General features: G+C 48.2%; 5 protein-coding genes and 1 long non-coding RNA gene across 16 annotated transcripts; 5 read left to right on the forward strand and 1 right to left on the reverse strand.

Annotated features, from left to right (window-relative positions):
• The first annotated feature begins 26,729 nt into the window (after positions 1-26,729).
• On the forward strand, positions 26,730-37,725 carry SEPTIN3 (septin 3). Its single transcript, XM_077835086.1, has 9 exons — positions 26,730-26,892; positions 27,231-27,359; positions 27,782-27,863; positions 29,284-29,421; positions 29,948-30,065; positions 32,185-32,280; positions 35,425-35,524; positions 35,965-36,016; positions 37,590-37,725. Exons 1-9 carry the CDS (start codon positions 26,730-26,732, stop codon positions 37,723-37,725), a joined length of 1,014 nt encoding a protein of 337 aa, XP_077691212.1.
• Positions 37,726-49,841: 12,116 nt separating this feature from the next.
• WBP2NL (WBP2 N-terminal like) lies at positions 49,842-64,076 on the forward strand. The gene is made up of 8 exons (XM_077830963.1): positions 49,842-49,915; positions 54,432-54,540; positions 56,260-56,395; positions 58,059-58,151; positions 59,062-59,253; positions 59,833-59,961; positions 60,799-60,875; positions 61,943-64,076. Exons 1-8 carry the CDS (start codon positions 49,857-49,859, stop codon positions 61,988-61,990), a joined length of 843 nt encoding a protein of 280 aa, XP_077687089.1. The 5' UTR covers positions 49,842-49,856; the 3' UTR covers positions 61,991-64,076.
• A 1,581-nt stretch (positions 64,077-65,657) lies between these two features.
• Positions 65,658-90,802, reverse strand: NAGA (alpha-N-acetylgalactosaminidase). Of its 3 annotated transcripts, XR_013347622.1 has the most exons (10): positions 90,669-90,802; positions 80,641-80,818; positions 75,228-75,402; positions 74,780-74,957; positions 73,763-73,857; positions 72,639-72,800; positions 72,010-72,207; positions 71,254-71,397; positions 69,771-70,405; positions 65,658-69,691 (listed from the first exon to the last, which is right to left on the reverse strand). XR_013347622.1 is itself a non-coding variant. In XM_077830942.1 (9 exons), the coding sequence occupies exons 2-9, from the start codon at positions 80,793-80,795 to the stop codon at positions 70,223-70,225; spliced, it is 1,290 nt and encodes a 429-aa protein (XP_077687068.1). In that variant the 5' UTR covers positions 80,796-80,818; positions 90,669-90,802; the 3' UTR covers positions 65,658-70,222. The 3 variants fall into 3 exon arrangements, 2 of the variants coding, with proteins under 2 accessions (XP_077687068.1, XP_077687078.1); XM_077830942.1 differs by having other exon boundaries at positions 65,658-70,405; XM_077830952.1 differs by having other exon boundaries at positions 65,658-70,405; positions 80,641-80,799; positions 90,669-90,745.
• A 1,506-nt stretch (positions 90,803-92,308) lies between these two features.
• Positions 92,309-97,040, forward strand: LOC144272695 (uncharacterized). The gene is made up of 2 exons (XR_013347637.1): positions 92,309-92,384; positions 94,446-97,040. It is a non-coding gene; the product is annotated as an uncharacterized LOC144272695 (long non-coding RNA).
• A 3,739-nt stretch (positions 97,041-100,779) lies between these two features.
• Positions 100,780-139,288, forward strand: PHETA2 (PH domain containing endocytic trafficking adaptor 2). 9 transcript variants are annotated; one of them, XR_013347641.1, is made up of 8 exons: positions 100,780-101,352; positions 108,819-108,873; positions 110,116-110,260; positions 117,428-117,584; positions 132,280-132,685; positions 133,268-133,878; positions 136,510-136,633; positions 139,117-139,288. XR_013347641.1 is itself a non-coding variant. In XM_077831016.1 (6 exons), exons 5-6 carry the CDS (start codon positions 132,283-132,285, stop codon positions 133,786-133,788), a joined length of 924 nt encoding a protein of 307 aa, XP_077687142.1. In that variant the 5' UTR covers positions 100,780-101,348; positions 108,819-108,873; positions 110,116-110,260; positions 117,428-117,584; positions 132,280-132,282; the 3' UTR covers positions 133,789-133,980. The 9 variants fall into 9 exon arrangements, 3 of the variants coding, with proteins under 3 accessions (XP_077687142.1, XP_077687149.1, XP_077687158.1); XR_013347642.1 differs by having other exon boundaries at positions 100,780-101,348; positions 108,756-108,873; XR_013347639.1 differs by having other exon boundaries at positions 100,780-101,348.
• SMDT1 (single-pass membrane protein with aspartate rich tail 1) lies at positions 136,915-141,023 on the forward strand. Its single transcript, XM_077831045.1, has 3 exons — positions 136,915-137,285; positions 139,283-139,422; positions 140,730-141,023. Exons 1-2 carry the CDS (start codon positions 137,130-137,132, stop codon positions 139,418-139,420), a joined length of 294 nt encoding a protein of 97 aa, XP_077687171.1. The 5' UTR covers positions 136,915-137,129; the 3' UTR covers positions 139,421-139,422; positions 140,730-141,023.
• Positions 141,024-141,322: the final 299 nt, after the last annotated feature.

The raw sequence follows: 141,322 nt of genomic DNA on the forward strand, positions 1-141,322 counted from the left end.
GGGTTGCTTGGGGAATAACGTTTATGTTAGCAGTGATGGCTGTAGTACAAATGGAAACTGTCCTCAGCGCCTGGCAAATGTCGTTGGCCTTTATTGGCCATTTCATCTGCCCTGGTCAGATGAGGCATCATCACCAACACCAAGGTCCCAACTGTTGGGATCTTCTTGGGTCTGTCAATGTGAGACAGTTGAGTCCCTACATTCAGACTGGAACATGGTGATCTTGATGCAGATATCATAACATGGGCCCTGATTCAGTAAGGTACTGAAGCATGTGCCTAAATGTACGCACACGAGTTGTCCTACATCAGTGGTTCTCAAACTTTTGTACTGGTGACCCCTTTCACATAGCAAACCTCTGAGTGCGACCCCCCCCTAATAAATTAATACTTTTTAAATATATTTAACACCATTATAAATATTGGAGGCAAAGCGGGATTTGGGGTAGAGGCTGACAGCTCGCGACCCCCCATGTAATAACCTCACCACCCCCTGAGGGGTCACGACCTCCAGTTTGAGAACCCCTGTCCTACATGCTTCAGTACCTTGCTGAATCAAGGCTGTGAAGGTGCAAATGTCACAGTGCAACATCACCGTATCATCCGGTAATGATTTTGTTCCTCAGTATGAATACAGATAAATGGCAGCCCTCAATTACATTGACAATATCTATTGCCCAAAGGTCACTCAAAATAATAAAGCCATAGTCTCTGAGTTCAACTTAGAGACCTGCTTCTTGGGCCTTGACTGTTGTAACGTGGTGGCTAGGCCACCAGTGCAAATGGACCCCAGGTTGAGCAATGGGGTAGCAATAAAAACCTTTGTACTAGAGGTCAGGAGCTCAGAGATGTCAGGAACAGATTAAAATATCCCCATAAGACCGAGGTTCCATGTTTTGAAAAGACTCAAGATAAGGAAATCTCTCTCTCTCTCTCTCTCTCTCTGGTGTTCCCAGTTTCTCTCTCTATGAAAGAATCCATATTACTGTGTGTATGGCAGTCATCCCACAGGTGGAGTCTGCCCTCCAGAGATGGCTGGGAGCCAGTTCAACCACCCACTTACAGTCATGGGTCTAACTGTTCCTACGGAAAGGATCAGGAAGGACCGAACCATAGAGACTGACCTCTCCTCTCCACCACGGGCGATCCCTCCAGCCCTGGATGGATGTACGTTGTCAGGAAGTGATGGGGAGTTTGTACTGTGCTCCAACTTTGTGTCTGTGTGTAGGTGGGAGGGACTCCGGTCTCCAGGAATGTTACCAGCATGAACTCCACAATCGCTCTTGTATTTCACCAGCAGAACACTCACCTTCATAAACTAAGTCAAAAGAAAAAAAAATAAAAGGGAAATGAGTGATTGAGTCTCGTGCCAATGCTCCGTGGGATGTGGCAGGCAGAATGACTGTCTGGAACAGCCCCCACCTTCAGTGTGCGGGGGAAGCCCTATCTTTGTGTGCCTATTCTGGCTCGCAAAGGAATCCCCGTAGACCCCACTTTCTAGGAAACAGTCCTGCTGAAGTAGGGGCTGGACCAATTGGCCCGTCATTTCTCTCTCTGTATCCTCTGGGCCTCTTTCCTGTTCTGTGCCATTTTCTGTGTGTAGTCTCAAGTGTTTTAATCCCACCTCTCCCAGGCCCTGGATTAACTGGATGAAATTGACCAGAAAGAAAATTAATTGTCTGAAATTGAAGAGAAAACATTTCCCAACAGTGGGATCCATTAGGTCTTGGAATAGTCTCCCAAGGGAATTGGTAGAAGCCCTGTCACTTGGGTCTTGTTAAAGCTAGACTGGACAAGGCCTTGGAGACTCTAGGGAACAATCCTTCATGGGCAGGGGGATGGCCTACGTGTGATCTAGCAAGTATCTGCATCTTTAACTTGTATGATACCTCTCTCTGTTCATCTGTCTGATACACCAGTACTGTGAACACCCCACCTTTAGCCTAAGAGCTAAAATAAACAGAAGCGCCAAAGCTCTGTTTGATGTTGTTTTGCAGTGTGTGTTTTGCACTGTCTGGTCCTGATGAAATTAGCATTAACAGTCAGGTGTTTTCCACTGTTACTTTGTACTTTATTCTCATTCGAGTCAAAAGTCTATATAATAAGTGTATGTAATAAAATATGTATAGAGACATGAGTTTTCTGGTGCTTTATTGTCCTTGAGGTTTATTTTTATCATCATATTTTGGGGTGCTTTTTATTCTCTCTGGGATTAAACAGGTTACCAAATATGAAGGAATTGGAGTGCAGGGGGAATGTTTCCCTACCCTCTGCCTTAGAGGTCTGTTAGCAGGGATCTTCGAGATATTTTTTGACCTTCAGTACAAGGCCTGTGCACCACTTAAGCCCCTATGGGCCTTAAGAGGGACTTAAGTGGTGCATAGGCTTTGTACTGGCCCCTTGCACAAGGGAGACTCATCCATCGAGCTCAGAGCAGGGGTCACTCAGAGTAGGTGTTTTGAATCCCTCATTATCATTCTCCCATGACTTCAGATGTGGGAAGTGGTAGAATTCAGACCTTCATCTTTGCCGCTGTCACCATTTGCACATCTCCCAATGATGCTAATGGTGAAGATATTTGCTTGAGGCAGGAGCAGAGAACCCATATAACTGAGCATCCCACTTAACTAAGCAGGTATGAGAGGCATAGATATAAGAGGCTAAAGTATGGGACAGGGAATTGGGAGATTCCTACCTCTGACTTCCTGTGTGGCCTTGGACAAGTCACTTAACATCTCATTTTCATCCTCTAGGCTGGTAGGATTAGTTGATGGCTGTGCCATATGTCATTGGAAAGGTAATTTTCTCGACTGTGCAATTGCATCTCAGAGTTGACCTGTGGTCTTGATGTCACAATATTGTGGCCATTCTTAACGTGCTAGCTCCTAGAACAGGTGTCTCCAGTGGTAATTGACAGGCGGCAACAATATTTGAACAATATTCCTGAGGGAGAAAGAAAAGGAAGCTGTAATCTCTCCTCTAACATCAGGCAGTCACAGCCCGCTCAAGACGTCAGGTAAGGATGTTTGTAGTTAATGCAGGCCAATTCTTTATCTCAATCGTTTCAGTATTGGATGGTCTGAGTATATCTTGGAGTAATTAAGCAGAAGGAAAATTGCTGGCTGTCAGGAAATATTTCCTCCCAGTGAGAGAGAGCCAACTGTGGATGTTCCTCTCAAGGGAAGGGGGATAGCCTCAGTGCTTGGAACATTGATAACTAAACTGGAAAAAGCACTAGAGAAAGAAATGATAGGACTGGAAATAATGCTGCGCTGGCCACAAGAGAGGAGTGGACTAGATCAGTGATTTTCAAACTTTTTTTCTGGCGATCCAGTTGAATAAAATTGTTGATGCCCGCAACCCAATGGAGCTGGGGCAGAGGGGTTTGGGTTGTGGGAGGGGCTCAGGGCTGGGGCACAGGATTGGGGTGCGGGGGTGAGGTCTGTGGAATGGGGCCAGGAATGAGGATTTTAGGGTGTGGAAGGGGGCTCTAGGCTGGGGCAGGAGGTTGGGGTGCGAGAGGGGGTCAGGGCTGGGGGTGCAGGCTCTGGGGTGGGGTTGGGAATGAGGGGTTTCGGGTGCAGGAGGGGGCTCCAGGTTTGGGGGGGCTCAGGGCTGGGGTTGGGGTGCAGGAGGAGGGCAGGGTTCTGGGCTGGGAGTGCAAGCTATGGAGTTGGGCCAGGGATGAGGGGTTTGGGGTACAGGAAGGGGCTCCAGGTTGGGGGGGGGCTCAGGGCTGGGGCAGGGGAATGAGGCTCGGGATTGGGGCATGACCTTACCTTGACTAGCTCCCGGTCAGCGGTGCAGGGTGGGTGCTAAGGCAGTCTTCCTGCCTGTCCTGGCACCGCGGACTGCGCCGCGCCCTGGAAGCGGCCTGCAGCAGGTCCGGCTCCTAGGTGGAGGGAACGGGCCAATGGGAGTGTGGAGCCAGTGCTTGGGGCGGGGGCAGCCTAGGAGCCAGACTTGCTGCTTGCCACTTCCGGGGTGCAGCGCAGTGTCAGAATAGGTAGGACCTAGCCTGCCTTAGCATGGCAGCACTACCAACGGGACTTTTAACCGCCTAGTCGGCGGTACTGACCAGAGCTGCTGGGACCCCGTATTGGGTTATGACCCACGGTTTGAAAACCACTGGACTAGATTATCTAATAGTTCTATTTCCATCTCAAATTTTTTCTCATAGGACCATAGAAATTAATCAACATAACATTCACTTAGAAAACCAGTGCTTGGTAATATTTTCTCTCTGCCCCTACCTCTGCAGGTGCTGGTTTAATGTAAATCCAGGCATTCAATAACTAGCAATCCAGTTATCACCATTATAGTTGGTAACTGGTTACACTACAAGGAGTACATTTCTCTCCTTATTTTCCATGTGCTGAATCCTGGTCCAGGAATCTAAAACTTCTCTTGTGTTGGAGTATTTGTCATGAAAACAGCCTGCAGGAACTCCGAATCACCATAGCTTTAGATTGTTGGTCTATCTATTCAGAAGGGTCAGTCTGACTATACGACTGGGTTGCCATGGCAAACTTTTGCCTCCTTATTTTCTTTCCTTTTTGTTTCTGTTTTTCTATGTATCTTGCTTTGTGGATTGACTTTATGGAACACAAAAGATGAAATAAAAAGACTGCATTTAAAAAAGGGCCTGCAGTTGTACTAATGCAACAAGCTGCAATTGCACCAGTGAAGTAAGGCTGGGAGTGGCCAATACTAGGATGAGACAGACAAAGGTGCTGATGATTCAGCAGGTAGCACTGAACCAATGCTGCAGCAGGCTCCCAGGGGTGCTGTGCTGCTGGAAGTTGTGTATTTCCATGGAGACATGGAATCAAGCTTCAAAATACTTGGCACTTTTCATAAGGAAAGTGTTACTAGCTCAGATACTCTAGCCAAATTCCAATGTGGGTAATTACATTCTGCTCACCTACAATAACCCCCAGGCAGAAAGCTTATGCTCAGATAAATCTGTTAGTCTTCAAGGTGCCACCGGACTCTTTGTTGATTTTCAGACAGAAAAGTTATTCTTCACATCCCCTTCTAAAATACCTATTATGTTGTTGTTAAATAGCTGTTAGGTTGCACCCCAGCCATGGCTGCACTGGTAGGGGGAATGCATGATTTCTGTATATATCATTGATAAAACACTTTGGGACCCTTCTGGATTAGAGGTGCCACAATAATAACAATTAATAAAATATGGTTGAAAATTGTATTTATTCATGAAAAGATACCCTTTTTAAAACCCAGAAAAGGAAAAAAACAAAAATTTAAAATTTTGAACATTTTAAACTTTTCAAAAATATTTTTACTAAATAAATACATAAAATACATTTTGTTCTGTTTTGACTTGTGTGCAACAGAAACAACTGAAAATGTTCACAAAATTGTTCCTTTAATAAAAATGATCATAGTGTGCCGTCTCAGTAATACATGGAGTATAGAGGTTATTGTATCGATACATAGAAGTGCAGCATGTTTTGATAATTTCACCTGTCTCTGCGGAATCCAAACCTCTGATTATGCCATGTGGATGGACTCAGCCTTGGCCAGAAATGCAGTGTTAGGGATGCAAGAATGTGCTAGGGTCACAGGGCAGGAATGGCTGTAATGCTAAGATTTCAAGCCTTTCAGGCCCTCCACAAACAGTTCATTGTTCCACCCCCTGCTGCTCTTGTGTCCTGTCAATGCTGGATGTGGGTAGGGGAGGGGATGATGATGGTGATGGGGGTTACTCCCAGTTACTGTAAGTAGGTCAGAGGCTGGAGGTGGTCCAGGATGCTCAGCCGAGGCTTTGAAGCTAGACTCAGGCAAGGCACACTGCTTGAAGAGAGAAGCCAAGCCAAAGGGACCCAGAAAACCAAACAAGGGCAAAGTATAACAGGAAGAGGCTTATACACATTGATAGGGAATATATTTAAAAGCACCCTCTGAACAGGGCTGCTAGGGCGCTTGTAACCCAACCAGCTGCACTCACTGCTATTCCAGTCTCAGGATCCCCCAACAATACATGCAAATCCGACAGCTCCCCTTCTTATCAATCCAGTGCCCGGCACTCACAGCCCTGGCGATGCATCTCTTTGTAAACACCCAGTTCTGGCCCTTCTCATGGTCTTGCTTCATCTCATGTTACTCCAGTCCTGGGGACCCCCAGTTCACGCAGTTCTGCCAGTGCACCTCTGTCCTGACCTACCCTACCTCATGCTTTGCCAGTCCCTCGCACAGGCCCTGACTTTGGAGGAAATTGGTGGGAGTTTTCAGAAATGCTGACAAACCAGATGGAAGCAAAGGTCTCACCATTCAGTACAAAAGCAGGATGGTAGAGAATGGAGGGGAATCCAGACACTTGCATGTTCTCTTCCAAACATCTTTCTCAGATTCACACACCTTTATGTTAATCTCCACAACCAGAGTGAAGATTGAGAAACCCACAGCCAAAAAGGGCATTGGGAGATCCAGAACCAAGATTAAGAGTCTCAGTGTCCTTGCTAGAGCTTGGCTTGAATCAGGGAAGAGAACCATGGCACCTTGGCTTAAGATTGTGTAATAGTTCATAGATTAAGCAGGGCTGGGGCTGGGCGGTGCTAAATTGGTGAGAAAATCCCCAAGGAAAACCCAGGGACCGCAGGAAATGCCAGGACCTCAGCAGGTGACATAGTTCAATCTTAGGTAGTATATTTGCAATGTCCCAGTGTGTTGCTAGGGGATGCTGTGCTGAAGGAGGTGCTATTTTTCAGATGAGATATAAAACCGAGGCACTGAAGCACTCATTCTCTTTAAAGATCCTATGGCAAAATTTGCAAGATTGAGGTGTTAACCCTAACCTCCCAGGTATATTCTAACTTTGATCAGTGCATTCTGCTGGTCTAAAAAAATCTTTCTTTAGTGTCAGGTGAACATGGTTATCCTCAAATTGTCATGCAGAGTTGCTGGCACAGAATGTCTGCAACATTCCTCCCCAGCAGAGGTTAAGGTAAGAGAGAATGTTGGGTGGGAGAGATATAGGGCAAAACACAGCTCCCCCTTCTCTCCTTGTCTTGGTGGAGCAGCAGCCCCTGACTACTCCCTCTCCTTCTTGACTGGAGCTCCCCTTCCTGTTTCAATCTACTCTAACTGCTGCTCCCCAGAAGTGGCTGCACCGTAGAAGTGAGTAGGTGAACAAAACCTGTGTATCTAGGCTGGACAGTGCTTTGCAATCCTAGAGATGAAAGATTCTATGTCGAAATGTCAGCCATGAATATTCCCATGTGCCTCAAGGCTCTTTTGATTCCCTTGTCCTTGTTTTTCAGTTTCTAGCATGGCTTTTTATGAGTGCTCTCATTCACTCTCTGCCCACTCCCTCTTGCTGTTGGGACCAGCTGTGTTCCACCCCGAGCTCTCCAAGTCTCTTTCTCTCCCACTTACTTTTAACAAAACCGGGAAAAACTTCCTACAATGGAGAGAAAGAGAGATCAGGAAGGATGGATGGCAGGAGGAAGGGCTCTGATGCATTTTCTGTGGCTTCATCAGCCAGGACAGAAGCCAGGAGATCTGAACATCTTTTGATCAACGCTCCTGCTAAGCACTGATGTGGTTAAAACTTCCCAGCCGGATCCAACACAGTCTGTGGGAGATTTGGTCACAGCTGCCCCCTCTCAGAAATGTGGAATATTCCTTTCACCAGCTGAGGGATCTGGGACATCAGCTGCTTGGTCCCAGCTGACAGTCTACCCTCAGTTGCTGCGCTCCAAGATCCAGGTAAGCTCTTAAATTTCCCTCTCATTATCTGACTCTTCTCTGAGAATCAGATGAGGAGGACAAAGGGCTGGGTAAATCTGAGCCTTCCTTGAACTGCTGCACCTGATCAGTATCCAGGATGCAGGACACTGCAGAGAAAGGCAAGGTAACACTTCCTCCCGATGGTACAGTTATGGAGGGTGTGGGGGAAATTCTTCCTGGGCCCAGCTGGGGATTAGTGTATGCCCAGAAACATGTGGCTTGAGGCTGCTTGACAGCTCTTATATTTGCTATCTGCCAGGGCTGAGGACCACTGGCAGAGGACAGCACATGGGGAAACCTGTAATGTCACTGCCCAGCCAGTCCAAGCCCTTCTGCCAGCACTAAGCCTTGTAGATGAAGACTGATGCTCCCTTTGAATTTGTTTCTTTAGGAAGCATAAAGGTGCCAAGAGTTTAGGATGGACAAGGACTTCACTCCTTCCCCTCGCAGGGTCCGCAGATGTATTCCAACCCTGGGAGCCTGCTCCAGCCCCAGTCGCATCCCAGGTTTATTGGCCCGGCCGGTGGGAGGTGGGGGGCCGGCGCCTCTCAGCCCCAAGCTGAGAATGGAAACCCACCCTGACTCCTTCAGCCAGGACTCCGCAAGGCAGATTCCACTTGCAAAGGGGAGAGTGAGTGCCAGGCCTAACTCTAAGCTTGAAGGCCCAAGGGAGCTGAGTAGGCCCGGGCTGCCCATCCTGTGCCCTCTTCCCCATTCATCCAGGTCCCTTCCGTGGACTACTGCCAATGGTTTGGCACCACGGAAGCTGAGCTCCATCTCATTTACCCTCCGCCGGAGCGGCTGTGCACCTCCACCTGATCGGCAACTGCTCCCACCAGCCTCTGCAAGGAGAGAGCTCCACTGTCCACTGGGGAAGGAAGCACCAGGAGGGGAACTGCCCTTGTCGAATCTGCAGCCGTTACCTGGAGTACAAGCCTTGCCCACAAGAGTGCCTCTTGGCTGCATGGAAGAGCAAACAAATACCTGGCATGATGAGCAAATCAGTGCTGCGTATCCAGGGTCAGAGATGCCCACCGCATTGCTTCCCTCAGGTCCAGATTTCCACAGCATCTTGGCCCGTGCTACCCATGCTTCTCCTCTGCCACATCCCCAAGTCAAGGGGAAACATCCCATGAACTTATCCATGATAGCAACTGGTCAAGAGGACCACATGGCTACCAAGAGATACAGTGACGCACTTGGTGTGGGAATTCTCCAAGGGCCACTTGGGTGTGGGAATATGCCAAGTCCCATTCCTGAGCTGTGTGCTGAGGGGCTAGCTCTGGGGGGCCAACTCTCCGCAGCAGATACCATGATGTCTCCTGTGATGGACACAGCTGGGCCAGCATGTAAGTCCAAAGAGGGCAGTTGGACTGGGTTGAGTTTGGGGTCTTGTCCTGAAACACGCTGATGCATGGAGGTAGAAACAGGCATCAGGGTTTAGCCCTGAGGTTTCATCTTGCATGGGGTCCCATTCTCCTATCATTCTGTTTCATGTGGTGAAGTCCCAGCTACCAGATAGACCTGGTGGAGCATTCCATCAACCGGGGGTGGGGGTGGCAATTTTCCTCCTTCGCATTTTCAGTCACACTTCATAATCTTAAGAGTTCATCATTTATAAAAGTATATAAAGGGTTACTAGATGGTTAATAGATGTTGTGAGCATGGTGCAGACACATCTGTACTGTGTGTACTAGATGGTTAATAACACATCAGAAGAAGTTATTCTAGATGGTTATCTAACCTTGCAAGCAATTGTTTTTAAGCAACGTCTGAATGTTCCCTTAATAGAAAGTGGCATCTAATTTTCTTTTTTCTTTTTACATTTTTTAAAAAGGAGGTTTTCAAAAACCTCACAAAAGAACTAACCCTGCCAGCCCTGACTGGCATCCCCATGGGCCAGCCCTGCCCTCCCCCCAGATCGCACAGACTGGGAAGTTGCAACAGCACAGGATCTCAGCCATTGTGACTGTGTGGGGGGTGGGACGTGGAGTGAAGATACAGTTGATTCTTTTTAGGTGGCAAAGTGCTGAATGCCCCCTTTAGCCAAACAGGAGAATGCACTGTAGTCCTCACGGGGTTTTAGGCCCTTACTATCTCAGATTCCTGTCTCACCACGTTGAGACAGCTGCGACTGATGGAGACATTGTACCTAATGGAGCCCCAGGTGAGGTCTGGGGCATTCTCAGTGGAACGCCCTCCGCTGTGGAATTCTGTGCCACTGGAGATCAGGATGAGCCTTCATGGCCAGATTTCAAACACCTTTCTTTGAGCAGACTATCCTCCCCAGGCATGGTGATGGCAGAGCAGCTTGGCAGTGTTTCCCTGGCAGATAAACAGCAGGATAATCCCACGTAAGAAAGTGGCACAGATCATGGGAGGAACGGAGAGTACGGCCCTGCCAGATGGACATTGGTTTTCTTAATCTTGTCTGTGGTGCCTAGATACTGTGTTGCCAGGTGCATCAAAAATAGACAGACAGGCATCATATCCCGAAAGTGGAATTTAGAGATTGGATTTGCAGTTGGCCTCTAAATTCCCTCTCTTGGGCCACTATTTGGCAGACACTAGAGGCCTGATTCTTGTGCAGCTGTTTGCTGCTGGGCACAGTCAGTGTACAGTGCTGCCCTTCTGATCTGATAGTGTTTTAAATCCACTTTGCACTCCCTGGCCTGGGGCTATGCTCCTCCATCCCTGTGCTGGTCACAGGGCCACAGTACACAGCAAAGCCACCTTTGAATTTCCTGATACTCTTTGTGACAGGTGGGCTGCTCCTTTAAGGGACAAGAAGCCTGGGCCAGCCAGGCCTGTTCAAAGAGCCCCACCTGTGCATTAACTATCTGCCTACCAGCCTAAGGGGGCTGGACTAATTGGGGTTGGGTGACTGCTTTAAACACCTAGGCTTAAAAAAATTGCAGAGAAAATTCCCTCTGGAGGAACCATAGGGAGTAAGTTGGGTTCCTGTGGCAGGGTCTATAAGGTCTGTAGTAGCCTGGCCTTGGAGTCAGTGCCCAGGTACAGAGCAGGGAAGAGTGAAAAATTGCTCAAAGGGGCTGAGATTGAGAAGAAGACTCTAGGGAAGGAGGCTGGGAGTCAGGGCTGTATCCCAGAGCCAGCGAGACTTAAAGGTAACTCAGAAGGGACGGGGAGCTGAGCCAGACGGTGGGGTGAAGAGGAGCCAAAGAGGATGGAAGACCCTTTTGTTTATTTGGGACTTTTGTTTGGATTTTTGTTTCCCCAGAAAGGGACTGAACTCTGAGAATGGCACAGCCCAAGGGCAGAACCATGTGAATCCCGGGGAGAAACAGAAAAACTGGATGAGGGGAAACTGAGGCATGGGTGTGCCTACAGCACTATGCTTGGCCACGAGGGGGTGCTAGTGTGCAGGCACACCCTATGACTCTGTCCAAGCACCTGTGTAGCCCCCGGTGTAAACTAGAGAGGACTTGGGGCTATTCTAACTCATATTTGGACTGCCAATGGCCCTGCAGCTGTGAGTAAGTGGCAAGCAGTATTCTCAGGCTCCCTCCCACTTCATCTCTGCCCCTGGCATTTCCTTGAATCAGAAGCTGCAAGAAAGGGTGGCATAGAATTGTTCTGCCAGCTGTATGCCAAACAGCTGACACCCCATCCAACGGGGGGCAGTGGGTATCAGTTTTTGGCCACTGTATGGCCTTGTGTATCACTGGAGCAGCATACAGACCACAGCAGAGTAGAGAATCAGGCCAGTTTTTCACAGGATTACACCAGGAGGAAGACAGCAGAGAGCCAGACCCAGCATCCCTCACAGAGATACACGCTAGTCACATCCACGCAAATACCCATCTTCAACCACATGCATATATTCACAGTGACATGTGCACAAAGACCCAGACAGACACAGATGCCTATAGGCACCTGGAGAGAGACAGTGTATGCACAGTGACACAAAGACATGCATCTCCTTGCCCTCACTGACACACAGGCATTGGCCTACAGATACTGGTTCTCTCTCCCCTCCCGCCCCACAGAGGATGGCCCACTCTCTGCCTCTGGCCAACAACCAGACATCCACTTTCCAGGCAAAAGGCTTTGAAAGCCCCCCAGCTGGAGGCCTGATTGGCTTCAACAGAGTGACTTCTGATCATCCCTGGTGTAGGTGAGATAGGAGTCAGGCCTTGGGACTGACACTCCCCAAATGCTTAAAATCTCCCAACCTGTTCTCAGTCCTCTCTTTGTGAAACCCCTTCAGCAGCCCGCCGCAGGGTTAAATCTCTCTGCATAAACAAGTGGCTGTGGCTAGAGATGCTCCACAGACAGAAGCATGTGAAAACCACCTGGGAATAGGGAAGGAGAGGAGGAAAGGAACGGGTTTGTGTATGGCGGGGGGGAACATATTCAGAGCACAGCTAATCCATTCATCACAGCACCTCCCATCCCCAGCAGCAAACACACCCTCTCGTGCCCACCAATCCAGCCGGGGTCTTGCAGCAGCTGGGATGAAGCTTTGGATCCTAGGAGGGGAGGGAGGGAGAGAGTGGGGGAGATTTTGCAGGGATGTTTAATATTCAGGTCACATGATATGACCATGGCAGCAGCAGCAGCAGCATCCCTGCTTATCTGAAACATCTAGTGGAGGAGAGAAAAAAGGGAGAGCAGGAGAAAGAGAGAGAGAAAAGCAGAAGCTCCGAGGCAGCCACACTGCACCGGTGTCAGGAGAGAAAAGCGTGTGTGCAGGGGAAGCCACCACTCAGGAGCATATTCAGAGACAAAGAAAGATTCATGTTCAAAGGTAGGTGGTCCATGCTGATGCTTGCACGGTCGCGTGGTTTTGTCAGGGCTCAGGGATGTCGGAGGGATCCCCTGATGTTGCCGGCATATTGCTCCCTACACATGCACACGCACAGAATGGGGACTTGCCAGTGCTGCAGAGATGAGAGAGAACGTTTTCTTCATGCCTTTTTCTCTCAATGGCAAAATTCTGGTGCCAAGGAGAGAGCGGAGCAGTTGTGCTGGTGACGGTGAATAGCAGTCACCAAGGCTGATCTGAAGGAGGGAAATAACCCCAGCAGCTGGTCCAGGGGTGGGAGAAACCACAAGCTGCTTTGTAGCTGGCTTGGCCCTTGTCGATTGCAGATGGTTGTGCTCTGGGCAATAGGAATGTCCTGTTCTAATCCCCAAGCATCCAAGTGGGACTCAGTGGGCAGGCAAGGAAACCCAGACACGGATGAGGGGCCCTTAGGCTGATATGGGATTGGAAACCCATACTCCTGGGCCCCAGGTCAGAGCACTCTTCCAGGCTGCCTCGTGGCACAGCTGTGCAACAAACCCTTTGGGACATGAGGGTGGGAGACAGAGTGCAGCCAAGAGCTTGAGGGCTCTGGGGAGATTGGCAGCATAGCGAAGAGAGGTGTGTGCTGATGTGGGGCTGAGGGGCAAGCATGGGAGAGCGTAGCTTCCTCCTGAGGACTGGCTCAGGGGTAGGACATGCTCCGGGGGAATGCCCCAATGGTAAGATCTTGGAGACACAAGGTGGGTGAGGTAATATCTTGTATTGGACCAACTTCAGTTGGTGAGAGAGACAAACGTTGGCATTTACACAAAGCTCTTCTTCAGGTCAGACTTATCAGAGCCTGGATCAGCTTTCCAAGGGAACCCTGTCGCCTGAGCTGTTTCAACCTAGAGAATCGAGAACCCCCTTACTGCAGCTGAGGTGGAGAGGAGGAGATGGCCTAATAGTTCTTCCTCCTTTCTAGTTTCTGTATTTTTCAGTGAGGCTTCAGTGTGCTAGATTTCACTGCAGATTGGAGAGAGATGGGCTACGGTACACCAGGTGGTTATTAAAGGCATATTAAGGAAGGCTGGCTTTGGGGAGGATGTAGCAGCCCCAAAGAGCTGGAATAAGTCTCTCTGTCCCACTTGAAATACCCTTGTCCTTAGTGGGGGGCGGGGAGAGGGATGAACTGACCTTGTGGCCTCCTAGTCTAATGATTTAGATCGGATTGTCCTGCACTATAAATTGTTTGCATTGTACGGATGTACATGCTGGAATAAATGGCCCCTTGGTAACTCTGGGACCTAGATAAAAATGAAAGGCATCCCTTCTAAAGCTTAGACAAGCGAGAAAAAATGATTAATTGTAACATTTCTCTAGGTCTGAATTAACGAATGTTAATGTCTGCAAACCACATGGAGATTTGGCTTAAACAATAGCCACTTGCTTTCTCAGGGGCATACACTAATGTGTGGAGGGCCAGATTGTGATTTGTACACTAAGACCCCTTTATTCCACCCTGGCAGTGTAAAAGGGGCCTTAAAGTGTGTGTAGGTATAATTACCTGGCCAGGGCAGTGTAAGGGTGCTGTAGTGTAAATGGGAATCTGGACTATTGGGAGCATTGCCCTTGGCTTCAGTGTCAGGATCAGGCCCTTCTTGAGTAGAAGGAGACACAGAATAAGGCTATAGATGTATTGTCTGAGTAGTAAATAGCAGTTTGTTTCTAGAGGCTGGATTCTTTGTGGTTTGAATGTTTCCACCCCTCACTCCTGATGCCATTCAGACAAAGAACAGGAAGGCCGGGGGAGGGGATAAGGAGCCTTTCATATCTAGGTTACTGGTTCTAATCTTCCCCTGGGGCAGTGATGACTGAAAGTCCTTACCATCTGATCTCTGTTCAGCAGCCTATGTGTAATGAGTTTGTGGGGCTCCATCCAGCGTTGAGTGGCTGCTGTAAATAGAACAGTGATGGACATGCTAGATGAATGAATATTAATGATGCTGAATTAGTAGCAGTCACTAGTATTATTATTCATTATTAGCACTTACATAGTGCTTTTCATTCACAGATTTCAATGAGGTTTAAGTGTTATGGTCACAGGGCTAGCTGCACCTCAGTCCCCTTTCCGGTGTCTTTGAGTGCACCCCCCCAGTGTTCAGCCTTGTGCCTTACCTATCCTTGAGTAGGAGGACTTGTGGCACCTTAGAGACTAACCAATTTATTTGAGCATAAGCGTTTGTGAGCTACAGCTCACTTCATCGATGAAGTGAGCTGTAGCTCACGAAAGCTTACACTCAAATAAATTGGTTAGTCTTTTAGGTGCCACAAGTCCTCCTTTTCTTTTTGCAGATACAGACTAACAAGGCTGCTACTCTGAAACCTATCCTTGAGTGGCATCTTGCAATTCTCCCACTCTTGGACAGGGATCTGGGTACAACACCCCGTCACCGTGCAGGTCTGACTGGACACCTGCATCTCTTCCCTTGGGGAATCAGTGCTATAGTGATCAACAACCTTCTTATAACAACTATGTTTATTAGGCCTTTCTCACCAACAGAAGTCTTACCCACCTTGTCTTTCTCTGTTTATTAACACATGGAACAAAGCATTAGAGAAAAGGATGTAAAACAAAGAGTCAGCATAGTCTCATCTACACCTCTACTTCGCTACCATTTGAATGAAAGAAGCTTTCCCCCTTGAGTTCCAGAAAAGAAAAGAGCCAACTTCCATTTTGTTGGGAAGCCAAGGAACTCTTGAAAGCCAGGCTGGTCCCAGCTTGCGTCTCAGGGCTTGTCTATACAGGGACAGTCAGGAAAGCTAAGGTGAACTAACATAAGGTGTGAAGTTAAAGCATATTCGTTCAAGTGCATTTAGCTCCTGTGGGGATTCTCTCATTCAGAAGGAAAGTGGCCTTAGTCCTCTGTAGCTTAATCCACAGTGAACTCAAACCACTTTCCTCCTCAAACTAGGACCATCCCAGTTAGCAGGGATGTCTGGTCCCCTGCTGCAGCTCAGGAACGAGGTGCAGTGGCAGCGCTTTGTGGGCTCAGAGACAGCAACATGATGTTGGGGAGCGTCTGGGTCAGGACTGAAGGGCATTGACAGAGCTTCAGGGATGCCCATGACCGGGATATCCAGGAGAAGGAGTACCAGGTTAAGCAAAGGGGGCCGGGGAGCTGGCCGGTTGAGCTCTGCATGTTTCATCTGATACCTGGACTTTCCTGGCTGGCAACAGCTTTGAGAAAGCTGGAAAAAGACAACAGCAGCCTTGAGGGAGGCTTTGTCAGCATAAAAATCACAAACTGTTTGTGATGTGCATGGGACTGACTTCCAGCTGAGAGCAGCTCAGCTCAGGGGCTATTGCCTCAACTTGGGGGCTACTGCAGCCTCCTTTTCGTTTAAGGAGATGAGACTTGCTAGGCTGCATCAGACCAATGGTCCATCCAGTCTCTTGTCCACCCACACACCGGACTACTGTTGCAGGCTCCAGAGGAAGGAACAAACAACTTCTAATGCACCTCCTCAATTTAGAAAAGCAGGAAAGGGTGATTGCTTCCGGACAGCCCTTTCCCTTGCAGGCAAGGACTGGATGAAGGCTAAATGGATCTCGGATCCACCATATGTTTGGGTTTCTCTCCCCCACCAAAGCTGTGGGAGGCTGTGTGGGCTGGAGCACAGGACTAAGCATCGGGAATCCACGAGTCTTGATCCCGCCTTTGCCACTGACTCCCTGGGTGGCCTTGGCAAGTCATGTGTGAGGGACTTTTCAAAGGGCTCCTGTGTGTGCCCTGGAGAAGACTTGGGCCCTCAGACAAAAGGGGTGTTTTCAAAGCAGAGTGTGGGCAGTGCCAGTTCCTTGAAAATCTGCTCTTGGTACTGGGTGCCCAAACTACATTGGGTGCTCAGGTTCAGCCTCATGCTCAGCCATGCTGGGGTTATCGAACCCCCACTGTGATATGATGCTCAGGTCTCCAGGAACAGCTGTTATTCCTAGCTTGGAATGTCCTTGCCTCCTTCCCCCCACACCCCCAGCTCAAAGGTTCACTCAAGACATTTCTGCAATTCTCTCATGAGGCGCCCATGGCCTGCTGTGACAGCACAATGACATCAGCAATCCTAGCCAATCAGGGCCCTCACTAGGCTCCCAGTTTGGGACTAGGCAAAGAGCTGGTCAAAAGTTGGAATTTCTTGTTTGCAGGAAATGTTGACGTTTTGAAATGTCTTTTCATTCTGATCTGGAATCAAAACCAAATATTTCTGAAATTTCCCAGCAATCAGAAAATCTGAAAAATGTCAGTTCTGGGAAATACGAATTTTGTTTCCAAATTTCCTTTTTATTTTTATTTTATTTTATTTATAGGGTTTTTTCCATTGTTATAGCTTTATTATTTATGCATGCAGTCATGCCACATTGGTAGTAATATGCAGTGCTATAGGCATGTTATAATATGACCTTGTAGCTGAAACTTTCAAAGTGTCGCACTGTTTCATTGCAACACAAAGAGCAGAGGTTCCAAGTAGCAGCTGCCCTTAATGAGTTTAAAAATAAAATAAAAATAGAATATTTCAACTATTCTATGATGTCATACCATGACACGTATCCAGACACCTCTTTCACCATGTCCGCCTCAGTGTTTCTCCCTCTGGCAGAGGGATGGGAGGAGGGAGCTGGAGTAGATCAGTCCTACTCTGGAGGTTTTTAATTCTTAACTTTGGTTTATTCACAGTATTTACAAGGTGGGCCTGAGGGCTGGCCTGAGTAGTTCTCTTAAGCAAAAAACCCCACAACACACAAGAAATACATCTCCTTGCCTCCACCTGAGCACTGCTTATTTATGCTGGCTTCTGGTGGCCAGCACTTCCCAAAACAAAAGTAAACTCAGTGTTTCCCCTACAGGGAGGAGAACAGTTGTCCACCTTTTCTCCCTGCTGCTGTTTGTTTCTTCTCTCTCTCTCTTCCCCATTTCACTGGACAGGGGATGTTTAAAGGTCACCAGTGGCTCCTAATTAGACTCAGGTGTCTCTAACTAACCTGAGATAACCTTTTTTCAGTTCCTAAGAACTTCACCACCCTAGGGCAGATATATTTGCCATCCACCACTCTTACAGCGGTGCTGGAGGACAGGGTGTCTGAGTGGGTGTGGAGGTGGATGGGGCCACTCCGGTGCCTCTGCCTGCGAGGGAGGGCACTGGTGCTCAACCAGATAGTCCTGTCCATGCTCTGGCACCGGCTCAACACCCTGACCCCAGCCCCAGGGTGTCCTGGCTGATATCCAGAAGCTAGTTCTGGAGTTCTTTTGGCCAGGACTGCACTGGGTCTCTGCAGGGGTTCTCCATCTACCCTTGGAGGAGGGAGGGCAGGGCCTGAAGTGTTTACACACCCAAGTCCATGTCTTCCGCCTCCAGGCCCTGCAGAGGCTCCTTTATGGTGCAGATAGTCCGGCGTGGAGCATACTGCGCACAGCTTCCTGCACCACTTCTGAGGGCTCCGATACGACCGGCAGCTCCTTTATCTCCATCCGAGAGGTCTTCTACCAGGACCTCCTCTGGACCGGGAAACCACCAGGTCCATGGCGGCCACCATGGGAGCAGATCTCCTCGCGGAGCCCCTTCTACACAAGCCCCAGATCCGAGTGCAGGTGGCGGAGTCCCCCTAGGTGCGCCAGAGGTTGGTCCTGGCAGAAGTTACCAAAGTTGGAGACCTCCTGGACTATGACCGGGGAGACTGGGTGGATCCCGTGATACTTGCTCAGCACACAGGGATCTCCATCCTTCGTACTCCCCAGCACGTACTTCAGGAGGTGAGGGCAGCCTTACTGCCCGCTGCTCGGGTTTACCTCGAGCAGGTCCTGCAGGAGGGTACACCTCACCCACCCTGCACCCCGGGCCCTCCGGACCTTTCCATCAGGCCCCTGCCCAGTGAGTCCCCCCAGCTATCCCACCCATACACCGTGAGCCAGCTGCACAATTTGCAGCCGGTTCGCTTCCGGACCGTGCCAGGGAAACATCTGTACACGCTCATGCTTCACATCCTTCATTTCCTCACCCTCATGTCCCGCCCGAATATGAAGTGGCAGGACCTATTGCCACTTGTTGAGAGTGAGGAACCCCAGTGGGCCAGCCTATATTCCACCCGAGTCCCAATGCCCGCCAGGGATATTAGTTGGCGGCTCCTCTACGGAGCCGTAAGCACGGGAGCGGTTCACCCCTGTCCCTGAGGCCTGCCCCTTTTGTGGTGTGAGGGATCCCTGGCGCACGTATACCTGTAGTGCGCCAGGTTGCAGTCCCTGTTCTGGCTCCTCCTGAACATCCTTTTACGTTTCTGGCAGCACTTTTCCTCTCACCTTTTCATATACACACACCCTATCCGTGGCCCCACAAAGTCACGGGATGTCCTCATCAACTTCCTCCTGGCGATGGCCGAAGTGACCATTTACAACACCAGGGAGAGGAGGTTGGCTGAGGAGGTTCTTTGCAACTGTGGGGCCTATTTCCAGTCCTCCCTCCATTCAGGCATCCTGGCGGAGTTCCTCTGGGCGGCATCCCCTGGCTCCCTTGACATCTTCAAGGAGCAGTGGGCGCTGTCCAGGGTTCTCTGCTTGGTGTCCCCTCAGGTTCCCTTTGTTTGACCCTTTGATCTTTACACCTGTCCCTGTTACATTTTTGGTTGTCTCTTGTAATTATTTGAGTTCCTGGACCCTGTGGATCCTCCCCTAAATCTGGGGGAGGGTCCCTTAGCAATGGGCGGGCTTGCACCCACCACTTCCTGGAACCCAATAGGACCACTCTTACAGCTGCCAGGTCTGACTTTGTCAGCAGTAGTGCAAATTATTATATTATGCATTGTTCCCACCGGCTTGTCATGAAATAATGTAGACATAAACATAAAATACAAATGGGGAAAAAAAGAAACAAAATGTCAAAATGCAGAAACAGAAATTACAAATTCCAAAACAAAATTTTTCCACAATGAAAATATTTTCACTTCAAAATATTTTTTCTGCAAGAATTTTCATTGGAATCGACACTTTTTTTTATATGTTTTGATTTTTGACACAAATGGCCTTTCCTGTCAGAAAATGGTTTTGTTGGAAATTTTCCAACTAGCTTTGATTGGGAGCTCAGGGGGCTTTCAGAGGGGTGTTTGGTTGCCCCAAGATGCCTAAGGATACAGGACCAGACCTTGAAAGGTATTTAGGAGCTTAACTCCCATTGGAAGTTGGGCTTCTAAATACCTTTGAAGACCTGGGGCACAGAGTGCCTGGCAGGATTTTCAAAGGTGACTGTGAATTTCCTGGGAGTTCAGAAATACCCACTAGATTTATATTGGCATGTGGAAATCACTAGTTTACATATTCTAGTGAAGCTGAGGCACCTAGACGTGAGCAGTGTAAAAGCAGGCTATTTTCAGATGTAGTTGCGGAGAGACAAAACTCACAGCATCTGGGGCAGGTGACGAGGTAAATGACAGAGAGAAAGGGACATGGGGGGTAGGAGGAAGTAGGCAAAAATGCCCCTGAGCCCTCTCTGCCACCCCCTTTCCCCATCTCTGTGGTCTCAGGCTATAAATGGGGTAAGTGCTATAGGGGACAATGGCAGGACACATGGGTTGTGGCAGTGTCCTGGGTATCTAGCTACTATGGCTATGAATGCCTTCTTTGCATCATATACAGCTACCTACTATAAACCACCAAATCAGGAAGAGGAGGTGGATGAGGCATTTCTAGAATGAATAACAGAAATACCCAGAACATAAGCCCTGGTATTAATGAGGGACTTGAACTACCCAGACATCTGCTGGAAAAGTAATACGACAAAACACATTTCTAGTAAGTTCTTGGAATGTACCAGGGACAACTTTTTGTCCTAGAAAGTAGAGAAAATAGAGGGCTAGCATGTTAGACTTGATTCTGACCAACAAGGAGGAATTGGTAGTGAATCTGAACGTGGAAGGCAATTTGGGTGACAGTGATCATGAAATGAGAGATTTCATGATTCTAAGGAAAGGAACGAGTGAGAGCAGCAGAATAAAGACAATGGACTTCAAAAAAGAAGACTTTAACAAACTCAGAGAATTGGTAGGTAAGGTCCCATGGGAAAAAAAATCCAAGGGGAAAAGGAGTTCAAGAGAGCTGGCAATTTCTCAAGGAGACAATATTAAAGGCAAAATTGCAAACTATCCCGATGCAAAGGAAAGACAGGAAGAACAGCAAGAAGCCAATATGGCTCCATCAGGAGCTCTTTCATGACATGAAAATCAAAAAGAAATCCTACACAATGTGGACATATGGACAAATTGCTAAGGAGGAGCTCAAAATAATAGCATAAGCATGCAGGAACAAAATCAGAAAGGCTAAGACACAAAATGAGTTACACCTAGCAAAGGACATAAAAAGCAATAAGAAGAGATTCTTCAAATACATAAAGAGACGGACGAAGGAAAGTGTAGATCCTCTACTTAGTGAGGAAGGAGAGCTAATAACTAATGGCATCAAGAAAGCTGAGCTGTTTAAAAAGGTTATTGGTGACCAGATCCTCAACACAATTAATATAAACAACAAGGGGAAAGGAATCCAAGCCAAATTAGGGAAAGAACAGGTTAAAGATGAGTTAGACGTATTCAACTCAGCAGAGCCTGATGAAATGCATCCTAGGGTCCTTAAGGAGCTAACTGAAGCAATCTTGGTATCAGTAGGAATTATTTTTAACTCCTGGAGGACAGGTGAGATCCCAAAAGACTAGAGAAGGGCAAACATAGTACTGATCTTTAAAAAGGGAAACAAAGAGTACCAGGGAATTATAGACCAGTCATCCTAACTTTGATACCTGGCAAGATACTGGAACAAATTATTAAACAATAAGTTGTAAGCACCTAGAGGATGATAGGGTTATAAGGAATAGTCAGCATGGATTTGTCAAGAACAAATCATGGCAAACCAACCTAATTTCCTTCTTTGACAGGGTTACTGGCTTAGAGGATGGGCGAAAGCAGTAGATGTGATATATCTTGATTTTATTAAGGCTTTTTACACAGTCCTGCATGACATTCTCATAAGCAAACTGGGGAAATGTGATCTAGATGAAATTATTATAAGGTGGGTGCACAACTGGTTGAAAGACCATATTCAAAGAGTAGTTATCATTGGTTCGCTGTCATACTAGGAGGGCGTAGGTAGTGGGGACCCATGGGGGTCAGTCTTAGGTTTGGGTCAATATTTTTATTAAAGATTTTGATCATGGACGGAGAGTATGCTTAAAAAATTTGCAGATGACCTCAAGGTAGGAGCGATTTCAAGCACTTTGGAGGACAGGATTAGATTTCAAAATGAATTTGACCAATTGGAGAATTGATCTTAATTCAAGAGGATGAAATTCAATAAAGATGAGTGCAAAGTACATCACTAAGGAAGGAAAAATCAAATGCACAACTACAAACTGAGGAATAACTGGCTAGGTGGTAGCACTGTTGAAAAGGATCTGAGAGTTATAGTGGATCACAAATTGAATATGAGTCAGTAATGTGATGCAGCTGTGAAAAAGGCTAATATTATGAGGTTTATTAAAATGATTGTTATATGTAAGACCTGGGAGGTAATTGTCCCACTCTTTTTGGCACTGGTGAGGCCTCAACTGGAATACTGTGTCCAGTTCTGGGCACCGTACTTTTGGAAAGATGTGGACAAATTGGAGAGAGTCCAGTGGAGAGCAACAGAACTGATAAAGGATTTAAAAAACCTGACCTACGATGAAAGTTTAAAAAAACTGGGCATGTTTAGTCTTGAGAAAAGAAGACTATGGGGGGTCACGTTAACAGTCTTCAAATATGTTATGGGCTGTTATAAAGAGGACAGTGACCCATGTTTACTGAAGGGAGGACAAGAAGTAACGGGCTTCATCCGCAGCAAAGGAGATTTAGGTTAGATATTAGGAAAACCTTTCTAACTATAAAGGTAGTTAAGATCTGGAACAGGCTTCCAAGGGAGATTGTGATAGCACCATCATTGGAGGTGTTTAAAAACAGGTTGGATAAAGACCTGTCAGGGATGGTCTAGGTTTAGTGAGTCCTACCACAGTGCAGGGGGCTGGAATTGATGGCTTCTTGAGGTCCCTTCCAGCCTTACATTTCTATGATGCTATAAGCATATGCATGGCATAGGTACAATTTCTATCCTTAGAGGGAGCATTGTCTTCCGTGCGTGCTCACCCTCTGGAAACTACGCTCCTTTAAAGAGTCTCAGGTAGGACACCCAAACATTGACACCCCCCCCCCCAAATCACTGCCACTTTTGGCCTTAGGACTTGTCTGCACAGGGAAATTTACCAGAGTGGCTGTGGTGGTATAATTATGTGCCTATAGTTATAACTAAGGCTACATTTATGTCATGAAGGTCACGGAAGTCATGGAATCTGTGACTTCCAGAGACCTCCGTGACATTCTCTGCTTCAGCCCCAGGGGCTGCAGGACTCTGGAGCTGACAGCTAGTGGGGCTCTGGCAGGGTACCGGGGACAGCAGTGACAAGTGACGGGGGCCCCCTGCAAAGTTCCAGCGACAGGTGACAGACTCCTGAAGGGGCCCTCATCAGGGCTCCAGAGACGGGTGATAGCCTCGCGCGGCGGGGGAAGGGGGATGCTTCAGGCAAGCAGCTGGGGTGTCCCATTTTCTCTTTGGGAAATATGGTCACCCTGCAGCTCCCAGCTGCGTAGGTGAAAAGGGAACCCCACAGCTCCCAGCCACCACGGTGGTGGGGGAAACCATGGAGTTGCAGCAGCAAAAGTCACAGACAGGTGACATCTTCCGTGAATTTTTGTTTATTGCCTGTGACCTGTTCATGCCTTTGACTAAAAATAACCATGATAAAATCTTAGCCTGAATTATAAATGTATACTGGTATAGTTATGCAGGTAAATTTCCCTGTGTGGAGAAGCCCTTAATGTTCGTACAGTGCTTTGAACGAGGAAATGTTAAGCAGTTCCTCAGTCACTCAGACCGGCTCTTCCTCCCAGACCATCTCTGTCTTGAAATACTCCTTGAAATTCTTCCTATCCATGACTCTTTCTTACCCTGTACACTTATTTTTGCTGCAGCCCATGATGTTGGTCATTGGTGCCTCTGGCCCAGTGACAGGGTGTGTGGGCCCCAGATGTCTCTTCCTCCAAAGCAGTGGCTGCAACATGCCAAATGGTAGCCATGCCACAAAACTGCTCACCTGCCATTTTGGATTGCCAACTTCCTGAGGTGTGGCTGGGGCAGGGGAGAGCAGAGGAAACAAGAGCTCGGAGGGATTGACTTAAGGGGATAATCTATCATTTATTATTTATTATTGAGATTTGAGTAGTGCCCACAATGTGCTGGGTCCTTTGCAAAGTCCAGACAAAAGAAGACACTACCCTGGCCCTGGAAAGCTGGCAATCTAAAAACATACGAGCAAAGTGAGGGGAGTGGTGACAGGACAACAGCTTACGAGGATCACGACTAAACAAACTAAATTCCCCCGCTTTAGCTTCCCTTCCAAATTCAACCCTTATGCGTCCCCCCCCAGTGCTAGTTCGTGTGCGTACACTCCTCCCGCCCAGCAATCCTTCCCGCCATTCAGCCCCCTTCCCTCCATGTTTGTGAGCAGTTCGTTAATGAGATAAAATCAGTGATTTAGAGAAGCAGATGATTTACTATCCTAAGCAGAGCTTTCTCTAACCCAATAAAGGAAAAGAGCCAGAGACTCCATGAAACCCAGTAAGGACTTCACTATTGTCTCTCTCTTTTACATGGAAGATGCGGGAGAGAGAGATTGAGCCAGCTAGCTTCTGTCTTTGTAGGCCCTCCAGAAGTAGTAGGTCTCCAAGAGTACTATCAATGAGAAGATAGTGGCCTTCTGGACCAGCTCAGAGTGGACATCCGTGGCTTGTGGAGAGGGTGGCATGGAAGAAAGCACAGAGATGTATGTGAGGGGGCAGACGTTCCAAGAGGTGGTGCTGAGGCAGTGGTGCAAGGAGAATTCATTTCTTACCCGTACGCTGCACCAGCTAATGGGGGAAGGCACATGACCTCCCCATGTGACTCTGCCCCGCCCCCAGCCCAGGCCCTGTGCACTCCTCCTCTCCGCCCCCTGATCCATCCCACGTTACCAAAAGTAATGGAGGAGGCACAGAGCCCCTGGCATCTGGTTAGCATCCCTGGAGCAAGGGAGATTTAGGTTAGATATTAGGAAAAACTCTAACTAGAGTAGTTAAACTCTGGAATAAGTTTCCATGGGAGGGTGTGGAATTCCCATCACTGGAGGTTAAGAACAGGTTAGACAAACACCTGATATGGGATGGTCTAGGTTTACTTGGTCCTGCCTCAGTGCAAGGGACTAACTTCTGTGTTAGCTGATGGCAGCCATTAACCCCTTCCAGCACAACAATACCCCTCCTCTCAGCTCTGCCCATCACCCCAATCCTGTGTAAAAATGCTGACACCCTGAAAGAAAAAGAAAGAAAGAAGGAGAATAATGTCTACGCTGCCACTTATATTGGAATAACTTATGTCGTTTAGGGGTGTGGAAAAAACATGCCCCTGAGTGACATAAGCTCAGGTGTGGACAGTGCTATGTCGGCAGGAGAGCTTCTCCCACTGACATAGCTACCGCCGCTTGCTGTGGGTGGAGTCATTATGTCAATGGGAGAGCTCTCTCCCACCGGCACAGAGCGGCTACTCGAGAGATCTCACAGAGGCGCAGCTGCATTGGTACGGCTGCGCCACTGTATGATCTCTAGTGTAGACATGGCTGGTAGGGACCTTAGACCTTAGTCCATCCCGTGCTTTGCTGCACATTAGGCTACCCACATTTGCCATCCTTGCCTGTCAACTGCCCTTCTCTCCAAATCTTCCCATTTCATGTCGAGGTGCTAAATGTCATTCAGAACTGTTCGTTTCCATGTCATTTGCGGTCTTCCTCTCTTTCTTCTTGCATTTTCTGGCGTCCATTCAAGGGCAGCATTTGGTCAGCGTTCTTTTCCCATTCTCAACACGTGTCCCAGCCACGGATGTCTTCTTTTGAGGATTATTTGTGAGAGGGTGCCTTGTCCAGTCATTTTTCTGACTTCTTCATTCATCTTCCTATCTCTATATGTTATTCCCAATATTCTTCTCAGACATTAGTGTTGAAATGCATCCAGCTTTTGCATATCTTTCTTGGTAAGTTGCCATGTCTCACTGCTATATGTTGTGATGGTGATAACAACTGCTTTGTACACGTGCAGTGTAGGGACTCTCCCTACCAGCCACGTTCAAAGAAACTGAACATGGCTGGTAGGGAGAGTCCCTGAAATAGAGGGGGATTGGAGAGTGGCACAGGGAGTCTGTGATGGGAATGGATGGATACAAGGAGCCACTGGGGTGCAATGAGCTCTGCCTACACTAGCTACAAAGTGTGCAACCCCGTATAGATGGAAGAACAGGCACAGAGAGGTTAAGTGACTTGCCCAGAGACATGCGGTGAGTCTATGTATGAGTAAGAAATAGAAGCTGGATCTCTGGCTTCCCACGCTCCTGCTCTAATAATTAGCCCAAACTCAATCTCTCCTTAAAAGAAAGAGAACTGCATTGGCTAAGTGACAGTTAAGGAGGGCTATGATAGCAGAAATAGGGTGCTATATTTAGGTAGGACCACCTTTTCAAAAGTGCTCCCGGATTTTCGGTGCCTTCATTGTCGAGTACCCACAATTAGGGACCACTTGAAAATGTAGACCTACATATTAAAAACCATACGGTTAAACCCACAAGACCATCTAGCAGTGGGAAACATAGTCAGAGTGAATGTGCATTGCTGAAAGCCAGTTTTCAACCTGCTGTTGAAGGGTCTGATTCTGGGGCCATTTCGAGATCAAAGGGGAGGGCATGCCACAGCCCTGGGGCCACATAGGCAACGAGACAGATGTTTTCCTTCCTGTCCCCCCTACACATGCCATGCTCTAGGGGCCCCGTCCCTTGAAGCGCCCAGGATTCAATGATGCATAACATGGAGCCAGAGCCTCAGAAAGTTAACTTTCCAGTAGGGGCCGTAAAGCTCAAATCTGTAACCTAATTCATGCCCAGCAAGCAGCCAGTGAAACACACATCCGAGACCCACTCCCCAGCAGCAGAGAGGGGCAGAGGGAGATTACTAGGGGTGCCACCTGAATGACAGTTCTCCCCTCTTTCTCCCGGGCAGGGTCAGCAGACAACAAGATTGAGACAGCTATGTCTGAGCTGGTGCCGGAGCCCCGGCAAAAACCAGCAGTGCCAATGAAACCTGTTGGCATTAACTCCAACCTGCTGGGCTACATTGGGATCGACACCATCATTGAGCAGATGCGCAAGAAGACCATGAAGACGGGCTTTGACTTCAACATCATGGTTGTAGGTAGGAGGGGTCATCAAGGCCTATGGAGCTTTTGGGGGGCATAGAGAGAAGCTTTGCCGAGCTTTGACTTCACTCTCATAGGCACAGGTACAAGAGGTTATAAGGGTATAGGGGATCATTGGGAGTATGGGTGAAGGACAGATGAAGGACAGATCAGTCCAAGCCTAGTTCCAGTAGATCCCTAGTCCCTGTCCTTGTGATTTTCTGTTAAGGTACTTATGAAGGGCAAGAAGATCCCTCACACCCAACCTGGCAACTTCCATGGGTTTAAGTTCTTCAGCTTATTGTCAGAGCACAGCTGTGGTAAATGCTACACTCTTCCCCTTTACATTTATCAGGTCAAAGTGGGCTGGGGAAATCAACACTGGTGAACACCCTCTTCAAATCCCAAGTTAGCCGCAAGTCTTCAGGCTGGAACCGTGAGGAGAAGATCCCTAAGACAGTGGAGATCAAGGCCATTGGGCATGGTAAGAACCAGGAAAAGTATCCTGAGGACCAGCAGTACTGGCTGAAAGAGTGTACAGGGTGCTGGTGTCTTAGAACAGTCCTGTCAAGAACCTTTTACGAGGGCTGGCTGGAAAACCAGAATTCAAGATTTAGTTCCACATTGAGATGAAACAGACCTTTCCAGATTTTTGAGAGAGGGAGAGAGAGACCCTGACCCATTAGACTAGCCAGCAACCTGGTGGTTAGGGCACTCATCTGGGAAGTGGGAGACCCAGGTTCAAAGTCCCTGCTTTGAAAGAGGCAAACAGTCTCTCCCTTGCTTCTGTGGTCGTGGAAAGGGCAGACCATCATCATTCCCACAACATGTGTCATAGATGCCTACACAAAGAAGCCGATCTTGAGGGGAGGGGGATCATGAGGTCTTTTCTGCTTTCTTCCCCAGTCATTGAAGAAGGTGGTGTCAAGATGAAACTGACGGTAATTGACACCCCGGGATTTGGTGACCAGATCAACAATGAGAATTGGTGAGCGTCTGACCGCCCCATCTATCCTCCCCCTCTCTGTGTGCCTCTTGGGTGGCTGACTTCCCCACAGGGCTGGGCATACAGAAGAGTCAGCACCCAGCGTGGTCCATGCTCTAAGATGGACCCCGCCCTGGAACACAGCGAACAGGTCAGCCTGAGCTCAGCCCCAGGCGGAGTCAGCGCTGCAGGGTGGGATGTTGGTGTTCCTTCCGATTCAGTTCTGAACCAGTCCCCAGCATGGGAGCGGGGGGACTCTGTGGCGCCGGTTGTTGTCTTTCATACAAGATGTGTTCATTACAGATCCCATAGCGCATCTGAGAAGAATAAAGGTGTCAGTAGCAGCATCCTGCCAAAGTCCAATCTGGATAATGGTATTCTGCCTCCCCAAACGTCACCCGGGGGTTCCAAATGGATGGGATATTGTTCTTCTCTTCCTCGCTTAAGGCCTGAGCCAAAGCCCATTGACCTCAATGGAAATAGTCCTGTTGCCTTCAGTGGGCTTTGGATCAGGCCCATGTGCTGCTGTGAACTGTTAAACTGCCAACACGTTCCGCTCTAGAGGTGGCTGTGCTTCAGCGGCCGGGGAAATGAGCACAGCTTATAAAGTGTTTGGGAGCCTACTAGATGACAAAAAGAACAGGAGGACTTGTGGCTCCTTAGAGATTAACCAATTTATTTGAGCATAAGCTTTCGTGAGCTACAGCTCACTTCATCGATGCATCCGAAGAAGTGAGCTGTAGCTCACGAACCCTTACGCTTAAATAAATCGGTTAGTCTCTAAGGTGCCACAAGTCCTCCTGTTCTTTTTGCGAATACAGACTAACACGGCTGCTACTCTGACGCTAGATGACAGAGGCTCAGGATATGTAAAATCCTTATAATGATCATTTCATTTATTTTACTTAGGCGTACACATGCTATAAAAGAGTGACTATTGCTGTGCTCTAGGACCCTTGGCATAACTTAAAACTCTACAAAATTCACCCCCCAAGTGTAAGTTTGGTGAGGCAGTGCAGTCAGTATAACCCACTACCAGCAAACCAGGCAGCGCATCCTTGTCAAGTCCCCCTCCCAGTCCAACAGTTCCCCCCACCCGCTTGCAATCCCCTGCTCCGCTTCCCCCCCCCCCCAAAAAAATTCAGCAGATTCTGCCTATTTTGGATCAGAGTAAGGCAAATGCCAAAGTCACGGGGGGGGCCGCACAGCGAACGCCCTGCCAGCAGCCCCTTTCCACGTATGCCACTGGGGCTTCAGCTTGAGCACCTCTGCTGATCAAGAACCCTGGCAGGATCTGGTCAGGCGAACAGATGATACCCTCCCACCCTGGAAACCCTCTTAGTTCCTGTAAGTGCCAGCAGCACTGTATGTATGAAGGATGAGGAAGGAATGTGCCCCCCGCCCCTCTCTCTGACCTTCACAGCTGGGAGCCCATCGAGAAATACATCAGTGAGCAATATGAAAAATTCCTGAAAGAGGAAGTGAATATTGCAAGGAAGAAACGAATCCCAGACACACGAGTCCACTGCTGTCTCTACTTCATCTCCCCCACGGGTCACTCGTAGGTATCCTGCTGCTGACGGCTTCCTCTCTCCCACTCCTCACTTATATGTCTCCTGTCTCATCCATATCTTACTGTGCCTCCACTTTAGCTCCCCCTATGGACCAGTCACATGTATCTCACCACTCCCTCTCTATGTAATGTCCTCCACGAGTCTCTCTCGGCATCCTATCCCATGCATCACTCCTATATACATCCCACTCTGCGTCTTTCATCTCCCCCATGGGTCATGCGTAGGAATCCCACTGTTGTTTAACTTTTCCCTACTGGGGTGAACACTGGGAGGGCTGTACAGAAAAGCATTAGACTGGGATAGCCAGGCCAGCTCTCCCCATAGTTTTTTCTTCTTCTAGGCATTGAGTGAGGAGGAAGGAGAAGCGATCTAATGGGAGCATCTCTTGGGGGATATGCAGGAGAGCTCTCCCTTCTCCCTCTCGTCTGGACTCTGGGAGGGGGAAGAGCGGAGCCAGCGTTAAGGGTGATGTGGTAAAATGACTCTCACTTATTCCTTTTTCCTGGGCTGCAGCTTGCGACCCCTGGACCTAGAGTTCATGAAACATCTCAGCAAAGTAGTAAACATCATCCCTGTTATCGCCAAGGCAGACACCATGACTCTGGAAGAGAAGACTGAGTTCAAACAAAGGGTGAGTACCACCATGCCTGTGTGGAGTGAGTCTTTCCCAGCCTCACCTGTCCTGGCAGGAAGGTGGGAAAGGTGGTTGTATCCTTCAGACTGGGATTATATTGTCTTGACCACTCAGACATCCTGGTGTTTCCCTCCATGGTTCAGAACAGCATTCAGCTGCTGCCATGGGATACAATATTGGACTCTTCTCCACTGACAGAGTCCAGCTATCGTGTAACCTTAAAACAGGACCTGGTTCTGTGTCAATGTGGGGTGTGTGCGATGATCTGGGTGTGCTCATATGGCAGAAGATTGCCTAAATCATTCAGATTAATATGGGGAAGGCCACTTTTCCAGCTGTTAGGATATCACAGCAATTCAGCTCTTTCCCAAGTCGCTGTACATTCCTGACAATATGGCCTTGTCATGAATATAGGGGGAAGGGTAGCATAAAATCCCTCCTTGATAGCTGGACTGGATTGCCTTATCTGTAAAGGGTTAAGCAGTTCAAATACTCTCGTTGGCACCTGACCAGAAGGACCAATGAGGAAAGAAGATACTTTCAAATCTGGGGGGGAAGGATTTGTTTGTTGTTCTCTGTGTTGTTCCCTCTCCGGACCGAGAAGCCAAGCAGGTACAATAGCTCCTGAAACATATACCTGGAATAATCCATCTAAAGCCACAGAAACTGTGAGTAGGGCAAGGAAATGCATTAGGTTATCTCTTGTTTTGGCTTGTGAATTTCCCTATGTTACAGAGGTAGTTTCATTCCTGTTTTTGTAACTGTGAAGCTGAGCCAGAAGGGAATCCTCTGTGTTTAAAATCTTTTTATTACCCTGTAAAGTTACCTTCCATCCTGATTTTGCAGGTGTGATTCTTTTACTTTTTTCTTCATAATAAAAATTCTTTTTTAAGAACCTGATTGATTTCAGTGTCCTAAAGAAAAGGGGTCTGGTTGAGCTCATGTTGCTAAGGCAACTGGTTGGTATTTTAGTCTCAAGCCTTCCTAGGAAAGGGGGTGAAGGGGCTTGGGGGGATATATTGGTGGGGGGATGATTCCAAATGACCCTTCCCTGAATTTTTGTGTAAATCACTTGGTGGTGACAGCAATATACTGTCCAAGGACAAGGAAAGGAATTTGTGCCTTGGAGAGTTTTTAACCTAAGCTGATAGAATACAAGCTTAGGGGGTCTTTCATGCGGGTCCCCACATCTGTACCCCAGAGTTCAGAGTGGGGGGGTACCTTAACAGGCCTTACCCAAGAATATGCTTGCCCTTTAATGAACCTTTGAAAAACATGTGCCCACAGTGGGTCAGAGCTGACATTAGGGTGATCGGATCTTCCGATTTTATAGGGACAGTCCCAATTTTTGGGTCTTGGCTCCTATTACCTCCCACCCCCTGTCCTGATTTTTCACACTTGCTGTCTGGTCACCCTAGCTGACATTAACATGTATCTGTGCTAGTGAACCCCACCTCTGAGCTCAGATTAATCAACAGGAGAATGGTTTCAGAGTAGCAGCCGTGTTAGTCTGTATCCGCAAAAAGAAAAGGAGGACTTGTGGCACCTTAGAGACTAACAAATTTATTTGAGCATAAGCTTTCGTGAGCTACAGCTCGCCCAAATGATCCTAAGGAAATGATCAACTAAGACCACAAAGAATAATGATGAATGGTCTGCTAGGGGTACCACAATGGAGAATTTAAAATGAGTGGATCTTCTGGTGAACTGAAATCTACTAGAGATCATTTGGGGCAAAAACTACCTGGTGGGCTGCATCTATCGTGGAAGAGCAGCTGTTTCTATGCTGAAGTCTCTCAAAGGGCATTTGTCACAGTGATGGCAAGGGTTTCACACCTGTGTTTTGACCTGCCAAGATGTCTTTCTGCTGATCCCTGTTCTGTGACTGGGTTATTAATCCTTCATAACCCTGAACCATGGGGCCAGCGAATAAAGTCCAATCTCTTGCCAGCACTGCTGTGTGTCACAACTGTATCACACACTCCTTCAGGAGTATTCCCTGCAGGCGCCTTCCCCTTGAGAATGTTGCAGCAGGAATGTAATACCACTGCACCCTGCTGTCTGCCATAATTCAATGCTTGCACTGCTTTTTACTTTCCAATGTTTCCCTGCCCAGGTGCGCAAAGAACTGGAGGTGAATGGGATCGAGTTTTACCCCCAGAAAGAGTTTGATGAGGACCTGGAGGATAAAACAGAGAATGACAAAATCAGGGTAGGACACACCATATAATGAGAGAGTATTGAGGAGTGGTTAGATTTCACTGAGTGCAGAATGGAGACAAATCGCTCTAGTTTTCAAAGTGCTTTGAGATCCTTGGATGAAAGATGCTATAACGCAAAGTATTATTATTATATTGTTTATATCCGGTAGGGAGGATGGGTTCTTTTATCCTTTCTAATTTAATTTGCATTGTCTCCGTTCATTATCACCATAGAGTGCAGTGACTGCTGAATTTAAGAGGACTATTTGTTTCACTTCATCTTGCTGGTCACTGGGTTTGGGCTGGGTTTAGCTTCCCATGTGAGCTGTTGCTATTTAAGCCCCAACTTCTTCTCAGCTTGACCCCTCAAACTCTTATTTTTGGGGGTCTCCCAAGTAAAAATTTGATCATATTTCCCTTCACATCAACCATCATTGCAGTATTCTCCTGTAGAAATGCTGGGGATATCTGCAGACCAACCTCTAGGAATCTGGGGACATCTGTAGAAGACATGTAGGGCTTTTCCTTTTGGGGGTTTATGAATTTCATTTTGGGGGGGTACTTTTAGCAATTTTTGAGTTTTGTGTAGATATCCAAAATTGGTGGGTTTGGGGGTTTCTCTATGTATACACTAGGCTTTGCAGAATTCAATTTTTATTTTTTTCATAATTTTGAAGGATAATATCAAAGTGTATTTTTAAGCAGTTTTTTCAATTAAAATTTTCACAGTGGGTAAAATTGGGGTGCTGGTCAGATGATAGGGAAGATAGGACAATAATTATTTAATGATCGTGGATGTTGAGATTCAAAAAGTTAAAGCTTTATAACCATTCAAACACAAATTGTCAATATCACATCAAAATATAAAAAGTAAATATCCTTAAAATCAAACCCTAATAAGTTCTCAAACAGCATTTTTCTTACTTTGTCTATCTGTAAATTTCAATTATTATCTGTGGAAATATTTTTCATCAGTTTGGGTGTCCCTTAAATTGATGTTTACCTACTTTTTTTTACCAATAAAAATCTAATTCTTCCAAGTCTATATATACTGTATATATTATATGCATTACTCATTACAGTCGTATATACTGTAATAAGCAATCTCTTTGTAATGTTCCCTAGTGCACTTTAATGTAGCACTGTTTCAAGCAGCATTACTTTAAAGTGCACTTGGGAACCTTTAGTGTGCACCAGCAGGGTCTACACAGACCAATTAATGTGCAACACATTTGCGTGCTCTAGAAATCATACCCCGTGTAGACAAACCCTTAGATACAAGTAGCCATTTCCAATGTTTTTCCCATGTTTATTGGATGAACACTGATTTCATTTTTTTATTGGGGTGTTTTACTGGTGTTTATCAGTTAATACTGAAAATCAGAAGCCATAAACTTATGGAACATTGTGGAGACCTGCGAAAACCTATGGAAATATTGGGGGATCTGCAGACTGACTTATGGAAGCAAGGGATTTCTACACAACATATGGAAGTGTCGGGTACCTCTGGGGTCTGTCACATTTATAGAACTAGCTGCACCTCTCCCCCCTCTTGGTATTTCTTCACGGCAGAGTAAACTTGGAGGATTGGCACCTGGGTTAGCCTACCCTAGGTGTGAATGGTCCCTCCAAAGTTATTGTGTCCTCATTAATGCTGCAGTCCCCTGTGCATGTGTGTTGCTAGGACTTATGGGGGTGGGGGTTGGCGGAGGAATCTCCCATGGTTCTTTGTGCTGCAGTGAGATGAGCCACTCTATGATTCTTTCCCAATGAATTGTGGGAGAAGTTGTCTGTCCTTTTGGCCAGATGGGAGGAATTGTGGGAAGGTATTGGAGGACTCTCAGTATTGGAATGATTTAGTCTGTGTCCTCACTGCAAAATGAGTGGGTTACCAGCCTCACTCAGCCGTTAGCCTATACCCCAGGACAGGACAGCTAGCTGGGGTTGAAAGCACCGCTAAACTTGGGTGACAGATTTTTATGTGTGGAAGGGAGGAAAGTTAGGGGCAACACCTGAGTAAAAGGCCAAGTTAACTCTGCAGTGAAGACATACTCCCTGAGTGCATCTCCTCAGGTGATAGGTACAGGCAAAAGGCCTATCTTGGGGTTGGAATCATGTGATTCTTCCACTTTGAGCCAGGGACCTGGGTAAAATACTCCATGTATAGCAACCTCTTATCACTAAGTGATACAGTAACCTGCAGCCTCCTAAAAACAACATAGAATCATAAAATATCAGGATTGGAAGGGACCTCAGGAGGTCATATAGTCCAACCCCCAGCTCAAAGCAGGACCAATCCCCAATTTTTGCCCCAGATCCCTAAATGGCCCCCTCAAGGATTGAGCTCACAACCCTTGATTTAGCAGGCCAATGCTCAAACCACTGAGCTATCCCTCCCCTCTTCATTGAATGGAGCACTAGAGAAAAAATAGGATTGTAGAACAACTAACAGTACGTCTCTCCTACCTAGGATCCTACTGTCCCATACTGGTAGGCCCAATACCTAGGTAGGCCTATACACACACACGCACACACTCTTTGTCTTGCAGGAGACTTAGTCAAGTGTTGGTGGCTTTTGCCCTCTGGGTCAGAAAGTTTCATACCCTGGCAGCAGAGTGAGCTAGAGTCGTCAGAGTGAATAGTTCTGGCATTGTCCCTTTAGGACTCATAGGTGACCATCTTGAGCCATCTCCTCTTTCCTTCTGGGAACCACCCCAGAGAGACCTCTCGGGAGAAATAGTTACACCAAACTATGAGTGCAGCAAACACCAGGCCAAAGTCAGGCCAGCATATAGTATTAATAAATGATTTCAGAGAGCTCCATATTCATCACTTCTTTGATTCAAAAATGCTGGTCACATCTGCAGACTCACCTAGAACAATACTGCACCCATCTGCAGAACCCATGGAATCACTGGGAAACTCTGCAGGCTCAGCTATGGCAACAGCTGTAAACAACTGTTGAAATGCTAGGGCTATTATCATATTCAGCGGTGGCCGGTCATTGGCAGTGAGTGCCTGTTGCCCTGCAGAAGACCGCATGCTGGGGGGAGGAGGGTAACAGGGGGAAGGGTGGAGAGAGATTAGTATATCTCATTGTTGTCTAGTGCGCAGAGGAACAGCTTGACTAGGCCTGTCTACCTGTGTATCTCCAGCAGGAAAGCATGCCGTTCGCAGTGGTGGGCAGCGACAAGGAATACCAAGTAAATGGCAAAAGAATCCTGGGCAGGAAAACTCCCTGGGGCGTCATTGAAGGTAAACAGGTCCATCCTTTTGAGATGGATGTATCTACGTAGGCTCAGGCACGCAAAGCTCCAGGTACTACCCCTTGCACCCATAGTTAAACATATTTTTTAATCAAAATTAAAAAAAGATATTTTCAAACACCGCTGCTGAGGGGAATTGGAGCTACCACTGTGATATCACCAACTGGCAGGGTATTGCGGCCACTCTAGAGTAGAAGAGGTGCCACGCTGGGGCCCATGAGGTCACTTCCCTTTTCAAGTGACCCCTCCCTCATGGTTTTAAGAACTGACAAGCCCAATAGACTGCATGTGATGCACAAATAGCACTATATGCCCTGTTTGAAATATAAGATTTGTGCCCGTCTGCCCACTGCCTTGACAACCACCCCATGCGCTGTACTAATGAAGGGTTTTTTTAACACCCCACTCCCCAATTTTCTCTGTTTACAGTGGAAAACCTCAATCACTGTGAATTTGCCCTACTTCGAGACTTTGTCATCAGGTGAGGCCGGCAGTTATGCAACTGTTTATTCCTGATGAGAAGGGCTACAGTACTTACTTAACCGACTTTCAGATAGAATTTCCTAGTGACGAAAGCCATGATAATGGAACAGTCTCCAACCGGATGAAAGTCATATTTCTTCAGACAATTCAAGCTGGGCTGACTACTAGAGGGAACAATCTTAAATTAACTAATGGACAGGGCAACCTAGCTGATCTTTAATGTCTATGATTGCTATGCCAACAAGGGGGCTAGTTGTGATGGTGCTCGGGTGATGTAGATGGCCTGTGTGACAACGAACGGGAGTGACACCCTCCCCCATGCCCCATTATACAAACACACAATAGATGGGAACACTTTTTAGTTGCTCCTGACTTAGGGCTGTGTTGGAATCAATGACAAAGAAGGAAAGACTCTTCAGTCCATTCCCAATCCCCAGACCATGTAGTCCTCCTGATCTGGGGATGAACTAGAATTGACCAAGAGATAAAAAGCTCCATATCCCCAGTCTCCAGTCCCCCTTCTCTCAAGTTCGTGTATGGATTGAAGCCCTTTCAGGAGAACTGACATCTGTCTGAAATTCTGTGGGAAGTCCCACAGTTTGAAGGCATAGGTGCTAGAACTACGGGTGCTGGGGAGTGCTGCCGCACCCTCTGGCTTGAAGAAGTTTCCATCATATCCAGGGTTTACAGTTTGGTTCAATAGTTCTCAGCACCCCCACTATAAAAATTATTCCAGCACCCCTGTTTGAAGGTAATTTCTATGCCCTATAAACTAATAAGGTAGGTTTTTTTCAGAAGCCCAAATGTAAATATACGTCAAAGTTAAAAACCATTCCCCTGTATGCTTTCTGTTGTCATGGTGTTTTGGCATCTGGGAGAGATGAAACCTCAGATTGTGACACAGTGATGTCATGGTGACATCACAATATTGCATTGTTTGTCCCTCACAACAAATTCCTAATGCTGGTACCACCTAGCTGTCACTGTTGGGCTTTCCCCAAATCTTTCAATAAAAGGTGGTCATTAAACAATGGTGGTCAAAGCCCAGGAGTTTTCTGGCAGTTAGTGACTGGTTGGAAGGAGCTGTGGCTGTGGGGACTCTTCCAGTGGGACTGGTGCGAACAGCACAGCTACTGTGGGCTCCACTGCACAACTGACCAGATGCATCATGGGGAAGTTTTACATTCTTTGAAGCCTCATGTATTGGCTGCTGCTGGAAGATTGATGAACCAGAAGTCTTAACTGATATAGCAGGATGCAGAATAGCTGACTCAATGGACCATTGATTGGCCTGATCTGGTGTAGCAGGAGATAGCATATTGCACTGGCACGGCCAATGATCTGAGCCAGCTTGACATATCCTGTGTGCCTATTTTATTTTGCTGACTGATGCAGTTTCAGTTGGCTAATGTATTATGGCCTCCATAGAAAATGAATGTCCTATTCATTGGCAAGCCAGACTGGAGAAACTGTCCCATTTATCTTGGAAATAAAATAGACCCAGAAAGAATAACATTGACGCAGCCGATTTTTTTTCTTACCCTCCTTCTGTCTCCCTCTGCCTCCTGCAGGACCCACCTGCAAGACCTAAAAGAAGTGACACACAACATCCACTATGAGACCTACAGGGCCAAGCGGCTGAATGACAATGGGGGGCTCCCCCCAGTGACCACCGAGACAGAGGAGAACCACGAAAGTAATCTGTGAATCACTCCTCCCACTGTCTGGATATTACAACCCGTCCCAGCTACCTTTGAGTTTACTGTAGGCCTGTCTTCAAAGCATGTGGCACATCCTCTGTGTGTGCGTGTATGGGAGAAGGAGCAGGGGCTTTCCTTTCTCCTTCCTAGAATGTCGTCATTCTCGGTTTTTTGCACAGGCTGTTTGTTGTCTTCCTCCTCTCTCGTGTTCTGTGGTTCAGTTGCATGTCTTGGTTGTGGGAAGTAGCGGAGGGAATGCTGGGAGATTTTATTTCTGGGGTTTGGGGAGGATGACTTGGTTCTGTGTTTGCACATTTGAAAAGCATAGAAAGACTCCAAGGACAGACAGATTGATCAATGAGCACAGTGCCTTCCGAATGGTGGTGGCATTGGAGAACCTCTTCCTGCATGTGAGTGGAGTTCCCTGGTGTGGGTGGGGAAGGTAGGCGGTTGATTAGGGGGAGTGATAGGTGACTATGGCATATCTCTTTTCTCACTGAGGCCTGTTAAAAAAGGGAAGGGGGGGGAGTTAGTGGTAATTTGTGGCTGGGAGGAGAGCATATTATCATATTTTCCAGTCCATGTTCTTACTGGGAGATGCGTGGTGGTGGTGGGAAGTGAGCACAAATTAGATCTTGGACCTTAGGGTTTCATTGTAAGATCTAGCAGCTGTTGTTTTACCTTCCTATCACAGGTGTCTGGGAGGAGAGAGACTACGAAAAACCAGGAACACTAATTGAGGGACAAATCCTGAGGTCTTCACTCAGGGCCAAATAGTGGCATTTAGCCACTGCCCTGGAATTGGTAGGGTGTCTCCCTGCCCCAGCAGGCAGGGGTCTGGGTAGGCTGCCCCATCTTTTAGGATACTTCAGCTTGCTGCCCCCAATGTGCTCGGCCCACTTTGCAAGCCAATGCAAAGGGTGAGGAGAACAGGCCTGGGCATAGCTCTATTGCTTCCCTTCCTGTGGGGCAACATACACCTGCTGGGACACAGCAGAGGGGCAGGCCCTGCACTCCCCTGCAATTGCGAATGCCCCTTGCACTTGACACATAGGGTAGGCTGCCTGCGTAGTCACCCATGCAAGGGCCACCCAAAATCTGGCCCCCAGGAGTTTACTCAGACAGAACTCCCAACGAAGCAAATGGGCCAAGCCGAGTCCTCACACGGTTTTTACCCAGTATTTACTTGGACAAAATTGTCCCTGAAGCCATGGGAGACGTGCCTAAGTAAAAAAATGAATGAGGGCCTTGGAACGTGTCCTAGAGTTAAATGCTTGAAACTATGCCAACACCAGTAAGTGTGAATCACACGTACTAGTGTGAACATGAGGCCATCCCTTCTTTCCTTAGCACAAAGAGCTGGCTTCACTGGAACTAGCTCGTGGACAAACTGGGCAGAATTTTGGCTGGCCTGCTGGTCTTGGGTCAAGTGATCCCCTCTACACCCACCAGTCCTCGGCACACTCTCACTAGTTAGTTATTGAGGACATCAGAGGATGTATAGTGGGGGAGAAATATGCACTAAGGGAGGGTGAATGAGAAGGGAAAAGGGACATTAGCAGCAGAGGAAGTCATCATTTCCAGGACTGGAGTGAGTTTCCACACAAGAACAGCTCCTAATTCTGTTGGGAAACATCATGGGGTCCCTTGATCTGCTGTATAGGATTCTGCTTTTAGGGAAGGAGGAGAGAAAAATACACATGACCCTTGCCCCCCGCCCCCCAGCCAGGACCACCCACTTTTGACGTAGTGCTGGATACCAGTCCTTGAGCAAGTGAGAACTATGGATACCTTGTGAGGTTCTTTGCAGATTGTCCACACTGGGAACCTTTCCACAGGCTTACCCCCGGGCCCAGAGCCTCTACTGTGCTTTTGGATTCTTTGGGATGAAATGTGGGCATTATATAGATGTAAAGTTAATAACCTATTCAATTGCTTTATGAAGAAATGCTTTTTAATCCCCTGGATTTCTTGCTCTAGGGATCCCTTTCCCCTTCCCAGTAACAGCTATATCATTCTCCATCTCTCAAACAAACGTGGTCAGTTTCTGCACAGCTTCCACATGTGAATAGCGACTGCTTTATCAGTTTCCCCCTCTGATCTTCCAAGAGACAGCCTGGTATTTGATTAAGGGACTTGTCTCTCTCTCAGCACTGAGCCCTAGATTAGGCGTAGATGTAGTCACTGAATGGTTATATCAGTTTTCTTAACACTAAGGCCTCTACTTTGTATTTTACCTGTGGAGAAACAGCATTACATAAGAACATAAGAATCGCCCTACTGGGTCAGACCAAAGGTCCATCTAGCTCAATATCCTGTCTTCCGACAGTGGCCACTGCCAGGTGCCCCAGAGGGAACGAACAGAACAGGTGATTATCAAGTGATCCATCCCCTGTCGCTCATTCCCAGCTTCTGGCAAAAAGAGGTTAGGGATACCATTCCTGCCCATCCTGGCTAATAGCCATTGATGGACGTATCCTCCATGAATTTATCTAGTTCTTTTTTGAACCCTGTTATGGTCTTGGACATCACAACATCCTCTGGTAAGGAGTTCCACAGGTTGACTGTGTGTTATGTGAAGAAATACTTTATTTTATTTGTTTTAAACCTGCTGCCTATTAATTTCATTTGGTGACCCCTAGTTCTTGTGTTATGAGAAGTAGTAAACAACGCTTCCTTATCTACTTTCTCTACACCAGTCATGATTTTATAGACCTCAATCATATCTCCCCTTAGTCGTCTGTTTTCCAAGCTGAAAAGTCCCAGTCTTATTAATCTCTCCTCAGATGGAAGCCGTTCCATAACCCTAATAATTTTTGTTGCCCTTTTCTGAACCTTTTCCAATTCTAGTATAGCTTTTTTGAAACAGGGCAACCACATCTGCACGCAGTATTCAAGATGTGGGCATACTATGGATTTATATAGCGGCAACATGATATTTTCTGTCCTATTATCTATCCCTTTCTTAATTATTCCCAACATTCTGTTTGCTTTTTGGACTGCCACTGCACATTGAATGGATGTTTTCAGAGAACTATCCACAATGACTCCAAGATCTCTTTCTTGAGTGGTAACAGCTAATTTAGACCCCATCATTTTACATGTATAGTTAGGATTATGCTTTCCAATGTGCATTACATTGCATTTATCAACATTAAATTTCATCTGCCATTTTGTTGCCCAGTCACCCAGTTTTGAGAGATCCTTTTGTAGCTCTTTGCAGTCTGCCTGGGTCTTAAATGTCTTGAGTAATTTTGTATCATCTGCAAATTTTGCCACCTCACTGTTCACCCCTTTTTCCAGATCATTTATGAATATGTTGAATAGGACTGGTCCCAGAACAGACCCCTGGGGGACACCATTATTTACCTCTCTCCATTCTGAAAACTGACCATTTATACCTACCCATTATTTCCTATCTTTTAACCAGTTAACAATCAATGAGAGGACCTTCCCTCTTATCCCATGGCAACTTACTTTGCGTAAGGGACCTTGTCAAAGGCTTTCCGAAAGTCTAAGTACACTATATCCACTGGATCCCCTTGGTCCACACGCTTGTTGACCCCCTCAAAGAATTCTAGTAGATTGGTGAGGCATGATTTCCCTTTACTAAAACCACGTTGGCTCTTCCTCAACAAATTATGTTCTTCTATATGTCTGACAATATTGTTCTTTATTATAGTTTCAACCAGTTTGCCCGGTACTGAAGTCAGGCTTACAGGCCTGTAATTGCTGGGCTCACCTCTGGAGCCCTTTTAAAAAATTGGCATCACATTAGCTATCCTCCAGTCATCTGGTACAGAGGCTGATTTAAATGATAGGTTACAGACTACAGTTAGTAGTTCTGCAATTTCACATTTGAGTTCCTTCAGAACTCTTGGGTGAATACCATCTGGTCCTGGTGACTTATTGCTGTTTAATTTATCAGTTTGTTCCAAAACCTCCTCTAATGATACCTCAATCTGGGACAGTTCCTCAGATCTGTCACCTAAAAAGAATGGCTCAGGTTTGGGAATCTCCCTCACATCCTCAGCTGTGAAGACCGATGCAAAGAATTCATTTCGTTTCTTCGCAATGGCCTTATCGTCCTTGAGTGCTCCTTTAGCACCTCAATCGTCCAGTAGCTCCACTGGTTGTTTAGCAGGCTTCCTGCTTCAGATGTACTTAAAAAAATATTTGCTATTACTTTTTGAGTCTTTGGCTAACTCTTCCTGCCTTGGAGTGGAGTCTCTAACACTGAAGCCCAAGCATTCCTCTATCTAGCTCAGCCATTTAGAATGCAGCGAGACTGACAAAGATGGCAGACAGCTGCTGGAATCAGTCCAGCCTGCGACAATTGCAATGAGTTTGGTGATCTTTGATCCCAAGAGGATGCACGTCCCGTGATTAGTGGTCATCCCTTAGTAGTAGAAGAGCAGTAGGTCACATCTGAGATGGGTTTGCAGAGCTGAGTCATCCAGCATGGCAACCAGCAGAAAGGGCTGCAGGTCAGGACTGAGGTGTTCTGGAAGAGCTGTAGGAGCAGGGAGCGTTGCAGTTGAGGTTGAGGTATGCTGGCAGAACCGCATGAAGCCCAGGACTGGAAGAGCAGGGAGCGCCCTAGAAGTGACATGCATTAGCAGAGCTGCGTCAGAGAAGCCTGTGCTGGGTCTGTGGTGTTAGCTAGTGCTATCACTGCAGGCCAAAGGGCTCTTCAGCATCTCTCGTTTGTCCATACAGATCGGCCGTTCTCAACGTTACTAAGTGTAAAGGCCCCATCAGCCCTGCTCTGTCCATCCATCCGTATCAACTCCTCCCAGCTCCATTGCACAGAGGGGGCCTTCATTGCTGCTCCTGTCCTTCCATTTGGGCCAGGCATTCTCAGATCTAGTGTAGGGCAAAAGCATCTTCAGTGCTGCCTCCATCCATATCAGCTGTTCCCAGCCCTAATGGAAGGTGAAAACATCTTCTGTAGTGCTTCTCTTTAACTAGCCATTCACAGACTAATCCAGGGCAAAAACCACCACAGAACTACTCCTGTGTGTCCATCGAGCTCAGCTGTTTTAAACCCCACTGAAGGGCAAAAGCATCTTCAGTGCTGCTTCTGTCCATCAATGCGTCTCAGCTGTCCTCAACCCGCCTGGGCCTCTGCTCCTGAGCAGCCAAACATATCAGCTGTCCCCAGCCTTGCTGTGGAGTGAAGGTCTCTTCAGTGTTGCCACTGCCCATAAGGCTTCATCTCAGCTGTTCTCAGCCAGCTGCTGAGGGAAGGCTGCCCCTGCCCATCCAGCAGGGCAAAGATTCCATCAGTGCTTCTCCTAGCCATTAGGCTGAAGGATGGAGCCTAAGCCCTGCCATGCTGGAGAAACTAAGGCTATGTCTACACTGAGATAAAATATCTGCCGCACCGCTGTGGCTGGTCTGGGTCAGCTGACTTGGGCTCAGGCTGCAGGGCTATAGAATTGCAGTGTAGGTGCTTGGCTGGAGCCCGAGCTCTGAAACCTCACGAGGGGGAGGGTCTCAGAGGCCAAGCTCCAGCCTGAGCCCAAATGTCTACAATGCAATTAAACAGCCCTGTAGCCCAAGCCCTGTGAGCCTGAGTTTGCTGCCCAGGGCTCTGACACTTGCTGTCACAGGTTTTTTATCACAGTGTAGATGTACCCTAAGACACTCAAGCTGGCTTCCCCACTAACCGCACCCGTTCATGATGAACATACCGGGTGCTGGTGACTTATCAACTCCAGTGACATTGGAGTTTCTTTGTGCAGTGGTAAGGCCATTTCTGCGTCTTTGGGGCCTGAAGAATGGTCATTGCAGAGTGCGGATATTTCCCTGGCTAACTGAGGGATGGCCAGCTCCAGGCCACATGCACAAAGGTGACCACTTTTCCTTTGTCTGTCACTTGGATTATAAGTACTAGGGCCATGCTCTGTGATCTGTGTCAATGGGGCTTGCGTATGTGGAAGGAGGGTAGTAGATATGGTCTTCTGTGGAGGAACTTGGGCCTGATCGTCCAAGCAGGGATTCCAGTTCTCTTGTGCCACTCAAGGACCCCCTGTGTAAGATGATCTTCCTTAGCAGACATTATTTTACTGGCACCCACGCAATGTGCTGAGCATTTTCCTAACACATAGGGATCGATTGTCCAACCTTTTCTCAAGCAGGCGAATGTTTGCTCACGCAAGCAGCCCTAGTGACTTCAAAGTCTCTCTGACTCCTCCAATTACCAGGTGTTCATCAAGATAAATACGAGTTGCACAACCTAGCCCATATGGGAAAGGATGGTCCAGTGATTAGGGCACTGGCTTAGGATGTGGAAGATCTCCTTTCAATCCCCTGCTCTTCCCAGACATGCTAGGTGACCTTGGGCAAGTCATTCAGTCTCTCTGTGCCTCAGTTTTCCATCTGCATAATGGGGATAATAATGCATCCCTACCTCACAAGAGGAGAAATACATTACAGATTGTGAAGTACTTTGAGATCTCCTGATGAAAAGTGCTATATCAGAAATAGGTATTCTTATTATTACTGTACTGAGGGAAAAGTGTCATGTTAGCATGTTAACTAACATGTCTTAACTAACATGATGTTAAACATGGCTTTATCCTTGGTGTGGACCAGGACAGTTGCATTAAAAAATGTGTTAATTCATCATGGTTAATCCTATGGGGAACTAACCCTGACCAGCTCATGTTTTTAAACATACCTGTCCTTGTTCACACTAAGGACAAAGCTGTATGTAACACAGTGAGGTCCTATTCTATGCCTATGGCACCTACATGCTATAATAAATAAATAATAATAATAATAATAATGAATAGCAGCAACACTGTGTTAGTTAACACATTCTCTAACAGGATGCTTTCATTCCCAGTATAGACAAGGCCTAAGAAGGCATCTGGAAAGAGGTAAACATATAAGTGAAGTGCTTAAGGACTGAACTGGCCATGTCTTGGTAAGAGAGAGTGTCAATGACAGCGTGTTGGGTTTTTTTTGTAAAATGTAAAAATTTCCCCCCAATGACACTTAACATTGTCTATCAGTAAATACAACTGTGAAAATTTTGAACCTCACTAGAAACATCAGAGGCTGATGCAGATCAGATGTTGCAGTAAGTTCTTCCCCGGAGAAAACACATTATTTAATGAATAATTATTTCTAATAATTAATTACAATAACCACACTTTGTAAGTTTGTAGTGCTTTTTATCCAGAGATCTCAAAGCACTTTACAAAAGTGGGTAACAATTACTCCCATTTTACAGACGTAAACTGAGGCAAAGAGGTTACACAACTTGCCTAAAATCACCGAGCAAATCAGGGGCACAGCTGTGAATAGAATTCACGCCTCCTGAGAACCACAGCTATGCTGCCTCCCCCATCACCATGTGCTTTTAAAAACCAAGGGTGGGGAACATCCTGTACCTTGAACAAACCACTTGTTGTTTGAACAAACAATAAGGAACCCAGGGTGACTTCTGAACAGGTTATTTCTTCCCCCAAAACATGGGCCAACCTCTGAGCATGCCCCTCTGATGTTGGCTGTCTTGCCAACCCTCTCTCCCCTTTCCAGCCCCCATATCCTTTATGCAGCACCTTCCCATGCAGTACCCCTGAGCTTAAGAAAGATATAGGGCTACTGATTTCAGATCAAATGCCAGTGCAATGTAGTGGATGGATTGGTGATGCCCAGCAACAAAACAGGTGACTCCACTATTAAAGCTGGAAGTTCCCGCACAACGTATTTCAACTAATAGTGGGTGACAAAGCACCCCAAGTTTTCCTTTCTCCCCACTGCCAACCTGAAAATCATTTGGTGCATCCCAAAATCTGATGTACCTTATTACAGAACTCTACAAAGAAGAACGAAAAAAGTCCCTTAACAATCAGGGGACATCTACTCCCCTTCTCCCCTTTGACGTTACTTATGAATCTGGATGGCAGCTCCAGGGCATCAAGGCTTACAGGGCAGAGAGCAAAAAGAAATAAATGCTGACTCCTGCCTTGGTTCTGGAAGTACTGTGTCACCATCAGCCATTCAAGACGCACCCACAGGTTTTCAGAAATCTAGACCCCACTTCTTTCTTTTGGAAGCAAGTGCAGTGGCAGACAGTTAATTTTACTTGAGAGATGGAAGAGCAAGAAATGGAAGCATGAACAAGCAAATGAAACCGGGTTCCTGGCACACCCGTCCCCTGACAGTATCACGATGGAGTCTTCTTGTATCAGTCCAGTGCTGATCGAGCAAGAACGAAATCACACAAACTTGTGGTGTAAATGTCGCTAGACTTAACTTTCTATCTGTGTTGTATGATTAAACAAAATGTCGCCATTTGAACAAGTGCCTGTCTTGTTTCTTATTTGTTTTTTTTTTTTACACTTTTGCCCTCCCCTCTACAGTTAGAGTTGCCCCAATCCCATGCAATATCCGTCTGCAACTATCCTTGTGTAGCCCAATCCTGCACCTACAGGCAGGGGCCTGTCCAGGTAACTGGAATAATAAAAAATAAGATCTGGAAAAGAGTGGTTAGGTCACATCTTGCTTGCTGCCTCCCAGTCCCCCCTCCAGTGCTGACTGATTCCCTATATTTTGTATATTATCCTGGACTTTGTCCAATCTGATTTTAATCACTCCAGTGATGAGACTTCCCCCACTTCTCTTGGGAGAACATTTCATTGTCTAATAGACCAGGCAAAGTTCCTTGATATTTGGCTGGGATATTCCTTTGCTTCCTTTAAATTATAGCACTCAGAGACAGAAAAGACCTATTAGATAATCTGCTCATGCAGGAGAGTTTCCAACTAGAGGCTGTGTCATATATTAAAGTGGTAACCCCTATTATTCCTACGTATACTCCCCTAAAACATCCTGAACTATTCTTCTCACTGCTTGGTGTTTACACGCTTCAAACAGTCTCTCAGTTGTCATTTAGCAACACTAAATATTTCTCTTTCTCTTTCTTCACAAGTCAACATGCCAGCCTCTTTAATGATTGGGGTTGCTCTTCTCTCAACTCCCATCAGTGTTTGGACGCTTTTCTGAAATCTGGTGATGTCATGAAGACCAGAGCTTGACGTAGGAAGGCTAGACGGAATAAGCCCTTCTAGAAGATCCCCTCCAAGCTTCTTCTCAATTCAAGGTCTGGCCTAAACCTGCACAAGCCAGGGTCCTCCCAGGCAGGGAACTGGTGGAGATGAATCGGATCTGCTCACAGAACTGGAATTCTGGGTGACAGGGGGGGATTGAATTTAACCTCTGCCTACATACAATTGGAAATCTGGAACTGTCATGAAAGCTAGGCGCACAGGTGCGTGGGGCAGAGCCATAGATTGAGGACTGCCTTCTGAATTTTAGGACAGTCGGAGAATCCTTTTCCCACGCCATTATAAGCAGTTCTTGTGTCACTGGCCTGGAAGGAGTGACGTGAGGTCTCTGCAGAGCCCCTAACTAGCAGGAGGGCTGTACTGAACAGCTTTTTATGGAGGGGATGGTATGATGTGATGGTCTACAACGGCAAATGTCCTCTACAGCCAGAGATGGGCCACTAGACGGGGAGGCCTCTGAGTTACTACAGAGAATTCTTTTCCATATGTCTGGCTGGCTGGTCTCACCCACATTCTCAGTGTCTGATCACCATATTTGGAGTCAGGAAGGAATTTCCCCCCGGGGTCAGATTGGCAGAGACCCTGGCACAGGCACCGACTTTTCAAACTGCCTGGGGGTGCTCAACCCCTGTCTCTGCCCCCACTCCACCCCTTCCCCTAAGGCCCCACCCCTGCCTGCCCCCACCCCACCCCTGCCTTGCCTCTTCCTGCCCCGTCTCTTAAGTTCCTGCCCAGTTCCACTCCCTCCCCAGAGCGCACCACATCCCTGCTCCTTCCCCCTCCCTCCCAGCCTCCCTGCAGGCGGCAAAACAGCTGTTTGTGATGGGCGGGAGGCACAGGGAGGGAGCGGGAGGCGCTGATCCGCGGGGCTGCCAGTGGGCGGGAGGCGCTGGGCAGGAGCTGATAGGGGGGCTGCTGGTAGGTGCTCAGCACCCACCATTTTCCCTCCATGCTTGCTCAAACCCCGGAGCAGCCACGGAGTCGACGCCTATGGACCCTGGGTTTTTTCTGCCTTCCTCTGCAGCATGGGGCATGGTCACTTGCAGGTTTAAACTGGAGTAAATGGTGGAGTCTCTATATAACTTGAAATCTTTAAATCATGATTTGAGGACTTCAGTAACTCAGCCAGAGGTTAGGGGTGTATCACAGGAGTGGGTGGGTGAGGTTCTGTGGCCTGCGATGTGCAGGAGGTCAGCCTAGATAATCACAATGATCCCTTCTGGCTTTAAAATCCATGAGTCTATAAATTAACTAAAGGTGTGAAGTGAAAGTGTGTTCATTAATGTGCACTAAGCCTTCGGGTGGCTGCTGTCATTCAGAAGTGGAGTCACTTCAGACACCTTACAGATTGGTCAGGGCATCCAAGCTTTCAACGTCAAGGGTCACAGTAATATCTTGCTAGAGTGTGGGGACTACATCTAACTTGCTATTATAACTAGATTTACCATCCTTTGGCTGATTTGGTTCTCCCTGTACCATGTGGGACCACGCCAGCTGCTCAGGCAGTTGGGGAACCCAATAGCCACTGTGCCTGAGACCTTGAACGCCGGCTTTTAGGGTTTGTGTCCCTACCTCCCTGCTAGTCAGAAGTCAGAGTCTCTCGGAGGTGATTATCCCCGCGGAATATTATTCAAGACCCACTTACGCTACTTACAACTAAAAATAGATTTTATTGGCAAATTATTGAACCCAAGATAAGAAACCATCAAAGGATAAGTAAAATCTGCACTCACCTGCACAGCTACTATGAGAAAGCTGGCCCAAACCTTAGGTTACAGAATATTGGGTTAGATACATGAAAAACTGTACATGTAGAAGAGCTTTTGGTGTAAGCAACAGCAAAGTTGCCTCTGTTTTTCAGTCTGCCAAATGTCCCACGGAAGGTCTATGGGGAACCAGAGCTCCTCTACCCCTTTGTAAGGAATACCTCACTTTGGTTCTCCCAAAGGGCACCTGCTGCGATTCTGAATTAAGCTGGTGGTCTGCACGTTACATTGCCTTAAAAAACCATATTAGCAAGGTGAGACCATTTGGAATCTGGTTCAGTGGCCTCATCCTTCTGCTTACCCTCAACCTGCATTACGCTATTTTTCTTCTCATTTGTCCTTTCCCATCAGGTTAATATTCTCCTACCTCTTTGAGTTGGCCTTTTATTAACAGGTTATCAAACTGGCCCTTCTAGACCAATGAGAAACAAGCAAACAAAAATGTGGCTTTCACTAACCTCAAGAGCAGACAGCTCTTTGATTAAAAAGCTTCCAAGTAAGAGACAGAAGGCATATTTCAAAACCATTTTAGCTTACAGAATACAGATGCATAAATGAGCCATTCAGATACAGCTTTGTCACAGCACTATAAAACTGGAAAAGACCCATCCTTCCGTCCCCCTGTCTGTCCATCGCCCATCCCTCTCATCCTTCTGTCTGTCCATCCATCCCTCCGCCCCTCTCTCTGCTCCTCTCTGTCCACCTACCCGCTCCTCTGCTCCTACCTGTCTGTCCATCCACCCATCCCTCTGTCCTTCTGTCTGCCCATCCACCCATTGATCTCTCCGTCCTTCTGTCTGTCAACCCAGCCGCCCCCCACCGCCCATCCATCCACCCGCCCATCTGCTCCTACCTGTCTGTCCATCCACCCATCCCTCTGTCCTTCTGTCTGCCCATCCACCCATTGATCTCTCCGTCCTTCTGTCTGTCAACCCAGCCGCCCCCCACCGCCCATCCATCCACCCGCCCCTCTGCTCCTACCTGTCTGTCCATCCACCCATCCCTCTGTCCTTCTGTCTGCCCATCCACCCATTGATCTCTCCGTCCTTCTGTCTGTCAACCCCGCTCTGCCCGTCCATCATCCGCCCCATCTGTCCAGCCACCCTTCTGTCGCTCGCTCTCGCTACCCGCTCCTGCGACTCCCTCCGGCCCCGCCTCTGTCCCGAGCCCTCGCGGCCGGGGCCGTGCGCGATGAGGTCACGGGGCGGGGCCGTGCGCGATGAGGTCACGGGGCGGGGCCGCGGAATAAGGCGGGGGGAGGGGGGCGTTCGCTGCCATTGGCCGGGAAGATGGCGCTGAACAGGAACCACTCGCAGGGCGGCGGGGTCATCGCCCCCCCCGGGGAGAGGTACCAGGGCGCGAGACCGGGCGCGGGGGGGACCCCTCCGAGGCTGAGGCGGGCCCGGCCCGAGCTGAGCCAGATCCCCGGCCTGGCCCGGCCCCTCCGAGCCCCTGCCCTGCCCGCAGAGCGCTTCGCCCGGCCCCGAGCCGCGGCCCGCCCGGTCCGGTCACTGGCCCCGGCCCGTGGCGGGAGGATCCGATGTCCCGGGCCGGGCCTTCTCCCGGCCCGCCCCCGGCGCAGGCCTTGCGGCCCTTCGTTTGTTTACGTTGCTGGCGCTGCGGCGGCCCCGGGTCTCCCGCTTTGGGCCGGCTGAGGCAGCCCGGCCCGCGACGCTGGCTGTCGCGGATTAATCCGCGTCTAATTTCATTTCTTAAAACCAGCTGCCAGAGGTGACCGGCTTCAGAGTAACTAACACGTTGGTGGGGAAAGTAGGTGTGTCCGGCAGTGAGCAGAGAGGAGGCTGAGGCGGGGAGGGTGGGTGGGTGCGTCTATGGCGCTGTCCAGCTCTTTGGGGGAACTGCCCCGAGGCCCCTGGGAGATGAGCCCTGATTAGGTCATTGCCCAGATCAACCCAGCTTCCTTTAGCCCGCTCTCTTTAAGGGGCTTTTCTTCTCTCCATAGTGTTTCCTTGACTTCTGCGTCCCTGTGCTCTCTGACCAGCTCCCAAGTTGGCAGCAGGGGAGTTTGTTTGTTCTGAAAGCTGTTGCTCGCTAGTAATGGGCGTGACAACCCTAGAGGAAATGCATACGAGTGAATCCGAAGTCACATGAGCTGCAGCTTGTCAGCAGATTAGTGACTGAGCTACATCACAAGGCCTTACATGCACTTTCATTAACACTGTGCAATACTAGGTCATTAGCAGCATCTGCATGGGTTTTGGTGTGTGCTGAGGTCTGAATTAAATATGCTCAGGTTGCAGATAGGGAAGTAGTCACTTTCTGAATAGACTGCAGTAAATTACTCTGATAAACATACTTTTAAATATTAAATGTACTTCTAGTTTGCGATCTGAATAATTCTCTGTCCACAAATCTGCACTGGCTTTAAAAAACTGAGTTATATAGAGAAGGTACTGACTTCCTAGCTCCTATTTTGCTTTTTCCAAATGAGATGTAATTCTGAGTCTCTGACTGCTCATATCCATTAAAGATTCCATAGTATTCTTATGGGACTGTGATCTGATTTTGGTGGTGGGTTGTTTTGGGCAAACACCCAGGCCTCCTCGCTTCATTAGGGTGCCTCATAAGCAGAATACAGAAATACTGCTCTTCTGGTAGCCCAAAAGATACATCTAGACTGCTCCTCATATATAGGGAGCTGGAGAGGAATGATTTGGACAAGCCCTGTGTTTTCCTGGTCTGATTCTGTATGAAGGTTTGGCACAATTATTCGCAATTGGTGAACCATGAAAATAAAGCAGCACCTATACAGACACTGATTTTTTACATTAAGCTGCACCCATGGTCCTTTTATTAGATTGTTTATTCCACCTGTTGATTGTGCTTGGGCTTTCCCAAGCTACAGAATGTTTTTTCTCTCCATCTTTCTGTTTATCTCGTAGAGATGTCATTGGCAGTAGGTCCTTTCAGACCTAGAACAACCATTGCAACCCATTTCCCTCCAGGATAATCTGAAACCCTTGAAGGGTTTCAGAGTTTGGGAATGAGCCAGTAGGCCAGAGTGGCCATGGTGGTACTTCCTGTGCTATCTGAAACGTTCTCGGAGCTTGAAGCTGTGGCTTGGCACTAAAAGCGCCCTGTCTGATGGTCAATGTCTGGTCTTCTGGTATAATCTAAAGGCACATAGTCATTCTAATTCAGCGCGCCCCCCCCCCTTTTATTTTAAAAGAGGGAGTTTTCCCAAACTTGAAACAAATACAATGATTTTGTGCCATTTAAAAACAGTGGACTCATGGGGCTTGTTTGGTTCCCTGGCTGACCTGAAACAACTGCACTGGGTTAGTGCATGAAAAAGGAACCAAACATGGCTAAAAATCATGAAACTGGTTAGTCTAGTTTCACTATTCAGGCTTGGTGTTTACTTCTAGTATTTCAAACAGTATCATTGGTGAAAAGTCACCAGCCTCTGTGCAAAATTGTGGTATGTGAGCAGTCTGCTTTCAAATACAATTGTATGTTGGCCTGTCCCTGTTGGGGAGATGTAATTGACTTTGGTGGCGGTACTGATTAGGGTACAAGTTCAGTCCCTTGCAGTGTAGGTGACAAAACAGTAACTAATTAGGGCAGGGGGTGGAACTAGCAAAATGCTGTCTCTGAAGATGGGGCGGGGGAGCGGCTGGATCTGAGCAGAGCAAATTCCTCACCTCCTTGTAGCAGGAAGAAACTTTACTTGTGAAATCCAAACCAGGTGTCTCGGGATGGTACTGCTACTAGCACTGGGCCTGATCTGCAAGTCAGGAAGCAATCTGCTTAAATTGCGTGACGGTAGCTCTGAGATCCTGGACACGCACAAGACACTGAGTGGAGTAGTGGGGGAAAGAGAACTGCCTTCTAGATTACTAAATTACCCTTAGGATGGGTGAATAACAGAAAAATAATAAGTAATATTATTAAGCTCAAAACTGTAAAACTTGTCAAGTAGTATTTGGCAAATGTTATATGACCGGCTGTAGTTTTCCTTGTTAGCTGTTGGGCGATCTTGTTGAACCGTATATAAATTCCTAACAGCAGCAGAATTTCAGTTCTCTTCTTCAGGATTGGGGTTATGTCTCAAAACAAAAAAACTCCAACATAAATTAAATAAACCAGGCCCTGGCCCCTTTCCAGATCTTTCCCTGTACCTGCTACTTGTTGGCTTCTTAACTAAGAGCCAGGTGACCTGCTAGATATCACTTGATCTCTGACCTCAAACCCATTACCTGGGACAAAGCTTAGTCAGAGGTGGGGTGAAGCCAATTTGCCCTACGGGGCCAGCCCTTCCTGTGGCAGTGCTATACTTCTAGGTAAAATTGTTCAGTAGGTTTAATGTAATTACCACTGCACTGGTATACTAAAAGTATTAAGTGCTGGGTTTACCTACATATGTATAAAGTATGATTAAAACAAGCTCTTTATTAAAGACACATTTTTAATTGGATACATGACAGTTATTCTTGCACAATGTAAAAGTGACCTATAAAATTTGCTGCCATAGAATATAGCTGAGGCAAAGTTTGGTGGGATTCAGAACTGGATTAGACATGAGCAATTGCCCTAGTTACGAAGCACTGTCTCCCCATAGCATCTGAGAATTGGAGAGAACCTATTAGGTCATTCAGTCTATCCCTCCCAGCCTTGCAGGACTGTGACTAGAGTATTACATTTTCAGTAATACCCTAAATTTCCCTCCGTCCTTGACAACTCCGCCTTTCAGGTACTTGTGGATTGTTATCCTGTGTCTCCTTAAATAGTTCCACTAAATGTTATCTAGCTTTCAGTAGTTTTCTTCAGAAGCATGTCCCTTTAATTTTTCCCTTTCAATAATTTTGCTGTTTTCCAATTCACCCATATTTCTGTAACAGGGTCCCTAAAACTGAATAGAGCATTTGAAATATGGTCTCATCGAGGCCATACATATGTAACCACCTCATCTATGATGCCTCTGTATGCTGCTCAGAATTGCAGTGCACTTTTTTTTTCTGGCATAATACATTGTAAACTTGTCACTCCCTAAGTCTGTCAGTATTTCTGCTTCTCTTTGATTGTCTATCTGTTTTGGATCACTTCCCCACATTTTCCCAAACTGACTTTATCTTCTACTCACATTTGTTATCCCTAAATCCCTCTATATTATTTCCTGTCATTGCTAGTGTTCACAGGGTAGTGTTTGTAGCAAACTTGACTATCATGTTGGCTCCCTGTTCTAGATCATTGAATAAGTTTAAACCCCACCACTAGGAACAGTGTTTCCCCAATTCTCCTATCCCTGGATGCATTGTTCTTTATCGCTAATCTTTGCTGATAGTCCTCGGTCACTTACAGGAAATAGTGACAGCATCTGTAGTTAGCTTAGCTATGAAGAAGCATCTTCTTTAGTACAGTTGACACAACTGGGGTTGCATTATTGGGGTTATGCTTTCCTGTGTAGCATCAACATATGGATACTGGACTAGTCAGACAGGGACTTGCTCTGAGGCAACACGCTTATTCCAGAAAGAAGTATTGAGGTCCGTTGTGCTTATTCTGTGCTGTGACCTTTTGTACTCGGTCTCTTTCAATGAGAAATGAATGGTTTCCCCAACAACTGTCTCAAGTGGCTTTGGAAATGCAAGGAGAAGCAAACTATCCTTAGGCTAGAGGCTTCCCTTGGCAGAGTGGGGTTTGGTGTTGTACTTATTGAGAGAGTAGCATAAACGGTGCGTGCATATGCAGAGAGAGAAGGTGGGATCCATATCTGAACAGAGCCTTCGGGGAAATGACCTGTTCCTTGGCATGCCAACTAACGTATGTTGATTGCATGTGCTTTAGGACTGTGTTTGATACTATGCATCCCTGATGTCTCTCTGTCTCTTCCTCCTCCTCAGTATTCTTAAGCATTGTAAAGATGTGGAGCTTTCCTTCGGAGATGTGTCTGACAAGGCTGAAATCTTCAAAGGCACCAAGAAGGGAATGGTATACCTCACCCCCTACAGGGTAAGTCTTGAGCCTGCAGCGTTCTCCCACAGGCTTCTAGTCCCAGAGACTTGTAAATGACTGGATAAATCTCCTACTTATGAGGAGGCTACAAATTCAAGATGGGAGAGAGTGGTGGAAACAGGTCATGCTTGTCCTTTTCTCCACAGCCTCCTTTCCCAGCTAGGGCCCGTTCCAGATTGTTCTCTACACAGCATGTTTTCATGTGTCTTTTACATTGTCCTGTTTTCAGTGTCAGTTGCTGGGGTTTCCACTATTTCCTTTGAAAGTCTCCTTCAGAATCCTTGCTGGGGGGCAGGGAGGAGAGTGAGTGAGTGTGTGTGTGTGTGTTTAAACAAGAAACCCCCCATATGCACATCCAAAGCCTCTGTCCTGAACACCAACCCCTGTTTAACTTGGCTTCTCAATTCTCGCTGCTGCTGTATGTAGCCTTTTAAACTGGAACAGGAGTTGATTTTTACGGGACCTAGAGTACATTGTATGGGCATAGGCTTTGCCCTGTTAAGGCTTATCATACAGGCACAGTGGCCAACCTGATTGAAACCTCTTCTTAGTAAACATTTGAAAGCTAAAAGCTGGGGGCAAAAAACCCTCTCCTGCTGTTCCAGGGATTACTGAAGGGGGGCTGTGATGCTTCTGCAAGTGTTTTGATGAGTGAACGTACAAAGGACTAGGGGAAACTGTTCAGTGTAGTCCAAAAACCTGGACTAGGAAAGCCCTGGAGAACCTCCTAAAAGGGTCAGTTCTGTACTGGCTTGAAGGACGGACCGTAAATCTTTCCTGTGTTCAGTTCTGTGGCTTATGAGGTGGCCCATGCAAAATTTTGCATGCCCACAAGTATTCCTCATCCCTTTGGACTGTATCCAGTCTTCAGGTGCAGCAGCACTCTAGAATTCTTCACTTAGCCGGTGCTGCTCTAGAGACAGTCACCAAACGAACTAAGCTGGTCTGAATTCACAGCTTTTGGTTTGTACGTCTGTAGACGGCCACTGCTCATCTGGTTTGAGTGTCCTGTTTTGACTTTAGCTTTAACGAGAGCTGCTGCACTGAATCTGCCAAAGCCCTGGACGCGCAAATGAGTTAGATCCTGGAAGGCTGTAATAGCTGTGTAAGATTCAATGTAGTAGCTTTTCTGTACGCAGCAGTGAGTTATACGTAGCCTGTGACATTAGACCTTTTTAATGAGAGGGGGAATGTTAGGCCAGGGCACTGCTCTTCTATCCCCTGCCTCTGGCTTTCCTTATTTAAGAATGATCATAGTAACTGCTAAGTTACTATTCAAACAGGCTGTTAGATTTGGGCAGAAAGACCACACGTCTAAGCAGTCCAGAACTTCTGGTCCACTTCAGTGCAATGGAGCTTCAAGCCACAGTGCTGCATACTGTGTCACAAAAATAGTGCAGTAATTTGAGGTTTTAAAGGGAGAAAATATTTCTTAATTTACATGGTGTCAACTGAACGCTACCATGGAAGTTGCACACGTTTCAGGTGCGTGAGCCATACATATAGGATAACTTTGTTTTGGATTTCTCGGGATGAAAACTGCTATGTAGCTGTAGAATAGGAACTTGCATGTATAATTGTTCCAGAGCTTTAGTTTCTCTTTACCAGCTTGTTAAAGCAGTGTCTGGTTTGAACACTTCTGAAACAGCCTCTTTCACTCTAGGTATAAAGACTGACTGTAAATTAACAGCTTTAAAATGTCCCTCTATCTTGCAGATGATCTTTGTGTCTAAAGGCAAGGACCCCCTGATGTCCTTCATGATGCCATTCTACTTGGTGAAAGGGTGCTCCATCGAGCAGCCTGTCTTCTCTGCCAATTACATCAAAGGCGTGATCCAGGCTGAGGCAGGAGGTATGTGTTAATGTGTTGCAGCTCCAAGCAGGCTTAACTGAGTTTCCCAAGTACTTTTTCCCTTCTGCTGAATTTGTAACCCGGGGCTTGTCCACATGAGAAATTGACCGGCATAGTAATAGTGAAATATGCCAGTCAGTTTCCTCACATAGGCATGTCCTAAGTTTAGTGGAAAGCCAAAAAAAGCCTCATAGTGGATATTTTTGTCCAGTATAAACTTGTAACTATGATCCAAATGTTATAAGAAAATTGCTTGATCTTTAAATTTCTGCGTGTGTTAGTTGCTTCGTAGGCTCAGCTTGAGAGGGAGGTGGAGAGGGTAGGTGGGTGATGGGTTCACCAACTTCAAATGCTGATCTTCTTGGCTGCTATTCATGACTGTACAAAGTGAGCATGTGTCTCTGGAGATAAGCAGACCTTTCTTCACCTTTCCCTGGCAATAAAATCACTCTTTGTGGAGATTCTGCTGTAGTAGTGGTGACTCATATCTGGGTCACTCTGGCTCTTGAATAGCTAGAGCTTTCTGCATAATCTATTCTGCACGTACACTGTAGCGATCTTGGATGCCTTTTTTACTATGCCAGTTCGTTTGTGTCACTTCTTTAAATCCTTTCTCTCTATCCCAGCCTTTCTTGTTGGCTAGGGGTGTTGCTTCATGATGGGAAGTATAAAGGTGGGTTGCTGATTCGTTGGGTAACTTGCCCAAGCTTAACTACCAAACTATTACTGATAAGACAACAGGAAAGAATAAAATTTGAGCAATGCAGTGTTTCTAAGTGTGTTGTGGAACCAGCCACTTCCTTTCAATTTATATGCCTGATGGGTTTTTTTTCCTCCTCTAACAATGTGCAGAAAACCCCCAAACTTCTCATAGTCTCTCCTGACAACTTTTCTTGGAAGAAGTTAATCAGACAAGGGATTTTGGAACCTGGGCTTTTCATTTTAAAACTCAAACTTTGATCTCCCGTCTGACAACTTGCTTTAAAAACTCCCAATTTTGTTTATCCACTTGTCCTCCAATAAGGAAACCTGCCTTTTTGTACAGTTTGGGTGATTTATCTTGGAGTCTTAGCATTTGCTAATGAGTTTCTAGAAACTCCTGTTAGGCCTAAAACTTTTTAATCTTTATCTAAGCTTCTATGCTTCAAAGAGGGTAAAGAGTCTGCTGATGGAATATTTGATCCCAATCCTGGCTTGAGTTTCAGGCCCTGATTCAAAGTCCATTTAGTTTGGTGGAAGGACTCCCATTCAGTGGGCAGGCTCCCGCTGAATAAAATGTGTCCTTTCTATGTCGTATTTGTAATTGGATTCTCTCTTAGCCTACTAGCAGAAAATCTAGATCTACAGCAACCTTTACATGTCCATGTTTTAGACTCTCCTTTTAAAAAATAAGGAAATTCCCAGACAAACCTTCTCCTCATTTCCCTGAGATTTATCTTGTATACAAGTGGGCTGAGTGACCAGTGCGAAGAAAGCTGGTGGTGCCTTCCTGCTGGCAGGTCTGCAGCAGTTGTCCAAACCCTGTTTGGTCTCTTGTTTAAGTTGGGGGCTTCTAGGAAACAAATCAACTAATAATCTGTATTCAAATTCAAACTAGTTTCTTGGTGTTAATCTTTTAGAGTATTTTAATGGTTTCATTTGTATTTCGCACTTTCCCTTTTAGGGGGTTGGGAAGGGCAGGCTTCCTTTAAAATGACCTTCAACAGTGGAGGAGCCATTGAGTTTGGACAGTTGATGTTCAGAGTTGCCACTAATGGTAAGTAACCTTCAGAGGCTTGACTATTCTTTAGCTAGAAGAGTTGGTTAACTAACTTTTGCTGCAGTAAACTTCTTGGGGTGAGCAGAGCGAATAACCCTTCTAAACTTCTCAATCAAAAAAGATTGACTTTTCCATGAGAACTTTTGTCTTCATTCTACACCCTATTGTTGGTCTTAATGCTTTGGTTTTTGGAAACTGAAAAACTTAATATTCCCAATTCTTGGAATGATCCCCCTATTCTTTTTTTTTTTTTTTTTTTTTTGTGTTAAATCTTTTCTCCTCTGTCTTCCAGGTGGAAAAAGTAGGAAAAAATGAGACTGCAGTGGTGTATGGGGGAACTATACTCTCACACTGTTTACCCAACCCTCTCCAATGGGGAGAGAGTGTATTAAAAATAGAGTGGAGGGAGAAAAACTTCCAAAAATTGATGATAAATCTAAACAAAAAAATTCATTTTAATTGGAAAAACTTTTTTGTAGAGATTTTCCTGATCAGAAAAACTTCTTAAATGTGTGGGGTTATTCCACCTTTTTTTAAATGAAACCACATTCTTTAGTGGAGATGTTTTGGGGAGCTTTAGTGGCTAGTATCTGTGCAGATTTTTGCAGAACAGGGTTAATCAGAGTCCTCTCCATAAACTGTTCCGAGCTCAGGGTCCAACCCTGCTCCCCAGCGTCCAAACTAGCAAAGCTAATTACCACAGCAGTGTGTGAACATGGGAAAAGAAGAGATTATTACTAGATGGGTTTCAGGCAAAGCAGTCACTCCAGGTCTCAGTGGCTCATAGCTCTGTTGCAGTGACAGATCAAACTAAATTCATGACCGTTCCTTCCTTTTCTTTGCTGCTCCATTTTAATTGCATGGCAGTGTGCTGAGTCAAACTTGCTAAACTTAATGTTTTTTTTAGCTTCCAGAGGGGCTCCTGCCCAGAACACTGGCTATGGCTATATGCCTGCCTTTACGGGGTACACCCCTGCTCCAGGAGGTTATTCACCTGCCCCCCAGCCAGCTAATGGACCATACCCTTATGTGCCCCCACCAATGAATGGATATGGACCAGCTCCGCAACCCATGGGATACCCTTACGCACCACCTCCAGGTAAAGCCTTCCGACAGGCTTCACCATCTTGTAACATACCAGTGTTGTGTGAGAGGCAGAGTGCGTGTGCTGTCTGTACTGGGAGCTGTAAAGGACCGTGTCAGAGTAAAGAACACAAGACCCCAACATAGCTGGGGGATGACTTGTATTGCAGCAGTCCATTCTCTCTGAGCAGAACTGTTAGTCTTATAAGGGCCCTGACTCCTCTGGGTCACTGAAGCACTTCCTTGCAAGGGCTGGGGTGTCCTGGTAAAATCCAGCTTGAGTATTGTTGTGTCTCCCTAGAGATCCAGTGGGACAGGAAATAAAGGATACAACATCCTAAGCTGGGTAACACCTTCTGGCAGAGAATGGCTGGAAAATTCGGGGAGTGATTGTTGCCTGCAAAGCCCTCTGGGATCAAAGGTGCTACAGCCATATAAAATCCTGCTGAGGAGCTGCTGCTGTTTAAGCTTGGATGGCTTGCCTTGACTTGTGTGTATCCACTCTGGACAGAAGCAACAGGCCTGTAAACTAGGCCTGCGCTATGTCCCACAGGAATTACTTAAAGCACTGTGTGAATCTCTCTCCTTTCTACAGGCATGTACCCACCTCCTCCTGACATGAACCCCCTGTATATGGCTCCTCCTCCCCCCTACCCTGGCCCTCCTACCGCAGGACCTTCAGCCCCCACAGCCCCTACAGCCTGGGTGGAGCCCGGAATGCCAGGTAAGGGAGCGGGAGGGACTCTCGCTGCAGTTCCAAAAGGGATTGTTCCTGGTGCAGATGTGAATGATGGAATTTCTCTCGTTACAGGCTCTTTGAGTTGCCCATTTCTAGGCAGTTTGCGGTGGGTGGGGGAAGATGACATGGCAGTTCCCAGCACTGTACTGGTTCTGTCCAGCATGAGCAAGTCCCTTGCTCTCATGAGCAGGCCCAAAGTAAAACTAAGAGAGCTGGCTCTGATGTTGCAAGCTGGTCCTCTTGGCACCTCTTGTCTCTAGAGTCTGCTTAAGAAAGCTGTGTTAAAAGGTATGGCACAGAAGCCACCTGCTAGAGCAGGAAGGAGACTCTACTGAAAGTGTTACCTGGGGATCCTTTTGGAACAGGTGGTCCGCATTGATGACCACAGGTATAGGTCAAACTGCTGCCAGATACTATCAGTTCATTTTATAGTGTAGCATTATGCCTGGCTAATAACCCCAGCATAGTTGTGGAACAACTATGTGGAACTGTGGCTATCTTAAGGCTAAAATCAAGTGTGACCTAGCTGATGTGAAGGGAGACTTATCTTACTCCCAGAGAGCTGTAAAGCCCAGGATATCTGTTAACAGGGAAGCATTGTCTGGTGGTTTAAGCACAGCTGGGAGATGTGGGTTCCATTCTCTGCTCTGCTACAGACCTATTTTGTGACCTTAGAAAAGCCAGTTAACTTGTCTAGGACTCTGTTTTCCCCATCTGAAAAATAGGTATGCTCTCTCTGTTAGGTGGGGGGCTGGGAAGCTGAATTTGCTATTTGTAAAGCACTTAGGAAGACTGTTTTTGCTTTTTGGCCTTACTCTGTAGGTGGCAGTAAAGCAGCAGAAGCGGCTTCGAGTGCCTATTACAACCCAGCCAATCCCCACAATGTCTATATGCCTATGGTAAGCAACTGGTTGAGTTGTCTGTCTGGGCTGGAGAGCAAAGGGGTAAGAGGAGCTAACGCACTCGCTGTTCAGCTGCTACAGCTGAATCCTGGGCAGCTTGTCATCTTACTGCAGCAGATGCTGAAGTCACAGTGCATAGCCCATGCCGTGCCACATCACACCAAGTCTAGTATCCTGCTTCTGGGTGTATCCAAGCAGGCTGTTTGCCCATCTAGTCTAGCTGTGGGCAGTGCTTGATCCTCAAGAGGAGAGTGGACCCACCCACATGCACCAGATCAGTTGAACTAAGATGGGTCTAGGTCTCTTTTCTTCCTGACCCCGCACAGGCAATTGGTTCCCCAAAGCAGGAGGTTTACAGTCACTTTGTTTTACCATGCTATTTAGAAATGGTCTATCCACTCTTTCCTACAAAGAAGGCTCCTCAAAATATTCAGTCACTGTTCCTGGAATCCGTCTTAGTATTTTTCTGATCAAGAAGGGAGGGAACTCTAAGACCTTCATGAAAGTTGTTCCTATACAGAAACAATATATAGTTCTCAGCTTCTGCAAGAATGGGGGTAGCCAGATTTAGGAACTTAAAGGGAAGGGGTAATGCAGGTTTAGACTGTTCTAGGCTAGGGGAGACAGACAAGATCTGTCCTAACCAACTGCTACAGGAACCACAGAGTGACTGGGGAGGGTGAGAGGAAGATGAGGATTAAAACAACGTCCAGTCACAGTGCTGCTGTTTCTGAAATACACACGTTCTGATGGGCTTTTAAAGGGACGCTTTTTTGTGTTCATCTTTTTTTTGTGTGTGGTGCCTCATTTGAAGCATTGTGGGAACTGGCAGAGGTTCTGGGACGTAACTGAAACTGGGAAGATATGGCTATGGGTAGCTGTAGCCTAACATACAGGCCTCATGCCTGTCACTGTCCGCTCAGTAACTCTCAAGCTGTAGCCGAAGGCAAAGGTTTGGTGCATTAAGCTAAGCCTGGGAATGCTCGGAAAGCTGAACGGCTACACACAACGCTGCTGATTATAGATAAAACAGACGTGGTGACTGATCCTTTCTCACTTTGCAGGACCAGCCGCCTCCTTATGCACCTCCTGCTGAGAAAAAGAACAACTAACGGAAGGAACCCACTCACCAACTGCTCACGTTCCTTCTACCCAAAGACACTTCTGTCCTCACCACCACCCCCTCATTCAGTGTATCTCTAGGCTTCCATGCGTGTATATAATAGACATAGCATTGGGCGACGTAACACCTGCCCTCTTTAAACATTGAGCATGACCATACAAGTAGAACAGCAGAAGCAGCAGTGTTTTCTTGCCTGATTGCTTTACATCCCAGGGCCAGAGCGCTGTCCCTCCGAGGCTTTTGCCATGAGTTTGGGGGTGGGGGCTGAAGTCTTAGGCCAGCAGAGAAAGCACATCAGTAATGTAGGAATACAACATTACAGCTTCTTGATTTTTTTGAATGAAGTAAAATGGTTTGAGAGAGTGGTTTTAAACTTCCTCTGAGGCAACAGTAAGTGAGAAGGAAAGAGGCAATGGGCTGCTGGGTTTCCCCATGTTGGTATAAAGGAGGAGCACGTTACATTTTTCATTGGTGCTGTTCCCTTTTTAAGGAATCGAGTGAAGTGCTGGAGGCTTGTGTCATGTAAGCTTCATTGTACTGGGCCACACTGTAACCTGGGAAGACTCCTGAGACACACTCAGCCTAGTTAAGCATTTTGCAGTGTGGGCTTCAGTGTGGAGAGGCCAAGTACAATGCTAACTCAGCAGCAGCAGCAGCAAGGGAAGTATGAACTGGCTTTGGCTAAATCACTGGCCCTGCAGGCAAGAAGAGCTAACACAGCTGCAGTTTTACACCTGCCTTGGACACTGCAAAGCCCCGCGTATGCACCTGTCTCCTTTCCCAGGAAACCTGCCTCTCTCAAAACGGGTGATGGCTGGAAGAGGCGAGATGCCCCACTTGCTGGGGTGTGCCGACATCCAAGGATGCCTGGTTCTTCCTCCTCCACTCTGTTGCGAGAAGCTTCTCTTCTGTATTGTAAATGTACTTTTGAGGAGAGGGGGATGTGTTAGCAGGTCTCTTCAGTGCAGTGAAAGCCAGACTTTGTGGCCACCTGATGCAGGCGGCCGATGAAAGACTTGGGAGAAACTCGTGCGTCTAACCTGGAAATAGGCAGTGGCTTTCTAAAAGCAGCATCTCCGTGTAGATGGGCAGTAGAAAAGCAAATTGGGACTGGGTGGAGGGGAGTGGAATCTGGGCTACAGAGCTCTGAGCAAATGGGAGTGGGAATTAATCCAAGTCTTCCTTTCATTCTCCTAGAAACTGGCCCCTCTGTGCAGCAGCAGCCACGCTGCAGGTGCGGGTGAGTGAGAAGTATTAGGGTATTCTACTCTGACAGCACGTTTCACCAAGGAGAGCATAACCTCACCATAGGGATGGGATCAGAAACTATTGCTCTGCCTGCTGAGGAGCCTCATACCCCGGGCTAGCTTTGCTAGAAAGCACTGGGGGGTGGGTGGAGATGGGAGAGCGGTCTGTCTTCCCTCCACATGCAACTAAAGCCATGCTGGCGTGAATGTGCTGGCATCTGAACAGTAGTGGGGGTGAGGAAGAGAATCTCGGTGGGTGGGGTGGGTTTGTTTCTTCAATGCAGGTAGGGTAACTGGATGGCTCTTTACTGCTTGCGTGGCATCCCCTTGTGGTGAGGCGGTGCCCGTTCACCATCAATAACCAGTATTTTTTGTAATGTAGATGTTACTGCTAACCCTCAGCTGTTACTGAGAATAGAGCAACTCAGCTGGGACCTTCTATTCTCCCTTAGGAACTGATGCCCTGCAAACTTGTTCTCCAAAGAGAATCACACTTGTCTAGTGGAGAACCTCTGACTCCCAGTGTAGGGCCTGCTCAGCCACTCCCCACCCGGTTCTCACTCAGGGGTAGGGACTGTTTTTTCCCCCTTTGCTCCCTACGTGCTAGGCTATTGTACAAGCAAAGCTCACACAACCTGTGTGTATTCCTGTAGCTGCCTGACCTTCCTCCGCGTAGCAGCCATCTGCAAGGGAGGAACTTCCTTTTCTAAGAAGCCTTTTTAATCTGAGTCAAAGATTCTCTAACTTTCTGGAAATAAAAATGTTCCACTATCAATGTTTGTAATATCTTTTGCATTGCACTTTAATACAGAAGCATTGGAATCTTCAGGCCTGTGCGTCAGTTCAGTGGTGTGCGTGTTCTGATGTAGTAACCAACAGCTTGCTGTGCGATGGGCAAGAAAAATGGAACGGAGAGGATAAGAATTGCAAAAACCCCATAATTGGTTGTGGGATTGTTTTTGTGGCTTTGTGACCAATGCATGGTCCCTCCCTTCCCCTTCCCCACTGAGCACTGCTTAGCTGTTCTGTAGAACTAGAGTGGGAAAATGGCCTTTAGTTAAAAATCCCACTCCACTTGCACTTCAGGCTGTGGTTATAGCCTATCCCTTAGGTCGTGAGGGGAGGGAGGCTGCCTTTTACCATCACTGCCTTTACTGCTGTAACTAATGTCCTAGTTAACTCAAACTGGCACACTACCCCTTTCTTGGGGCATGTCAAGCACCACTAACAGGGGCTGTGGGAGCTCTCTGCTAATGCAGTATTCCTGTGACTCTTCTGTAAGCAGCTGTTTCCAAGGGCTTGTTTGCCCTGGTCCCACAGCCAGCACTGATTCTCTATTAGTTAAGGAGCAAAAGTGGAAGGTCCCCAGTTCTCTCCCCGCTGCCCAGTTGTGATGGTGATCAGCTATTCCATCTTCTGGGTGTAGGTTAAATCCCTGGGGACAAAATACCTTTCTTCCACATTCACCTCCACTCGTACAGCTGGTCTTGTGCATCCCAGACTTGCTTCGCTGAAAAAGCAGCACCAAATGTGGGATAGCTTCAAGTGGGGTAGGTAGCTGGAGAAAAAGCAGTCAGACAAAGCTGCTTATGGCCGCTTCTGCTGAAGATAGGAGTGAAGGCAGGCTTGGGACAATCACAAACTCAAGGCTGAGAATTGCTACCTCTGTGCTACGGCTGTCAGGGAGCCCTGTTACAACACTCCAAGTTGTAGGACATGCAGAACCCACATCTGTCTTCTGTAATTTGATTGAAAGCTTTGGCTGGATTGAGGCTTTAGTTCAGGTACTAAATGTGCCTCAGGTCCTACCTGCCATCAGACTAGCACAGTGTCTTACCCAGACCCCGTGACATGTTTTCAGTGGTGGGCTTGACCCTATTACCTTGGTTTGCAATGCCGTGTGAGGAGAGGAGGAAAAGTAAGAGGCTCTTGGCAAAAGTGTGACAGCAGCCAGCTGTTGCCTGCAGCCAGGTTGGTTGGCTCAGTAGTATATACTGAGTCCTCTGTCTAATGGGAAGGAGAAAATTTTAAGCCTTTCTTTGAGCTTGCAGCAGGAGCTGTTAGGATGGACAGGGCCACTCTCTCCGCTGTCCTCTGGTGGGCTGCTCCAACTCCCAGTATGCATCTAGTGAAGAGGTGAAAGGAGTCCAAAGCTGGCACCAGCCTCCTTAAAACTCTGGTGAGTGACATCTGTGTGTGGGGGTGGTGAGAGAGACAACTCTTGCTCTGGGAATGTTTTCTGGCCAGTAACAGTCATCAGAAGAATTGCACTGTTTATATAGGCCCTACACAGACTGAGTGAGGACAGAAAGTAAGTCCATACATCATAACTTGACTTGCTAGATTTTCTTTGTGGGGCCAGGTTAAAAGGAAGATCGAACAGTGACTCTTACACAGGAAGAGAAAATCTTAAGTTCGTTGTTTTTATTGTAGACAAAGTTACAGGTTTGAGAGAGGACTTTTCATTACAAAACACTGATTGATTGCAGCAGTGAAGCCTGAGTCCTCATTAAGAATTAACCTGGCCCCATAATCACTTTCAAAGGAGGCCCTACTCTGCATCAGCTCACCCTCTTTAATGTATACAGCTCTAGTTCCTAGCATAGGTGATAACCCCCGTGCTAGCTGGTAACATATTTTATGCTGCTTAGTCAGCCAGGAGTTCCAGTAAAACACAGATCTATGACACATCTCTAGCTAAAATAAAACAGAGCTAGAACCTACTGCCCTGCCTACAGTGCTCAAGTGCAATCAGTCTTTCATTTATTTTAATTGGAAAGCAATGTTTAGAGTTCTCTTCACCAGCACCTGGCTGATTCTGCAAAGCCTGTACCACTCCCTACAGTCAGTGCTGGGGGTGGGGTGGGGGGGAGGGGAAACTGTGCAGCGACTGCAGAATGTCTGTCCTACAGCAGGTGTCTAGCCCTTTTCCTTGCAGAGGAAGCCTTGAAAACATAAACAAGATTATCAGCTTGTTGAAGTGGAAAGGAACAAGCAGCTGGCTTCTACTTCTGCCCTGGTGGGGACCTTGTAGAGATTCTCCTGAGCTCCTCAGGCCAGTCCTGCAGCTTGTAGTGCACTAATAAAAAGACTCCTGTGGTTCTGTCCAAAATGGCCAAGGCCAGCTTTTTTTAAGCATGGGTATCTCATATTGTATCAACAGTACAGCCTACTGCAGTGTGACAGGTGTTACTTATCAGAGTCCTACGTAGGTTGCTATATGGGAGAGCAGTGGGCAGCCATTTGCTGGTGTCACTTGGTGCATGCAAAAGCCTGGCTTAGAGCCCTGTTGCAAAGTCCCCTCATCCACCAGTTAACATCAGCTATGCCACACATTCCTCCAAACCTTATGCTGCAGTCTGTCCCATTTATCCAGCCTAGAGGGTGCCTAGTGTTCTGAAACATTCTTCTTCCTGAGTGAGGAGCTAAGCCTATACTACTCCTGGTGGAATTCTGCATCACTGCACATGTGCAGAATTCATCTCCCCTGCAGATTTGCTTCTCTGTAGAAAAATGACTTCTGATGGGGAAGTAAAGGAAAACTGCAAGAGTGGTCACACCCCTCTCTGGCAACACAGGCAGGTTGGTGCAGGCACCCAGAGCAGCTGGTAGAGACATAAATTACTGCCAGGAGGGGAGGGGAGCTGGGCAGGTATGTGTGAGAGAGAGAGAGAGACACACACTCTGTCCCTCTCGCTTGCTATTGCAGTATGCTGGGCATGGAGGGGTGGGCCTTCAGGGTGTTCTTGAGGAGCAGAACATAGCAGCCTTCCTACTTAGTGAATTCCCCCTGGAGTATAAAACAGGTGTAAAAGTTTTAAGGCTCCTTCACATTGCCAGAGTGCTGTAAAGGACAGTATGGCCTTATAAATGCTCATGTGTTTTAGTGATTAGAACTGGTCTAAATTTTTGGACTGAAAAAATGTGCTCCATGAACTGTTTGCTACAGACCTTCCTGGGGTGGTCAGTAGCCCATATCCCCAGCCCTCACTTGCTTGTCAGGTGCCTCTGATGTAACACTGAGCACATGGCTGCATATATTGGTTGACTAATAACTGGAAATAAAGGGTCAAACCTAGCGACATTACTATAAGGCAAGGGGGTTTGGGGATTTCCTCCAATGCTACTTACTCCCCTTCTCCAGCCATTGTAGTGTAGTTTAAATAAGTGACCTAAATAATTGAAGCTAGTATGATTACATTATTTTGACAAATAAAATATGCTGAATTTTGAAAAATTTTAATATTGGGTGCAGAATTTTTAATTGGTGCAGAATTCTCCCAGACTAGCCCTTCCCCCAGCCCTTGACCTGTCAGTTTGGGCCCAGCAGGGATGAAGAAGCTAGTGGAATGTTGTAACTGGAAGGAAAATAGCCTATCAACGTTCCTCTTCTGCCCATACACACGTGTTATTCAAACATTAATTCTCTAGCACAACATAGTATCACACATAGGGACAGGGTTCCCTTTCAGACAATGGAGTGCAGCCAGCTGTGGCCTGAGGCCCATAATGCAAGTGACAGGCACCTAACGCAGTCCCCTGGCAGTGTATTAATGGTAAAAGGCTATTGGTCGTGGAAACTTATAAATATGTACACAGCTGCCTTTCCCTGAGAAATCCTGGAATGTTGGGCAGCTTGAGAAGGAAGGGAGCCTGTCCCCATCCAGCAGGAACAACCAGCTCAGCTGCTGGACAGGCTAGTGCTAACATGAGGCAATTCTCCCCTGGACAAGATGGTGGGGGCACAAGTGGTTCTGAGCCCCAGTCAGGCAGTGACCCAGACACTACACTGCTGCTTTCTCTGCTGTGTACATTGAGCAGTAGTGTTTTTCTAAGGCCGCTAAGGCATAAATCAATAGAGAACACTGTAAATCTCCACCCTGTGAATTAACTGAAGAGGCAGGCTGGGTGAGCAGGAGCCAGGCAGTCCTGTTTAATTTCTGCTCTGCCATTGATTTATTGTATAGCCTCCCTGTGCCTCAATATTGGGCAATACTAAGGCTCACCCAAGCTCAGATTCTGGGATGAGCCAGCTCCTATTTGTAGGGCACTTGGAAGATGGTAAGTGCTAAAAATGACTAATAATCTTCATGTGGTACTGAGTGGTACTGTCCCCAATTTACAGATGGGGAAACTAAAGCTTGGTCTATACCCGTGGTCCCCAACTGATCTACCATTGTGGGCCACATATGCAGCTCTCTGGGTGTTACAATGGCCGCATCCACACAACATAGATACTACCTGTGTGGCTGTGAGGATGTCACATAGGCCGCAGCTGTGTGTTGATTGGGTCTTGGGTTGAGAACCGCTGGTCTACGCTTTAAAAATTAGATCAACCTAGCTCCATGGGTCAGGGCTGTGACAAATTATACACCCTGAGCACAGCAGTTAGGTTGGTCTAGCCCCTGCTGTTGACATTGACCTAGCCACCCGCTTCTTGGAGAGGTGGGATTGACAACTCTAATGGAAAAGCCCCACCCATCAGTGCAGGAAGTGTCTACACAAGGGTGCTGCAGCCCCATAAGTGTGCCACTGTAGCAGGGGTAGTGCAGAGGCAACTTTAGCAACTGCTGGGGTATGTGCAGAGGCAACACTGAAATTCAGGAGTTTCTAACGCCCAGGGCCCTGCCCTGGCTACCGGACAATGCTGCCTCCTGCAGGTGTTAATGCTTTCACAACTGGCAGGGGGTGAGTTCAGCTGCCGGAAGTTGTCATTCTAAGCGAAGGAAATGGTAGAAACAGCCCCGTCCCTATAAATTATGGTGCCCTATGCAGCCAGAGCACCTGCTCCCCCGGGGGGTCCGGCCCTCCAGAGGGAGGGGGACGCCCACACTCAAGGGCTGCAGAACGACAGAGGCAGGAGCTGTGGGGGGCCCCACATGGAGCCCAGGGGATTAGGGGGGGCCTGGCACCCACAGCAGGAAGCTGGGGGGCCTGGCACCCGCAGCAGGAAGCAGGATGACCCAGCCCCAGTCGTGAGGGGTTGGAGAAAAGACTGTCCCCTGGCCGCACTCACCAGTAGTGGGAAGTGGAGCGACCCAGCCCCAACCTGTTCCACTCTCGCCGCCCCAGCTCCCAGCCATGTCGCTTGTGGGAGGGGAAAGGACCGCCCCCCACACTCACTGGCAGTGGGAAGCGGAGTGATGCAGCTGGGAGCTGGTGGAGTGGAGCGGGTTGGGGCCGGGTTGCTCCGCTTCCTGCCGTTGCCGGAGAGTCCGGGGTCAGGCCCGACCCCTGCTTCCAGCGCGGGGGGGGAAGGCGTGGAATAGGGGTGGGCCCAGGGTGGAGCAGGGGGAAAGAGAATGGGGTGGAGGGAGTTGTCCCAGGCCCCACACCCCCCAGGGATGGCCCTGCCCCTTGCAGTGGGCACAGCCCGTGAGTGGGCCAGCTGGGGAATAGGGCTGGCTGTCGGAGCTGGTGCTGCCGCGTATGCACGCAGCTGCCTAGGGCACCATAAAATTTGGAGCAATTTGGTGCCCCACATTTCATGGTGCCCTATGCAGCTGCGTATTCTGCATATGCCTAGGGACGATCTTGGGTAGAAAAGTTCCCCCGCATGGAACATGTGATTGCCAGTATAGCACCTCCAGGGAGACTCACTCCTCATGACAGGTACAGCAGGGGTCAGATCGAAGGCCTTACTGCAAATCTAGGGGAAATGACCTCTTCACTGAGCTGCGATACTACATGGAGCTCCTCTAGCAAGTGTTCAATGAGCGAGAGTTAGCAATTGCTCACAGTGACTGCGTTCTGCACTTGTCTGGCACCATCAAGGGAAGGGTCTCAAAGCACTTTACAATCAGTAATGAATTACCTACCTCCCAGGCGTGAGGTGAGGGTTAACAGTTCTCCCTGGTTGACAGAGAGGAAAACTAAGGCACAAAGCGGGTAAATGTAGATCATTAGGAGTCGCTCCTGGCCAGAGAGCAACATGTACCCACAGCTGGCCCCCCATCCTCTTCCTCCGATTGGTTTCACAGTGCAAATGGGTGGAAGCCCTTCCCCTGGGGGTGCTGTCTGACAAAGTCCAAGGGTTGATCCACGTACATTGTGGGATAGAGGTACCACATGACTACTCCCGAGGGGTTGACGATGACAGTGAAGTTCTCTCCAGCCTTCAGGCCGCTGATGATCCCGCCACTGTACACATCCTGTGCCTGGAAGAGACATGGTTGTTACCAGCATTTCCATGATGCCTCTCATCCCAAAAGTATGTAAAAACCCCATTTACTTCCAAGGCAGATGAGAGATCCCAGTAAGCGTAGCCCGCTCTGGCAGGCCGAATAAGCAGGGCACAGTAAGGCTACACAACAAGGGCAAACTACTGGATCCAACCCCAAGAGATTTTGATCAGAGGCTGCAGGAGTGGGAACGGCTCCATTGAAAATACCCAGAGTCAGAATGTGCCTAAGAAACCAAAGGCACAGGATAACCCTCCCCCATCACCTCCTAGAAATCTCTCCTCCACACACTCATGTAACCCACTTTAGTCCGTGAGAGCCACGAGGACCACAGCCTAACTGCAAGCACACCATCGAAGTCCCAGAGCCAGGCTAGTCAGTGTTTTGGTACAGTCACTCGCCACCCCATCCCCTCCTTCCCCATCTTGGAGTAAGAATAGGGGCAGGAGCTTTGTAGGTGTTTCCCCACCCCCACAATGTGTAGGGCCCAGTTGCCCGCATTCAGGACTGCAGCATTCAGAGTGCAGCCTAATCCCTGGCATGACTATGCCAGGGGAGGGAATAAATCCCAGCCCCAGCGCGTGTAGGTAACTGGGTGTGTGGACTTGGCTTGTGGTCTCCAACAGTACTACATGTTGTGTGAGGCTGAGGGTGGGGAGACAGGACAAACACTACGTTCAGGGGCAGAGAGTAGGAGGGGGACTCTGAACCCCAAAGCATCGTGCGTGAACATGGGGGCGGGGCTCCCCGCTCTGCGGAGATAAGTGGCCTGCACGGCAGGGGCATTGGCATGGGACCGGACCTGCTGTGTTTTCCCTGCTCACCTCGTACACGGCACTGGCGGAGAAGTTGAGCTTGCTGAGGGAGATGGTGTAGCGGTATGGCATGTCTGTCCGCCGGCTGAGGAAGACCAGGGCACTGGCTGAGTGGGAAAGCGGACGCAGGAACACCTCGATCTGAGACTTCTCCTAGGGAAGCACAGGGGGAGCAGAAAGAGGGAGTCTAGGTGCATCTCCAGCTTCTCTGCACCTCTCTCTGCAGCTGCCACCCGCTCCCCCAAACGCTCATCAGCTCTTGGGGTGGCTCAGGAACCTGCCCTGGCAGGGGCCTAGAAGCAGCACAGATCAAGTCTCTCTGTTGGGCTCGAGGGGACCAGCCAGACACTGATACACCAGGCATCGGCAGGAGGGAGTGAACTCGGGTAGTTTAGTGGCTGCCCTACCCACCGGTGGGCCCAGAGCACCAAGATTAACTCTTTCCAAACCAACAGACAAGGGCGGGCATTGGAGGTCAAACCAAGCAGCCAAGTCCAGTGGGGTGCAAATGGAGGAGAGTAATACTAGAGCTGTTTAACAAGCGCGTCTTAGTTCAAGCGTTCCCGGGGGCACCTCCCCTCCGCCTGTGGAGGCCTCCCCAATATTATACTAACCCTGTAAATCCCCAGCTAACCATAGCCATTCCCAGGCTCGGGTCACCTTCTCCCCTGACGCCCAGCTAGGCCCTCTCAACAGCTATTCCCCCATCTACTTCCCTCTCCTGGGCCCTCATGCTATCAGGTTCCCACATGCTCCCTTCTGTACCCTAAGGACTCTGCGTCCCTGGATTCCCAAGGGGTCCTGGTTGATTTTGATCATCAGTCGGTTCTGCAGGATCTCCCTGGAGCTGCGGGAGAGGGTGCGGAGGTCCGTGGACATGAAGAGCGGGGCAGCCAGCACCGTCCATAAGGCCATCTGGGATCGGGACTGTTCATAGCTGAGGCCAAAGTTTCCAATGATCAGCTGTGGCACAGACGGGGAGGGCGGAGAGGGAGAGAGAGGAAGAGCAGAAGGGAGGGCGGGGTACACATTAGTAAGACAACTGCTGCTCTCAGTGGCAGGACCCAGCCCACTGGCATCCTGGCAAGCCCTTTCCCTCCCCCGCGGGTGGAGCATGCCCAGCTAACACAGTCATAAAGGTGCCCATTCCCATCTGTGCTTAGTGATGTTAAATATGCATTAATTAAAATACTAACACATTTAAACCCCCACTTTGCCCCTAATCTAGACAGGGCCTTTCAGGGTGGATGAGGGATGTGGCATACGGCTTAGGTAGCTCTGGCAGCCTACAGACCTGTATGGTGTGCCACGGGCTAACGAATTCCTGCCAATTCTCCACCCTGCTTCTAGACAAGAAATCCCTGGAGACCCTCCCCTCCACAGCACAAAGTTACCATGTCTGGGTCATTCCAGTGGCCAGGGCCGGCCACCGGCTGCAGCACATCCTGATTTGCTGAAAACCAGTCCACGATGGAGAGGATGCTGTTCCAGGAGTCCTGAATGTCACCATAGTTACGCCAGAGGTTACAGATGTTCGCCAGGAGGGTGTAGTTCACCTGGAAGAGAACAAGGTGTACGGCGGGGGAGGGAGAGGAGCTCAGGTGAATGGGAGAGGGGGGATGTGCCCACAGCACTATGGGATGCACCTTTGTTATGGGGAGGGGGGAAAAATACCACCCCTCCCCTCAGCCCCACTGTATGTATCATTGCTAGTTCAGAAGCCACCGGTGAGACTCAGTAGGAACGCTGGGCTCAGTTCTGAGAGCCTCAGGGCCCAAAAGGTGTTGATAGATGTGAGGGAATTCAGAGAAGTGCAACACCAAGCAACTAAGGGGCAAGGTGCCTCATTTGTGGGAAAAGTCGTACAGCCTGGCTAACCAGCTAGAGGTAACTGGGGGAAGACACAATGACCATCCACGAGTACACTTGAAGGGTGTAAGCAATAAGGAGGGGGCGGAGAGGAATTGATCAGGGTGATCCAAAGGCCTAGAGTGCAGGCGAGGGTGGAATGAGAGTGTGCCAAGGTAAAACTCATGCTCCACTATGGAGGAGTCTCCCAGAGGAGTTGGTGGAAGGCCAATCACTGGAGACATTCAAAACTGGACAACACTCTGAAGAATAGATGGGTAGGGAATGATCCTGGGTTGGTTGGGATATGGATGGACAAGAGGTGTCCTACAGGCCTCTTTTCCATATTTAACTTCAGTGATTCTCCTGTAGACATCACCACTTTTCAGGAGTGTCCTTTTACATTAACAACATGGCCCGAAGACTGGTACCACTGTCCTTCCTCCTGCACCCCGACCTGGCATCCTTCCACATGGATCCACAGCCTGTCTGACGGCTCACGGTCCCTTTGGGAGATCAGTGCCCACAAGCCAATCATAGCAACTGGGGTGGAGGAGGGGTAGGAAAGGAAGGCATTAGGAATTCATACAACGCTCCCCCCAGGACAGTCAGTGCAGGATGTTTAGAGGAAAATCAAAGGAACCCCAGGATCTGCCAGGGTGAGCCTTACCTTGGGTGGAAGCCCTCCCCGATAGGCTGGCCAGCTGCAGGAATAGGCAATGGGGCGGCCTGTTGCATTCAAGGCCATTGCCATTTTAGGGTAGCCTGTGAGAGACAAGAAATCCAATTGGTCAAGGAAATGGCTGGCATTGACCAGGGGGAAAACAGCAGCCCTTTCTGGAATGATCACTCAGATGAACCTAGTTACATGGATTTTGAATGGGCTATTTTAAGAGACACACAAGTGGAAAGAAAGGGGCTCAGGGATTGGGGGGGCGCGGAGGGGAGAGGCCAATAACAGAAGCTGCCTTCCTTAAGAAATCAAATATTTGAGGGCTTCTTCACCCATACTCAGATCCTGAGGCCGAAACCTATCCCCCCCCCCCCCCACACACACACTATCAGCACTGCCAAACCACCAGGTCGCGCACCAAAACACAGACCCATCAGACAAGCCACTCTCTGGCCACCAATGGGATTTCTGCAGAGAAAAAGCTCTGCCTTATGGCCAGTAAGGACAACCTCCCCCCCACCACAACATCCTATGCACATGTAAGTTCATCTCTGAAGGTTCTGTAGCCCCACTGTAAAGCAGGTATCTTGGCTACCTTCTAAAATCCCAGCTAGGGACCAAGCTCGGAGGTGAAGATCCAGAATGGGAGGCACAAGGACACGACATGGGTTTGTGCCCATTAGCAGAGGGATTCTCAGCCTTTTACCAAGCCACAGTCCCATGTTCAGCCATTTCTGCACACCCCTCTTGAAACACGCCACCAGTGTCCTCAGAGACTGCCCCATGGGAAGCACCGTGAGCATCAATGCAATGAGTTATGGAGATGGTGAATAGGAATCAAGATGGCAGCCCCATTCCCCTGATATGTGCAGGAGCCCCCATCTGGGGTGGCCCACAGGCTGCGAGAGCCTCTGCTTTAGCATAAAGAAAAAATGTCTTCTCAGTTTCTCTGACACCAAGGACAGTAACAGTGGCGTGGCTCCAAGTTCACACAGCCCAGGAGACAGTCTTTACCCTGGGCCTGCTCTTCTTCTGATGAGTAGCAGCCATCCAGCTTCAGCATGTCCACGCCCCACTCCGCGAAGGTCAGGGCATCCTGTTCGACCCGGTCCAGCGTGGTGCCTGGGTAGCCACTGCATGTGTAAGTGCCCATGTCTCCATAGATGCCCAACTTCAGCCCCCGGGAGTGCGCCTGTGCAAAGGACAGGGCTGTGAGAGAGAGCCTGAAAATCCCTGGCTGCCACTCGGGGCAGGTGTGTGTTTGGGGGGGGGAACGTGTCAGAGTGGACAGTGCTTTAGCATCTCTCACTGCTCTACAATGTCACCTCTCATCTCTCAGGGCACAGACCTCATGCCTCAAGGCCACGAGATGTGATGTGACTGAAATACCAAGAAATACCACCCTGCTCCCCATCCCCTTCCCTCTCTGGATCCTGTCTTTACACGAAAAGAATCAGCTCACGTAATCCGCCAAGGCTTTGATCCCACTGGGAAACCGCTCGGGATCCGGGATCAGTTGCCCCTTTGCGTCCCGCTTCTTCGCCATCCAGCAATCATCTATGTTCACATACACATAGCCCAGCTCCTTCCAGCCATCATCCGCTAGACAATCTATCATGTCAACAAAAAGCTTCTCGCTGCCTCGGGGATGGGGGGAGAGAGAGAGAGAGAGAGAACAGGCTCAGAGCAGGCAGAGGTAACAAAACAAATAAACCCATTATTAACAACAACACTTAGCACCTGCTCCTCTTTATCCCCAAAGGCTACTACAAAAACCATTGAGTCATTGAACCTTTAACCAAGACAGAAAAGACCTTTTAGGTTCCATCTTCCCCTGTCACTGTCAGTGCAGGGGTCTGGTCTCCACAGCAGAATCTCAAAGTCTTTGTCCAGCCCCGTTTTAAAGGACTCCAGCAATGTCCACTTCCCCTGGGAGTCTATTCCCTTCTCTACCAGATCTCATCAATAGGAAATGTTTCCCGTTATTCCTCCTTGTAGCTCTCGGAGTCTGACCAATTGTAAGGCATTTATCTGCCCCCCGTGACTGCAGTAGCTGAGCCCCTCACCACGTGGAATGCATTTATCCTCACCGCACCCCTGTGAGATAGGAAAGTGCTGTTATCCCCCTTTGGAAGATGGGGCAATGGAGTCTATGGGGAGCAGCGAAATGAACCTGGGGCTCCCAGGTCCCAGGCTAGTGCTGTAACCACTGAACCATCCTCCCTCTTTCCTCACCTTGCTGTTTACACCCTCCAGGCATTTGTCAACAGTAGCTAGATCCCGCCCCTCAGTCCCCAAGTGGCCTGTGCAAACCAATGCATTTTGTCCATTCGCTCTCTCCTTTCAAGTCACCCCCTCCAACCCCAGCAGCAGTTTTGTTCTTTAAATTCTCTCCAGTTTCTCAATCTCGCTCCGTTACCGAGGTCCCAGAACAGAACATGGAATCGTTGGTGGGGACCTCACGAGGCCTGTACGGAGATGGTCTAGCCCCCTCCCTCGTTGGCCATGTGACCCCCACCTGGAGTTTGTCAGCTCCTGGGCTCCAGACTGAGCCTCGGGGGGCCCCACCAAAACGGCTACAACTCATATTGCTGTCAAATTGCTGTCATATTGCTCACCCCATTCCCGGCCCGCTTGGAGCTAGGAGAGGGGGCAGAAGGAGTTAGAAACCCCTACCAGGGACAACAGGGACTTGGGAGGCTTCTGCATGAGGTGATCTGGGCCTGGACAGACAGGAGAGAGACAGCGAGTGCGGATCAGGGAGTCGTCATTGAACTCCCACTTCTCTGAAACTCTAGTTGCATGGATTGGGCAGCTCCAGCATTGCAGGGACCGGCGTCCAGGGAGAGATCAATCCAACCCTGCACATGCTGCCAAGAGGCAGTCGAGACCAGGAGGATTCCAGGCCAGGGAAGAGCAGGCCTGGACAGAGTCTGGAGAGCACCCTGTCCCGCCCAGGGATGAGGAAAAAAAAAACCATGAAGGTGACTTTTATTGAAGTCAGTCAATCCCACAGTGCTGCAACACTCCATCTCAGGACACACAACCTCAGCCTAGTATCTTCCTTGGGAAGACAGAGTTGGAGGAGTGTGAGAGTGTTTGGAGGTGGGGACATGGCTTATTTATCCATGTTTATCAATTAGTTAACTTTAACCCTTTCCTTCTCCAAATCCTAGCTTCCTGTTCCTAATAAATCCCCCTTTTATTATGCAAAAAGAAGAGTACTTGTGGCACCTTAGAGACTAACAAATTTATTAGAGCATGAGCTTTTGTGAGCTACAGCTCACTTCATCGGATGCATACAGTGGAAAATATTGTGCAGAGATTTTATATACACAGAGAACATGAAACAATGGGTGTTACCATACAGACTGGAACAAGAGTGACCAGGAAAGGTGAGCTATTACCAGCAGGAGAGCGGGAGTGTGTGTGGAAGGAATCTTTTGTAGTGATAATCAAGGTGGGACATTTCCAGCACTAAAAGTGGCAATTCTTCAACAAAAAAACTTCAAAAACAGACTCCAAGAATAGACTGCTGAATTGGAATTAATTTGTAAACTGGATACAATTAATTTAGGCTTGAATAAAGACTGGGAGTGGATGGGTCATTACACAAAGTAAAACTATTTCCCCTTGTGTATTTCCCCTCCTACTGTTCTTGAAAAGTGCTGGAAATGGCCCACCTTGATCATCACTACAAAAGATCCCATCCTCCCCCCCCCCTCCCCCCTCCCCCCCCCGCTGGTAATAGCTTACCTTTCCTGGTCACTCTTATGCTCAAATAAATTGGTTAGTCTCTAAGGTGCCACAAGTACTCCTTTTCTTTTTATGGATACAGACTAACATGGCTGCTACTCTGAAACCTTTGTTATGCAGTTATTTTTGGTGTGCCATTCCTTTGCTGGGATTTGTTTTATTTACTCTATTGTCCCCTGTGTACTGGGCTTTCCACCCCTTGCCAGCTGGTAGTATGGTCACTGATTTCTCAGGGGCTGGCCCCCCCCGTGTACCTGGCACAGCAAGGAGTCACTCAAGTGGAGACATCAGGAAGTAAAAAGCCAGGCGATGCAAAGAGAATGGACAAGCTCCAAATATTGGTGGGAGAAGAAAGGGCAGGGGAGGCTTTGTCCACCCCTCAGGAGGAGTGGTTACAGTTATGATATGTATTACAGTAGCATCCAGAGACCCCAAGCAGGACCAGCACCGCAGAGTGCTGGGAGGTGGTGACCATGCAGAATAGCTTGGCATCTGAGATGAGCTGCTGTAAGGGGTGTCACAGAACGACCACAGGGCGGGACGGAGGTTGTGCAAGAGTCACAGTGATAGGAACATATGATTATATAGACTAGCTAAGTGGAAAAAAAAATACATAGAGCGGGCTCATTCATATTCTGTGTAAATCAGCAATCCCTGCTTGGCACCCATGCTGTGAGGTCTCTGCATATTCTGCTCCAGAGCCTGAGTCCTTTTGCAACCAGGCCACACAGCAAGATCCTCCTCCTCCACCTTCCCCGACTGTCAGCAGGATCAAAGAGCGAGGAGCGGAGCCAGGGAAATGGCTGCTTGATCATTTTACAGGGTCAAGACAAGGGACCGGCTGACAATGTTTCAGACCTCAGGCTGGTGCTACAAAGACCAAAGGGCATTCTGCTTTAAGCACAGTACTTCTTGGTGGCCTCATCACAGAAACAAGCAGCATCCTGATTCCCCACAGCGTGGGGGCCCCAGTGTGTTTCTGCTGCGGGAGAGAGAGGAAACATTGTCCCTCCCCTTCAAAAAAAGTGTCTTGTTTCTATGGGAGGTGTTGAAAGATCTGCTGGGATTCCATACACCGGACAGGAGATTCCCAAATTAGATCTGACATTTCCATGAATAAGAACAGCAAATGCAGAGACACCAGCTGGAGTACAATTAAGAGGGATGTCAACCCTTTGGCTTCAGGTCACACGTGGAGCACCCCATCCCTCCTGTAAGGATAAGGCCTATGTCTGCAGCCATATTGTAAGGCCTAAAGCCGAAGGCCTTCGTCTGCAGCCAGATTAAAAGAGCAGCCAAGCAGCAGCAATTAGCTGAAAAGCAGGAAGTCACATCCTCACATTCCATCTAAATTACATTAAAACAATGTAATATCGGGCTGTTAAGAAGGCGATCCTGTCCTATGGCACCCACTATCACCAGATAAAGAAACAGATCTTAAGATGGTTAAAAAAAACAAACTTAGTTTGATAGCATCCTATTTGTCAAGAAATCACTTATCAATGGTTGTGAAATCCTCATTTTTTTAACTTTTTTTTTTTAATGGTTTTGTCATTATGGTCCCCACTTCCCTATTGTTTATCTGTATGGTCTCTATGTGGTTCTTTAATTGTTTCTGTCTGTTACATAATTAATTTTGCTGGTTGTACATTAAGGTGGTGGGGTAGAATTGGTCAAAGAATTTTGTTAAACTATGTTAGGATTGGTTAGTAAAAGTTTAGTATAATGATTGGTTAAGGTATAGCTAAAAAGAACTCAAATTTCACTATATAACCTGGGATCCAAAAGGAAGTTCTTTGGGAACTACTCCAGGACACAGCCCCAAAGATCAGAGCTGCCAGACCTCAACACTCTCCCAATGACTCTGTGCAGAAACTGGAGTCCCCCAGATGGACCTGATCCTGACTGGCCATCAAGAAAAGTTCATCAGTCTTATTGAGAGTGGTGGGCACTGTATGTTTAACATGTGCATTCTGTTTTTGGTGACTGTTAATAAACAGAAGTTATGTAGTATATTACTGTGTAAGGCTCTTTCACTGGTAAAAGGTCCTGCAGAAGTAGTATACACCCGAAGCCCTACGTATTGGGAAAGGGTGTGGGTACTTAAATTGACCAGGTTAGTTACACCCTGAGCCCTACAAAGTGGGTATGGGTGGCTTTGAGCCCTACAAATTGGGTAAGGATAGGTGCTTTTCACCTGGAGCCCTATGGACTGGGAAAAGGTGAGGTACCCTAATGTGTGCAGGTAACACTCCCCCCAGCTGCAGCCAGGAAGAAGTGTCCCTCCAGGATGCCATATTGCACAATTAAGCATGTGATGACAATTTAAGTCTTCCTCTGAAGCAGGAGATGTTGGTGCTGCTAACAGTGGGAGACAGATGAGATGGACCAGTGTACCGACCAAGTGCGGCAATTTCAATGGCTTTCACAATGTTTTAAAATGACTCTTCATGGCACGGAGATGTGATGGTGCAGGGGTTAGTGATCTTTGCCTCACTTCTGACTTGAGTCACGAGTGAAATGAGTCTGGTTCTCTCACCTCAGATCCTCCTGAGCAGGATGCAATGGCACAACCTAGCTCCTGCTTCTCTGCAGCCTCCTCCGCCACTCCCCCAAATGTCTCTGCTCCAACCCCATACCTACCACCCAAGCCTTTTATCTCCCCCAGCTGGCAAAGGGGTGGTGGGGGCAAGGGTGGGGGACTCATGACTGGTGAGTGAGGGGTGGGGAGGAGATAGGGCATGGAAGGGACGGACTCTGACCGAGGTGTCTCTGAATGGTGGGGAGGAGATGAAGTGGAGGGGGATGCTGGCGCTGCTTGGGGTGTCCCTGAGTGAGGTGAGAAGGGACACTGACTCAGCCCAAGGTTCAGAGTTTCCCCTCTGCCTTTGCTCTCCAAAGCACTGAAATCAAACACTGTTCAAACAGAGCACTACAAAAAGGTGATGCTTTAGCCCTTGACACACAGAGGGGAAGCATGGGAACTCCTCATGGTGCCCTCAGCTGCAGGGCGAGCCAAAAGTGGGGGTAGTTTGCCCTTTCACCTTCCTTTCTCTCCTCACCCCTCGTCATCTGCACACAGCACTTCCGGACGCAGCCCCTGGCGTTGCCTTACTCACCTGATGCAGTTGTCAGGGTCCGTCTTGCAGTCAGTGTTGCAGCGAAACCTCTCCCACGCCAGCCAGCCCATCGGGGGCACCCGCATGAGCCCATTCTCCAGAGCCAGGGCACAGGCCACTAGGGCTAGGCCAGAGACAAAGGCTGCCAACTTCATTAATCTGGAGCGAGGGATAAATGCTGATAAGAGAGAGACAAAAACCCTTCAGTGGAAAGAGCCCTCTCCTGCCTCAGAAATCAATGGGGTCCACTCGGGGGATTCGCCCACCGCAGTGGGTCATCCAGAGGGTCACAGGGCTCCGCCCACCCATCCACCACACACAGACTGACAGTGGGGAGGAATATGATGCGATATGGCATGTCCAGCCCACTCCCCCAACCCAGCTCTATGCAAATCATGGCCCTTTGTTATCAGCTTCAGGCCACCCCAGCAGACCTAACTGTGTAGGGTTCTACAGTGGCTCTAGTTGTTAGTCATCCTTCTCTGCCTTTGTTTACCTCAGAGGGAAGGTTGTATCATCCACTCATTATGGTGTTAGGGTTCCTTCCCTAGCCCCACTTCCTCTTCCCTCCAGTCCAGCTGCCTGAGAGTGTTTTCACTGTTTTCACTGCATTCCCCCACAAACCCCATCTCCTGTACAGCAATCTGTGAGTAACCCAGAGCGCTGACTGTAATTCTGCATGTTACTACACCACCTGCACCCCAGCATCCCACCTCTATGGCCTCATAATATTCTACGTGTACCCCACTACGCCACCACATACTGTGCAGGGCCCTGCACCCCCAAAGAACCAGAGTAAGATACTTGCATCCTGCCCCACACATCCTTCAAAGCACCACAGTGTCAGGTCCTCCTCTCAGTGACTCATTCCGGTTTGCACAGAAATCCTCCTGCATTCACTCCATTACACCCCACACATTCCAGTCTGCCATAGCAAAATGGCTCAGTCCAACACCATGCCTGCCCCCCCAAGCATCTCCGTGATGACAGCTGCACCCCAAAGCACCACTGAATCCTACCCAGTATACTCCAGTGCCATCATCCACTAGCAATGGCCCAGAGCACTCCGATGTCCTGAACGTACACTCGCCGCCAGCCCTGTAGTTCAGCAACACACCCTCCCAATATGCTCTCTGAGCTGGACCATTGGCATGGGCTCTCAAGCACAGTATTCAAAACAGAGTCCACAAGCCCAGGTCCCACAGACCCGGGTTTACAATGCAGTGCTCATGTAACTGGGGGTTGGGGGGGCCTGTGTGGGGATTTCAGGCAGCACACGCTGTGGTTGGCTACTCAGGTTGTTACAGAACCAGAGACAACTACAGAGCCAGTCTGTGTCCAGCAGCCCCAGTAAAGAAGCCCACTTTGTGCTCATTCCGATGAGCTCTGTCCTGGGAGATACTCCAGACAGGAGCAGAGAGGGGAAACACTTCCCAATAGATCACACTGGGAATCTGGATGGGTGAAGTGCATTTAGCTACATCCATTTACTTGGCAGCCCCAGTTCTTCCTGGTTTGGTTTGATTTTTCTAGTCTTTCTTCCTCACTTCTGCCTTAGGAGACCTTCTATAATAGGTTGAATGGAAGAAATGTATTTGCTTTGGCTTGCACTGTGTTCATAGTCAGATCCTGCTGCTTATCTACACAGTATCTCCCAACTGTATCCTTCCCTCTCCATTCCCACTGCCAAAGTATTAGTCCGATGAAGTGAGCTGTAGCTCACGAAAGCTTATGCTCAAATAAATTTGTGAGTCTCTAAGGTGCCACAAGTACTCCTTTTCTTTTGCTCCTGCTCTAGTAATCCCTGCCTTGGCCACAGCACCTTCCTCCTCTTTAGCCATCCCCTGCTTCCTCCCTCCGGTCCATTTAACACTTCGCTGCCGGGATAGTCTTCCTTTCCTTCTGCTGGCCCCAAGTCCCTCCCCTCTTCTTGAATCTGCACTGATTTCCCCTCACTTTCCACTTACAGCTCAAATGTCTCCTTGCTCCCCAATCTCTCCAGAGCCTCTGACTCCACTTTTGCTCATTTTTTGTTCCTACGCAACCTGCCCTGCACGCTACGCTCCAGTCATTCTTCCCTCCTGACTGTTCCCTTTGGGGGTGCTGACACTCAGAGCTGAACAGAGGGTTTTGGGAGGCCTGGGGTAAAATCTGAAACTGAGGCCCTCCCTTTGGAAAAAAAAAATGACCACTGAAGGGCAGTGCAGGGGTTCGGGGCAGGTTGGAGGGGAGTCCACCCCGCACTCATCCCACAGCAGTGGTTCAGCTCCTGTCCCATGGGGTTAGGCCCAGCTCCCCGCTCTGGGCATTGTGACCTGGCACATGGGATCACCGCACCACTCAGGTTTGGCCCTCATGTTGGAGGGCCCACCAGGCCAAATTCCATGAGTGGCACTGCAGCCCCCTGGTCAGGTCTCAATGCCACTCAGTTTGGGGGGCCCTCTCAAACAGGCTCTTGGGGTAAACCGCTCTTCTCTGGGTGGCCCTGTCAAAACTAGGCCTTTTCCTAAATATTTCCAGGGCTGCTCTCACTGGTGGAGCTACAATGGCAGTAGTGCTGATGGGAACACTAGTACAGACAGGCTGCCAGCCTTCTAACTCCGTTCTGAGCACATCTACACAACACAGTGCTTCACTCACAGGAAGAAGTTCTAAAGGGCTTGCATCAGGCGTATACATGTGGTTATGGTTAGAAAAAGTGCAATGTTGTCAGCTTGCGCAATTTTACTGTGACTCTTGGAATATCTGGTGCTTTCCTTAAAGCCCCAGCTCCTGGAGTCATGTGATGATGTGAGATGCTCAGCTTTTATTTAAAAACAAACAAACAAACCCTACTGTTTCTAACCTTCATGGTTGTGGAGAAAAGCTTGAGAACGTGACCCCTAAATGCTACATCCCCCAAAGACAGAAAGAACCCCAAAGGTATTACTTTTTTAAAAATTTCTCGATTTAAGCCAATCACATGATTTTGAGGGCCTACCTCATGATTTTGAATACTTGGGATTGATTGTGAACATACATGATTGTGTAAAAATGGTCTTTATCATCTGCTCCCTGTGGATCTTCTACCCGTCCATTTAAGTTAGTGACAAAGACAAATTTCAGGTGCTATTTGCCAGGAGTCAGAAGTGGGGATACAATGTAAAGCAAAGCAGCAGCCTGGCACTGCTGGGGAATACCTCTAGCCTAGAGGGCCTCTCTGGCCAACCCAGAGCTGGCTCTGCACCTCTGCAGGGGCTTTCCTACACCCCAGATATTTACCAGTTACCACAAGGCCCACAAGCACCGTGAGATTCAGGGCACAAAGTAAGACAGTCCCAAGGGCTGCTTAACCTACATGAGGGGCTGAACCAGTCCCCAGCAGCTCCAGAATAGGGCAGGGTCCAGCTGCCCCCCCTTGCACTGGATTCTCCAGGAATGACTCGGAGCCTGTGTTTTCAATTCAAGGGCACTGCTATGAGTACAACTAGGGGAACATCCATCCCACCAGGGGCAGCTCGGTAAGGTGCTGGAAAAAGAAGAATGGCCAAGCAGTCATACTAGAGGGTCGCACACTTCCCTGCTCATGTAGCCAATCTGTGTGTGTAATCCAAGTGCTAACGAAGGCCCAGCTGGGGAGGGGCTGACTGAAGTGAAGTGGAGGGCAAGGGGCCCAGCTGGAGTGGGGGACTGAGCGGCCTCACTAGGGGAGGGAAGGGCTGGAGTGATGAAGGGGCCCAGCTGAGTTTACAACTCAGCCTACATAAGGAACGAGGTGTGTGACTGACCTGGTCTGTTCTACATGCAGGCAGCAGCTTACCAGAGGGCACCAGAGCTTCCTCTGCCTGCAGTACCAAATGGGAGTTCTGTGGGCCTGATTTCAGTGGAAATGAGGCTTTCCTGGTTTTCACCCAGCTCACTAGGGTTCTACCCCTCAATACCTAGAATATTCCCCTAAATTTTGGAATTGGTCTGGTGCAGTTCTCAAAAGTGACAGAGAAATGCTGTCGAGTGGAGTGTAGTGCCTTGCTTTGCTTGCCCAACTAGAAAGAGGAACTAGGTCTAAACAAAAGAAAAGGAGTACTTGTGGCACCTTAGAGACTAACAAATTTAGTCTAAATAGTACAGAAAGGAGAAGCTGTGGCCGAGGTCTGGGCAGCTGCCTCTAGGCTTCCCCTTTCTGTTTAACAAGATGTAAAATTAGTCTGGAGATTAGGAATCAAATCTTGAAGTGGTCACAAAGTCACAGACACACACAGACAGCAGGGAGATTACAGTTGTACTGAATTTAGCTGTACAGACTGTCTGTTTGCTTTTTTGTAACTTTAGCTGCAGACACCAGGGCAACAGACACATTATAGATATCTCGATAAATAGGACAGAATCAAGCATGGCAGGTCTCATTACTCCCTGAGGAGATGGGTCCATATTATGAAAACCTCATTCACTTCAGTTCTAGTCATCACTGGGGAGGCCTCAGCTGGAGTACCGTGTCCATCTCTGGGTGCCACACTTTAGGAAAGCTGTGAACAAACTGAAGAGCATCCAGAAGAGAGCAACAAAAATGATAAACGGTTTAGAAGACCTGAACTATGAGGGAAAGTTATAAAAACTGGGCAAGTTTAATTTGAGAAAAGAAGACTGAGCAGGCACCCGATAACAGTCTTCAAATATTAAGGGCTATTAGAAAGAGGATGGTGATCAAATGTTCTCCCCATTCACTGAAGGGAGGACAAGAAGTAACAGGATTAATCTGCAGCAAGAGAGATTTAGATTAGGAAAAACTTTTTAACTGAAAGGACAGTTAAACTCTGCAATAAGCTTCCCAGGGAGGTTGTGGAATCCCCATCATTGGAGGTGTTTAAGAACAGGTTGGACAGATACCAGTCATCAGGGATGGTCTAGGTCAGTGATTCTCAAACTTTTGTACTGGTGACCCCTTTCACACAGCAAGCCTCCGAGTGCGACCCCCACCTTTATAAATTAAAAACACTTTTTTATATATTTAACACCATTATAAACATTAAAAGAAAAGGAGGACTTGTGGCACCTTAGAGACTAACAAATTTATTTGAGCATAAGCTTTCGTGAGCTATAGCTCACTTCATCGGATGCATTTCAGTGGAAAATACAGTGGGGAGATTTTATATACACAGAGAACATGAAACAATGGGTGTTACCATACACACTGTAACAAGAGTGATCAGGTAAGGTGAGCTATTACCAGTAGGAGAGTGGGGGGAGAAAAAACCTTTTGTAGTGATAATCAAAGTGGGCCATTTCCTGCAGTTGACAAGAACGTCTGAGGAACAGTGGGGGGGTGTGTGGGAGGGGGATAAACATGGGGAAATAGTTTTACTTTGTGTAATGACCCATCCACTCCCAGTCTCTATTCAAGCCTAAGTTAATTGTATCCAGTTTGCAAATTAATTCCAATTCAGCAGTCTCTCATTGGAGTCTGGTTTTTGAAGTTTTTTTGTTGAAGAATTGCCACTTTTAGGTCTGTAATCGAGTGACCAGAGAGATTGAAGTGTTCTCCGACTGGTTTATGAATGTCATAATTCTTCACGTCTGATTTGTGTCCATTTATTCTTTTATGTAGAGACTGTCCAGTTTGACCAATGTACATGGCAGAGGGGCATTGCTGGCACATGATGTCATATATCACATTGATAGATGTGCAGGTGAACGAGCCTCTGATAGTGTGGCTGATGTGATTAGGCCCTATGATGGTGTCCCCTGAATAGATATGTGGACACAGTTGGCAACGGGCTTTGTTGCAAGGATAGGTTCCTGGGTTAGTGGTTCTGTTGTGTGGTGTGTGGTTGCTAGTGAGTATTCACTTCAGGTTGGGGGGCTGTCCGTAAGCAAGGACTGGCCTGTCTCCCAAGATCTGTGAGAGTGATGGGTCATCCTTCAGGATAGGTTGTAGATCCTTGATGATGCGTTGGAGAGGTTTTAGTTGGGGGCTGAAGGTGATGGCTAGTGGCGTTCTGTTATTTTCTTTGTTGGGCCTGTTCTGTAGTAGGTGACTTCTGGGTACTCTTCTGGCTCTGTCAATCTGTTTCTTCACTTCAGCAGGTGGGTATTGTAGTTGTAAAAATGCTTGATAGAGATCTTGTAGGTGTTTGTCTCTGTCTGAGGGGTTGGAGCAAATGCGGGTTGTATCGTAGAGCTTGGCTGTCGACAATGGATTGTGTGGTGTGGTCTGGATGCAAGCTGGAGGCATGTAGGTAGGAATAGCGGTCAGTAGGTTTCCGGTGTAGGGTGGTGTTTATGTGACCATCGCTTATTAGCATCGTAGCGTCCAGGAAGTGGATCTCTTGTGTGGACTGGTCCAGGCTGAGGTTGATGGTGGGATAGAAATTGTTGAAATCATGGTGGAATTCCTCAAGGGCTTCTTTTCCATGGGTCCAGATGATGAAGATGTCATCAATGCAGTGCAAGTAGAGAAGGGGCATTAGGGGACGAGAGCTGAGTCAGCTCTAAAGTGTTGTTCTAAGTCAGCCATAAAAATGTTGGCATACTGTGGGGCCATGCGGGTACCCATAGCAGTGCCGCTGATTTGAAGGTATACATTGTCCCCAAATGTGAAATAGTTATGGGTGAGGACAAAGTCACAAAATTCAGCCACCAGGTTTGCCATGATATTATTGGGGATACTGTTCCTGACGGCTTGTAGTCCATCTTTGCGTGGAATGTTGGTGTAGAGGGCTTCTACATCCATAGTGGCCAGGATGGTGTTTTCAGGAAGATCACCGATGGATTGAAGTTTCCTCAGGAAGTCAGTGGTGTCTCGAAGATAGCTGGGAGTGCTGGTAGCGTAGGGCCTGAGGAGGGAGTCTACATAGCCAGACAATCCTGCTGTCAGGGTGCCGATGCCTGAGATGATGGGGCACCCAGGATTTCCAGGTTTATGGATCTTGGGTAGCAGATACAATACCCCTGGTCGGGGTTGCAGGGGTGTGTCTGTGCGGATTTGTTCTTGTGCTTTTTCAGGGAGTTTCTTGAGCAAATGGTGTAGTTTCTTTTGGTATGCAAAGCGGGGTTTGGGGTGGAGCCTGACAGCTCACGACCCCCCCAATGTAATACCCTCACGACCCCTTGAGGGGTCCCAACCCCCAGGTTGAGAACCCCTGATCTAGGTGTACTTGGCCCTGCCTCAGTGCAGGGGGCTGGATTAGATGACCTCTCCAGCCCTACATTTCTAGGATTCCATTACTGTTTCTGCACAGGAGGGCCCACATGGACTAAAACAGCAGGGGAAGGGATGCTCCTTGACAGGACCAAGTTGTACTGCCAGAGTTGTGTAGAGAAATCTAGGACAAAAACAACAAGCAGTGGTAGTGCAACGCAGGTCAGGAGTCAGGTGCAGCTGCAATCTGTGTGGTGTAAATTGGCATTAATGAAAGGTGAACAGTAGCTAATCTGAATCCAGTGCATATAAAGCAATATGTTTCCTTTGCAAAAAAATTGGGCCCTTTTATACGGGGCCAGATTGTAACCATTTCACCAAACTGACTGGGCTGGTCCCAGCAGAGAAATACCTATCTTTTGACCTGCCACAATCAGAGCACCCACCTGCAGGTTACCCACCACTGGGCAAGTACTTTCAGGCTCTCAAGGTCACAAACTCCTCCCAAAACGTGAAGGAGAAAATGATTTATACCATACCGAGATGCTGGGCTCACACTGAATGCTAAAGAAAAGTGGTGTGTAGGCAGCTGCATTTGTCCAGACAATAAAAAGAAGAGAAGCAGAACTCTTCTGCGGTCTGTGGCAGGAGCACAGGACCGACTGGAAACATGTCTCTAACTTCTGCCACTGACATGCTGTGTGATCTTGGGCAAGTCTGTCGGGCCCAGCTCCTCTGGCATCACTTTCCCCATCTCTAAACTGGGACAATAACCTCTCACAGGGGGTTGTGATGCTCACTGCGTTAACGTTTCTCTAGTGCTTTGAGACCTTCAAAGGGAAGGCACCACAGAAGTGCCAAGTGTTATTTTTTAATCAATAAAGGGGACGAGTTAAAGAAAGCACTGGGACGTGGCCTGTTCTAAAAGCTCAGGATCATCTTCTAGCTTTGATCTGTGCACAGAACTTCAAAGGATATCACAAGATGATCATGGAGATGCTGAATGTGCCCCCTAAATTCTTTAATACAGCTGAAAGTTCATAACACACTGCTCCTTCCTAGGGGCCCCAGTCCAACACCAGGGAAATCAACAGGAGCCTTTCCCTTGACTTTAATGGGCACTGGATTTTGCACTTTCCCCTAAGATAAAATTGGAAAAGATCCTCGGAGATCAGAGAAGGTTGAGGCCCCCACCTTGGGGAAACAGTAATAATCTAAACATACTTACAATGAAGGAATAAGCAGCTCAGAGACCTGGGGAATGGGGACATGGAGTCTTTAACTTTCAGTTTATTTGTCCGAAACCACCCCCAGGTCAGTAGCGACTGAAAGTTGTTACCATCTGATGGCTTTGCGTGGAGCGTTGGAGGGTCTAAGTCTAGTTCCTACTAGGACAGATTGCTCACATTGCAAATAATCACCTACACAACTTGCAGTCTCCACAGAGGTCAAGAATTAACCAGGTCTAGAGTCGAGTGAACTATTCATTATGAACAACATAGCTAATGAATTTGATCCTGGTTTCAGAAATTATCCATGATTTTGACTCATCTTTGTTATTCATAATTGTCCAATGAACATATGCTAGCCTATAGGGTGATTGTGAATTATTCATTTCAGTTATTCATAATTCAGGGAGTGTTACTGGTTCCCCAAGTCACACGGGACTGTTTATGCTCCCCAACTCAAAGACCAAAACTTTAATAACAAAATTCCTGCTCCACCACAGACTTCCTGTGTGACCTTGGGCAAGTCACTTGGTCTCTGTGCATCCATTCCCCATCCATACAATGGGGATGCTAGCACTTCCCTACCTCATGTACATTAAAGATGGTGAGAGACTCAGCTACTTCGATGACAGGGGCCATATAAAGAGGGTGAACACTCCTGACACCAGCTATGATCCCCCTTGTCTACATCTGAATTCGGGGGTTCACATTAGGAGCAGCTGTTCCTCAACTTTGTGCAAACAAAAACCCATTCCAAAAATGTTAACAAACAAAGAGCCAGGCAGGGGATAGGCTGAGAGGAGAAAGCAATCCAGGGCTGTTTGTGAATCATTTTCTCTCCAATCACTCAGTGCTAGATCACAGAAACTAGGTTATTTTTTTCATCTTTAGGGCTGGCCCTGCCATGAAGTACATTAATGCAGAAAGCTGGTTCAAGTGCATATGTGGAGCCTTCACACTACTGCTGCACTGTACCTACTCTGCAGCTAAGCAGAGCGCTCTGCTCTCCTGTGCTAGTCAACTGGCACTCTTCGCCAGGGAAACAAAAGAAAATCTGAATGGCAGGATAGCATTATTGCACCTTATCAACTGAAAAAGAGCAGTCTCTGGATAGGAATTGACCGTAAAACAACTCCAGTCTCAGACGGGGTGGCACACTGCACGGAGCATGCTAATGGAGTAGTCTGCACCTAGGAACCCAGTTCAACCCCATCAACCACGGGAAACTAAGCGCCTGGAAAGAAGCACATGCACATGGCTGAGCTCTGGGTTCACGGAGATGGGAAGCTGCAGAACTAGCAACCCGAAGTCCGCAGCGCCTCATCCTTCAGGATCCCAAGGCACTTTTAAGTAGGGTGACCAGATGTCCCGATTTTATAGGGACAGTGCCGATTTTTGAGTCTTTTTCTTATGTAGGCTCCTATTACCCCCCACCCCCTGTCCCGATTTTGCACATTTGCTGCCTGGGCACCCCACTTTTAAGACGGTAGGGCTAGAGCCCCACGCAGCCGCCTTGGGAGCGAAGGAACAAGCAGCAATGATCGGCCCTTCCCCCCCGGCTGGCAGGACCTGTCCGGTTCTTTAGCCTCCGCCACTCCTTGGAGGCACCTGTGGCCTGCAGAGCGCCAGCCATGAGCCCCAGCGCGGAGCCTGCCCGGGCCCTCCCCGCCCGCCGGCTCACTTACCGGGGCGGAGGCGGGCGGTCCGGGCGCGGGGAGCCGCTGCGGCTGCTGCAACTCAACTGATCCTTCCAGCCTCGCCAGGGGAGAGAGGGCGGGCGGGCAATCACGTGACCACCCGCCGCTGATCACCTGACCAGCCAGTGGGGTGACTGAGGAAGGCTGGGCGTTCAGATCGCCAGCGGGCCGGAGCCCTGCTGGACTCCCGCGCTCTGGGCTCCCGCCGCGGCCGCTCCCGGTGTGGGTGGGGAGCAAAGACGCCCGCTTCCCGGAACCGAGGACGGGGACAGAAGAACAACGCCCTCCCCATAACCCTCCCCTTCCCGATTCTGCATTGTGGGGCTTCAGGCTGCACGATCGTCATAACCTTGAGAGAGCAGCCTGGCGGGCGGGGTTGCTGAGCCTGTGATCAGTGGCAGGGAAGAAAGGTGTTTTGTCACCCCGAAAGATGACGATATAAAAGGGATTCAGCCTACATTTTCCCTTAGATTTTGGATTCAGTTTGGTGCGTTTCTCTGCTCTGTTTTAATGAATGTGGAAACATTTTAATAGGCTTGGTTCAGTTCCCAATAGAACTGACAAAAAAACCCACAACTGAAATAAATTAGTGTCTTGTTAAAAGTCTCAGCAGAAAGACCCAGGACTGAGCCGCCATAGAGACAGTATTTAGCTCTTTAGAGATGATTGTGGTTCCTAAAGGCGCTATTATTATAGTTGTAATATGGTAGAACTTAGAGACCAGGGTTCCACTGCATTAGGCCCTGTACTCACCCTGTGTCTACACACACAAGATCCTCCAGTGGTTACAGTTCTAACTTAGGACCTGGGAGACCCCAGGTTCAATTCTTTCCTCTGCTAGACTTTCTGTATGCTCTTGGACAAGGCCCGGATCCTCAAAGATATTTTGGTAAAAACAGTGGCAGATAGGTACCTAAATACCTTTGAAGATCTGGGCCTTAGGCCTTGTCTACACTGCCACTGACAGCACTGAAACTTTCTTCGCTCAGGGGTGTGAAAATACAAGTTTTAGCGCTGTAAAGTGGCAGTGTAGATAGCGCTACAGCGCTGGGAGCTGCTCCCCTCGTGGCGGGTTTTTTTTACAGCGCCGGGAGAGCTCTCTCCCAGCACTGGAGCTGCGACTACACAGCCACATTAAAGCATTGTTGCGGCCGTGTAGACATGCCCTAAGTCTCTCTGTGCTTCCTGGGGTGCTGGAACAATTTTTATACTGAGGGTGCAAAGCCATTGAACCAAAGTGTAAACCTGTATGTAGGATTCATACAAGGTTCATGCGCTTGGCAACATTCAGGGCACACCCGGAGTGTTGTGCTGGACCTGTGCACACACAGCTCCTCTCAAGGGCATGAACCTTGGAATCTCGCCCAGATGACATGAACCGTGGGAAGCCTCCCAGGACTGGGCTCAAGGCCCGAGAGCAAGGAATGCGGTAGATAGAAATTGGTAAATAAGAATGTTAAACAAAGCCAGTGTATTCCTTTTATTGGTTGGAGAATGTAATGCGTGCGGGGAGAGAAAGAATAAAGGAGAGGGTGGAAAGCTGACAGGCCCAGTCCGTTGGCAGACCAGCCTGTTTGCTTGCTTAAAGCTTTGTGCTGTCTTGTATTTGAACTGCAACAACTGGCGCCCAAACGTGGGGCCATCAGCATTCACCTCGCCTGGCAAGGGTTTCAGACGTGTCACTCATCCGCTTCGCGGATCCCGGTGAGTATTTTTCATTGTGGTAAGTATGGGAAGCTCCCTCTCTGCTTTGCAAGTGCAACACCGTAATGAGCTACAGTATTTGCTGCATAAGGCTCGGCATGATTGCCCCACTCGAGAACTTACTCTTCTGCTACAGGAAGTGAGTGCCCAGTGCCCGTGGTACCCTGAAGCTGGAACCCTTAAGCTAGCGGACTGGGAGCGGTTGGGCCAGACATTGCACAAAGAGCCTCAGGCGCCCGTGCAGGCTTTACATGCCTGGCACCTCTGCCGCGACGCGATACAGCGTGTCGCCTCGGACAGGCCCTCCCTTGCGAGGCTGGTGATCTCGCCACTCCCATCTGCTCCTGCAGCCATCCCCCCTCCTGGCGATGCGACACAGCGTGTCGCCTCGGAAAGGCCCTCTCCCGCGCCAACAGAGGGGCTGCCAATCCCGCCACCCCCGTCCGCTCCTGCAACCATCCCTCCCCCTGCTTCGCCCCCAGTGCCTCTATTACCACCGCCTCCCTTGCCTTCCCCACCGGAGCCGGTGTGTGATCGCCATCCCCTCGTGGGGCCGTCCGCATCTGCTCAGGGGCTTTCGCTGGTGCAACAAATGGTTCACGCAGCGAAGACTCGCTCAGATATTACAGCAGAGGAGCTGGCTGATCTGGTCTCAGTTTGTCCAGTGACCTGGCAGGATGATGGCCAGGGCAACCAGGTTGCAAACTGGGTCAGTTTGCCTTACTCGGTGATCAGAGAGGTAAAGAAAGCGATTCGCGAGTTCGGCCTCACTAGCACGTATGTACGTGGTCTCATTGAAGGGCTAGGTACTGGGTACACCCTGGTCCCTGAAGATTGGAAGGCGCTGTTGTGCATGATGCTGACGCCCAGTCAGTATGTTATTTGGCTTAGTGAGTATCGGCAGATGGCGGAACGCCAAGCCCAGGTATATAGAGAGCAAGGTGTCATTTATGAGCACTTGGCAGGGGAGGGCCAGTTTGCTACCGTTCAGATGCAGTCTCAACTCCCTCAGGCCATCTTCCCCATTATTTCCACCTGCGCCCAGCATGCTTTCCGGAAGGTCCCGGATTCAGGCAAGCCTACCAAAAGCTTTGCCAGTATCCGTCAGGGTGCATCAGAGTCCTTTATGGATTTTACTAACAGATTGCAGGAGGCTATCCTCCGACAGGTGGATAACCCTGCGGCAGCTCAGGAGATCCTGTTAAAAATGGCGGTTGAAAATGCGAACGAGGATTGCCGCCGTGCTCTCCAGGCGGCACAAGCCGCTGGCGTTCTAGAGCTGTCAGACATGCTGCGGGCGTGCCAAAACATCGGAACCCAAGCACGTAAAGCTGGGGTTCTGGCCGCCGCCCTGCGGAAAAGGAGGGGAAGCGTTGTTACCGCTGTGGTAAGGAGGGTCACTTTCAGCGGGAGTGCCACTCATCAACGGCGCCCGCCCGCCCCTCAAAGAAGTGCCCCAAGTGTCGGAAGGGCTATCACTGGGCTAATCAGTGTCGTAGCGGGTCGGGAAACTGCACGATGGGTTCCCCCCGAACCCAGGGCCAAACGGGGGTGTTTCCCACTCAGACAACTGTTCCTCTGCTTTAAAATCCGTAGACTCCATGAGGGCGGCGACTGCCGGAAGTGCAGGGCTTGATTTGATTATGCAGGAGGACGCTGATTTTCAGTTGCCGGGGGAGGTTTGCGCCATACCTACACAGGTGACGGGACCTCTCCCTGACGGATTTGTGGGTCTGGTTCTCCCTCGCTCACACGCTGGGAAACAGGGTTTTTTTGTCATCCCAGGGGTCATTGACGCCGATTACACCGGCGTTATTAAGGTTCAGGTGTTGACCCATCTTCCGCAGTCGCTCCCGCATGGACGGTCAATTGCGCAATTGATTTTAGTCCCCTATCAGGTGCCAGCCGCAGAGGATCGAGCCCGGGGCAGGAACGGCTTTGGATCGACGCTGTCTCAGTTGCCGTCTCACAACACGTCCTCTCCACTTGTTGCTCTAACAATGTCGGTCCACCCCTCGAAACCTCAGTTAACACATCTCTTAAATAATGTTCCTTTTACAGGGCTGGTGGACACTGGAACTGATGTAACGGTGATTCGTGATCCGGAGTGGCCGGTCAGTTGGCCAACAGTTCCTTCTAAAGAGTTGTGGGGGATCGGGGGTAGCAAACCCGGGCGCCAAAGTTTGTCTTGGGTCACGGTCTCTAAACCAGGAGGCTGTGCCCTTGCTACAATCCGCCCTTTTGTACTCCCTGTCCACCTCAAAATTTGGGGCCGTGACTTACTTGCAAAGCTGGACACCACCCTCGATATTAATATATAATGGCCCAAAATCCTCCCTCACCCACCTTGCCATCCGCATTACCATTGGTATGGCAGTCCTTAGAGCCCGTATGGATTGACCAGTGGCCCCTTCCCCTAGAAAAGCTGAAAGCGCTTCATTCATTTGTACAACAACATTTGTATGCACAGCACTTGGAGAGCTTCACTAGTCCTTGGAACTAGCTGCTGTTATTTTGGCCTTTCAATTTTTTGCTGATTGTCCCTTTAATTTGATTGTGGACACGCATTATGTTTATCCGGTAATTGATCATTTACCCCTTGCCCTCATCACCCCTCAGGTCGATGCGGACCTTCTTTGCCTGTTTTTGTCCTTACAGTATCTCCTCACCACTCGTAATTTCCCTTATTTTGTTGCTCATGTTCGCAGTCATACCCCTCTGCCTGGGCTACTCACTGAAGGCAATGCGCGCGCCGATCGCGCGTTACGTGGTCAGGTAAATTCCCTTTTTTCTGACCCCATTGAAAGCCATTCCTTTTTTTATCAGTTTGCCTCTGTTTTGGCCCGACGGTTTTACATTCCTGCTGATCATGCACGTTCTATTGTTTGTTCCTGCCCCCACTGTGCTGCTGCTGCCCCTACCTTTTCTTATGCCGTTAACCCCAGAGGTACCGCAGCGAATCAGCTGTGGCAAATGGATGTCACTCACGTGCCACAATTCCGCCCCTATTTGTTTTTCCATGTTTCCATTGATACCTATTCGGGATTTCTCTGGGCGACCCCACAGTGTGGGGAAGCCACTCCCAAAGTTAGTCACCATTTGCTAGCCTGTTTTGCTGTTATGGGTCGCCCGAGCCAGATAAAAACGGATAATGCCCCAGCCTATTGCTCCACAGCCCTCTCCACCTTTTGTGCCCAATGGGACGTCCGTCTCAAACACGGGATCCCTTATAATTCCACAGGCCAAGCCATTGTTGAACGTGCAAATCGCACACTAAAAACCTTGCTTGACAAACAATTAAAACAAGGGGAGCTGCGTCTCCGAACCTTAGGAGACATTCAGCAACAAATGCTTATCCTTTTGTTTACTTTAAATAATTTAACACAGATCAGCAGATCCCCACGGATTGGCATTTTCATAAGTCCGAGGTACTGAAAAGACCGCGTGTCTATTACCGTCAGCTGCCCGATCCGCAATGACTGGGCCCAGTGCCTTTAATCACTTGGGGTCGGGGATATGCTGCTGTGTTTCTCCCTGCAGGACCGTTGTGGGTTCCGGCCCGGTGTGTGCGACTGGCACTGAAACAGCATGGCGTGGCACCAGGGGCTGTCGAACCCCATACCGGAGTTTCAGCTGACCTTGGAGGAGAACACGGTGCCTCCCGGGTCGACAATGGCGGTACGGAGACGGAGGAGGCGTAGCGTCCCAAGCCAGCCCGTGACATGGGGAGCAGTAAAAGCATTGGTCGCCGCAGCTCAATGAAGCAGCAAACCAACAGCCAGAGACTCCTGAGACTCTGTTTGTGGCAATTCTCGCCCAAATTACTGCTAATTCTGTATTGATTGTATGCCTTTTGTGCCTGCTGTTTCCTGTAGGGGTTGGCTCGGGAGCGCTTCCTCCGTTACGGGCCCAAATGACATATAACCTATGGGAAAGATTGGCTTCAATAGTAAATGTTACCCACTTTTGTTTATTTGATTTGTAGCAGCTGAAGAATTGTTAGGTACGTGCCTTATTCCAGTATGTTGTCACCCTGAGGAAACTGGGAATGAGATGATGCTCGCTGCTTACGCGAACCTCTCTTCCCAGTACTCTAGCATGGCTAATTGGGGCCCGGCCAATTACACTTTACCTTCTTAAGCTTATTTTTTGCTGTTGCCGTGAGCAATGTATTTCCTTTTTGTTAAGGCTTTGTCGAGACCCGCCCTGGCAGGCTCGACGAGTTATGACCTTGTCTGTCGGGGAGTTAATTGGCTTGCAAAAGCAAATTGATGGCTACCATGAGATGGCCAAGCACAAATAAACAAAAAAGGAGGGGATGTAGGATTCATACAAGGTTCATGAGCTTGGCAACATTCAGGGCACACCCGGAGTGTTGTATAGGAGCTGTGCACACACTGCTCCTCTCAAAGGCATGAACCTTGGAATCTCGCCCAGATGACATGAACCATGGGAAGCCTCCCAGGACTGGGCTCAAGGCCTGAGAGCAAGGAATGTGGTAGATAGAAATTGGTAAATAAGAATGTTAAACAAAGCCAGTGTATTTCTTTTATTGGTTGGAGAATGTAATGCGTGCGGGGAGAGAAAGAATAAAGGAGAGGGTGGAAAGCTGACAGGCCCAGTCTGTTGGCAGACCAGCCTGTTTGCTTGCTTAAAGCTTTGTGCTGTCTTGTATTTGAACCGCAACACCTGTATATAATGGAAACCACTTCAAGCCAGGGGGTGCGGTAGCACCCCTAGTTCTAGCACCTATCTGTGCCTCTGTTTGCCACCTGTAAAATGGCTCTTCCCTACCTCCCGGGAATGTTGTGAAGATAGATACTGTCCCATTGTCTGGAGTGGCTTGTGACCACATGTGCCAACCTCAGAGCAGACTGCAAAGAAGCAGGGCAGAGACCCCAAACTGGTGGTATATGCCCAAGAGGACTATCTTGCCAATCAGGTAATTTGGACTTAGTGATAGTTGGTTGCTATCCACCAAAGATCACAAAATATTCAGGTTTTTCCCAGTCCCAAGAGACCAGTCACTTAACCCTGGCTCAATTTGTACCTTAGATCTCACACCAAAGATGCTTGCAGCCAATCCTATAATAAACTAAGGATTTATTAACGAAGAAAATAAATGAGAGTTATTACAAGGTTAAAGCAGGCAGACATATATACACAAATAAGTTATAGTCTATGGTTCCAAAGGTGAGAGTTGTTGTAGTCCGTCAGCTTTGAATGTCTTTTAGGGCTAACCCAGGTTGACCCTGGGGATTTCTGCTTCTGTTTCGTAACTTTGGCCCTGTGAGAGTCCAAACAGCATAAGAGATGAGACATTTTCTTGTCAGCTATTTTTACTTCCTTCTTCCAAGTTTCAACCTGATGGGACAAGTCATTTTGCATCTAGCCTCTTCATAGCTGCAAGGGGGCAGTTAACAAAGTCTTTGTATTGTGATGTCACACGATGGCCCATTTAGTTTTGATAAGCCTTCTTGATGGGCAGGAGATGATCCCTCCTGACTGGGTTCATAGTTTCAAAGCAAACATTTTTTTTACAGTTACAAAGCAAAAACTTATATATTACCTTATAGTATATGATAAAGATATTATAAGTGAGATGAATGAATGCAGCAACTTACAAGCATTTCATAAAGTCTAAACACCAAACACATTGTTATAGGTCCAATATCCATTTTAAGCATACTAAGACACAGGTGAACAAGACTGGTTTCCACCAATGAATTTGTCAAAACTTGGCTGAGGCCTAAAGCCTTGGCAAGAGCTGGCACCTGGTCTGCCAGCAGCACAGATACGTTAAAGACTGTGAGATGCTCAGATATCACAATAATGGCAGCCTAATAGACGAACAGATATAATAGTGACAGTCACAGCCCCAAAGATCTTACAATCAAAGTGTATAAGATCAATAAGTGGATAAAACAAAGGGGAGCAGAAGGAAATGATGGGACTACATTGGTCCTCATGAAAGACAGTGGTCACAGGAGCCAGCTATCTACCTATTGTTACAGGTGCTTGTTAGGGGATGTGTGCTGCTAAGTGCAGGGATATGAAATATGTTGTACAATCCCCATTTCACAGCTCTGTCCTGTGTTCCAACGAATATTAAAGAAATCCACATTTATTTCAGGCTTTGCCTCATCATCCACTGGCACAATACAATGATGTCAGTCTGTGATATTTTATGGCACTTATCACAACCATATCGAAGAGCCAAACAACAGTTAAAATTTGCATGTAAAAAAGTTAGCAAGGTGAAGAAACAAATGCTTCCATGAAATTATGGTGTTCCACAGAAGAAATACAATGACGTGGCACCTCCCAAGGTAGACAAATGGGATGATTGGCTATCCAGGCAAAGTTTGTTTGTTGGCAGTCTCAGCAGAGAAGCTAAGGTTCAAGAGCTATAAAGACTTAACCCCTACCTAAAGCTGTCGCCTCCTTCTTATGACAAATGGACAGACTGGCAGGCGATATCTGTGAGATGCATGCACAGCCAGTGTCTTTATCATCCCTGTTCTGCAGATAAACAGAGGACTGCAGTCTCCAGCTCTGTCAGGCAAGCACATTTAATCAGCTCTAGAATTATTTTGAAAAAAAGCCTCAGACCCTCCCTAGATATTTTTAATTAATGTCCCTGTGCCCCTGTGCAGTTTAAAAAAATAGTTTTCTCTCTGTGCCTCAGTTTCCCCCTGTAAAATGGAAACAACCATACTTACTTTCCGAACTCACAAGAGGGGCGTGAGGATTAATTTCCTGATGTTTGTAAACACCTTTGAGATCCTAATATGGAAGGCTCTAGAGAAGTGCAAAGTCTTATTATTTATTAATAAATTACCCGGATACTGCAGAGATGATGGAAGCCACAGCAGTACCTGAGACAATAATATGATGTACACATTACATACAGGTTTCAGAGTAGCAGCCGTGTTAGTCTGTATTCGCAAAAAGAAAAGGAGTACTTGTGGCACCTTAGAGACTAACCAATCTATTTGAGCATAAGCTTTCGTGAGCTACAGCTCACTTCATCAGATGCATACATTAATTCAGAAAGGGCAGAAACAGACACTGAGTCTCACATAACACTGTGCTGTGCTTGTGGTATATCTGCTGTGACTGGATTCTGATTGTTTTGTTGACGGGGGAGAGAGGACTCAAGTCCCCTGCAGGGAACCGAGAACCCCAGTCTCTAGACTTGTATAGTTAGGGTTCTTGGGTTACATGACAGAGACCAGCTACATGAACAGTGTGGTAACTGGGGAGACCGCCTGTCTTGAAATTCACAGGTTCTGATTATCAGGGGTCTGTCTCACATCCTGTGAGTCTCCATCTTCTAACAATTAAACATGGTTAGGGAACTTTCTCTCTCCATGGCCTCACAACTATTAACAAGCGTGAACCACAAATTGTCCAGAGAAGATGGTTAAGGAGTGACGTGATTACAGTCTAAAAGTACCTACATTGGGAACAAATATTTGGTAATGGGCTCAGTCTAGCAGAGACAGGTATAACATGATCCAATGTCTGGAAGTTGAAGCTAGACACATTCAAACTGGAAATGAGGTATAAGTTTTTTTAACAATGAGGGTAATTGACCAGTGGAACAATTAACCAAGGGTTGTGGTGGATTCTCCATTACTAGCAATTTTAAAATCAAGTTTGGATGTTTTTCTAAAAAATATGCTTTAGGAATTATTTTAGGGAAGATGTATGGCCTGTGTTATATAGAATCATCAGACTAGTAGATGATCACAATGGTCCCTTCTGGCCTTGGAATCTATGAATAAGTTTCTAAAGTTTCCACGGTATGCATCTGATGAAGTGAGCTGTAGCTCACGAAAGCTCATGCTCAAATAAATTGGTTAGTCTCTAAGGTGCCACAAGTACTCCTTTTCTTTTTGCGAATACAGACTAACACGGCTGTTACTCTGAAACCTTTCTAAAGTTCAGATGCTTAATTAGACTGGAACTCTCACAAGGTCAGATCCCCTCTGGAGATTTCTGGCACTTCTCTAGCAGCCAAACATAGTTGGGGTGCTGGGCTTTGCCTCCTTGGGAACTCCTGGTGTAGAACCATCCTCTTTCTAACTTTCCCTCCTTGGCACACCCACTACGCTGGCCCTTCATATAGCTCTGTGCCAAGAGGGGAGCCCCCTCTATGCCAGGGGTATCCTTCAGAGCCGGCTCCACCCTCTACGTGGCCCCTTTATGGCAGTGGAGCATCATAAAAGAGCCACCATGCAGTGGAGAATTGGCCTTGTCTAGTATTCTTAGACAGCAGGATCAGGCAGCTCTGCAGTTAACCAGCAGGGGGTGTGGTTTTATGGAGCCGGGGCACAGCTGGGCGCATTCGAAAGCAAGACGAGAAAATGTCTTTTTAACGCCATTGAAGTACACGGGAGTGGAAGGTGGGGAAAGGACAGTTGCTTTGTGACACCACCCCACTGGGTGGATCCACTCTAGGGACTGTCCCACCGACCTAGGGACACATGCGAGTGCCTGTGGAGTCCCGGCTAGTCACTTTTTCCCTCTCTCCAGCTGAACTGGGTGCAAGTTTGCCTCATGGCTGCAGGACCAAACAACACGCACAGCAGGAGCCCGCTGTAAAACCGCAGCCGACTCTGGAGTTGCGGGGACGGGGAGGCTCGAAGGACCGTCAGACCAGAAGCGGTGCAGCGCTTGGGTTCAGCTCTTACGTGGCTCCCAGGACCGGGGGGACTGAGACCAACCGCCCCTCTGTGTAAACTCAAGCCTAGTGGAAAACCCGGCTCCGCTCGGAATCCTGGCGCCCGGCTCCGCTCGGGACTGTGCGATCCCGCCGACTCCCAGCTGTTCCACCGGCTGCGCGGCCCGCCGGGTTTTGTACCGTGGCGGCCCCGAGCGGCGGCCCCAACTTGTAACTTGCAGCGGGCCGAGCCGAGCCGAGCCGAGCGGGCAGGGGGACGGGCTTTGCCGGCGGCGGTGAGTAAGTAACACACCGGGGCGGCCCGCAGGCCCGGGGCCACTGGCGCGGGGGGAGAGGGACAGCGAGCCGGCCAGACCGGCCGTGCTGCTGCGATTCCTCCTCCCAAGCCAGCTGGGCGAGCGCAGGGGCGCTCCAGCAGCCAGCCGCCTCGGGGCGGGAGCGCGCCAGCCTGGGGCTAGTGGCCGGCGTGAAGTGCCTCCGTTCAGTCCCCAAAGGGCAGGGGTTCCAGGAAAGGCCGGTGGGGAGGAGCACAGCGCCCCCCACCCCCCCCGTTAGGAGTAGAGGGAAACCTCCCCTCCCCCCAACAGCTTGGGCTATTACAGCCCCTCCTGCTTCGATCAGGCGTAGTCACTGGCTGGGGGGATTGGCGTCACAATTGGCCCTAGTTGGGGGGCGTATACTCCCCCCCCCCCCTGCAATGCTGGCAGTCTCAGCAAAGAGCTCGAGGTCTGAGTGTCCTGGAATCTCCCAAACAGGAGGCCCTAGTACAGCAGGCTCCCAGGATGAAATCCACTGAAGTCAGTGACAAAACTCCTGCTGACTGCAGTGGTGCCAGGAGGGTTTCAGAATCTACTTCCTCTGCTGGACGGCATCGGACCTGTTGCTGCCTGACATTTTGATTAAAAAACGAGAGTGGTGGGATTTAAGGTGGCCCACACTAAGTGGCTCACTGATAGGTCTCTAAATGCAAGTGTAGATGGGAAATCGTCATCAAGTGGGTGTGTTTCTAGTGGGGTCCCCCCAGGGATCAGTTCTGGGCTCTACACCAGGAGTTCTCAACCTTTTTCTTCCTGAGCGCCCCCCCCCCCCCGAACAAGCTATAAAAACTCCACGGCCCACCTGTGCCACCACAACTGCTTTTCTGCATATAAAAGCTCAGGACAGCATTAGGGGGTAGCCAGCAGGGTAATTCTTGGGGCCCTACGCTAAGTTGCTTGGGCTTCAGCTTCAGCCCTGGATGGTGGGACTCGGGCTCGGGGTTGGGCTTTCTGCCCTGGGCCCCATAGAGTCTAATGCCAGCCCTTCTTGGCTGACCCCCTGAAACCTGCTTGTGGCCCTCTGGGGTACACTGGGCCCTTGGTTGAGAACTGCTGCCCTATGCTATTTAACATCTTTATCAATAACCTGGAAGAAAACATAAACTCATCACTGGTAAAGTTTGCAGATGACACAAAAATTGGGGAAGTAGCAAATAACGAAGAGGACAGGGTAGAAGCAAATAATGAAGAGAACTAGATGGCTTGGTAAACTGGATGCAAGCAAACAATATGAATTTGATTACAGCTAAATGTACATATACAAGTAGGAACAAAGAGTATAGACCATAGAAGAAACAGTGACTCTGAAAAAGATTTGAGGGTGGCGATGGATAATCAGCTGAACATGAGTTCCCAGTGTGACACTGTGGCCAAAAGAGTTAACGTGAGCCTGGGATACATAGAGAAGCAAATCTCGAGGAGGAGCAGAGAGGTTATTTTGCCTTTGTATTTGCCTTCGTATTCTGCTGGAATACTGTGCTCAGTTCTGGTGTCCACAATTCAACAAGGATATTGGTAAATTGGAGAGGGGTTAGAGTAGAACCACAAGAATGAGCAAAGGATTAGAAAACAGGCCTTATAGTGACAGTCTCAAAGAGCTCAATCTATTTAGTTTAAAAAGGAGAAGATTAAGGGGAGACTTAAGAACAAAAGAATGGCCATACTGGGTAAGATCAATAGTCCATCTAGCCCCGCATCCGACAGCAACTGGCGCCAGATGCGTCAGAGAGAATGAACAGAACAGAAGTAATTATCAAGTGATCCATCCCCTGTTCTCCAGTCTCACCTTCTGGCAGTTGGAAGCTTAGGGACACCCATAGCATGAGGTTTTGACCCTAACCATTTTAACTAATAGCGATTGATAGACCTATCCTCCATGAACTTATCTAATTCTTTTTTGAACCCAGTTATACTTCTGGCCTTCACAACATCCTCTGGCAATGAGTTCCACAGGTTGACTGTGCATTATGTGAATAAGTACTGCCTTTTGTTTCTTTCAAATCTGCTGCCTATTAATTTCATCAGGTGATCCCTGGTTCTTGTGTTACGTGAAGGGGTAAATAACACTCCCTTCTCCACACTATGCATGATTTTATAGACCTCAATCATATTGCCCCTCTTTTCTAAGATGAACAGTCCCAATCTTTTAAATCTTTCCTCATATGGGAAGCTGTTCCATATCCCTAATCATTCTTGTTGCCTTTCTCTGTATTTTTTCCAATTCTAATATATCTTTTTTGAGATAAGGTAACCAGAACTTCATGAATTATTTAGGATGTGGGAGTACCATGGATTTCTATAGTGGCATTATGATATATTCTGTCTTATTATCCAACCCTTTCCTAATGGTTCCCAACATTCTGTTTGCTTTTTTGACTCCCACTGCACACTGAGTGGATGTTGTCAGAGAACTGTCCATGATGACTCTCAAGATCTCTTTCTTGAGTGGTAACAGTTAATTTAGATCCCATCATTTTGCGTGTATAGCTGGAATTATGTTTTCCGATGTGCATTTCTTTGCATTTATCAACATTTAATTTTATCGGCCATTTTGTTGCTCGGTCACCCAGTTTTGTGAGATCCCTGTGTAACTTTTTGTGGTCTGCTTTGGACTTACCATCTTAAGTAATTCTGTATCATCTGAAAACTTGGCCACCCCACCATTTTCCAATTTATTTGTGAGTAAGTTAAATAGTACTGGTCCCACTGCTGATCCTTGAGGGATTCTGCTATTTACCTCTCTCCATTGTGAAAATTGACCATTTTTCCTACCCTTTGTTTCCTGTATTTTAACCAGTTACTGATCTATGAGAGGACCTTCACTCTTATTCCATGACTGCTTATTTTGCTCAAGAGCCTTTGGTGTAGACCTTGTCACAGGCTTTCTGAAAGTCCAAGTACACTGTCTCGACTGGATCACCTTTTCCACATGTTTGTTGACCCCCACTCCCCCCAAAGAATTGTAACATGCATGATTTCCCTTTTCAAAAGCCGTGTTGACTCTTCCCCAACATATCATGTTCTTCTATGTGTCTGATAATTCTGTTCTTTACTAGAGTTTCAACTGATTTGCCTGGTACTGAAGTTAGTCTTACCAGCCTGTAATTGCCAGGATTGCCACTGGAGCCTTTTAAAAAATTCATTGTTACATGAGCTATCTGGTACAGAAGCTGATTTAAGTGATAGGTTACATACCACAGTTAGTAGTTCTGCAATTTCCTATTTGAGTTCCTTCAGAACTCTTGGGTGAATACAATCTGGTCCTGGTGACTTATTACAGTTAATCAGTTTGTTCCAAAACCTCTTCTACTGACACCTCAATCTGGGACAGTTCCTCAGATTTGTCACATAAAAAGAATGGCTCAGGTGTGGGAATCTCTCTCTCATTTTCTATAGTGAAGACTGATGCAAAGAATTCATTTAGCTTCTCCTTTAGCATGGTGATTGTCCAGTAACCCCACTGATTGTTTGGCAGGTTTCCTGATTCTGATGTACTTAAAAAAAAATTGGTGTTAGTTTTCGTGTCTTTTGCTAGTTGCTCTTCATATTCTTTTTGAATCACGGACTTGATTACAGTGTAAAAGTATCTACATGGGGAACAAATAATTAATAAGGAGCTCTTCAATCTAGCAGAAAAAAATATAACATGATGCCATGGCTGGAAGTTGAAGATAGACACATTCAGACTGGAAATAAGGTGTACATTTTTAATAGTGTGAGTAATTAATCATTGGAATAATTTACCAAGGTGGAATCTCCATTGGTGACCATTTTAAAGTCACAGTTGGGTGTTTTTTACTAAAAGATCTGCTCTAGGAATTATTTTGGGAAGTTTTTTGGCCTGTGTTATACAGGAGTCAGATCACAATTGTCGCTTGTGGCCTTAGAATCTATGAACCCCTGCACTGGAAATCCAGTGCTTTTCGCCAGCACTAAATTAACTTAAAAATTCTAATTAGCTAGAACTGTGTTTACACCTGACGGTTTTCTCCTTGTTAAGGTGCCTAACCCCACAGTGGTGTCTGAATAACAGATTTGTGACATTACAGTTGTCGTTATAGCTACAGATTGCATAGTGGCACAAACTCTGGATCTAAGCTGTGATGCAGAGTGGTAGCAGGAAAAGGTTTCATTCTGGCTCTAAATCTTCAACAGCAGCAGGGGAAATTAGAAATGAACTGCTTTTAGGAGAAAGGATGGTCGCTGGCCTCAAGTTACTTTGTGAAAATCTCTCCTTGAAAGGCTCCTAGAAAAGAGGCAGGAAAAGTGGGAAATGTATACATCAGAGAGGAATGTACAGTGACCTCCGAGTGCAATGTGGGTGCTTGAGGGAAGTGGGCATTCGGGGCACGGGCAGTGCATGTGATGGTTTGTGTGTTTGGAACTGCGGGGCCGAACACACTGGTTTGTTGTAGGGTGGCTATGGGGCGTTGGACACTCTATGCAGGTTTGTTAGTGAACGAATGCTCATGAGTGCTGGGGCTTTGCACACCGAGGGCTCTGAGTGAGTATAGGAATTCCTTGTGGTTCTGTGTTCTTGTAGGAATGATTGTGCGCATGGCAGCTGCATGCCATGATCTGCTGTTTCAGCGGCATGAGGGCTTGGGTAGTAGGCAGTGGTTTGTGTCATGCCGTCTGGAGTGGCAGGGCAGACTATCAGAAACAGGATAGATAGCCCAAACTGGGGGTAGGTTCTATAATTAGCTTTCACCAAGCCAGTGACGAATGTGAACCCCTGGATCACTGTAACAGTCTGACCATGGAGTCACAGATGACAGTTCCCTTAGATTCTCCGGTTTATCTTGCCATCCAGGGAAGCTGGACTTAGTGATAAATGGTCACTTACACCAGGGGTTCTCAACCCTTTTCTTTCTGAACCCTCCCCTCCTCCCCCCCCAACATGCTAGAAAAACTCCACTGCCCACCTGTGCCACAAAAACTGTTTTTCTGCATATAAAAGTGAGGGCCTACGTTAGGGTGTAGCAAGCAGGGAAATTGCCCATAGCCCCACACCGAAGCTGCCCAGGCTTCGCCTTCGGCCCGGGTGGCAGGGCTTGGGGCAGCGTAGCTTTGGCTTTCTTCCTGGACCCCAGAGAGTCTAATGCCGGCCCTGCTTGGCAGACCCCCAGAAACATGCTCGGGGCCTTCCAGGGGGCCTCGGACCCCTGGTTGAGAGCTGCTGAGTTACACCAAAAATCACAAAATGTTCAGGTTGCTCCCATTCCCAAGAGACGAGTCACCTACCCCAGATCACCTGGTACCCTAGACAAAGTTTAGTACAGGATTGGCTGCAGGCATTGTCTATCTAAAGGTTTATAAACTAGGAAAAAGAAATGAGAGTTATTTGTAGGTTAAAGCAAGCAAACGTGCACATAAATTTGTTGCAATCTAAATCCTAAGAGTGACAGAGTTGTAGAGATCTGTCAATTCAAAATGTCTTTCAGGACAGATCCACCCAGGGGTAGACCCTGGGATCTCTGGCTTCAGTTTAGTGTCTCTGGCCTTGTGAGAGTTCAAAAAGAAAAGAGATGGAACATTTTTCCCGTGACTTTATTTTATTTCCTTCATTCAGCCTCCAAGACCGTAAAAGACAAGCTTTCTTGCTCAAAGCATTTCCAAGGCGCAATAGGGCCATTCACCAGTCCTTTCTATTGCAATGTTCCTTGATGGCCCACCTGATGTTGATGGTTCTTCTGGACGGGTGGGGGGAAACACTCTTCCCATCTCAGTTCACAAGTTTAGAGCAAACATTTTCAAAGTTACAAAGCAAAACGTACACATTTCCTTACAGCCTGGAATAGAGACATTACAGATAAGATTAATGCGTGCAGCAATTTACATACATTCTATACAGTCTAAACACTAAATACATTCTTCGTGGACTGATACCTAATTTGAGCAACACTAAGGACTTGTCTTCGGTTACAGCGCTGCACTGGTGCAGCTGTGCCACTGTAACACTTGGTGAAGACACTATCTATGCTGACGGCTTCTCCTGTTGGCGTAGGTACTCAGAGAGGTGGTAGCTATGGCAATGGAAGAAACCCTCCCATCAACACAGTGCTGTCGACACTGGGGATTAGGTCGGTATAACTATGTCACTCAGGGGTGTGAATTTTCCACACTGCTGAGCAACATAGTTATACAGACCGAAGTTTATAGTGTAGACCAGAACTAACAGACCGAAATGAACTGGTCTGGTCTCCTGCCATGAGTTTGTCAGTTCTTAGCTAATGGCTGCAGCCTTGGCAAGAGCTGGCACCTAGCCTGCCAGCGTCACAATTTGTTACCATAGGATCATTTGGAACAACTAGGCTGAACGCTGTGTAGTTGTGTCGGTCCAGGGTGTTAGAGAGACAAGGTGGGTGAGGTAATGTCTTTTATTGGACCAACTTCTGTTGGTGAGAGAGACAAGCTTCTGTGTGCAAGCTCAAAAGCTTGTGTCTCTCACCAACAGAAGGGTGTCCAATAAAAGACATTACCTCACCCACCTTGTCTCTTTAATAGGTTGAAGGCATTAGTTTGTGGGGCTGTTTATGAGCAGCGGGGCTGCGTGCACTGGCCCGGTTATTGTAGAGTCCTCAGAAGTGAGCACTAGTTTGCTGTTGGGTCATTTTGTGGGCTGTTCTGCAAGAGCTGGTAGCTGGGTTGCATGTGCTGATTGGTTGTCATTAAGGCTGTAGGTTCTGTATTTCTATCTTGGGTACTTATGTGGCCCCCCCCATTACTGTAGTACGGGAGCACTTCGCAATCTTTTAATGTGTGGTTTTTAGACATTAGGTTTGATGCATGAATTCTTTTGCTATATGGTGGATGAATTTGGACCAATTTTTAGAGATTGCAGTCCAGTCATGGCATCTTTAGTATCCTCTGAAACATTGTCCCTTTTAAAGCTTGTCAGTATCTTTGCTCTACTTTGGAGCTCTGAGCACATGTATCTGCAGCCTCCTTCAAACAAAGCTCTGATTTTTCTTTATAGAATCTTTAAAAGTTGTGGGCTTTGGCTACAGGCTGGCGACCACCCACAAAGAGAGCCTAGTTCTGAGGCCCTTGAAGTCAACGTGATGTGCACCATCATTGATTATTTTCATTGTTAATCTTGTTTTAAGAGCAGAGGACCTGATTCTTTGTTGTTCACTGGCATCAAACCAGTGTACCTCAACTAACATTAATAGACGGGCACAAAACTAATAGGCCAGATCCTCAGGTGGTATACACTGGCATAGCTCCATTGACTTTAATGGAGTTATGATCGTTTATACCAGCTGAGAATCTGGCCTAATGTATTTACTTTGCTGTTCATTTATTGTACATTTATTTTCCCTTTTGTGCATGGAAATTCTCCCTCTCCCCCCTTCCTTTTAGATTTTCACTTCTCTGGGAAGAGAGTATTGAAACCACAAAACTTCCCTTTCTGTGTCTCCACAGTTGCATTTGGAATCATGGGCTTAGAAAACTGGCTGATCCTGCTAGTCACCTAGAGGTAACCACATCCTTTATGTGAACAAGATGATTGTTCTTTTTGTGTCTGTAACAGCAAAAAGGTGCCAGGCCATTTGCAGACAAATAAAAACAAAGTCCCTGCACAATATGGGATTTTTCCTCTATGGCTCAGCCTCCTGTATAAATGCCTCTCTGCTGTTGGGAATGGGGACCCTTGAGGAGTTAAGGGTGTTGATTTGTGAACAGTCAGGGGTTGAAGAAAATGCAGAGAGATTCTAGTGCCTGTATTATGAGCAAGAGTGGGGATATACTCTAAGGAGGTCCCTTGTACAAAATCCAAGAGCAGGAGTAAATGCTGAATTCGGTGAAGGGGTATCACCAGCGTTTATTTCCAGTGTTCTCAGGTATATACTAGGTGACATGGAGGGCTTCAGGACATTGTGGGAGGGTAGTGGAGACTTTTTGTGTGTTAATGTATTCCAGTGGCACCCACGATTTATATGCTCTCTGAACACCCTAAACCAGGGCCTGATTGCCAGCTCACTTACACTGATCAATGGAATCACTTCCAACTGAAGTGAGAGGAGAAATGGGCCCTGTGTCCCTGCCGGAAGAGCACAGCCTAGGGAGGACCACTTTGGAATATTGGGGGGCGGGGGAGGGGTATTTTATAGTCTAATTGACAGGGCAGGAATGTAGGAGGAGGGGAATCCTGAATGCTGATTGGGTGGAGGTGAAGATCATGGTTTATAATCCAGTTCATCCCTCTTGTTTTGTGCATTTCTTTGTCCTAAATTTTAGCTGGAGAACACATGCCAGCAGGCTGGAAAAGTAAAAGGACCGTTCTCATAACATTGTTATGTATGATCCACTGTATACTGTGTGTTGGATTGCACAGTAGAGGGTGCAGATGGTAAACGGAAATGCTTCTGTAAACAAAAAAAGCTGTTCAGAATCCAGAATCTATTTCCAGCCTCAAGAATTAGGTTGCATGTATATATTTCAAAGGAAAACAGTTTAAAATCCATTCTTCTGTCAGCTACTGGCAGTATTGGGCCACACAAGGCTGGATTGGGCTCCAGTTCAGTGTTTCTATCTAGACTGGAACGCCCTTTCCACCCAATGGCTGAATGTCTGAGCTCGGCAGGTGCTGACAGTGTGGTTCAGGTAATCTTGTTGAACGTGTGCTCAGCCCTGTCGTTAGTGTGAACTCTGCTCAGGTTCATTCTGTTGACTTTATGATGGGGAATATATATTTGAGTGATGTGACCTTGTGTTTCAGTTCCAAGGTGCCTGGTCTCTTTCTTCAGTACTTTCCCCTCTGACTGGACGTGGGGAACAGAAGGATGGAGCACTGTGGACCCTTGTCAAAGAAGCAGCCTGTTCAGGGAAGGGGCCAGTGAACTGCAGTCTGACCATCATAGCTGGTAAGGTATAGTATCTCCTTGCCCCCATTCCCGATCCTGTCCACGTTCTGGGGAAGCTAGGCTTCTGCATAGAAGGAAGGGGACTGGACTGAGGGCTGCTGCTGGTCTTGTAGGTGACAAGTGGGAGAGCAGGGAAAGCATTTGCTGCAGAGGGGAGGTAACAGACATTGCTCAGTTTGAAAGATGCCTTCTGTTTATCCTGTCCCATAATACTAGAGTAAGAGAGCACTTGGCGGCATTAAGAGACAACTGATGTAAAAGGAATAAAGGGAAAACACCTCTTAGGTGACACACAATTAATCTGTGGAATTCACTGCTGCAGGATATTGAAGTAAATAGTGAAATTCACAAAAATTTAAAGAAGTAATAATTTATTTGAATAAAACAGACTAAGAGGCCACAAATCTTCAGCTGGTGTAAATTGACATAGCTCCACTGACTTCAGAGGAGTTGTGCTTTTTTTATGTTAGTTGATGATCTGGCCCAACATCTGCAATGACACTTAGATTAAACATTGTACAATAGACCTCAAGATGATCATTTGCTGGAATCAGGATGAAGTTTCTCCCCATGGTCTAGTACTGCTTTGTAAGGTGCAGTGTTGGGGGTTTACACCTTCCTCTTCAATATTAATTAGTGGCTGCTACCTGAGAAGATTGGACACTACACTAACTGGCTTAATAGTCTGTTCCAAAGCAGGAGTTGTGTTAAGGAAAGGTTAGCATATGTGACTTGTGACGGGGCAAGGCCAGATGGCTATAGAAAAGTAGTGTGAGATAGATATATTAGCTCCAGGCTAAACAAATCCCTGGTACCAGGTTAAGTGAAATGGGCTGCTCCAGGTCAATGAAGACACCTGGGGCCAATTAAGAACTTTCCAGAAGGCAGGGAGAACGCTAGGTTGATTGGGACACCTGAAGCCAATCAGGGGCTGGCTGAAACTAGTTAAAAGCCTCCCAGTCAGTCAGGTGGGTGTGCATGTCAGGAGCTGTGGGAGGAAGTTGCGCTGTTGGAGAAGCTGAGTAGTACACACCATATCAGGCACAAGGAAGGAGGCCCTGAGGTAAGGGTGAAGTGGAGCTTGAGGAAGTGAGGGCTGCTGTGGGGGAAGTAGCCCAGGGAATTGTACATGTCATGTTTCTGAAAGGTCAGCTACCATAGCTGATACTATTAGGGTCCCTGGGCTGGAGCCCGGAGTAGAGGGTGGGTCCGGACTTCCCGCCCCCACCTTTGCCCCCTGATTAATCACTGAGACTGGGAGACAACAGAAACTGTGCAAGGAAGGATAACTTCTCCTCACCTCCCTCGCTGGCTTCTGATGAAAATGGCTCAGTAGACCGTGACCCTTGTCTCTAGAGAAAGAAGGATTACGTGGAGGGTCACAGTGAGCCTCTGAGGCTAGCGAAATCTGCCAGGAAACACTGGACCCATGGAGGCAAAAACAGAGCTTTTTCACAGCTGATGTCAGGAGTGGGACTTCGTTCACAGCGTGGTGGAAGACAGAAGTTTTGAAAAGAAAAAGTGCACTGGGGTTTTGGATTTTTTTTTGTTTTGGTTTTTGTTTGTTTGCTTTGTACCACAATGGAGGAGGTGGTAAGAGCCATGGCAGCCCAGCAGGAGGCCACCCGGGTTCAGGCAATGGCACAACAGGAGTCTATGCGGCTACAGCAGGAAACCAATCAATTATTGATGAGCCAGGCAACCCAAGAGCGTGCCCTCTTGCGAGACGTGGTGGACCAGCTGAAGATCCTCACCACCCAGGCCCGGGGGTTTGACGGGACGCAAACCCTGAGGGCCACTGGTTATCTGCCAAAGATGACATCAGGAGGTGACGTAGAGGCATATCTCCTCTCATTCGAAAGGACTGCTCAGCGTGAGGCATGGCCCCAGGAGCAGTGGGCCAGTATTCTCGCCCCTTTTTTGTGTGGAGAGGCCCAGAAGGCCAACTTTGACTTGTCTGCCACGGATTCCACTGACTATGCCCATCTGAAGGCAGAGATCCTAGCACAATCAGGGGTAATGGCAGCGGTAAGGGCCCAGAGGTTCCATGAATGGAAATACCAGGAGAACAAACCCCCGAGGTCCCAGCTATTCAACCTCATACACCTCACATGGAAGTGGTTACAGTCCGAGGTGTGCAGGCTGGAGGAGATTTTGGAGACCATGGTCATGGACCATTACATGTGGGGACTGCCGCCAGATCTCCGCAAATGGGTAGGCCAGAACGATCCGTCCACGTACAATGAGATGATCACACTGGTAGAAAGACGGATGACAGCCAGGGAACTGACCCGACTACCCAAGGAAGGCCCCTTTCGAAGCAAGCACCCGACCCCAACCCTGGAAGGTTGGGGAGTCCTAGGTCGAAGAAGGGGGGGGAGGCCGAAAACCAGCGGGGACCCCAGAAGGAAGGGATTGGCCTGAGTGGGGGGTACCCCAGGACTAAACCCCCTAACCCCTGGGATAGGGGAATGATTAAAAGCAATTATAGATGTTATGCATGTGGGGAGTGGGGACACATAGCAGCACAGTGTCCCAGCACCGAGGAGCCTATGCAATGTAACTTGGGGGATTGGGAGGTCCCATGCTCCCTTATCCACCTCACAGGGGTCACATTAGCCCCGCATAATTGGCCAGTGAGGATAAATGGAGCAGAGACTACAGCGCTTGTGGACTCTGGGAGTGCTATCACCCTCATATCAGGTAAGCTGGTAAAAAGTAGTCAGCTGCTACAAGCCAAACACGTAGCAGTGACGTGCATGCATGGGGCCGTGAGCCATTACCCCACCATCCCAGTGGAGACAGAGGTTCAGGGAAACCCCATTGAGGTGACCGTGGGCGTAGTTCCTAAACTCCCATATCCTGTAGTCATTGGGAGTGACTATCCAGGATTTGATAATTTACTCTCCCCGGAGAGGCTGGAGGGAGGTGGGGACCCTGAGGACAGCGACTCGTCACCGGGGGAATGTCAACCCCCAATGTTCGCTGAGATTTCTCAGGATCTGTTCTCCCTCCCCCGAAAGACCCGGAAGACAAAAGAAGAGAGGAAGGCCGTGAAGGCCTTGGGAACCCAGATCCTGACCCAGGGCCAGAAGACCTCCCTAGTAGGCAGATGGACGCGAGCAGCCAACAGAGAAACTTCCACCACAGAAGGTGAGCCAGAAGCTGCCCCCAGCCATGACGGCGGTGAGCCGTTGGAAGAAGCAGAAGCCGGCCCCTGGGAGTTTGGGCAGGTTAGTCCTGGGAGAGAGACTTTTGGGTGGGACCAGGCGGAGGACCCCAGATATGATAACGCCAGGAAAGAGGTGGCCGAGATCGATGGGATACCCATGGATGGGAAGGTCCGGGGTCCCAGACCTTACTTTATAGTGAAGAAAGATCTCCTGTACCACGTGGTGCAAATGCAGGAGAAAGAGATACAACAACTTCTGGTGCCACGAAAACATCAAAAAGCCATATTGAGTCTCGCCCACAGTCACCTGTTTGGAGGACACCTAGGGGTAGAGAAAACCCAGGCACGGATCCTGCGGAGGTTCTTCTGGCCAGGAGTACATGAAGATGTCCGGCGATACTGCACCTCTTGTCTGGAGTGTCAGTTACATAACCCTCACCCACACTTGCGGGCTCCTTTGATACCTCTTCCAATAATAGAGGTTCCTTTCGAACAGATAGCCATGGATCTGGTAGGGCCCCTAGAGAAGACAGCTCGGGGCCACCAATATGTGCTTGTTGTACTGGACTATGCAACCCGGTACCCAGAAGCTGTTCCCCTGCGCAACACAGCTTCCAAGACAATAGCTAAGGAACTAGTACAGATCTTTGCCCGGGTTGGGCTACCCAAGGAGATACTGATTGATCAAGGGACACCTTTCATGTCCAAGTTGATGAAAGATCTCTGTTCATTGCTCCATGTACAAGCCCTACAGACCTCTGTATACCACCCGCAAACAGATGGCCTTGTGGAAAGGTTCAATAGGACCCTCAAGGCCATGATCAGGAAAGTGGTGAGCCGGGATGGGAAAGATTGGGATACCCTATTGCCTTGCCTCATGTTCGCCATCCGGGAGGTTCCGCAAGCCTCCACGGGTTTCTCTCCATTCGAACTACTATACGGGTGCCACCTCTGGGCATATTGGATATAGCCAGAGAAGCCTGGGAAGAGGAGCCAAATCCCAGAAGGAACATAGTTGAGCATGTACTGCAGATGAGAGATCGGATAGCCCGAGTTACGCCCATTGTACGGGAACACTTGGAGAGAGCACAGGAGACCCAACAAACCCATTATAACCACCAAGCGAAGCTTTGACGGTTCCAACCAGGAGACCGGGTGATGGTACTGGTGACCACAGCAGAAAGTAAACTGTTGGCCCAGTGGCAGGGACCCTACGAAATAATCGAAGCCATGGGAGAGGTGAACTATAAGGTGCGGCAGCCAGTCTGCCGGAAATCGGAGCAAATTTACCACATCAGTCTTCTAAAACCTTGGCATGATCGAGAGGCATGCTTAGTCATGCAGGAGACCCTTCCCGAGGAGGATAACTTACACGAGCAAGTGAGGATATCATCTGACTTGACGCCGATCCAAAAGATCGAGGCAGCCGACATGATTAATCGCAACAGAGATATGTTCTCTACAAAACCAGGGCAGACGACTGAGACCTATCACCATATCCGCACGGTCCCCGGAGCTAAGGTAACATTGAGACCCTACCGAATCCCAGCAGCCAAAAGAGAAGAAATCAAGGCTGAAGTAAAGAAAATGTTAGAATTAGGGGTTATTGAAGAATCTTACAGTCAGTGGTCCAGTCCAGTTGTTCTAGTCCCTAAACTTGACAGTACCATGAGATTCTGTAATGGCTTTCGCCGACTGAATGAAATATCCCAGTTTGATGCATACCCCATACCACGCATCGACGAACTGGTTGACTGACTGGGTAGTGCCTGATTCTTGACTACACTGGATCTGATAAAAGGGTACTGGCAGATTCCTCTGACCAAAGAAGCTAAAGAAAAGACAGCATTCTCCAACCCGGATGGGCTATTCCAGTACACCTTCCTCCCTTTTGGGCTACATGGGGCCCCAGCCACATTCCAGTGCCTCGTGAATAAGCTGCTGCCCCCCATACTAGTTATGCAGCTGCATACCTAGATGATGTCATCATCCATACGCCAGACTGGGGAACCCACTTGGAGAAAGTTGAGGCAGTACTGCGCACCTTAAGGCGGGCTGGCCTCACTGCTAATCCCTCTAAATGCGCCATAGGGCTAGCAGAAGCTAGGTACCTGGGATATATTGTGGTAAGGGGCATAGTGAAGCCCCAAACAAATAAGCTAGAGGCAATTCAAAACTGGCCCCGGCTGACCCAAAAGAAGCAGGTCCGTGCGTTCCTAAGCGTGGTAGGCTACTACCGACGGTTTATTCCCCACTTCACCACTAGGGCAAGTCCCCTAACGGACCTGGTGAAGGCCCGAGGTCCAGACATCGTAAAGTGGACCGACGCAGCAGAGGGGGCATTTACAGACCTTCGGACGGCCCTCTGTAATGACCCCACACTCATAGCCCCGGACTTTAATAGGGAATTTATTTTACAAACAGACGCTTCCGAGGTGGGGTTGGGAGCAGTTCTGTCGCAAATGGTGGGAGAAGAGGAACACCCGATCCTCTACCTAAGCAGAAAGCTTCTCCCAAGAGAACAGAAATACGCAGTAGTTGAGAGAGAATGCCTTGCTGTCAAATGGGCTATGGAGACACTGCGTTATTACCTCTTAGGCTGGCAATTTATTCTTGTGATGGACAATGCACCCCTCCAGTGGATGCAGCGGAATAAGGAAAAGAATGCAAGGGTCACCAGGTGGTTCTTATCCCTCCAACCATTCCAGTTCCGCATACGGCACAGGGCTGGATGCCACCATGGCAACGCTGATGGTCTGTCACAAGCATACTGCCTGGCGTCCCAAGTTGCCCAACTCTATGGTGTTGAGAGGGGGGGGGAGGATATGTGACGGGGCAAGGCCAGATGGCTATAGAAAAGTAGTGGGAGATAGATATATTAGCTCCAGGCTAAACAAATCCCTGGTACCAGGTTAAGTGAAATGGAAGCTGCTCCAGGTTAATTAAGTCACCTGGGGCCAATTAAGAACTTTCCAGAAGGCAGGGAGAATGCTAGGTTGATTGGGACACCTGAAGCCAATCAGGGGCTGGCTGAAACTAGTTAAAAGCCTCCCAGTCAGTCAGGTGGGCGTGCATGTCAGGAGCTGTGGGAGGAAGTTGCGCTGTTGGAGAAGCTGAGTAGTACACACCATATCAGGCACAAGGAAGGAGGCCCTGAGGTAAGGGTGAAGTGGAGCTTGAGGAAGTGAGGGCTGCTGTGGGGGAAGTAGCCCAGGGAATTGTACATGTCATGTTTCTAAAAGGTCAGCTACCATAGCTGATACTATTAGGGTCCCTGGGCTGGAGCCCGGAGTAGAGGGTAGGTCCGGACTTCCCGCCCCCCCTTTGCCCCCTGATTAATCACTGAGACTGGGAGACAACAGAAACTGTGCAAGGAAGAATAACTTCTCCTCACCTCCCTTGCTGGCTTATGATGAAAATGGCTCAGTAGACTGTGACCCTTGTCTCTAGAGAAAGAAGGATTACGTGGAGGGTCACAGTGAGCCTCTGAGGTTAGCGAAATTTGCCAGGAAACGCTGGACCCACGGAGGCAAGGACAGAGCTTTGTCACAGACTCCATTTTGGTCTGGGGCCCACCGTTGTCTAAAAGCAAGCACATCATGCACCAGGAGGAGTGTTCCTTAGATACTGCATTCCTGTGAAAACCCCCCCTTGTCTCCAGCCTGTCTCGACTCCCGGTTTCTGTTCTTTGTCTGTTCCTAACTCCCTGCTTCCTGGCCTTGTGATGTGGGCCTCCCATCCTGATAAGAAAGGTTACTGATGCATTGCTTTAGGACCATGTTGTGTAGTTGAAGTAATAGTTTAGCACGGGGAATATACCTAGCAGGGATAGGTGGTAAATAAGGAAAGGGTTTGTCTATTGGCTAAGGTTTCCGATGCACAAGGGCAACGTGCTTTGCTAAAAGGTATATAATCTTTGTATAACGTGCATTCGGGGTCCCCTTCTGACTAGCAGCACCAGCATAATAAACTTAATATCTTTGGGAACTCTACAGTTGTGGACTTTGTTCCTGTGCCTCAGCCTAGACTCGAACTGCACATGACCTATCAGGTATAATTCGCAACAGTTCTTGGCGACCACGAAGGGACTCTAGGCTCGCCCCAACGAGAGAGACCGCACTCCTCCTCTCGGACAGCTTCAGCCGGCACAGGGTGAGTTCACCTTTGAGAACTCCGAGGAACGGGAGTTTGGGCCGTCGCTTAGGCGATAAGGTGGCACATTAGGAGTTCTTTTGGTTGCCCTAGGATGGGCTCTGGGCAGAGTGTGAGCAGGGGAACCCCTTTGGCTGAGATTCTTGAGAATTGGAAAAATATATCTGGCACCCATGGGTTAGGTAAAAGGAGAGCTGTAATTTTGTGTAAAGTCGAGTGGCCAGCGCTGACTATTCAGACGCCCTTTGGATGGCCACCCGACAGAACTTTTGGACAAGATGAATTAACCTGCCTTAGACAACAGCTGGAGGACAAATATCCAGCTCAAATGGATTATTGGTATGTATGGGATAATTGGGCATATGCCCGAGGTAAGGGGTGCCCCTCGACTTTGGGCTCTGGTACCAGATCTAAGGTTTGTATGCCGCTTATGGGTTCTGCTCCACCCTATGCTGCCTTCCTGCCTCCGTCTCTCCCTTCTACTCCTCACCCTGGCCCCACTCCTCTCCCTACTGCCGCTCTGTATCCCTCTTTAACCCTGCCTTCTGTGGCACTTCAGGCGCCCCTGATACAGCTGCCCATTATAACACACGGGCCGGACAGTGTGGAGTAAGTGGCTATGGTCACGGTTCATAGTCCTTTCGGCCCTAGGGATCTAATCACCTGGCAGTCGCAGATGCTGAGGTTGTGTGACGATCTGGAACGGGTTCTGCAGACTATCCGATCTGTCTTTACGGGCTTTAACACTAACTGGGCGGACTTTGAGGCCATTTTGCAGACTCTATTTACCCCGGACGAAAGATATTCCATCTTAGATGCCAACCGCCGTTGGGCCGGGGGTCCCAGGGGAGGGCCTGGCTGGCCAGACACGGATCCTGGGTGGGATGTCAATGAGGAGGGGGGGTAAGGCCACCCTCTCAGCAGCTCGGGAGGGGCTTCTGGAAAGCATCCGCAGGGCAGGTAGTAAGACTGCAAATTGGTCCAAAATTAGAGAGTGCCAGCAAGACTTAAACGAGGATCCATCTGCCTTTTTGGCCCACTTGTTTAAGCAAGTTAGGATGTACGGGGGAGGGGTGGAGCCAGAAGCTGAGGTTAGCCGCACGATGATGGTCTCTTACTTTGTCGATCAAGCGGTGCTGGACATAAAGAAGTATTTCACTAAACATGTTCCCGACTGGCCAGGGAAACCCCTAAGCGAAGTAGTTCTCCTGGCCACTTTTGTGTTTAATGGTAGGGACGAGGAAAAAGCTAAGGAAAAACGTAAGCAAAAGAAGGGGGAAGTAAGTATGTTGGTAGCCGCATTGCAGGTTCCCTTGGGGAATCAGCACTGGCAGGGACATGGGAATACAAGGGGGAGGGGACGCGGGACAGGACGAGGAGGAGGCTGGGGCGGGACAAGGAACGGGAACTGTAATTATTGTAAGCAACCGGGGCACTGGAAGAGGGAATGCCCCCTGCTTCCACGAGGGGCTCCTTTGCAGGATCAGCTGGAGACCGGTTCTTCCTTTCCCCCTAACGCTCCCCAGGACTTTGCTAATCCCCAGTGGAGGCGGAGATTTTGGGAACGTTGGGAGAGTTGGAATGGGATTTCGGGTTACAGTCGCAAATTTATCTAAAAGTTGGGGAACAGCTTGTGCCTTTTTTAGTAGATACCGGTGCCACCCTCTCCACTTCAACTTTTGTTCCGGGCTCTCTTTCCGATACCAAAGTTTGGATGCAGGGTATAAAGGGCAGTCCGTGCCCGGCTCCCCTATCCTACCCTGTCCCTGTTGAGCTTGGTTCTTTAAAGTTGTCACATAGATTTGTTGTAATGCCAGAGGGCCCCGCGAACCTTCTCGGGTGGGATGTGCTGAGCAAACTGGGGGCACACATATATTGGCTCCGCATGTCCGTCCCGGACTCGGCTGTTGCTTCTCTTATGGCATCGGCTACCCCCTGTTCCTGACGTCCCCTCTGAATTGTCCAGTGTTCCACACAGTTTGTGGAGCACGAATTCTACCGATGTAGGCCTTCTTAAATCAGCCGTTCCAGTTAGTCTGGAAACAAGGGACAGACCGCCTCCCTCTGTAAACAATACCCCTTGCCGAGGGAGGCGGAAGAAGGCATTTCACTTCTTATTGACAGCTATTTGACTCAGGGGGTTCTAGTTCCCTGCAGTTCGCCCTGTAATACTCCCATTCTTCCTGTAAGGAAGCCTAAACCGGTACCGGACGGGCGTCCAGTCTATTGGTTTGTTCAGGATCTACGGGCTATAAATGGTTATGTTATAGCCCCCCATCCAGTTGTCCCTGATCCGAGCACCATTCTAACACTGATTCCTCAGTCAGCCACTTGTTTTACTGTCGTAGATTTGTGTGCAGCATTTTTCAGTATCCCTTTGCACCCCGATTCTAATATTTGTTCGCATTCACCTGGAAGGGCCAGCAGCTAACGTGGACATGTCTTCCCCAAGGGTTCTCAGGCTCCCCCACTATTTTTTCCCGGATTCTCACCGAGGATTTAAAAGATTTTGTCTTGCCTAGTTTGTCTGTCCTAGTTCAATATGTGGATGATTTGTTAATTGCTGCCTCTGATTATAATGCATGTTTAATTGACTCTGTTGTTTTGCTTACTGCCCTAGCCAATAAGGGTCATCGTGCATCTCCATCCAAATTGCAGCTGTGCAAAGATCAGGTAATTTATTTAGGTTTTGTGATTCGGCATGGAGAGCGTTTACTCTCCCCTGATAGGGTGCAGGCAATCCAGGATTGCCTGTGCCTGACTACGAAAAAGCAGTTGTGGGCTTTCCTGGGGGCTGCGGGGTTCTGCCGACCCTGGATAGTGGCCTTCGGGGAATTGGTGAAACCATTAGTCCAGGCCACCCAACATCGACCCCCGATCCTGTCTCCTGGACCCCGGAAATGGAAGCCGCTTTTGAATCCACCAAGAAGGCTCTGATCTCTGTGCCCACCTTGGGACTCCCGGATTACGATAAACCATTTTTCCTCTTCAGCCACGAGCAGCGGAGAGTGGCCAGTGGTGTCCTATTGCAGTACCTAGGGGATCACCCACGCTCCATAGCTCACTATTCTGTACAATTAGACCCTGTCATTCGGGGATCGGTCTCCTGTGTGCGGTCCATTGCCACTGCAGCCCTTATGGTGGAATGGTCACGCCCTATTGTTCTGGGGCGCCCTATTGTTCTGGGGCACCCTTTGACTGTCTGGGTCCCCCACGAGGTTGAGGTTCTTTTAAAACAGCATACAACGCAAGCGCTGTCTCCGCAGCAGGCACGCAAATACGAGCTGATTCTGCTGGCCGTTGACAACATCACCCTTCGCTGCTGCAACGTCCTCAACCCCGCTACACTGACACCCCTTCCGGAGGATGGCACACCTCACCATGTATGTATGGACGTCGTCGCTGAGAGCGTAAGCCTCGCCCGGATTTACGTGACCTCCCTCTGAAAAACCCGGACCTGTCCCTCTTTACCGATGGCTCCTCCTTCTATTTGGAGGGCCTGCGGGTATCCGGCTATTCCGTCACTACTCAGACAACCGTTGTAGAAGCAGCCCCCCTTCCACCGTCCTTTAGTGCATAGGGCGTGGAATTGCACGCTCTTACTAGGGCTTGCTTGCTGTCTGATGGGAAATCTGTTACCATTTATACGGACTCTAGATATGCCTTTGGGGTTTGCCATGCTACTGGCCAGCTCTGGAAACAGCGAGGGTTTCTAACCTCCTCAGGCACTAAGATTGCAAACGGCCCTTTAATCTCTGCACTTTTGGACGCCATTCAAGGTCCTCTCGAACTGGCTGTTGTCCACTGTTATGCTCACCAGCAGTCTGAGAATCCTATCTCTGAAGGTAATGCCTTGGCTGATGCGGCCGCAAAGACTGCTGCCCTTCAGCCCCTCCCGGTGTCAGCAGCTCTTCTTCTGGATACGTCCTTCCAGCCGACGGACTGGACGCACTTGTATGCTGATGTGCCACCTGACGAGCTCCAGGACTGGAAACGTTGGGAAGGCTCTGAAGGTGTCAATAAGGTTTGGCAAATCGGGAACAAACCTATTCTCCCCCGTCACTATCTGCTCTCCGCCGCCCACTATTTTCATTCTTTGGGTCATGCCGGCATTCAGGCCACTGCAGCTGCTATTCTCAAATGTTGGGCAGCGCCTCATATCTATCCGACAGTGAAGCGAGCTCTTGGCTCCTGCTCTACTTGCCTGGCCTTCTCTGCTCGGTCTCGGCTTGATGCCAACACTAAGCGGGGGGGAGACCTTGGGCTAACTTTCCGTTTCAGCGATTACAGATGGACTATGCAGAAATGCCTAAAAGCTCGGGGTTTTGCAACCTCCTTGTAATAGTGGATCAACTTTCCGGATGGCCTGAAGCAGGACCAACCAGAAAAGCAGATGCCAGATCTGTGGTAAAATTTCTACTGAAAGACATTGTGCCCAGATTTGGAGTCCGTGAAGTCATCGACTCAGACCGAGGATCGCACTTCACTGCAAAGATTTTAGAGGAGCTGTACCGGTGCCTGGGGATTGCATGACAACTCCACACCCCTTACCACCCCCAGTCCTCTCCCTATTCCCAAGTCCAGTACAAGGATGGGAGGGCAATAGCTTCTTGAATTTAACCTGCGCTATAAAACAGGGTGTGAATTGAACGCAGTGTTGGATTTGTATTCATACCCCCACATATTTGGGTCAGGGGGTCCCGTTGGTAGGGGTACCTATCCCTCTTAATCGAACACTCCAAGCTAAGCTATGGGCAAACTCTACATTTAAGTGGAATGTTACGATCCAAATATGGTCTATTGATATGGTGGCCCAGCGTAATTATGCTTTATGTGTGTCACGATGTAAGGGCATAGAAAATACAGTTTTTGTGGGGAATTTTGTGGGGTGCAAGGACACCATCCAGATCAGCTCTGGTGCGGCAGGCCCCTCCACCTACTCCGGTGCCCCATGGTCAGTCCCTGAGGGGTCTGGCTGGTATTGGTTATGCAATCACACAGCCTATAAGGTTCTCCCGGCAGGATGGTGTGGTACATGTACCTTAGGGGCTATAGTACCCGCCGTGACAGTACACCAGACCCTAACCCAGGGAGAGATCCGCAATCTAGTATAAAGAAACTAACGAAGTATTCCTTTAAACCCTCTTTCACAACGTCCCACAGGCTTTCACTTCTTTGTGCATTGGTTTCTGCCATGGTTAGGAGTAAGCGAGCTAGAAAAAGCTATAGTTAACATTTCAGCTGCTTTGGAATTCATGGCAAATGCTACTGCAGACGCCTTATCTGCCCTTCAAATTGAAGTAACTCAGCTATCCCAAACTACATTGCAAAACCGCCTAGCCCTGGACTATCTCCTTGCAAACCAGGGCGGGGTTTGTGCTCTGGTTAACTCACGCTGTTGTGTATATGTGAATCAGCAGCACAGGGTGGAAACTAACATCCACATCCTCATGCAGCAGGCAGTCCTATTCCACCATGTCAGCCTCGACAATACCAGCGCTGGATTCCAGGAGGTCTGGAACTGGCTCACCTCATGGCTACCGGATGTGGGGGCTTGGGGACGGTTTATTTTGTTTTTAATCCTTTTGGCTGTTATTGCTTTTGTGTTATTTTTTTGTATGCCTACAGTGTTGTAGTATGTGCTGTCGGCAACTGCTAACCCTGCATCGCGGTTACTCAGCCCCGATATAGCTTACCGACGTACAAAAGAAAAGGGGGGACTGTTAAGGACAAGTTAGCATATGTGACTCCATTTTGGTCTGGGGGCCACCATTGTCTAAAAGCAAGCACATCATGCACCAGGAGCAGTGTTCCTTAGATATTGCATTCCTGTGAAAACCCCCCCTTGTCTCCAGCCTGTCTTGACTCCCGGTTTCTGTTCTTTGTCTGTTCCTAACTCTCTGCCCCCTGGCCTTTTGATGTGGGCCTCCCATCCTGATAAGAAAAGTTAATGATGCATTGCGTTAGGGCTGTAATAGTTTAGCAAGGGGAATGTACCTAGAAGGGATAGGTGGTAGATAAGGAAAGGGTTTGTCTATTGACTAAGGTTACCGATGCACAAGGGCAACATGCTTTGCTAAAAGGTATATAATCTTTGTATAACCTGCATTCGGGGTCCCCTTCTGACTAGCAGTGGGGCACCACGCTCGAGTGTAATAAACTTAATATCTTTGGGAACTCTGCAGTTGTGGACTTTGTTCGTGTGCCTCAGCCTAGACTCGAAGTGCACGTGACCTATCGGGTATAATTCGAACCAGTAGTTCCCTGCACTGAACTGACTCCCTTCCTCTGTCTTTGTCCTGCCAGGACAATGAAGCTGAACGAGCGAAGCGTGGCGCATTATGCCACATGTGACTCTCCGGCAGATCATGCTGGCTTCCTCCACAAGCGTGTCGAGCGGCACCACCACCACCACCACGCCACCTCCTACCACCGTCGCTGGTTCATCCTCAAGGGCAACCTGCTGTTCTATTTTGAAGATCGTGAGAGCCGGGACCCCCTGGGGCTTGTTGTGCTGGAGGGCTGCACCGTGGAACTGTGCGAGGCTGCCGAGGAGTTTGCCTTTGCCATCCGCTTCGATGACGCTGGTGCCAAGGCCTACGTGCTGGTGGCTGACTGCCAGGCCGCCATGGAGGGATGGGTGAAGGCGCTTTCGCGAGCCAGCTTTGATTACATGCGTTTGGTGGTGAGAGAGCTGGAAAAGCAACTGGAGGATGCCCGTAAGAGCTTGGCTGCCTGCTACAAATCTCCAAGGAAGTCATCATCTGGCAGAAAAAGGCATTTGTCCAATCCTGCTATGGCGCTCGTCCAGGAGCAGCCTCCCGTCTTGGAGAACGGTTACTCCACATGGGGCAGTGGTTACATCCCTGCAGGGGCCTCCTGTGCTGACCACGATGGGGGGTGTTCCAAACCCCCGCCTCTGCCTCCTCGCCGGCGCTTGGCAGCTGGCAGTGGATGTGGAGCACTCGTCACTGGCCTCTCTTTGACTGGGCAGGAAAGCCCCATGTCTCCGGAGACAGCCTGTTTCTCCAAGCTACACAACTGGTATGGTCAGGAGATTGCGGAGATAAGGAGGGAGTGGCTGGAGAGCCAGAGGAGTGGGGAACTGTGAACTGGGGAAGGCAAGGCATGGAGTGACACCAAGCCCATTTCGACATTATCGTTGCTGTACTTGGTGACCTCTCTCCCATCCAGGAGAATAGCCAAATAAGTGACAATGTTTTCTCTCCTTCCTTTCTGGAATCATTGCATGTTGGGTGGGTGAGTGAGGTTGGGATCTAGGAGAGACACCAGTCTTCCCAAGACCTCGTTTTCACCTTTGAGCCCTCAGACAGTGTATGTTCCCCTGTGGAATATTGCAGTAGGGCTGTAAAGTGTCAGGAACTGTAGATTTTGAATCTGGGATGGAGATTGTGGAGTGGGGTGTGTGTGACCAGACTTGCATACACAAAATGGGCATCACTCTGCTTCCGTTCAGGTGGCTGTTTTTATTCCCTACCAATCTGGACTGGATGGAGTGGTGTGTTTTATTGTTACGCCTTCTTTGAGTAATCTGTTCTGATTTATCGTCCGCAACTGAATGTTTGCTTAGGTTAGAGGTAAGGAGCATCTATTGCCTGGTAACTTTTAGAAAATGGCTTCTTATGTCACACTCACATTCCTTCTGAGCCCCAGAGTAATCAATAGTGAATTAAGACTGGATTGAACAGAGTGGCTGAACTGGGCCCTTTGCTCTGAAGAGCACCTGAAGGTGTGTAGCTCTCACACCTCTCACTGGCCTGGACTCAAGCAGATTTGGGGCTGCATTGTTTTGGCTGGTCCATGGGCCATATTTCACCTTAATCAATACCTGATGGTGCTTTGCCTTAGTCTCAGTCTATCTGATTTGAATGGGCTCAGATTTATGGATATAGGACTCCCCAGCCTTCAAAACTAGGATCAGATTCTTACACAATATATCCAGTAATGAATTATAGTATGGGTTGGCTAAAGAGAAGAAACATAAAAGGCCACCAAAGGATTCTGGATCATATGGTTGTATCAAGCATGAGGGCAGGTGTGACTCAATAACCAATAATTATTTACACAAGTCTGTGGTACCAACCGTTCCTCCCCTAGTAAATTCTTGACAGAGGTGAGGAGTCCAGGGATCTGTCACTGCCCATCTCGTTGCATATTATAGAATTAGCATATCTACAAGTGTATTTTAGGTGCTGTAGTATTTATGGTGGGTAAGAGGATGCAGTGTGAGGTAGGGGCATGGTGATACTTGGGTGCGCACCACCTTTCACAAAAAAACCCAAACCAAACCCTGCTAAACCCATCAGACAGACTTGCAGAGACCCCCACAAACTCATATTTTCCCCTCTCTGAATGTGAGCTTGGAAGCAAGACTCCCAGAGAGGCAGCAAATTCTGGACTGAACCAAAGGTCAGGAGACCAGAACTCCCAAATTCTAATCTTGCTCTAGCACTGATGTGCTGTGGCACCCTGGCCAAGTCAATTAACCTCAGACTCCCCTTCTGTAAAATGGGGATAATAATACTTCTTTACCTCCCAAAGGCTTCTGTTGTTAACCTCAGTACAGTGTGTTGATTGTGCAAAGTGTTGTATGTGGTACATGGTCACAGTTCTTAGGGTATGGCTGAGGACACTAATTGTCCAGACCCAAATTTTGGCTGGGTCTTTCTGATGATACTGTAGCTGAGCCCCAACTCCCAAAAGTGGGGCCTCATCACTGGAACACAAACATACAACGCAGAAGGGGAGGAGAAAATCAGTGGAGGAGGGACAAAGATAATCGTGCACTCTGTAGGGATGGGGCAGAGGGGGAAGGGCATGAAGAGAGGCATTTGGGGTTAAGAGAGACTCACCAGTGTGTCACTGACGCTGTTGTGAATCAAGTCCATAGCGTCTATAAATGAAAATGAGTTGAGAGAGAGGCTGCTAGGCCACAAATTGCTGTTAAAAAGGTAGTTGGGCTTCGGCGGGGATAAAGATACATGGACAAATAGTCCAGGGACTGTGTAAAAAGCTGGTGGCAAATATGTAGAGAGAGTATTTATAATTTTCCTACTCCTTCCTTTTATCCTCTTACTAAGAACTTTGTTTCAGAGCAGAACATGTTGTGCAGACCCCTGCTACCAGCCAAAGAATGTTTTTAACAATGTTTTTAATTACATGTACCATTAATGAACCATACCGTGAGAGCAATGAGCGTCTCTGGCTTGTGCACTAATAGGCTACTGGGGCACTTCTTGGCTGGTTGAAGCATTCAGCCTTGTTCTTCACAATGTGCAGGAGAAGCTTCCAAAAGCACAAAGGGAGTCACGCCCCCAACTTCCAATGCTTTGGGTGCCTAGCACCCTGTTGTAAATCTCAAATGGCGCAACTTTGATCTGTGAACAACATAATCTGTGTATCTCTTATTCACTGCTGCATTTCGGTTTCTTTATAGCGTTCTTTGGCTGAAATCCCCACCCCTTTACCTGTATCATATCTACTGCATTCATGAGTTAAAGGGGACGCTGCCAACTAGTGCAGGCTCCAAGTTCTGTTTTGTCCTGGGGTTTTTTGGCTGGGGTTGGGGATGCAGAAAGTGTTTATAAAAGTTAATGTGGAGAGAAATATTTTTGAGACTTTTTAAAGTCAATAAAAACCAGCTGTATTTGGAAGGTTAAGCCTTCCCTGTCACTGTTGGAAACCCAGAGACACCAGCACTTTGCTGGTGCCTGAGAACCATGAAGTGAAAATGACTGAAAGAGAAAATAAGTAATCCAGCCTGTTTTGCTGTTGGAGCTGAAATTGGAATAGTATAATTGATTTGTCAGTTTTATTTTTAAGATTCTTCTCATTTTAATAAGACTAAGTAGTGTTACTAATACTCCTAAAAGCTTTATTTTAATATTTTTATTTTGCCTATCCCATTACATAGTTTTCACGCTATCTGGCTTCATAGCTAGTGTGTGTGTTAAATAGTTATTTTTGGAGTGTGACCCACAGTGTTCTCTTCAAGCATCCAGTGTTTTTCTAATGATTTTTTTGGTCTTTATATCCCTAAGTCCTGTGAACCAGGGGCAGGATACCAGTGTCTGTGTTTGGGATAATTTTGTTTATTAATGATCAGAAACTAAAACATTGAGTGATATTTGTGCTTCCCCTACAAATGTTTTTGAGACTTCATTTGGTTATGGGGTGCAGCATGACTTTAGATGCACTGATTTAGGGTTTTCCTCATCCCTTTCCCACCTCAGTTTCATATTAGGTATTGGCACCTGGTGTCTTTAAAAAAAAAATCATATTTGGGTCTGTGCAAAGATCTGCTCATGTGTAGTTAGTTTTCTTTGGTGGCTGAGCAAAGGCAAGAGCTCCTTTAGGCGGGGGATCAGTTAGCTAGTGTGTGTGTGCACCACTGCCTTCTATTGGATAGAATATCAAACCTGCTTATCAGTCCTGCTGGCTGTGCCCTTGAACTGCTCCCTAGGCAGAAGGTGAGGACTTCTGTTCCCTGATATTGCAGTTGAGTTGGTTAATGGACCATTCTGCCTTTGCATCTTCAGGCACAGATCATTACAGGGCAAGGGAGACATGTCACTGGCTGCCAGCACAGTCTCCCCTGCAAAAATTTGAGACATAGCTTTTAGCCAAACTTTTTTTTTCTCCCAGTCATTTAGGTTAGGGCTGCTTATTCTTTTACCCCCCCCCCGCCCCTTTTCATTATTCTTAAACAGTGAAAATCTCTGAACAGAACAGAATTTCTAGCAAAAGAGGATTGAATATTTTAAAGTTTGATAGCTGTCCCTCTGAAGTTATTCAAGGTGCTGTCTTTTGCAATAAATCTTTGGTACAATATGAAAAGTTCTTTCTGTCATATATGGGAAGAAAATGCTTGATACCATTTCAGTAATAGAAGGAGGCTGGTGGTTCTGGTATGTTTTTCACGAGCTCTGCCAAAGATTGGGTCTGATCCTGCCAAAGTAATAATTGAAGTCATTGTACTCTTCTGAGGAAGGGTTTTCATCTCCAGACCTGTTTGCTTTATAGCTTTATTTACCTACACTTTGTTGTTAAAAAAAAATCCAACCACTATGATGTTTACCACTTGGTTCAAATTGAGACAGGGCTGATAGTAACCAAAATACGTCATCTGGTGGACTCATGTGAATTTAGGGTTGCAGACTATTTCCCAGTGGCATACTTGTTCCCAGCCAATTGACGTGTTTTTTGTGATGTTTTAGTAGAGAGGCCAAAGGTTCAAATAGCCATGGAGATTGACCTGCCTGCTCACCCATACAGGTGGCATCTCCAGACGAGTAACAGGAGGTGATGGTCGGAAGCTTGCACCTATGGTGTATTTGGTCTGTGGATTAAGTGGAGATGAGTCTCCAGCGCTGCTAATCTAGCATCTTTCGCCAGCACCAAATTCACTTGTAAAATCTGTACAATTTAACAAAGAACACTAAAAACAACTTGCAGTATGTTTCTCCCTAGTTACCTTGAAGTGTTTAAGTACTTTAAGTAGATATTGTATTTTTTTAAGAAGGCAGTTTTGCATGGCCTTTATTTTATATAAAAACAGTATATTATTGTGCATTTAATTGTTAACATTTGTATTTTAAGCTAGTAATGGTAAATAAACAGGTTTTGAATTCGGACTGTGTATTGAGATCGATTGAATCAGAGAGACAGTTTTAAATGACCCCCAACATCAGGGCTACCACAGCCTAACAGCTCTAGTCACTCATAACTTTTTTTTGCAGATATTCAGCTTCTGTTTTCCTTTGCTTAATTACATGCTCCATTCCAAACATTGGTGCACCTTTTGACTGGAGTTGTGTAAAGCTGTGTTTTTCTTTGTATAGTAACCAGGCTGTGGGGGGAAATAAATGAGCTGAGGGATGGAATTACAGAGCCCTAGTGAGGACACTCAGTGTCTTGGAAGCATGGGCTCCTTATACTATATGCCAGCATTACTTCATCTGCCACTGATGTGGAATGTACCAGCTATTTAACATTACACTGCAGTGTACAGATCCAAACAGATCAAGACATCAATAAAAATCTGACATAAAAGAAACTACATGGGAATTTTAGGTCAAAAGAATGCAATTATTAGAATTGCATCCGATGAAGTGAGCTAAAAGAAAAGAAGTACTTGTGGCACCTTAGAGACTAACCGATTTATTTGAGCATAAGCTTTCGTGAGCTACAGCTCACTTCATCAGATGCATACTGTGGAAAGTGTAGAAGATGAAGTGAACTGTAGCTCACAAAACCTTATCCTCAAATAAATTTGTTAGTCTTTAAGGTGTTACAAGTACTCCTTTTCTTTTTGCGGATACAGACTAACACGGCAGCTACTCTGAAACCAATTATTCTTGTTAGCCCTAATGTCCTAGACAGATCCTCAATACTCTCTACTCTAACAAAAATGCTTTCTCGATATAACAGCCAAGCAATAAGGGCCTTGGTTTTATCTCAAAGACAGCAGCACGGTATTCGAGCACTAATACAATACTGACTCGGAAAAGTGTGCCCTGTGGTGCTTCAGGTCTTCTGCTGTACACAGGTTTTCATTTAAAGGTCTTCCATCCAAACTCTGACCCCCTTTTAGCCTATGTAATCTGACGAGAGTGCCACAGCCAATGAGGAACAGTCTGTCTGGTTAGGCTTTTTCTGTTCATTAAAGGATCTAGTCCAGGGGTTCTCACAACAAAATTTTTGATGGCCTCAGAGTGCGGCCACTAACTCTTGCTGGTGGCCGCTCTGACGGTGTTTCCTAAAATACTTTAGGAAACACAAATGAATATGCACATATACATGTCCAAATCATTGTAATTTATTTATGTAGGATTTTTTTTTGTAGACTCAATAATAAACAGTTGTCTTTATTCTTTACTGGACCTAAGCGGAATAGAAATACAAATAAGGTGCTTTGCATGTTCTTGTCTTTTTTCTTATTGTTTCTTTTGTATTTTTGGTTGCTTTTTTTTTTTTTTTTTTTTAGACTTGCTAGGTACTAAGTCTGCTGTGAAAAGTGATATTAGCAAACACACAAATATCACTTTTCACAGCAGATTTACTCAGCCCTGGCAATCCCGGGGACAAATTGAGCCCTGGATGGGGAGGTGGGTAAGGAGGCAGTGGGAGCCAGGGGCAATGGGGCACTAGGGGAGGCAGCAGGGGCCAGATGTGATGGGAGGGGTGGTGAGCTCAAGGAATGAAGCCCAAAGCCCTCTGGCTGGAGCCTGCTATGTACAACCCCAGGGCTGAAGCCCAACCCCACCGCAACCCTGGGAAGGTGGGAAACTCACTGGTTGCCTGCTCCTCCAGCTTGTGTGTCCCCAGAGAGGGGCCACTGCTTCCCCCCACCCCAAGCCACCCAAGAGGCTGTAGCCGCAAGAAAAGCCCCTGGTGGCCACATTTGAGAAACACTGAAAGTCCATTCTACTGTGTCAGAGACTGCCTCTTCAGGAGTGTGGCTAAGGAGATGTGACAGTGATTCCACTGGGAGGGTGGGGTCCTTGCAGAGCCCGCTGTGAGTCAAGAACCCCTTAATGCCAACTGGGTTACAGGAATATCCAGACACTGGTATGTGCATTCTGGTTCACCAAAGAATGTTGTGTGAAGTTTTAAATTAAAGCTGGGGTCACACTGGTCATTACTAGCATTGCAAATATATGTTTAGGTATTCAAAATATGTTTGTAGATTCTATATCACAGCAGAGGTGGAGAAATAGGCTTTCTGTCAGACGAGAGATGATTATTCACCTGTCTCTCAGTCTGGATGTTAGTTAAGCATTGTAAGCAAACACAATGGATGCCCATTTACATATGTTTCAGAATAGCAGCCGTGTTAGTCTGTATCCGCAAAAATTTGTTAGTCTCTAAGGTGCCACAAGTACTCCTGTTCCATTCACATATGAAATCAACAGATAAATGTGAAGTCAGCAGCAGTAACCAGGAAAATTAAGCCATGAGTGGTTATCCCATCTGAGTAGAGTGTGCACTTTGGGGATATAAGTAGAAGGCAAAGACGACACACCCTATATCCTGCACCTAGGAGATAAACAGACAGTGCATTTAACATTCATGAAAATGGGACCTCAGCCAACCTTGGCTCAAATGCTGCAGAGGACTTTGAGGGGTGAGAGAAACTTCTTGAGCCCTGGTCTACACTAGGAGTTTAGGTCGAATTTAGCAGCGTTAAATCGATGTAAACCTGCACCCGTCCACACGATGAAGCCCTTTTTTTCGACTTAAAGGGCTCTTAAAATCGATTTCCTTACTCCACCCCTGACAAGTGGATTAGCGCTTAAATCGGCCTTGCTAGGTCGAATTTGGGGTACTGTGGACGCAATTAGATGGTATTGGCCTCCGGGAGCTATCCCAGAGTGCTCTATTGTGACCGCTCTGGACAGCACTCTCAACTCAGATGCACTGGCCAGGTAGACAGGAAAAGGCCCGCAAACTTTTGAATTTAAATTTCCGGTTTGCATGGTCACCTCCAGCTTGCCATGCTGGCCAGAGCTCATCAGCAGAGGTGACCATGATGGAGTCCCAGAATCACAAAAGAGCTCCAGCATGGACCGAACGGGAGGTATGGGATCTGATCGCTGTATGGGGAGAGGAATCCGTGCTATCAGAACTCCGTTCCAGTTTTCGAAATGCCAAAACATTTGTCAAAATCTCCCAGGGCATGAAGGACAGAGGCCATAAGAGGGACCTGAAGCAATGCCGTGTGAAACTTAAGGAGCTGAGGCAAGCCTATCAGAAAACCAGAGAGGCAAACGGCCGCTCCGGGTCAGAGCCCCAAACATGCCGCTTCTATGATGAGCTGCATGCCATTTTAGGGGGTTCAGCCACCACTACCCCAGCCGTGTTGTTTGACTCCTTCAATGGAGATGGAGGCAACACAGAAGCAGGTTTTTGGGACGAGGAAGATGATGATGAAGAAGTTGTAGATAGCTCACAGAAAGCAAGCGGAGAAACCGGTTTTCCCGACAGCCAGGAACTGTTTCTCACTCTGGACCTGGAGCCAGTACCCCCTGAACCCACCCAAGGCTGCCTCCCAGACCCACCAGGCGAAGAAGGGACCTCTGGTGAGTGTACCTTTTAAAATACTATACATGGTTTAAAAGCAAGCATGTGAAAGGATTAATTTGCCCTGGCATTTGCGGCTCTCCTGGATGTACTCCCAAAGCCTTTGCAAAAGGTTTCTGGGGAGGGCAGCCTTATTGCGTCCACCATGGTAGGACACTTTACCACTCCAGGCCAGTAGCACGTACTCGGGAATCATTGTAGAACAAAGCATTGCAGTGTATGTTTGCTGGCGTTCAAACAACAGCCGTTCTTTATCTCTCTGTGTTATCCTCAGGAGAGTGATATCATTCATGGTCACCTGGTTGAAATAGGGTGCTTTTCTTAAGGGGACATTCAGAGGTGCCCGTTCCTGCTGGGCTGTTTGCCTACGGCTGAACAGAAATGTCCCTGCTGTTAGCCACGCGGAGGGGGGAGGGGCTAGCCACGTGGTGGGGGGAGGCAAAATGCGACCTTGGAATGAAAGCACATGTGCTGTGTATGTAATGTTAACAGCAAGGTTTACTGTGAAAGAGTGTAGCCATTGTTCTACAAAATGTGTCTTTTTAAATACCACTGTCTCTTTTTTTTTTTTTCTCCGCCAGCTGCATGTGTTTCAAGGATCACAGGATCTTTTCCTTCCCAGAGGCTAGAGAAGATTAGAAGGCGAAAAAAACGCACTCATGATGAAATGTTCTCTGAGCTCATGCTGTCCTCCCACACTGACAGAGCACAGACGAATGCGTGGAGGCAGACAATGTCAGAGTGCAGGAAAGCACAAAGTGACCGGGAGGAGAGGTGGCGGGCTGAAGAGAGTAAGTGGCGGGCTGAAGAGAGGGCTGAAGCTGAAAGGTGGCGGCAGCGTGATGAGAGAAGGCAGGATTCAATGCTGAGGCTGCTGGAGGATCAAACCAATATGCTCCAGCGTATGGTTGAGCTGCAGGAAAGGCAGCAGGAGCACAGACCACCGCTACAGTCCTTGTGTAACCAACTGCCCTCCTCCCCAAGTTCGATAGCCTCCTCACCCAGACGCCCAAGAACATGGTGGGGGGGCCTCTGGCCACCCGGCCACTCCACCCCAGAGGATTGCCCAAGCAACAGAAGGCTGGCATTCAATAAGTTTTAAACTTTTAAAGTGCTGTGTGGCCTTGTCCTTCCCTCCTTCACCACCTCTCCTGGTGCTTCTCTCCTCCACCACCCCTCCAGGGCTACCTTGGTAGTTATCCCCCTATTTGTGTGATGAATGCATGAATGTGAAGCAACAATGACTTTATTGCCTCTGCAAGCGGTGATCAAAGGGAGGAGGGGAGGGTGGTTAGCTTACAGGGAAGTAGAGTGAACCAAGGGGTGGGGGGGGTTTCATCAAGGAGAAACAAACAGAACTTTCACACCGTAGCCTGTCCAGTCATGAAACTGGTTTTCAAAGCTTCTCTGATGCGCACCGCGCCCTCCTGTGCTCTTCTAACCGCCCTGGTGTCTGGCTGTGCGAAACCAGCAGCCAGGCGATTTGCTTCAACCTCCCACCCCGGCATAAACATCTCCCCCTTACTCTCACAGATATTGTGGAGCGCACAGAAAGCAGTAATAACAGTGGGAATATTGGTTTCGCTGAGGTCTAACCGAGTCAGTAAACTGCACCAGCGTGCTTTTAAACGTCCAAATGCACATTCTACCACCATTCTACACTTGCTCAGCCTGTAGTTGAACAGCTCCTGACTACTGTCCAGGCTGCCTGTGTACGGCTTCATGAGCCATGGCATTAAGGGGTAGGCTGGGTCCCCAAGGATAACTATAGGCATTTCAACATCCCCAACAGTTATTTTCTGGTCTGGGAATAAAGTCCCTTCTTGCAGCTTTTGAAACAGACCAGAGTTTCTGAAGATGCGAGCATCATGTACCTTTCCCAGCCATCCCACGTTGATGTTGGTGAAATGTCCCTTGTGATCCACCAGTGCTTGCAGCACTATTGAAAAGTACCCCTTACAGTTTATGTACTCGCCGGCTTGGTGCTCCAGTGCCAAGATAGGGATATGGGTTCCGTCTATGGCCCCACCACAGTTAGGGGATCCCAACTGCAGCAAAGCCATCCACTATGACCTGCACATTTCCCAGGGTCACTACCCTTGATATCAGCAGATCTTTGATTGCATTGGCTACTTGCATCATAGCAGCCCCCACAGTAGATTTGCCCACTCCAAATTGACTCCCGACTGACCGGTAGCTGTCTGGCATTGCAAGCTTCCACAGGGCTATTGCCACTTGCTTCTCAACTGTGAGGGCTGCTCTCATCTTGGTATTCTTGTGCCTCAGGGCAGGGGAAAGCAAGTCACAAAGTTCCATGAAAGTGCCCTTACGCATGCGAAAGTTTTGCAACCACTGGGAATTGTCCCAGACCTGCAACACTATGCGGTCCCACCAGTCTGTGCTTGTTTCCCGAGCCCAGAATCGGCATTCCACCGCATGAACCTGCCCCATTAGCACCATGATGCCCACATTGCCAGGGCCCATGCTTTGAGAGAAGTCTGTGTCCATGTCCTCATCACTCACGTCACCGCGCTGACGTCGCCTACTCGCCCGGTATCGCTTTGCCAGGTTCTGGTGCTGCATATACTGCTGGATAATGCGTGTGGTGTTTAATGTGCTCCTAATTGCCAAAGTGATCTGAGCGGGCTCCATGCTTGCCGTCGTATGGCGTCTGCACGGAAAAAAGGCGCAGAACGATTGTCTTCCGTTGCCCTGACGGAGGGAGGGGCGACTGACAACATGGCTTACAGGGTTGGCTTACAGGGAATTAAAATCAACAAAGGGGGTGGCTTTGCGAGAAACTGAATGGCCCCCTCAAGGATAGAACTCAAAACTGGGTTTAGCAGGCCGTTGATTTCACAGAGGGAGGGACGAGAAAATGAATACAAAACCAATCTGGTCTATTTCTTGTTTTGAGCCACTTCATCTATCTTTATACATCTTGCTGGCAGCAGACTGTGCAGTATGACTGCTAGCCATCATCATCTCCTGGGTGCTTGGCAGAAGACGGTGCAGTATGACGACTAGCCATCATCTTCTGCTAGCTGGAGGTTAAAAAACAGTGCACTGCTGGTAGGACTCAGTCGCCATGAGATGAAACAAGGGAAATGACCTGGCTGAGTCACTCCCGTGTTTGCCCAGATGCCCGGTTAAAAGAGCACCCAGGACTACGTTGATGACGGCTACCAGTCATGCTGCACTGTCTCCTGCCAAAAGGCAATAAACTGCTGCTGTGTAGCAATGCAGTACCACGTCTGCCAGCACCCAGGAGACATACGGTGACGGTGAGCTGAGCGGGCTCCATGCTTGCCATGGTATGGCGTCTGCACAGGTAACTCAAGAAAAAAGGCGCAAAACGATTGTCTGCCCTTGCTTTCACGGAGGGAGGGAGGGAACGGGGGCCTGACAATATGTACCCAGAACCACCCGTGACAGTGTTTTAGCCCTATCAGGCGTTGGGATTTCTACCCAGAATTCAAATGGGCGGCGGAGACTGCAGGAACTGTGGGATAGCCACCCACAGTGCAACGCTCCGGAAGTTGACGGTGGCCTCGGTACTGTGGACACACTCCGCCGACTACATGCACTTAAGAGCATTTGTGTGGGGACGCACACAATCAACTGTATAAAAACGCTTTCTACAAAACCGACTTCTATAAATTCGACCTAATTTCGTAGTGTAGACATACCCTTAAGTAACCTGTCAGTTAAGTTTAGTCTCTAGAAAGCATGTTACATCTGTTCTGCTATATAGTTTATATGTGACTATCACTTGACTTTTGAATGTTTGATAATCTTATTGCTGTTTTTACTCTCCTTACAGCTGAGTAATGTGATATTCAGCAAGGTGCTGCCCTGGAGTTAAATCACACAGGCTGATGTGTCCACGGTTCCCATGGGCACAGCAGAGTTGGTATTTCTGAGCCTGTTCAGTGGTCAAGGAGCAGGTACAGTGACCAGATAGCAACTGTGAAAAAAGGGGATAGGGGTTGCGGGGGGAACAGGCACCTAGATAAGCAAAAGTCCCAACACAGGATACTGTCCCTATAAAAACGGGACAGCTGGCCGCCCTCAGCAGGACCCTGCAGGGCTGTGCCGAAGGGACTGGGGAGGGGTGCACCCCCTGTCACAGCCCCGGGGACAGCGCGTGAGTGACTAACGGGCTGGGGACGGCAGGGAGCGGACACCCGCGGCGGGCGCGGGGGGAGGGGAAGGTGACTGACAGGCCTGGGCACCCAGAGCTGGGCTAACCTAGCACAAACCGGCAGCCCCTGCTCTGCCCTCGCTCTCGTCCGCATGCGCACTGGAGCCAGCCGCTTTACCCCGACGCCCCCACCCCTCCCCGGTCATCGCGAGATTTGAGGAGGCGGCGGCGCCCCGGGGACAGCTCGGGCGCGTCGCTATAGCAGCGCGGGCCGGGGCAGAGCGGCCGACGGCACGAAGATGGCGGCTCTGGCGGGACGCTTGTTGGCGGCAGCGGCCGGTTCCCGGGGGCGGGCGGGGCCCGGCGGGGCCCGGAGCGGCTCCGCGGTGACCGTCGTGCCTGCGCGGAGCGAGACTGTCACTCGCAGCGGGGCCATTTTACCCAAGCCGGCAAAAGTGAGTGAGGGGTGAGGGGCGTAGTCTGGCTGGGGGAGCAACCAATCGCAGATCGCGGTCAGCCGCCGGCTGGGGTTAGTGACAGGAGCGTTGGCCAATCAGAGTACAAACCATTTCCTTGAGGGGCGGGATTAAAAGTGAGGGTCCGGCCCACTGGGAATGGCTCTGCGGGGGCTCTTGGAATGCGGAAGCGCCCCCAGGTGGCGGCACCGCTGGGAGGGGGGCGGCATGTCACCTGGCGGGCGGGGAGGAGCCACAGGCCCGGCGCTGCCCGCTGGCAGGATGAGAATTCCCCTCCCCCACGCCTGGGTCTGTCCCGGGTGAGGGCTCGGCCGCAGGGCAGCTGGACACCCCCCGCCGCCGCCGCCTCCCCAGGCAGCTGCCGCTATGGTGAGACGGGGAGGAGGGAATGGAACCGCCACGGCACCCGGCCCGGAAGCAAGGGCGCTCGTTCGGCAGCAGGACCCTGGGGGTCGAAGGCCCTGCCCGCGGGCCGGCGACCGGTGCCCCGTGTGGGGTCACAGTGCTCTGGGCTTCAGGCCTCCTGGGCGGAAGACTTTGCTGAGGCACAGACGAGCCTGGAAGATGCGGCACGACGGAAGCTCTGCAGCAGCCGGGTGTGGGGTGGGGCTGAGGGTTAGTGAACAGGCTGGGTTGTTGAGTCCAGTGTGTTCCACACAGCGACCTTTTCAAGGGGGCTGCGTGGGACGGGGGAAACCAGAGTGTCCGACTGCCCCGTGTCAATCCCATTATAACAGATTCGAGTTAAGTCCTGTGGGCTCAGGCTATGGTCTTGTCAGGTCTCATAAACTGAACAGGATGGGTGGGGCCTGGGATCAGTACTTGCCTGGGACAAGTCATACTATGGTAATGCTGGAGATGGTATTGGCGATCACTGGGGTGGCCATCTTTCCTCTGAGTTATTACCCAGAACCAGCTGTCCAGCATGGTATTGGGGACATGGTATTACCTGAGGTGCAGTTTTTCAGGTAGGCCAGAAAATAAAAACCCTGGTCACTCCTGGTTATTAAGAAATCCCATGACACTTTTTGCAAGAGTAAGATTCTTAAACCCACTAGTCAAATTCTGGGTCAAGTAGTTAATCAGCCTTCCTAAAACTTCCCTTAGAGTTTATAATGCAGAAGTTCTTCTTCACTTTCCTTCCTTGATACAAACAGAACTGCCTTTTTCCAGGTGTATTATGGTGGTGGCCGAGTGTTCCCTGTGTATTTAATCCATAAAACACTTTAGCATGCTGCAGGATGAATGGGGCTATAGAATAATTAATAACATTGCTTTGTAACAAAGAGCTCAGTTGATGAACATAGAGGATTTCACCATTCTGTTTAATAGTATTCAATGTTCTGCCTAACTTTTAAATGACTATTGATTGGGTTTATACCACCATTTCCTTAGGGAGACTGTTCTGCCTAGTAAAGTCCCTTCTGTTCAATAAAATATGTCTTGCTGGAGGACCTTGTTACAATATGGTTTAGTCTTCCAGTGGAAATGGGTTTGGAGGCATGTTATATACATGTTTCCAAAGGGTACTACAACTTTGCAAAGTCCAATAGCACAATTTGGGAATATGGGTAAAATACAGAATGTCACGTATGCTACAAGACTGTGCTGTCAGTGTTTGGGAACAGAATTGCTCTAGCTGGGTATCTTAATATAGAAGATATTTACATTGTAGAGGAAATGTAGATGTTTTAGTCGTGTTACTCCTTATCACCAAGAAGAATTTTTCTCGTTCCTTACACACTTAATTTTTTTTTTTTTCATTCTAATCTTTAATCAGTTTTGTTTCTTTTCTCTGAATTCCCTCTAGGTAATTAATATCTTTCTGAATGCTCAAAACAGAACACAATATTCTAGATGTGGTCTCAGAAGTTTAAAGTTCCCTCCTTACTCTGTCTATTAGATTAATGCACATCAGTTGATCCAAAATGGAACTTGCTGATAGAGATTAATTTGTTTTGACTGAACATGTATAGATGCCCTTTGGCCTCCTACGAGTATTTACCGTTGTGATCCCTTTCCTCTACGTTGGGACTCAGATCAGTAAGAATTTTGCAGCCTTGCTCGAGGAACATGATATCTTTGTCCCAGAGGATGATGATGATGATGATTAAAGGTATGACATCAGTGCCACTAACAGTTCAATTACTTGTATTACCTGTTTGGCATGGGAGAGGGAGGGGATTATGTAACTGGGTGATGCAGACTGCTACTGCTTTGGAAAACTGCTGCACATTCAGTACGGGTGCTTGATCCCATAAAAACCTGCAGCTGTACTACCTCTGTCTGTGATCTTATATATATGCTGGCTCCGGATCTGACCTTATCAGTATTTGAATGAGACCTACTCTAAAGAATACATAAATGCTATAGGTGACACTTGCTTTTGAGCTAGTACTAAACTGATAATGTGCCCAAAGTCTTGTCATTTGGGTCAGATATAAAACAAACTGGCTATGTGTAGTGACTACAGAATTTGATTGTTCATATTATTTGTATTACCATAGCACAGTGGTGCCCAAACTTTTCCTCTCACGCCCCCCCTTACCTGTAATGGAATGTGTCCGCGCTCCTCTGGTTGGGAGCAGGGCCAGAGCTGCAGCTGGGTAGTGTTCCCTCCCCATCCCCATGGGGGCTGGCCCAGGTCCTGCTGCATCCCCCCCCCCCCATGTTCCTCCATGCCCCCCTAGGGGGGCATGCCCCACAGTTTGGGGACCATTGCCATAGCACATTGCAAGTATAGTAGGGGTAGCTTAGGTGTCCTAAGCTAATTCCAATTTTATTACATTCTGCCTACTTAAAATATCCCCTGTTAATTCAGAGGATGACTTGTATTCCATACTAAAGCTTGCATTCTCACGTTGTGGTCCTTTGTATGCAGTCTTAAGAGTACTCAGATCTTGCAGGCTGAAGATTTATTTAAATGATGATGGTTTATAATAACGAAGATGAAACTTTGGTTGCTCCCAGTCTTGTATTATTTCAACTCTCTATCTACTCTACATCGAATATTGCTTAATGAGGACAAGGCAAGTGGCATAAGATGAAATGGGGTAATATATTTTATGTGGAGTTCATGTGTTTCCTTTAGAGGTTCAGCAGCACAAACATTCTATAATTTTTCCATATCAGTTTAGTTAATACATATCTTTTATTAACCCTCTTTTCAATGGTCCCCTGGCCATGTTTTCTTCTGAAAAGTTCGCAGGTACTGTCAAATTGGTGCATTCCATTTTCAGCCACACAATCAACTTAAATTGTGTGTAGTTATCAGCACAGGAAGCTTGTTTCACTTGACTCTGCTTTTGGGCTTTGCTCTTGTTAATTATGGAGTGGAACCAGTATTGTCTAGCTGAAGAATAGCATGGGGCTGTTCCACAGTGCTGGCTAACATTTTTTTTTTTTTTTTTTACCTCTTTGCAGCGTTGTAATGGAAGAACAGAAAGGAGAAAGCCATAAACAAAGAACTGGTTCTGACATCACTGTCTCCTCATACCTCTCCCTCATTTTAAAGAGGAAAGGAGGTGCAGTTGGACCTCCCTCTGTACCAATGAATGTTTTCTTCATGTCTGTGTGGCAGTCGGGAAGGGATGTATATACAGTAAGTCCAGCAACCCTTGCCTGCTGTACCTTTCACCTCCTGAGAACATTTGGGTTTCTGTAATGAGCATAGGCAGTATAAATGATTAGATTATGAATAAAGAATGGCAGACTGAACCATATAAGGGTTTGTTGTTTTTTTTTTCATGCTTGTCAGCTAAGTTCCTGTTAATTAGCATCAATGCTTCAGACTTTATGTTCTTATTTCTTTTTGGCTAAGGTTCTGTCACTTCTTTTGCTCTATTGAAAGTATATAAAAGGACCCCACTAGGCTGAAATCTATTGCATTGCTTTAAAACCTGTCAGTTGACTATAGAAAAATAATTCATGTTGGAATATGCAAGGCCACTGCAGGTGGACTCACCTGCTTTGAAAGGCAGTCACTGCAAATCACTGGACCTAGGGTTACTATAATG

Source organism: Eretmochelys imbricata, chromosome 1 (genome assembly GCF_965152235.1).
Source record: "Eretmochelys imbricata isolate rEreImb1 chromosome 1, rEreImb1.hap1, whole genome shotgun sequence".
NCBI classification, from domain to species: Eukaryota; Metazoa; Chordata; order Testudines; family Cheloniidae; genus Eretmochelys; species Eretmochelys imbricata.

Coding starts and splice junctions, on each gene's coding strand:
- SEPTIN3 (XM_077835086.1), top strand. CDS start 26,730: ATGTCTGAGCTGGTGCCGGAGCCCCGGCAAAAACCAGCAGTGCCAATG. Junction 29,422..29,947: donor ATCTCCCCCACGGGTCACTC/GTAGGTATCCTG, acceptor CCTGGGCTGCAG/CTTGCGACCCCTGGACCTAG. Junction 35,525..35,964: donor TCCCTGGGGCGTCATTGAAG/GTAAACAGGTCC, acceptor CTCTGTTTACAG/TGGAAAACCTCAATCACTGT.
- WBP2NL (XM_077830963.1), top strand. CDS start 49,857: ATGGCGCTGAACAGGAACCACTCGCAGGGCGGCGGGGTCATCGCCCCC. Junction 49,916..54,431: donor ATCGCCCCCCCCGGGGAGAG/GTACCAGGGCGC, acceptor CCTCCTCCTCAG/TATTCTTAAGCATTGTAAAG. Junction 59,962..60,798: donor GGTGGAGCCCGGAATGCCAG/GTAAGGGAGCGG, acceptor CTTACTCTGTAG/GTGGCAGTAAAGCAGCAGAA.
- NAGA (XM_077830942.1), bottom strand. CDS start 80,795: ATGAAGTTGGCAGCCTTTGTCTCTGGCCTAGCCCTAGTGGCCTGTGCC. Junction 73,858..74,779: donor AGAAGAAGAGCAGGCCCAGG/GTAAAGACTGTC, acceptor TGTCTCTCACAG/GCTACCCTAAAATGGCAATG. Junction 72,801..73,762: donor GGGGAGGGCTTCCACCCAAG/GTAAGGCTCACC, acceptor GTTCTCTTCCAG/GTGAACTACACCCTCCTGGC.
- PHETA2 (XM_077831016.1), top strand. CDS start 132,283: ATGAAGGACAGAGGCCATAAGAGGGACCTGAAGCAATGCCGTGTGAAA. Junction 132,686..133,267: donor AGGCGAAGAAGGGACCTCTG/GTGAGTGTACCT, acceptor TTTCTCCGCCAG/CTGCATGTGTTTCAAGGATC.
- SMDT1 (XM_077831045.1), top strand. CDS start 137,130: ATGGCGGCTCTGGCGGGACGCTTGTTGGCGGCAGCGGCCGGTTCCCGG. Junction 137,286..139,282: donor TTTTACCCAAGCCGGCAAAA/GTGAGTGAGGGG, acceptor GAACATGTATAG/ATGCCCTTTGGCCTCCTACG.